Genomic DNA, 127336 nt, shown 5'->3' with positions numbered 1-127336 from the left:
TCTGCTTTCTTACTGTCTAAAGACAGAAGATCCTCAGGCAACTGGACTCCCTGCTGTTGTCTTGGTTATCTTTATCAGTCGTGACTCAAAATAAGTTGTTCGGCTTCCAACTCCACACAGAAAGAACATAAGTTGAGAAGTTGTGTCTCTTTTGACAATTGCCTTTCAACATGTGCACAGAGGCTTCGGTGAATCAACTCTTGAGTATCAGAAAAGGGAGGAAGTCAAAGAGGCAATCAGTGCTTTTTTTAGGAGCTTTCATCTTTTCAAGACATTGTAGTAGAATCTTATATCTCACCATCACGTGTTTTTGTTAACCTTTCTACAAGCATGATTTGCTCAAATAGTAAAGTAAGTAAGACACGCTTGTACTTTACGCCCAGTTGTTTATTGCAGACACCAAGCTAACACTTTAGTTATGTCAATTTATATCAATGCAACACAGACCAAAGTTATTGTTGCGCCTAGAGGAAACTTCGTGTTAACACATGTACCAACGACAACATCAAGATGCATGACTTTGAACATGCTATTTTGTAGTTTCATGTATTCTCAAATGTGTTTTTTCCGACAAAACGTAGTTTGGACCAGACTGATGGTCTGAAGGATGATGATGAAGGATCTTGTAGCGTTTGACAGTTTGGCGATCTGACAACTTTGACAGTTGTGTAGTGTGAACTTTGCTTTAGACTGCAGTAATTCTAGCTTTGTGTAGCTAATTAACTGTCATAAGACCATAAGGTCACCGGGGACAAAACAAGTCTGTTTTACATCTGAACAATATGTCTCATGTCATCATCTATTTTTGGCTCATTGTAGGAGTGGGATTCAAGCTTGTGCTTGTGAACAGGATTAATGACATCATCTACAATACATGAACGGAGCTTTATAAATCCAGCACAGATAAATCTTGAAATATGCTTCAAATGACATTCCCTTACCTTTTCCGTCACCTTCTCCGTCACCTTCTCCACCATCTCGGTCGGCAGTGGGAGGTGGAGGTAGACGGAGCTCTCTGGATTTTGACGGACGCATCGGCCCTTTCCCTGGCACAGAGAGGCTGAGCAGAGTCGAGTGGCCGTGGTTACATTGATGGAGTAGGGTCCCAGGACTTTGCGGACAAACTCTGCCAGGTCTTGACACTCTCTCTGGGAGTAGACAGGTTTGGGAAGAAAATGTTTGCCAACACAAAGCCCTCTTTGAAGTTTTCATTAGTGAGATGGAAAAAGTTAAATGGTAAAAATGTGTGTTTATAAACTGAACTCTTGAAATGTAGAAGTATCGGTGTATAAATGTGCAGACATATTCGTGGGTGTATGCACTTTATGTAAATGTATGGCTGTATACCTCCGTCTTAGTTTCACTTTTCCCCCAGATGACAACTCCAGCTGTTCCCATGGCAGCACTCTCTCCTATGGTGCTAACCAGGTCTGCCTGTTAACAAGACATTATACAAAGAGGGTTTCTTTTCGTCTTTGTGCTGGTCATAGTATGAAATATTATAAACACCATTACATTTGTCATATGAGGACTCTGTTTATTTTAACAAATCCAACACCTGATGATACAAATACACCTTTAGCTTTCTAATTATTCTCTTTTTTAACTGTCAGACTTTAGAAACAGGGAATAACTCATGCTTTGATTCAACATGAATCTACTTCTGTCCTCCGTCTCCATTTGTTCTGCTTTATCATTGATGCGTGTGCAGGACGCTTGGATCAATTACCAGACGTTGACATCTTACCTGTGACAGGAAAGTGTTAGTTGATGCATAGACACTCTTGACCAATGGGAATACAGGAATTTCAGACACAGTCCCAGTTAGAGATGATACTCGTAGTGCTTCTCTGATTTGACTGGACAAGTGAAGCCTGGCTTCGGATGTCCCACACTATGAAAAAAGGGGACAGATTGTATACATTTTTACCTGTAAACCAGGTACATCACATTTAATTATTATTTGCATTATATCAATACTCAGGTTGGTTAATAGTGAAGTGCCTTCTTTGGGCTCACAGAAATGTTGCTATGCACTGGTTTGACAAGGAGATGTTTTGTAACTTTTAATAAAAAAAACTCACTGATACACCAGACATTTTTCATTTCATTTGTTTTTTGGTGTTACACCGGGAGTTGTCTTTCTGCAGTTGAATAGACGTCATTAACTGCACAAGCTTGAGTAGTTTTCACAACCTTTCGTAATTATGTGAACGTAGGCTGTAAAAAATACATTTTATCTCGGTGGTACGATTTGGTTTAGTTTAACTGCAATCATGATTGCAATCTGTCTCAACTCAAAACAAAAATGTGAAAAGATACGCAAAAGTACAACACAGCAGTGTTACCCACCTGCAGCTTCTCCAGGGTGAGGAGAGGGTAAAGGGCAGAGCATCGTTTCCATAGCCACAGAAGCTCGTCGTTGAGGGCCATCTCCGTAGCAGGGCACTGGCCGGTGTAATTGGCCAACATGGTTTGGGCGGGGTCGCCATTGTAGCAGCTGGGGTAAGGAGAGACGCCCCATAATGCTTTGGGCCTTAACCTTTTGACCTCCCGTAGAGTTTCCATCATTACTGACTGGGCTGCTGCCTCGAAGTCCACCTGTGACAAGATCAATACATCCTCTCTCAGTCCCTTCCAGACATTTTCTATTTTTCTGGGTTTTTGTGAATAGTGAATATGAAATGCCAAATCATCAAACCTAACCAAAAGGGGTGTGGGATGTAATCGTATTTACCGTGAGATGATTCAAAATGCGTCAACTGTTTTTGTAGCTATCAGTTAATCATTTAAATAATTCTGAAATCAGTAAGCAGAACAGTTTTATGGCAGTATTGGCCTGCCGTAATGTTGCAGATATTAAAAGGAATAGTTTGACACTGTAAAAAAATAACCTTTTTGCTTTCTTGTTAGATGTGAAGATCGATAACCACTCTCATGTCTTTCAATTAAATTTGAAGCTGGAGACAGCTGGCGACAGTTCTCAAAGATTAGCATTTTTGAAGCTCACTAATTTGTACCCTTCATCTTGTTTGTTTAATCCGTTACCGTCGGTTGCCTGGTGAATAGAAGGCTCTCCTGTTTTTTTTGTTTTTTTTACGGATTAAACAAACATATACCGTTAATTAGCTTAACTTTGGTTACCTTTTAGTCTGGATTTGGCTTATCCAGTAGCTGCTACTTTAGTATAAAATGTTCCAGTCAAACCTCAAATCAACAGCCTTTGTCTACCTTCTTATCACATGATTTCCAATTCAGCTTTATTCACATTTACCAAGGGCTTTTGTTTGCATACTATTCTAATATTTCCAAACCGACTGAATGTAGTTCACAGAATCAGAGTTACCCTTCATTGTAACTTTGACGCCATGTTTCTGCTGAGTGAATTATGCAAAACGAAGCTCACTTTGTCAGGTCATCACATCAAGTAATTACATACTGTAACCCCTTCTTCTGTCTCTTCCTAGCTCGCTGCTGTGGTGCTCCATTATCCGCTCCTTCCTTCCTACTCCCTATCGTAACATCATAATAAAATATAATTGCTAACATGATAGCAATACCAAATACCAAATGGTACCATAATGATGTTGTTAGTGTTCAAGGCCAACTGGATATTTACATCAAAGATTTTGTCTTTACTACAGAAGAAACACTTTTGGAAGCATTCCTCCCCCCAATCAGTACCTTGCACTCTCCAACATCTGCCAACCACTTTGAAAGTTTCCTCTCCACTTCCAGTCATGATCCCTGATCCATTTTCTTATCAGTTATCCCCCTTTCCTCACACTTTATCATCTTTTCTTACCTGTGACCACTTTTCCACCTCCTCCGGGTTCCAGTTAGGAAAGAAAGTCTTCAGCAGGTTTCTCGATGCCTCCAGATACATCTCCTGCCTCTCTTGGTTCCTTGACCACTGGGGGACCCACTCTGCCCAGCGCAGCACACCCAGCCCAAGGTACCTCGGGGCAGGTAAAGCTGCCTCCAAGTCCTGCTGTGTCTTCTGGAGGTGGTTGTCCAGCCGTGTGTGCTGTGGTAGCCCCCCATTGACCGGTGTGTCTTTGTCTATAAAATAAGGGTAGTTCCCCAGCGTGTCCTCATAAAAGACGGCCACACGGCCCTCCCGTTCCATCCCGAAAGATCTGGGATCTGGCCGACCAGAGCAGGAAGAGTCAGGGATGCCCCAGAAGATGATGAAAGGTTGTCCAGACAGGAGAGGGGGGCAAGCTGGCTGCGGTGGACCAGCAATTCCCAGGTCAGCAAAGGCAGCAAGCAGAAGAAGGAGTGGCAGTAAAACTGGAGGCTGGACTTGAAGGATAGCTGATGAAAAAGTGTCCTGAGTCTTTAGATTGTGAGGTGTTAGTTTTGGTTCAGGCTTCGGGTCTGGACGGGACCGTGGCTCGGCCCACGCCATTGGAGCAGCCACCTCTCAGGCCGTCACCCCTTCAGGCCCTCACAGCCAATCATGTTCCTGTTAAACACATAGCAGAAGTCGAACCTTCTTCAGTCTGTCGGGTCATATGGTTATGATCAAATAATGAGCAAAAGGCGATGAAAGACAGCAGAATTATTCCTGCATATCTTTATTTTTATCGACACATACATACTCACATAAATTTTTACCTCTACATTCAACCCATCCTAAGCATTTAGGAGCAGTCGGCTGCTTTGAAGCGCCTGGGGAGCAACTTGGGGTTCAGAGTCTCGTTCAAGGACACTTTCACATAACCGAAGGAGCCAGGGATCATAACGCCAACCTTGTGATTAAAAGACGACCCGCTCAACCCCCCTCAGCCACAGCTGCCCCAAAACTCTTAACGATGTAAACAAAACTAACATTGAGAGATCTGTACATACAAATCACCAAAAAAACACATATTCTATCCTGAGTAATTGGGAGATTGTATCTTGACAGACCGACACAAACAGAAGGCCCAGGGTTTTGTCTGCTATTGCTTTACTATAACCATGCCTATTAGAATCTCCAGATATTTCTTTCTATCTATTGAGCTGCACTCTATTTTGACATTTATGTCTTATTTTAAAAGCTTAAATCTTCCCTTAAACTGTTCTTATCTTCTCTACCATCCTACATCCCCCCCATTTCAAGTAGGTGTAGTAAAATCTGTGACAAATAATAATATCCTCATGGGTTCCCTCAGTCACACATGTATTTAATATTTCATACACTCAGTGATGTAGGATACAGTAGACACTCAGTTGGGGTCCAGATTTTAAAATGGTTTCAGTTTTTGTGCAAGGCTGTGCACAAAAGTAAAGAAGGAGAAATGCTGTCCTTACATGCCCTAACGCAGATACACATTGTTTCATACGTTGCCAAAGAAAGAAAAGTTCCTACAGCAACTCATCTACATTCTCCACTCATCTACATTCTCCACCTGCTGAGACACCAGTGACTGCCTTGCAATTTTTCATGTTGCCCAAAACCATAGTGAGACAATGAAGAAATTACCACTTTAATCAGAATTATTTTGTAAACATGTACATTTATTTTTTGGCCTCAAACAGCTGAAATACCAAATCTGTGCTTGCAGAAAACACAGTATAAAAACATGCACCTACTTAAATTATTAAGTATAAAACACATTTTTTAAATATGAATAATGAAAGAATCATGCTAAGCATTTGACCCATCCCATGTGTGATTACAAGACACCAAACCTCAAGAAAAAGTGGTACTGATTAAATTAGAAATTATTATAATTCTGGATTAATGCACAACACTAAAAATCCTCGGTTGCTTCTGATATTTGCCATTATTCTACCATTAAGGTCAGTGGCTGGATAGAATAGTCAAGCCCCCATGTGGGGATAGTCCCACGCTCACAAAGTCAAGTACTCCGAGTGTTGGAAATGTGTCACCATGAACGATATGGATTATCTTCTTCATCACGAAATTGAAAGTCTGCAATTTGGGGAAAAATGTAGATTAAACGGCTCCCATCAACCGTGTGATATTGTTATTAACCAAACCCCTGGTAAAACTAAGCAGATTTAGGATCATCAAACATGAAAGTGGCAGGACAACCTGGTAAAATTAGACTGTATAATCCAGGTGTCTTTTTAACATATAACATTTTAGGAGAAAAGAAGGTGACAATTTCATCTCTTGTAGCCTCTTGTAAATCTCTTGTAAATCTCTTGTAAATCGGAAGAACTCACAAACTGGAAAAACTTGAAACCATTTTTTTCCAGGATGCAACTTTTCTTGCCTGTCTTATGATTTGGCTTGATATTATGCTGTCAAATTAAACAATGTAACAGTAGAAGTATTATGGGAAATACAATTCTGCTAATGCAACAGACAGTCATAGGAGGAATCCCTTCCATATAACAGACAGATAGTTGTCAATAATGGGCCTGATTAGCGAAACATTTGGCCAACTGTGAGAAATATACAGTGTTGTTCCACAGTTAAACTGAAGGCTCTTGTTCAACAGGCAGCACAAGATATGAGATAATGAGAACTGGAAGCAGCACTACACATTACTCTTTTTAAATGATTTGTGGCTGAGTGCCAGCTTTGCGTAGGCATTATAATCAAAACTAAATTTGGTGTAAAATCGTATAACTTTGTGCAACATGTATAACTTATCCTGCTGTACGTGTTTCACACACACACACACACACACACACACACACACACACACACACACAGAGAGACACAATCTACTGATACAAGTTATAAAATTGAGACAAACTGATTTTTGGAACTAGTTTACAAACTTTGTGGGCCGTGGATATAAACATGGATTCAGTTGGGTACACTGTAGAAGTGCATATGCTGAATTAGATATTAAATGTAAAAATGTATGTATCATGTCTGTTTACTGTGGCTTTGTCACAGCTGCTGCTGCAAATGTTGACCAATGGGCCAAATCTACAATAACTGACTGTTTTCAGAGCACCGGCATGAACTTGCGTCTCATTCTCACTCACAACTCGTCAAATACCGTGGCTTGGTCAGTGCCCCTCGGTGTTTAACTCCAATGTAAACTCATCTGCATCCCTATTATTTTGAGTTCAGACCACAAGCGAAACAGCAACATTCTACAAACTAATGCCCGTCACTTGTTGCTCTGTGACGGGTTAGACCAGCTCAATCAAAGTTGAGCTGGTCTCAACTTTTTTCAGCACTCCAGTGACTCTTTGAAACATCAACAAATCATATGGTTTTGTTTTGCACTGTTCTGCTCCATCTAAAAAAATGCCAGTTCCCAGTGTTATTTAACGACATAACTATGCCAATGAGCGTTTGAGCAATACTCCAACGGCAACTTGGCTGCTGTGTTGCTTTTGTCGCTCATAGTGTGAACCTAGCATTAGACATTCAGAGCAACTGACGTAGTATAAAGAGTAGAGTTGTTCTGATGCCGATACCAGTATTGGAAATAGCTCCAATACAGCCTAAAATGCTGCAGCGGGTCTATGCACCAATCCAATATTTTATCGTTTATCTGCTCATTTATACTACACAGGAACAACAACAACTCGCGTCTCAATCTGTACATCCTGCCTGATCTGTCCTGAACATGTGCAACTTTCAACACAGATGAGAAAGAAGCGAGATGGCTCACTCTTAGCTACTTCCATCACCAGCATCGGAAAAAATTATCGATGTGTCCGAAATTGATGATGGAAGTAGCTAAGAGTGAGCCATCATACAATCCTGGTTTGTAAAAGAGTTTAGATATTTTTTAAAGCCCTCGTGTTGGATCAGTATCGGTTAAAGATCAGGTTATGGAATGGGGAAGGAAAAAATGGTTATAATTAGTCTTTTAACGTATTAACGTAGGAGAGCTGGTTCTGTTCTGTCAAGTCAGCTTTGACTTCTTTTACGTAGCTTACGTAGCCAACTTAACACCTAACCAAGTACCTTTGTTGCCTCATTCGGTATTCTGATGATGATGATGATGGTGAAGAGTGCTGTCTAACACTAAGCTCCATAGTGTCCCGTAGGTTTTCAATTGAGTTGAGACCAGACTGCAATGGCCATAGCATATGATTCTCATTGTTTTCATATAAATTAAACTATTCAGTGATCCCTAGTGCCGTGTTTGGAAGCATCTTGTTATGTCTCTCCACTCATTTAGTCAGGTTTTTATGTGTTTGTGTATGTGGTTTGAGTACAGTAATGATGAACACCACTATATTATACTGTGTCCCATTCCTCTGCTGTTAACAAAGGGCTGTAGCATCTTCCCGCTCTCCAGCTTACTTTTCTTCACCGGTAACTTGTCACATTTTGGTGAAAAAGGTCAAGCAATTGCTTGTTAGCAGTGAAAACCCTTCTCTGCCACCCAGATAGCTGCACGGTCTCTACCAAGCCATTAAAAAGGTAAAATATAAACACTGTGTGACGAATGTCTTTTGGAGTTGAAATGCCAAGGGACTCTCGTCACATTAAATATTCTACATGCAAATAAATGCGCATGCTTTAAAGGTGGCAAAAGAAGAGACTATATCTGCACCCTTACAGGTGTTTTTTATTAGCCTGGCTGATTAGACGTCTAGTAGGTGGTGCTATGCTGGAAATAATGTGATGTCACCAAACTCAGTCTCCATGGACTAACAAGAAATGTAAAGGTGTCCCATGAAGGTGTAAAGGATTTGTCACATTAAGTGACGTCTGTACACGCCCACACAGTCCTGCGACTAATCAGGCTCAAGTGAAAACACCTGTCTGCAGGGCCATTACATTTTACTTGTAAATGTGAGATTTAATTTCAGCATTTAACAACTTGAATGGGAATGTTTAACATATTCAAGAAGAAAATACCATTTTCTACATCAACATTGAAGTTTTAATCTTCATGATTTTCTTTTTTTTTAAATGTTCAAAATTATAAATTGAAGGTTAAAGTAATCCATCAGATCCCCACCTCGGTCCAATTTAAGCATTTTGCGTAAGCTCTGATCCACACAGACCTCCAAAGAACAGTTGAATAAGCTCCCGGATCACCAACATTATAAGCCACTAATACTAAGCGGGTCAAAGTTCACAGGATGCACAGTGTACTGCTAGTCTCCCAGTGTTTCTAAATCCATCACGTAAAAAAGGTGCATAGAAATATGACTAAATGCATTTTGTATTGTTTTATCTCTTCCAAATCAATGAAATATCAAGTAAGCTGATTTAGTAATGCTTTCTAATTGTTTTTATATTTTTTCATTGGCTTTAAGGAGATATTTTAGGACTCACTGTTATTCCCTACTTGATTAAAATTATCATTTCAAGTTATTATAATCATTACCTGTCAGTTATCTGGTCTCAAACTGCTACCTTTTTTAAATTCTAATAGCTGCAACCCTGTCATACTGGTATAGTGGTGAAGGTGATAGCTGGCTAATCTATTCAGACAAAGCCTCTGGTCTGTGTTTACTCGTCTGTCTGGGCTGAGCTGATCCTGAGCCCACCGCCTCTGCAGCTCAAAGCAAACACCTTCAACCAAAGTGGTTATACATTGTGTCAGCTTATATATTACACATTAGTTTAGAGGTTCACTTTTAAAAATCAATTCAATGAATTATACATTGTAAACAAAACAAACCCACATTTAGTTGATTGTTAATAACACTTTAAATTATGAAACACATCTATAATTCATGTCAGTATTATATGTCTTTTAGCCAAGAATAAATGAATGAGCATATGAATCCAGCATTTCAATTTGTTTTCATTTTCTGATGTTTCCATTTTTTTCTCACAATTCATTTCTCTCCAATGAAAAATTGCTTTGCTATATTGAAGAAAAGGCAATCTGTTATTTCAGTCTGCTGACACTCTGATTTTATCTTGTCATCATCAAACATTGTTAAAAAATATATATTTTGAGGAGAACGATTTGGCAACCACAGGCTGCTATTTAGTGAAACTCTTATGTATCTATATAAACAATTCAGGAAGAAAGATAGGGAATACTGTCATGTTTTTTTATAGATATATGAAGCCTTTAAGGGAAAGAGTAGATTCTCCTAGTTGGCTCTTCTCAGCAGCCTTCTCATGTCATAGCACTTTAAACCAAGGTAAAATGAATTATGGTGCCATTCTATTCATTGTGTCTCAGCTTTTCCAGTGAGCCAACATGCACAATAACAGGGCTCACCTAAATGGAACAGGGCCATAATTATTGTAATTAATTACAGTTGTTTACTCTGCAGTGACATTTCAAAATGTCTGCTGTGAGAAGTGCCTACTGGGGTAAATCACTGGTATTCTTCTTCCCCTTGTTCTCTGTCCGCGCTGTTTGTGCTGCTGCTCAATGAACCGAGCGGAAACACCGGTAGGATCCAATCAAGGCGGGAAATCAGCGAGATTAGGAAGATATATGCGTCACTCCAATCTAATCTAAAAGAACCAGTGCAGCCATGCGACAGCAAGTCAACATAGAGTTGGTTTCAGTGTTTAGAGGTTACGCTGCATTTGATCGTAGACAAGAAGTCCTCACAGTCTCAAGATTTTGTTCCGTTTATATCATTTATATTATAAGTTGTTGATTTTGACGCAGCAGTCTTCTCGAACAGTGTATGTCGAGTATATGTCGTGTTCGTGCTAACTGCGTTGTTAGACTGCTTGGATTTAGTTAGGAAAGTGATAGTTGCTTCTATTTGCTCAGAAAATGCATGGTTGGATATCAAAACTTCTAAAAGAATTCCAAACGGTAGGAGCCACCGGTTGTTGCCAAAGGATGGACATTTCTGTCCAGCATTAGTCACATCACTGCCATAAAATCAAGCTCAATATCAGCTGGGGTCAGTCAGCTCCAGCTTAGTAGTAGTTTTAATACTTAAAACATGACTTCAACACACTCAAAAAAAGTCTGTTAAATATGAACAACAATATTAGGGACTCTTCTGTGATCATTTTTTTCTTTAATAGAAACAATTCTTTTTTATGCATTTTTTTAATTGTAGCTATTTTCAGACATCCTGGTCTTTTAGGACCACAGGTTTTATTTCAACTATTTCATATTATTTTCAGTTGTGTAGCTTTTTTGAAACAGTGAACATGACATGTCAAAAATACCACTTTAGTGTAGCAAGTAAACCCAATGATGTGCAGTAGTTATTTATGTAAAATCAAACAAACGTCTTGCCTTTGAATTTGAGGGGAATAGTTTAGTGACAAATAAATCTTATTTTTGTAACCTTAGTTTAATTTAGAGCTATGCAGGTTGTTGGAACGATGGTTGCAAATTAACTGATACATTTAACATTGATGTGGTTAAATGTTGAACTTGACGCCAACTATCTTTTTTATAGACACAATAATGTCTTGATTGATTAAAAAACAAAACATTGAAATTTGTGCTCCCCCTAGAAATACAAAAAACAAACAAAAGAACATGTTCACTTCCCTGACAAGCCTGGCTCCAGACCTCTAAATGGCTGCCCACATCTCAGATTTGTATTCAGTGATTCAAACAGACTAATGGTTTGAAACAAAATGGTAATTAGGTTAATTATAAGGCTCGTCCCTGACCAGATGTCATGAATAAAAAGATTTGACTGAATTTGATTTGATTGAGTAGATCTGTGCTGTTGTGTTGTCATGTAGTCCAACATCTTAGTTTGAATTTGACTTTTTGTAATCTATACTTTGCTGAATATACAATATGTCAAAACCACTGGCTTTATTACATTACTCAAATTATTATGATCAAATAGAAGCAAACAACCACAAAAATACCACTAAAATTAGATAAATGGTATAAAGTTTACCGCCATAGAAAGTCAAGACAAACTCACCGAGGCCAAGGTGGTTCCTGTATTTACTCCTCACAGTCTGAACATGATCTGAGTTACTGCTTCTGATTCCTCAATGTTTTAGTCCTCTTTCTTCTATTTTATTCGTTGTTCTTCCAGATAGAAACAACAAGGCATCCTGCTGGATTCGTGAGGGCATGGATAAGCTGTGCATGTATAACATGCACCAAAAAGAAGCCTGACATCTGGAAGACAGAGATAAAGAATGAGAGGGAGGGAGATAAAGAGACAGAAATAGACAAGAGAATTAAAAAAAAGAAATTAAATTGTCAGGAGGAAAGAGGGGAGGTAAATGAAGAAAGAAATGACAGAAGAGTGGTAAAAGAAAAAAGACAAGAGAGGTAGAGAAGGAGTAACATCCTTCTCTACCTCTAGGAGATAAAATGATGGGTGGGCATGTGTCTGTGTATGTGTGTGTGTGTGACCTCACCTTCACAGCCAGGCTAAGCTTCCTTACTGAGAGAAGGTAAGCAGGGTCAGTGTCGACCACGGCACCTCACATGACCAACGACACTGTCCGTAATCCCATAATCCTCTGCTCTCTGCTACCGCTCTTGGCTAAACAAACACCTGAGCTATGGAGGATCACACCTGTCCTCCCTCCTTCCTCCTCCTCCCCCCTCACTCCCTTCCCTCTGCTTCTTCATCTTGTGTCTCTTCTCATCTTCCTCTACCTCACAGTGGCCCTCCAGCTCTCTCTCACCTCTGTTTTTTTTCAATTACCTGGATTTTTTTTTCCTCCTCCTTTTCTTCGTTCTCCTCCCCCTCCGGCTCCTTCCCACCCTCCCTCCTAAATCCCTCTCTTCCTAATCTCTTTTCTTCCACGCTTGACTCTCTGTTGTTTTAAATTGAACTTTTCTTTCAAGGATTCAGCAGTTACAAAAAAAACACAAGTACCGTCTGGGTTGGTGTGACACAGCAATAAACCACAGCTCCCTCTTTCTCCTTATTCTTTCCTTCTCCTCCACTTTCAATCTCATCTATCCTTCTTTTTTATCTTCTGTCTTACATTATTTTCATCCCTAGTTTCCTGTCATGCTGCATTATTGTCTTTCACATTTGCATACACATTGTATTGGCCTTCAGAAAGCACTCTGGCTTACAAAAGACTAGAGCCACACTGGCCCACCCGTGAGGATTGAAATGAGTGTTGATATTTTGACCTGTTGGTGGTGCTTGATTAAAAAGTCAGTATAAAAATCTCAGAGAAACATAAATGTAAGTGAAAAGTTATTTTGAATGTGTTAGACGTTATTCTCAGTGGTTGTAGATAGATGTTGGTTGTTTTGGATTTAATCCGACATTCTACATGTGACCTTTTGACCTCTTCTGGTGGTAATATTTTAAGCTTTGATATTTTAGATGTCCTACTATATAGAGTTCACAATCAGTGTTATCTAAGAGAAACACCATGTAGCATCTGTTGTGTGATGTATTTCTGACTGACATGGATTATCTCTGTAATGAAATATATGCTATATATCAAATCCTTAAGAGGATTTGATTGCTTGAAGTGGGTGTGGCTGAAGGAATACAGCACACGATACGGAGCTGTATAGCAATATATGCTGAGTCGTTTCTAAAATACAAAACATTGCATTGTGGGATTGTTAGCAGACAGTAGCGTAAATGCTATGGAAACACTAATACCCAGGAGCTAACGGCCAAGTGCAGTTTTATGGTTAGCTATAGTCACACCAAATCACATCACATTTGACTGAATAAATTCATGTATACACCCCTAAATTCATGATAAGACATGGAAAACAATTTAATGTTTTACTGGAAAATAAAAGTTGTTGTAAGACTACCCAAAACAATTGTTTTGCTTTTAATTGTCATATACACTGAACAATTAAAACAGGGACACAGGATTAGAATTTTGGAGAACGTATTTTGTCTTCAATCCTGTTCCATGATACATACATATGTTTTGTTTTGTTTTGCCATTTGTAAAGTTAATTATAAGCTGACATTATTAGAAGTTATCATTTTCTTTATTTCTGTCATGCATGCTTATCAGTCAGGATTATGCATGGTGCAGTGTTAATGGAGGACTGGGCCAATCTCAGATATTTTATATGGGCTATATTTGTGTTGGAGACACAAAATATAGAATAATGCAGCTCCACCATGTCTGGCCTCTGTGCGACAAATCACATACTTATTTTCTCCATCTACCAGCCTCATTTCTGCTCATATTCTATGCCTCACGGCATCATCTTTTCCTTCATTGTTTTTGTCTATGTTCATTTTGCCTCTTATATTTCCATCCCAGTCCTTTATTTAGGCTCCATACCTTTCGCATTCCATCTCTCTCTTTTAAGTTACCTGTCATTTTTTCCATTAGAGCTGTCACTGCACACAATAGCTAATAACCTGGTCAAAGAATTGCACCTGTGCTCTCATGCTTTTTCTATAAATGTCCCTTTTTTTCCCTCATCTCACTGCTGGTCTTTTCTTTGAATTTCTACCCTGCTAACTGTCATAGTTTCTGATTCTCTAGATGTTGCATTTATTTTTTTATGTTTGTTAAATCTCTACAAAATGTTACCAAACTAATTTGTTCATGTCCAATTAAATGTGGCAATGATTTATTACACTTAAAATTTTGCTAACCCTAACCCTTTATACATTAGCTTCCTTCACATGTTTCCTGTGTGTGTCGTCTGTGCATATTAACGTGTGCATGCTTGTGGAGTTCAGTGCATTCCTCACAGTATCTGCGCCTAGCTAATGATCATGGATCTTACATTTTCAAACCTTGTATTTTATTCCCACTGAGGTTTCCTGCCCTGAAATACATGCATTGCACCAAAGGGAATTCCGGATAAAAGCATCCACCACATGCCGAGCAGCTGGCTGGATACAACGTATCTTAATATTAGAATTTGTGTTGTGCATCAGAGCTTTTGTATTTGTTGCATTGCACTCCATATATATTGCTTGTATCTCATTATATGTGTGCATCTGGTTTATTAGCAGTTATATCTGTTTCTATGTAAAACAACCAGTGAGAGGAGTGTAAATGAGTGTAAACACCATGCTATATATTTTATCTATATCTATCTAATATCTGATATTTTCCCCCACTAAGTAGATCCACTGGAGCAGTTGGAGGAAATGTGTCTTGTTCAAGGGCACCTCAGCAACATTAATGAGGGAGGGCCATTCATTCCGTCAGTCTTTATTCAAAAAGCAAATTTTTACATGTGAAAATTAAGTTGAATTACTTTACGTTTGTGAGGATGACACATTTGAGTGTTTTGTGAGTAAGTCGTTGTGTGTGCTGTGGGTGTTATTTAGTGCCTTTCATGTTGCGCCAGTCTTTGTTTTAGGTCCAACCGACTCTGATTGCGTTGTGTGTTGAGTAAGAGGTGGTTTTATTTAAACAGTATGTTGTGTAATGTTGGCGGGCAGAGGTTTTCGGCCCTCTTCATGGTGGAGCAGACGGAGCACACAGATTATACAAAGGTGACCAACAATACCTTAAGGTTAAACACACATGGACCATCATAGGCACACAAACATGCCTGCACGCCAGCCAGATTAAATGTATTCAATACCCTAAGGTCATCCGCTTTCCACTGAGGCCATGTTTCCCTGGAAGCTGATCAGCACAGGGATCATGGTGATGATGGTGATCTCAAAAGCCGGCGCATACGGATTGAAATAGGACACACAGTGGGAGCAGATAAGGAGACAGGAAGCAGATAAGGAGGCAGGAAACAGATAAAATGGAGGAGGTAGATAAGCAGCTGAAGTGTGGACCAGCTAGGAGGAAGGATTCATTTGCAGGTTTTTGTATAATTAAATCAATTCACATATTGCCGGATGATTACATATCAGCATTTAAGATCCTATCCTGATGTTTGATTCAGTTATTACTGTTTAATAGTAACATTTAGGCTGCACAGATGCTGCTTAGCTGCAACCTGCTCGACATTTTATGTGGAATTTAGTCACTCCTGAAAGGAAGCAGGACTCAGGCTTGTGGATTGAGAGGATGGAAGGGATGTAATACTGGTTTTATGGCATACTGTTTACTTCCCAGCCCAAGCCAGAGTGCAAAGTGTCCAACGCCATGAAACACGCTCTTTGGCTGTGACCTGCTTCCTAAATCATGCTGTTAATTGGGCTAGTCTGCCACAGTTTACGTACATCATGAATCACAAAGAAAGTCTAGCTTGCTAGCTAATTTGTATTTTGTGCATATTATTTACCTTTTGATAAGTTTCCATCCATTTATAGATGCAGCCACGCCTTTATTTATAATTGTCAGCTATTCCGGTTTATATGTCGCCTTGATTCATGGTATCACCATTGTGGATCATAAAACCGTCATACCACCTATCACAGTGGATGACTATGGCAGGGTGAACCTGATCATTTCAGTCACTTAGGCATTCATAAATTATGGAGAGATTGTTGAAATGTTTTCATCAAAGTTACTCTGGGTAGTTGTAATAGTTGGTGAAATCCCAACAGATGTTGGAACTGGCATGCAGTACAAACAGCGTTTACAGACATAGCACAAGTAATGGAGAAACATCAGCCTTTGGAAACAGGATCCCTCATAGGAAGGTAGGAGGCAACCACCATGCGTTGTGTAATGTCATCATTTTGAATGATTCAACTGTGATTTTCTCTCATTCAATACGGCTCACTTCCAAACTGGCGAGTGTGTTCAATGTTGTGCAGGCACTTCAAGTGTAGTGAGTGTGGAAGGTGATTGCAGGGCTTGATTCCAGCTATTGGACCTCATTCTTGGCTGAGCCATTATTGGATTGTTGGCTCAACACTTCCCTTCCTACTGAATAAAATAAGACATAGACTGTACATCGTAGAGGAGATCAGTCAACAAAAATGTGCTTTTCATTCAATTACTCTCCTTCTTGAGCACTTTGGCTGGGATATATTGTACATTCATACATTACGCAGAACTGACAGTAAAGACACACAAGATTTATAATGAGAAATAACATTTAGGTGAAATGTGGCTGCATGAGAGCCCCCCCTGATGGCCAGAGGGGGAATGAGGGACAGAGTGAGCAAGTGAAAGAGCAGGGACAAACACACACACACACACACACACACACACACACACACACACACACACACTTACACACACCAGAGTGAGTGGTATTACAGTTTGGCTGACGTTGCGGCTCTGAACTAAAAGATTTGCAGTGTGAAAGCACCTCTATTGTGCTTTTTAGTGTGACAGTATCCAGTAGGAATGTGAAGCTAAATGGTCCTTTTTACACACAATAGATAGCATAGAGTTCAGCGGGGGACACCAGGCGCACAGTTTACAGCTGACGTACAAAAAAAAAAGAGAAAAGAGAGAAACTGGAGGGGGGGGGGGGGGGGACTGTAGCTTGTGTGTTGTCATCTCAAACTAGCAAGAAAGACAACTTGTACCAACAAATGGCAACATGTTTGATTTCAAAATGAGATACTTACAGAAATGATTCTGCTTTAACGGAGCTTTTGTTGAATTAAATAAATCAAGGTTGGTTTGAAGGGGAAAAGGACGCTTTCCTTTTTAATATAACTTGAATTAAAGCTGCAAATCATAATTGCAAGAAGATCCACATTAATGATTGCAGCCTTAAAGGTGATAGTTTGAAGGTAAATTCCTGACACTCTTAATCCCAGATGAGCTTAATTTTCTGTTGGAGATAATTTTGCAACAGAACAGCTCACTTTGTTAAGTCTAATTTTGGAGGCAAACTCCCAAAATCCAATCTGTGTATAGTGAGTGTGTGTGTGTGTGTGTGTGTGTGTGTGGGGGGGGGGGGGGTTCTACAGGGGAGTTGGAGAGAAAAAGCTCTTGACACTCTTTGAACTGGTCCGTTAATCCTCAGCTCTTCAGGTGGCTCGTCCCCATGGAAGCAGTGTGTGTATTTCTGTGTGTGTGGATATGGGAAAGAGGTCAATAACCAAAGAGAGGTGGGGATGGTGGGTAGTGTTTGAAAGAAGATTCTGTGTGTGTGTGTGTGTGTGTGTGTGTGTGTGTGTGTGTGTGTGTGTGTGTGTGTGTGTGTGTGTGTGTGTGTGTGTGTGTGTGGCTGATTGACAATGGAGGCGGATGTGGACACGACATGAAACCGGAACACGACTCTTCAAAAAGAAAGAAAGGAAAGAGGAATAAAAATAAGGAAAAGCTTGCAATTGAAGAAGGACAGATGCAGTGTTACAGAAAAAGAGAGGAAAGAGAAAAGAAGAAGTGAAAGAAAAAAGAGGAAGGAAAGGGGAAGAGGATGGAGGAAGGAAAAACGTTGAGGTACATTGACTGATTTGGAGGAGGGAAAGCAAGATGGAGGGAGGGAACAGAGGAGGAGTCAGTGAAATAGTCTTTGATCTCTGTCTCATTTAGGGGGGAAAGGAAAGGAATTACAATGTGTGTGTGTGTGTGTGTGTGTGTGTGTGTGTGTGTGTGTGTGTGTGTGTGTGTGTGTGTATGTGGTTTATTAAATCTTCAGCTGAAGTAAAGTGCGGGGTTTAGTGTTTGAGTGTGTTTGTTCTTACATGTACTGTATGTGTGAACCTATAAGTGTGTGTGTGTGTGTATGTGTGCGTGTGTGTGTGTGTGTGTGTGTGTGTGTGGGTGTGTATATCTATCTGTGTGTGTGTGTGTGTTGAGGCCTTGGCGGATGTTTTCTGAGCTCAGCAGCCGTGTCGGGGTAAGGACGGAGGGAGAGAGAGAGAGAAAGAGAGAGAGAGATGGAGGGAGAGAGAGGTAGGTGTAAAAGGGAAAAAAGAGGCTGGAGAATTAAAAGTGTGTCCCAGGAATTTACAAATGAAAAGAGAAGGTTTTTCTCTTAATGCGATTAAATTTTTCCATTTCACCGCTTCCCCGGCCGACAGTTTCAGCTCTTTAGGAGCACAGAGCCGCAACGCAACGCTGTCTTCAAGACGGGACAGTGGGGGGTGTTGGGGAGGAGAGAGGGAGGGAGCTGGCGGGGGGTAAAAGGGAGGGTGAGGAGAAACGATGAGAGAGGGAGCGAAAAGAAGGCTGGCAGAAATTCTACATTTTGTGCACTTTGGCAGTGTTTCGTCTGGTTAACAGTCAGGCCAGTGCAGTGATTCAAGCTGAGAAATTAAATTGAGAAACTGACAGACAGAGAGAGACACAGACAGAAAAGGAGGGAATAATGCAAAAGGATTAGCACCGGATAGACCGAGCATGTTTAGGGTGAATGTGAAGGGGATTATTTCAACTTTAGACCGTTTAAATCAGCAGTTTAATTCATTACACCAGGCATGGACAATACAGTTTGAATTTGAGGAACTTAGTTTGCATTTAGTTTCTTTGAGACAGTCAGAAATGTGACACTGTTGCAGATCCACTTTAGGTTTGTCAACGATATAAAAATACATTTTCTGACATGTTTCCACTCTTTCCTACCATTACCTTTCCTTCCATTAAAGGCAGCGGCTTCTGTCATTCACTCAAGCAACACCCTAACATTACATTAATGTGATGTGACCATTTAAACACCACCACTAATACTATAAAAACTCTCTGTTGATCAGTAAACATCAAACAAAACAATGTCATGTCATGTCAGAGCGTCCTGAGCTGGTGTGTGCCTACTGTTGCGTATACAGTGGAAATTAAATAAAACAGAAATAACAACATGTATTTACATCATGCTCAGACTGGAGCGTTAGCCATGAAAATGCTGTTAGATTAACTGGTTAGAATATGTTTAAGTAGTCAACAGATCCAAACCACCTATTAGAAACAACACCAGAACACAAGTGGTGAAGGGGATCAGCAACTGCATGTTTCACATCATCTGATAGATGATGGTGATGATGATAAAAATGAACCTGAGATAAAACAAAATAAGGATCAAATGTGCGGTTGTTAAGTGTTGATTAATACTTGCAGATGAATGCAGTTGTGTGCGCAACATCTTCGACTTCTCAGAGAACCTTGAAAATTTCAAATGTTTGTTGCTCTGATGGTGTAAAATGTGTTTCATGCATAAGTTGTCGCTGGGAACACTGTCGTGTTTCCGTACATCACTGCTCTGTTGGGTTTCACTGCCACTGAACAGGAGCCAACAGGCTGTTGCTAAATGTTGTGTACCACACATTTCACTAGAAAACTATTTTCTCGTTGAAAACAGCCACGGCTGGTTTGTATTTGTCTAACTGGGCCTAAACAAACTAAGTACACAAATGCAATAACGTGAGCTGATCCACAGTGATTGTGACCAAAGAAGACAAACTGTCTGTGTGTGTGATTGCACCAAGATGAGATCAATGAGGCGTCACATGAAAAGAAGTTACCACTTATACTTTCCCATGTTACCACCACAGATCTGAGACATTTTGCAATGAGATCGGGTGTCTGAAATGTACTCCTTCAAATTATTTCACACCAAACACGAAAAAGCTGTTTCACAGAGAGAGAGTGAAGAAGAGAAGAGCCGGCGAGAGAAATACCAGTTTCGACAGCAGCCAATCCGTGAGATTTTCGAGAGGCGATTTAGCTTTTTAAGAAACAAGCTCTTGAAGACGGAGGCGAGCGACGCCCCATCTGTGTGTTTCATGGAGAGGCTCAGCAGCAGCAGACAATAAACAGACACGACACAACTTTCTGACAGATGCTTCTTGCTGGCAGCGCTTTAATGTAATTTAATGAAGTGTTCTTTTATTGATGTATGCTGAGTGGATGACAAATTTAAGAAGGATACCAGGGGACCATCTCTCTAACTAATTTACAGTGAAGGATACAAAGATACGTTTGACTAAGATTTTTCATTAAAGGTAACCACACTCATGTTATTTTTAGCTGGTAGCAATATTTAGCACAAAGTGGTTTCCTCCACTGTGAAATAAACAATTTGAAGCTCCACTCACAGTGAGAAGCATGAAGCCTAGGCAGCGCTCCGCTCATAAGTGCCTGTCTGGTGAGTCTCCCTTCCTCTGCTGCTATTTGCAGTTTTGGCCACAGTGCTCATCTCTGTTGTCAAACAGAAACCACTTATCTGTGAAAAATACAACAGTCTTTTATGTGGTTTAAAGCACCCAAAAGTTCACACAGGGAAACTCTGGTTGAGGTTCATCTGTTACGCTGCCAGCTGCCATAGAAATTTAGACCACTTCCCCACACATACTGAGTGCACTCTCACTCGTCATATGTTTTTTTTCTTTCTTCCTCCTGTACTCATGCAGAATTATTCAAAGCCTCTTTCACACATAGTTCCCAGTAAATTACTGGGATAACCTTTCAGGCACTGCTAGTGATTTTACACTATTGACACATGCACTACATTCAGGAACATTTACATCTCGCACCTTTTCACACAAGCATGGCAATGCCACTATAGATGGGGCAAGAGATATTCCAGCAGATGAAGATGGTGCCAAGTCGGATATACCATGTACGTGTGGCGGACGAGGAGCGTTTTTTTTGTCCGGTGCCAATGTTCTTGTAATACATTTAATATTCTGAAGTTTGAGAAAGTCGAATCACCCACTAAACTGTAAAACATGTTGCGGATTCAATTACATCATATGGCGGAGTCTTGTGGTTGGTTTGTCGCTCTACTTAAATTCTTTACATGTTTATCCCTGTAAAATTACTGCTTTTAATGACAATTATGCCAAACTTTAAACCCTAATATAATTCAAACAAGTGAGTAACATAAATAGCCACCCCTCCGTACAGTTACCATGAACAGGGAAATTAGCTATAGAGACCAAAATCATTTTTTATACCAGGCTGTAAACATGTTTGTTTCTGCTGTTAAATAGTGCATGTTAACATGGATTGACTATGTGGATTGACTCACTTTTGGAGCCAGTCTCAAGTGGCCATTTGAGATACTTCAGTTTTTGGCACTTCTGCTTTGGTTTCATTTCTTGGCACTCAAAGTGGGAGATGGGCAGTACAGATTTCCCTGAATATCGACCACTGCTCCCATTCACACAGGAACCCAGGAAATGTTCCTGAACATTTCAGGGATAGACTGCATGTGTGAAAGGGATCCAAGATTCCACTTGTGTTGGTAATCCTATTGACCAAAGTTGCCTTGAGGCTCCACTTATGATGTATGCAGTTAGAGACGCTCCGGATTGCAGTCCAAACAAAGATTATAGAGATCCGATGTATTTTAAAAGTTAAACCACATTTAATTTGAAAGCAAAGTATGTTTTGTACAATAGCCTTAACATATTGGGATGCATGGAGCAAAACAAGCAAACAAGCAAATTTGTATGTGATTCCAGTGTGTAGTAGGCTCTGAGTATCAGTGCAGCAGGCTATAATGATATTTTTGTATTACCAATGGATCAAATAAGTGCTTGTATGGACAAGGATAGTTGGTACTGATGAACCGACAGTGATCACTCAGTTCTGCAGTTCATCTCAACTCTTGGAACTTTATAGCGTCTTTTAGCGTTGCTTGTTATAGAAGTTATGGTAGATAAACATTTTGTCAAGTTATACATAGACACTTAGACTCTTATACACCTGACGTTCATGTGTTTGCTATATGTGAGGAAGAGGTGTCACAATAACACACCAATAGAAGCCTTAAGGCTGCAGCGGTTTGAAAGCAGGGCTATAAAACCCTCCCAAATATATAAAATATACTCTTTCGACATCAAATAGTTGGTGGTGATTGCTGGTCTGTTCCCTGCTGTGTGTGTTAGTGAGTAATAACAGGCTACAGCCAACCTGTTCTGCCTCGATCAAAAAAAATGGGCAGACGGAAAAGTGAGTGCAGAAGTAACGGAGCCCTTTATGAACAGTTTGGACAGATATGAAGAGGTGAAGATGAAATGTGTCAAATTGCTTGAAGCCACTTGTTGGCGAGTAAACAGAGAAGCTGCACACAAGAAGACGAGTCGTTTTCATCCTGTTGTAGAAGCAGCAAAAGGGACTTTACAAAATGCTTTGTTGCTCTTTACTGTTTGGCCCAGAGCACCTGGTGTCCACTCTGAGCCACAATTCTGTAATTACAAACAGTCCTGTTTGATGCCAGAATGCGGATTGGCACTCACCATGCCAGTCAGTGTAAGCGCCCACACTTTGGCCTTTGTAGTATTACGCGGCAGCCATTTTAGCTCCAAAGTCCTGCTCTGTGGATGTTGCTCAGTAACTTGTGTCTTTGTGCCAGCTGGCTAGCTGGCTGGAACGCCACACATTTAACCATGGAGATGTTACGGAGGAAAGTGCCGTGAGTCTGCAGCTAAAAACTTGTTGAGAGAGGAGGCTGCACCAGGTGAACCCAGCAGTGTGTAGTAGAGGGGGAAATTGCTCTCTGTGCTTCCTCTAAAATAGATTTCTCCTTGTGCATCAGTTCAAACGAAAGGATTAAGACCAATCTGTTTTTTCCTTTCTGGCTCACCATCAGTCAATCCACACTGTGATTAGGTTAGATTAGTCTTTAATTTCTACTTCATTCAAGAGAAAACAGGTAACGTAGTAGCACACAGCCCCTCTGTCAGTAACACACACACATCCATACACCCAAAACTATTGCACTGAGGCCCTACACTAAGAATTTGCATATTCCTCCCCAATAAAAGCCCTGCCATGGATGACTTTTTCATCATTACACAACAATGAAATGTTCACCTCTAGACTTAAAAATGGCATTCTCTTTGCTTGTTTTAATCCCACTCATCTCTGCCTCTCTAGCATATTACCTTGAAATATTACACTTCTTCCACCAGTTGGTGAAAAAAATCCAATTTATTTGGCTTTCATAATGCAGCCAGGGACAAGTTGTGTGTGACAAATATGAAACAAACAGAATGTCCTTGCAATATAATGCAATTTTTGTTTTGTTTAAGTGTTACAAATAATAATGCAGTATTCAAAGTATAGCACAGCTTTCAGACTTTTCATCTTTATATCTTTGAGTGATTCGTGGAGCTCAAATGCATAACATGCATGCAGTATATTTTAGACAAAACTGGAAAAACTCACAATTGCATTTAAATTACAAGGTCGCTTCTTTGTACCATTTGTTATTCTCTGGCCCCCTGAGGCTTTCCTATGCCCACTTTTTTGGCATCTCTGTGCACCAGAGTGTAACAGCCAGCCATCCAGCCAATGAAGCAGGAAGCCTGCTATCCTGCCTGCCTGCCAGCTCTCTGCTCTCAGGCCGAGAGACAGTGGAGGAATGGGCTCTGCTTCTGGAAGCTAATGGTTCATGCCCTCCTCCCAGGGCTGAAAATGGACTGGAATGTTGTTTACCTCAAACACACCAGGCCGCAGCACAGAAAAAAAATGTTTAATACAGAAACTCCAGTCTGAGACTCATTTTCTTGTCTGCTCAGACATGCTGAGGTTAATGCATCTAACCTTTAGATAAGATATCATATGAAATAGTAATTTATTTACATTATTTATTTATTTATTTTGGCAGACAAAACAAAAGAAAACCAAGCGTGACAGCTTGAGAGTAGAGACAAATTTAACTCTGGGCAGACAGTGTTGGTGTTGTCATCAACAACTGAGCCAAACAGTGTGAGAATGAAAAGATCAATCCCATTAAATGTACACTGAGAACGGTGGAGTGGTTTTGGTGCTGCAAACATTTGAAAGGGATCATTAAAATATACTTCCCTTTGCATTTTTATTGACTTAAAGTTTTTTTGTATTTTATTTGAGGACAGACGAGGACCATGGAGGAGTCATCTTGGCACCACAAATTGCATTTGCCAAAAAATTCTGATTTGCCTTTTTTTTTTAAAGAATGTGGACGTATATCTTGACGTTTTTAATGCTTTACAATATCTGTCACTGAAGACAGGTGGTGTGACCCTACAAACACAAGAAAGCTGGCAGAGGGGCCTATATCGGCGCCACACGGGACATTAGATTTGAGTTCCTTGTCCAAAATGTAATTGAAGGAGTGGCATTATACACCAACTGGGACATTCAGAAAGACTGTTGATGTCTATGTTGATGTGTTTAATGCCTTTCAGTGTCTATCATGCAGTGTGGCCCAAGGTATTCACAGATGGGGCCCGACGCACCATTGAGAGTCCAGATTAAGACTGAATAGAGTGACAATAAAGGTGAAGTGGGAGGTCCATTCAGGCTCAATCAAAGGACTTTCACAACACACACACACACACACACACACACAAAGGTTTGAGTTTGATGATGAATCATGTCACAAAGGTCAAAGGTTGTTCGTAGGGTCACAGAGTCGCATGTCAGAGCAGGGTCAAGATCAAGATCAAGAGCGTTCAAGTTTATGTGTATCTTTGTTGTCGGTGAAGGATTATAGAACATGAACATTAATAAGATGTAGTTAGGGAACGTATAATTTGTGCTTTAAGAATTTGGATTTACCACACATTACAAATGGATTTCAATTTGTTGCTCTTCCCAGTTTTGTTGTTTTCATTCTTCCAACATTACCGTACTAGTGTTGAAATCTAGCCAAGACAAAAACAAAACTGAGAAGCCTTCGATGGTAATTGAAAGAAAAAGATATATCGTTCTCATTGCATTGAAAAGAGTGGCTTTTAAGAGAATACAAGACAAATGGCTGTTTTAAGCAATGATGATTTCTGCACTAAAATGTCTTTTCATGAAGGAATTGAGGCAGACAAAACTCATATCTCTCACTATAGCAACAACAGTTAAATTGCTCACTTGTTAACACAATCTCTTCACGTCCTTTGACTCTTTTGAAACTATTCAAATGCTCAAATATCTCTCAGAGTCTGATGTCTGAAAATGAGGTGGAAGTGAGTGAACAATGCAACACTTGCTGGAGTAGAAATCCCTCCTTGATGTTCAGTTGGCGCTGTAAAGGACAGCAGGTTGAATACTAGTAGTACTCTAGCTAAACCAGGCATGCTGTGTATCGTCAGTGACCTTCCACAAACCTCAGACTAGCACAAGACTATCCAGGAACTGGGGAACCTGCTCCACGCCCCTTGTTGATGTCTGTGAATGTGTGACTTTTCACAAAAGCCTTTTGATAGGTTTGCCCATGGTTCATATAGATGTAATTGCTGCAGTATTGATAACAAAGCTGACATTCTGCTGCTGCTATAACTGTGACTTCCAAGTCCTATAGACACTAAATTTGTATAAATGTCTATGCTAGCAGCCCTATTAAGCTGTTGTGATCATTACACACAACAAAACAAACTGGCAGGATGAATGGGATATGGAGAGATGGCCTTTTTGTTTCTTGAGTGCCGGAGGAACGGCCAAGTCGTGACCAAATTCAGTAAGGTTAAAACAGTTTACCCTGTGTGCCTGGGCCATTTTAGAACACCTCAGTCTGAGCTTATCGGTCTATTTTTTACATTGTCAAACTTGGCTCAGCTTTTATCAGTCCCAGAAATGTGTAGGCTGTTATCAAACATACTTATTAATGTAAATGTGTTGGTGGTAATGGTACCATGGTAACATGGTAATATTAGCAAGCTACCACTGACATTAACAAGTTAACAAGTCTATAGTTATCAATCTGTGAGGTGTTTTCTTTTAGCAGTGCCACTGAAACGGCTCGTAGCACAGCTAAAAAGCCAATTAGACGTGAGCACATTTAATCATAGACTTATCTTTACACTTACTCCAGTGTGGGATTTGTTAATATTACAGGTTTTAATAGACGAAAATGTTTTGGGGAATTAAATCCTCCACTATTTCAGCTGTGTGTGTTTTAAGATGACTCCACAGAGCAGGTGGGGTTAAAATTAACAGAACCAGTGGCACGCTGGTTGAAATTGGAGGCACGTCAGAAAGAAACAGTCACTGCATCCAAACACATTAGAGCACGTTAGAGCAGTGTGGTGTGGCGTGTTTGTGGCGTGCCTACATGTCATGGTAACCATGTGAATCGCAGTTGAAACCTAAATGTAGTGGAAAGACGCTGGGAAAATAGTGTATTTTTTGCTTGAACTTCTGATTTTTTGCTCGGGTGAGCATGTCTGGAGGCGGAGACGTGTACCTGCATGTGTGTGTGCGTGTGCTAAACCACCACACAAAAAGATTTGGATGTTTTTTGATACAGAAATGGCAGCACAGCAGTGGTTGTTGGTTAACTCACGTTCCTTGCTGTGTTGAACACACACACACACACACACACACACACACACACACACACACACACACACACACACACACAGCCAGGCGCCAGCATGTGGTAGCTTCAGTTGAGTCACAGTTGTCTTGTCACCCCTCCTTGCTATGAACCTATTTGACCCGGCCACACACACACCTACACGAACAAAAAACACAACACACACCAGATGCAAAAATGTGTTTGGATCCCCAAAAGTAAATCAAAAAAGATGAAATAACACACACTCAATGCTTCTTTTTCATTTTGACACACACAATAAAAGCACCCACCTCTTCCTTACCTCCTGAAGTGTAGACATTCACACCCCTCGGCGACTCTGACAACAGGGCTCATCTGTCATCACACACACACACACACACACACACACACACACACACACACACACATATAACAGAGGGGGAGAAAATAATGACCAGTGTGTGTGTATGTGAGCGAGAGAGAGAGCGCGTGTGTGCAAACAGCATGCACATTCCTGGAGCCGCTGACCCAGGCTCTGTGGGTAACCATGACGACCACTGCTTCACCATGGAGACGACCGTTACTCCCTTCACTCGCCCTCCTCTCCTCCTCCTCTCTTGCTCCCTACTCCCCCCCCGTTCTCTGTTCCCTGTGTTCTCCGTTCTCCTCCTTCAGTGTGTCTTTCCGTTCACCAATGATATCAGTCGATCCTCAAAACACCAGCCAGGTGTACTCTCCATCACTCTCATTGTCCATCTCTCCTTGTCCCCTCTTTATTTCTGTTTTCTCTCACGTTCCTTTCTTTCCTCTCCTCTCGATAAAAGGATAAAGATCTATTCTATATTGTTGTTATTGTCAACAAATACAACAAAAAGACCAAGGGTGTTTTCATATGCGGCATGATGGATTTGTTCTGTGCCCAAGTGCGATTGCCCCCCTCCTCTCCAGTCCCCTGCAGCTCAGATTTCACATTAGTCATGTAGTTCAATATCCAAGTACTCTTGCGTCTTTGTTTATGTTGTTGCTACAGTGTATATACCAAGATACCAAGCCCATACGAGTCAACCTTTGCTTTTGTTTATATTTTGGGCAGCGGCGGCATTGAAAACAGCCTGCCATCTCGAAACTACTTGCTGTCTGCTGCTCGTGTTAAACAGCAGTCTAACCTCTGTGTTTTGGTACACTGGTTTTTCGCACCTGATGCGAATCGTACCCGAGTTCACGTGAACCGTACTCGAGATCCCCTTTCTAGTGAAACGAACCATGCCAGAGCTCACAGAGTGTTCACACTCATCATACAAGCTGGACTTTGCGGTGGAGTGTACTGGAATCCAGGCCTCGGGTCGCTGATGTGAAAACCTCCTGAAACTAACAATGAATTGATCCCTCTAATGAGTATTGTCTGTGAGTCTGAAGCCTGATCTAACTTTTTCCTCTGTACTATAGAGCTCCATTGTTAAAAACAAAAAAAAACAATTAAAAACACTGGGGGACCTGATTCTTTATTACCATGAACACACCCACTGTAGTTTATTTTGAGCTGATCCGACATTCACCATCATATTAATTAAAAGTACTTATAGAGCATGAAAATGTGTATTGATCCGCCATTGAGAATAGTCCCCAACAAACGCACTTTTTAATGTTTGCTAAAAACTACATTATCCAGCTGTTTGAGGAAGTAGTTCAGCCTTTGTAAAAGGCTATAATGCTGTATGTTGCTATAATGTATTTAAATGTTATGTTTTGGTGCTGAATCCACAGACAGGATAGGGACGATGATAAGTTGTGCGAGACAAACTGACACACTGTTGGTTTTGTTAATTTCATGGGATTTGCTGACAATAAGAGGAACACAGTATAGACTAACACTGGGCTTATTTTTTCAGGTGTCTAAATGGTTTACATACTAACCAAACCTTTTAATAACCTTGGATTTGGATACATGGATTTCAGGTCAGCCAAATCGTTTCTTCTCTTTTTACTTTCACCAACAACTGTTGTTTCTCTGTTTCTCAGCAAGATTTTTATCAAAACACTGGAATTTAGTGAGTGCATCAAAGCAGCTCTGAGCATTGGCAGCCCCAAATAGCAACACCAGGTAACAGTCTGAGGTGACATTTACATAGAACAAACAATACTTTCATGCTTACCAATCTGGCGGGTCGGTGATTGTTTATTCCAAAGAAAACCAAAGGGACTCGCTCAAAGGAAAAAGATCTGACACTGGTGAGTCCAGCTTTCCTTTTTTTCTGAAGAAGGCTGTTTTGTCACTTCCTGTGTTTTTTTCCCACCAGTGATCATAGCTGACATCTAGGGTGAATCTACAGCTTCTTAGTCACGCCGTTGTTCTCTTTTACAGCCACAGCTCATGATTTAGGTCTAGAAATGTTTCCGGTTTTGAGATGTTATATGATGTGATAAATCATTTGTTCTCCTAGAATTAAGCTGCACTCACGCCACAAAGTGACGTTTGCAAGTCCATGTGACATTGGTGGAAGCTTGAAGATGTAGTGACTCCTTGCTGGGCTATAGTTACCGCTGGCTGTCTCTGGATCTGATCTAATTTGCTTTTCCTGTGGCACGTCGTCTAAGTTTCCAACAAAAAATATCTATGAACACGTTTTTGAGATGACCTGATAACTGACAAACGGCACTATAAACATTGCCTTCGTGACAAAGGCAAGTATCAGGCACATTGCTAAAGGGCATTGTGTGGATTTGTTATGCTACTTCTTTGCCTGTGCACGTACACAACCAGTCCACCCACACTTTGCTGTCACTACGTCTTGAATCACTACTTCCTGGCCTCCACACATTAATGTGACTGATCTGATTTTTGTGGGTGGTAAAGTCTGACCTTCACTCAGTGACGTTTCAGACAGGATGTCCTGGAGATATGTTACAGCGTAGACAGGGCAGACTGTCGAGGGTGGCTCATGATCATATAGTTATCAGCAGAATTCATCCCTAGAAAATGTTAAATAAATGGGCCGTAAGACAAGTCTTTCCTCAGCTGTACCCTAAATTGAATTGGGAGGAAGAGTGATGAGCTACTCCTTTGTGTGTCTGCAGAGGTGAACACCTTCTTTCTTCACCTGCTGTTCGCTGTGCTTTCAAAAAGTCAATTTTTCTGAAATTTAGAAAGGCAGGCTCATTTTAAGATAGATGACTATGGATCTTTGAAATCTTATTAAGGATACTGAATGGATTTTGTGGGCCTCAGGGTCAGAAAACTTGCACTACCAATAAAATATCACATAATAAAACCCTCCAGATCGAAGAAAAACCTGAAAATGTGAGATGTGAGCAGCAATCTTTTTCCACCCACTAAAGGCAGAATCAACAGCTCTTTATTAAACCTGTTGTTTACCTTAATGTTGTGTCACTTTTCAATTAATGTTGCAGCTATTAACATATACCAGCATGTCAACAGCAGTTCTTTGAGGAATTATTGTGTCTAATTAAAAACATAGATGTCCATTGAACTGTTCAGCTTTTCCTGGCACACACTACGTTGATATCTGACGCATCCTTCACACCTTTATGATGGTGTGACGTGGAAATGACACTGAATGTGTCAAAAAGTGAACAAGCCTCGGAAGTATCAGGGTGGGTCAGTGGTTCAACGCCAGTACCATTGTTGTCCCACTTCTTTCGTCTCATCTAATTTTTCTGCTCAACTGTGTTGCTGTTCATGTGCATTTTGTTTCTTTTTCTTCCTCTTATACTTCTCTTATAATGTTTGGGGATATTGATTGACAGGTGTCTCAGCCTTGGCGGTTGGTGTTTGTTTGTGCCACCTCATTTCTGCTCAGGCTCTGCTCCGTTGCCCAAGTGATAGATTTTCTGTCTCCTAACATTTAACATGGTAAACCCAAACTCCAGGCTTAAAAACAATGCTCCTTGAGACTCTCCAACTCTCAACATCATTGCTCTTGTCAAGGTGTGTTTGTATGCTTTTGTTTTTTACTCTACTTGAGAGGATGTTTGAAGTGATTTTTGCAATTTACACGTAACAAGCTCCACCGTCTGTCATTGCAGGAAATTAAGAGGTTTGCCCGTCTGAACAACCTCTGTCTTTTGTTTCATAAAACAACAACCTCACAGGGTCAGATTTGGAGGAAAATGTATCACAGAATTTAAAATGCAGCGTAGAAGCCGTTAGAAGCTTGCTGTTGATAATTTCATATGGTAATTACTATAATGTCTCATTGATGCCTTATTGATGATAAAATGCAACACATAGCACCACTGAATATCATAGTAGGAGGATATTTCAACTAAAACCTGTAATCAGAGTCTTGTTACACCAGTTTTGTTGCTCATTTTTAGGTCCTTTCAGAACAGTGTTTGCTTTCTTCCTTTTCCTGCCTCCTTCTCTGCACTAAAACTGAGCATCTAATAAAGCAGAAACGTCATGAAAAACAAAACCCCATATATCTAAAGATAGTACAGGTGAAATTTTAGGCAGCCTGCGCTGTCTCCATACATATTATTGCAGAGCGATGGCGTCATGCACCAACAAAGGTGACACCAGGTAGCTAAGTCTGCCATCGCTGTTTTTTTTCTTTTCTTCCTCCTGTCTTTCTTTTATCTCATCACCTCCACTCCTCCCCTACATTCATCTTCCCTGTCTGTTCATCAGAACCCTTTCGCTCCTCATCACCTCCTTTCTTCATCTCTTGTCAAATGATCTTTGAGACCGGTTTGATCCCCAGACCAACTCCCTTCTCCACCCCTCCCGTCAATCTGTCAGCCTCGCTCTATTCCTGATTGTCTGCCTTTTTTTCCCGCTCATTCGTATGCACATCTGGCTTCCTTTTTCTCACTCTGTCTTTCTCTTTTGTTGCTGTTCTGTTGTCACTTTATATGTCTTTTTATCCTCTTCTAACCTTTCTATTCTTTTTTTTTGTCCATTCCATTTTGTCTCCTATTCCTACCCGTTGCTTTTCTGTGACATTAACAGTCACTCTTATTTTCCCTTCGTTGACCTTCCACTTTTCTGTCTGTCCTCCTCTTCATCTTCTGTATTTCCATCTGACTTTCTCCATTACGCTATGTTGAACTTTTCTGCCTCTCATCAGAGGCTACAGAAATTTGTCTTCTGAACATTGCTGGCCAAAAACACACAAAGGCCATAAAGGGTTTATCACACAACAATCATATGCCAGAATTTTCCATATGATCAGTTTTTGCTGCGAAAGTCACCAGCATTGTCCTATTTAACCACCTCTGAACATTATTGCTGGTTGAAAATGTTGTTGCGTCTTCAAGCCCCCATCGTCTGACTGTTCTTCTGCAACCTTCAAGCCATTTTTGTCTCATAGCTTGTAATTCTCTCCCTCACTCTCTCCCTTCTCTTGAATGCCAGCCCTATTTCTTTACCTCTTATCTATCATTTCCTTTTGTCTCTCGTATTGTCTTCTGCCATTAGCTTACCAGCCTGTCTCTCCACTCCTCACTCAGTTTTTCCTGAAGGCTTTTGACCCTCCTTCCCCTCCTTCCTCTGCATTTTTTCTGTTTCCACTCTGTTCCTTTTCTCCTCACTCCCTCCTCTCATTGACATTTCTCTATCTCTCTCTCGACGGCTCTTTCTTTCACTCCACAGGTCTCTCCACCACCATTCGCTCTCCTTGCCCGCCATCCCACCACCACTCACACACACACACATACACACATACACACACACGCACACGCACACACACACACACACACACACACACACACACACACACACAAACAGACACATACACATACACGCATGCACTCTTTCCTCATTCATATTCCACCTGTGTCAGTCTCCTTGGAGTTGTCTGAGGGAATCAAATCCACCTTCAAATTCATCTTTTCATTCTTCTTATTCCCTCTCCGACTCAAGGTCTTATTCTTTTCTTTACTCTTCTCCTCTCTGTAGTGTGTGTTTGAGTGAGTAAGTATAATGGTGGGTGTAGATTTTGATTTTGTTGTTTACACCGATGCAAAATATATGAAAAAATACTCACAAATACTGTTACAAATCAGTAGACGCAAGTTCAGTATCTACACATTGACATACAATTGCATTGTCGGAATTTATCCTGCATACATTTCCCTAAAAGCAGAAGATAAAACATACAAGGACAAGGTGAAATACAAGAAGAAACAGGATGAAAAAAGAGGAGTCTCTGTCTAGTCTCTGTAGAGGACAGTCAAGGATGCTTGCAGCTTTGAAAGGTATTTCCAGTTTGATTTTTTTTTTTTTTAATGAGGATGCACTGTAACACACTTCCGTTGGCAGTTAGAGGCTAAACAAAACTTAAAGGAATACTTTTTGCAGAAAATAAGCTTTATGGCAAACACAAGTTGATGATACTTACACATTTTGTTCAGCAAAATAATCTTCACAAATTAACACCACTTTTTAGATTTTTGAAGCGTGAATGCAATCGGCAGAAGTAAAAAGCTCACGTTAGGCTACAAACGAACTACACAACGGTCGCATGAGTGTGAGTCCACACAATGACGCTGTGAAGGTGGACTCGTCGGCGTGATGATGTTTTGTGTCATTGAGCAACTTGTTAGCAACCACCTATTTTAGAACTCTTAAATGCTTCAAAATTCACAAGTGGGTTATTTATTAAATGCTATATTGTAGAAAAAAACATTAAAATATTTTAAGCTTGTGTTAACCACAGACCTTATTTCAGACATCTAACCAAAACCCATAAAAAACAAAAAACATCGACCTGGAAGTGCAAACCTGATCACTGATTGGTTTTAGGACTCAGCACTCTATACGCGTACAGTATCTGTAATCACAGAGAGCAGAAAGAAACAGAACAGAGCTTCTTCCATTTGAGACTTAGAGTAACCCGGCTGTCTGTTCATACTCTTTACCACATGTTGGCTGCGATGCACCGCTCAGTTGTTTGTGAATCAACCAGACAAAAAAGAAGAGATTAAGCCAATTTCCTATTCTTTAATCGTTTCTGTGTTATGGGAGATCTTTCTGATCTTTCTGTCATATTCACACGGAAATGGCGTCAGCCTAGCATGGCCTGTGCATCATTCCTCCCCCTTCTCTCTCTCTTTCTCTCTTCTCTCACTCTCTGACAGGCCGGTGGGTCTCCTCTGAGAGCTGACCTTTCTCCTGAAGGAGAGAGCGGGTAAGCAAATGAAGCGAGAGAGGTAGTGATGTGTGTAAATGAGTGAATGATAATTTACTGGAATAGAAAGATAAGATGCTTGTGTGTTGTCAGACAGAGTTGTGCATACAATATATGGTCTGTTAGGATGGATGGTGAAGTGAATGATCAGTTTGTGTGTGTGTGTGTGTGTGTGTGTGTGTGTGTGTGTGTAATCATATGTGTGAAAATGATTGCTTGTTTATGTGTGTTGTGTGTCACACTTGGTCAAGTGTGTGAGTGAGAAAGATAAAAAGGGTGATTGTGCGTGTGTGTGTATACCATATGTTCATGGCTTTTGTATATGTGTAGGTGTGTGTGTGTGGTTAACTGATAGTAAATGGAGATATTTACAGCATTGTGCCTTCATGTGGTAACCATGACGACGTCACAGTGGGAGAGGCTGAGGCTGTCTGTCTAAATGCATTATGTTATCAATGTTTAACCCCCAAAACACAAACACACACACACATGCTATATACAGCAAATATACTCTCACTGTTTGTGAATTCAGCTGGTAAACACACACACACACACACACACACACACACACATACAGAGTTGCTGCTTAGCTACTCACACAGAACCCATGCATTTACATGAAAATACACTCATGATGCCAAGCTGCGGGTGTGTGGCACTCCAGCCTCGAAGTGGAGAAACCTCACACACTCACACACACACACACACACACACACACACACACACACACACACACACATAAACACACAAACAGATGCGTACACACTCAAATGGAGCGAGAAGAAAACCTGTTAACACTCAGAGGGAAGCATGCAGGTCTCTGAAGTACTTTGCGAACACATTGTTGAGTGGTAATAAGCTGTGTGTGTGTGTGTGTGTGTGTGTGTGTGTGTGTGTGTGTGTGTGTGTGTTGTGGGGGGTGCGCCTGGCTTTCTTTTTACGTATTTGCAGAACATATTTCACTAACTAGAAACCACCAATTGATATAGAAAATGTTAGACATTTTCAATCTGCTCATGACTCTTCATACGAATACACATAATGACAAACAAGCAAGAAATACACGTTGGGTTTTTAAAAATTGTAATAAAGACATTTAAATCCAATCCATCATGTTAATGTTTGCATCATATGTTGAGCAGTGTATATTAGGATTAAAATGAAAGTGCAGCTGACCCCAGTCGGCAGAAAAGAATTTACATTTCTGCAAACCACGATAATGTTCAATTTTGATGTTTCTTCAACAAAAATATTTCATTCATGTTTCATGTCAGACAGGAGTTCAGACAGTTTCTAGGTGATCTTGTTATATGGACTTAAGTGTGTACAAAAGGGATCCTCTGTCATGATCTGACTTGGCTGGGAGGTGTGTCTTCTAAGTTTCAGGCTGGGTGAGCAGGTTTCCGTGGAGACCAGGGCAGAGTCTGGCTGCTGCCTGCTGTCACACCTGTTCTTCATTCACCATCAAGAACCCTACTTAAGGAGCAGCAGGAGCACCAGTCTTCGCCAGATCGTTTTACCATTCCCGTGGTAATCAGGCCAGCTCCTGTCTCGAGTTTTCTTTGACCTAAGAAATTGTTGTCGTGTCTTTAACCTGTCTCCTCGTTCCAGCCTCGTTCCAGTCTCATTTCTCCCGAGTCTGACGGATTCCCTGGCTTCCGGTTGCATCTCTCCCACATCTCAGCATTACCTGGATCTGCCTCACCACCTGCCTGCTCACCCGCCGCCACACTGGAAAACACCCTCCAGCCAGTCAGTCTCTGCCTCACCCTCCAGTTGTGTTTTCACCAGCTCACAGTAAGACAGCCTCAGTTTCCCCTCTCTGGAACATTCCCCTACTTGGTCGCCCACACTAACCCATCTCTCCATATCCAGTTGCACCTGTCGTTCGGACCCCTGCGTTCTCCTGGTTTCCCCAACGTTTCTCTGGCTCATGATCCAGCATTTCTATCTCGCTCCACTTCTCTAAAAGAAAAGAAAAATAAATCTTTTTCATACTGAATCCAGCATTTGAGTCCACCTCTGTTTGGCTTACACCCCGTGACATCACGATCTGGCCAAGCATGGACTCAGCGGATTCATTCCGTACTGCCCTTTCTAGCCAGGGATTGCTCTTGGGAGAGCATGAAAGGGCGCTCCGATCATTAATTGACCAACAAGGACATTGTAACCAACGTCTGGACCAAGTGTTTGAGATGATGGTGAAAGTGAATGACAATCTGTCTACTCTCTCCACAGTTCCCTCTGCTGACAGAAACCCACCTGTTCCACCTCAAGTTCCGGCGCCCCCCACACCTCTGGCCGAACCTCAGTTCCGCAATATCGCCTTTCCTACTCCTGACTCCTATGCTGGTGACGTTGGGGGGTGTGAAGGCTTCCTTCTCCAGTGTACCCTAGTTATGACTCAGTCCCCTCGTTCTTTTCCTTCTGACTCGGCGAAAAACGCTTTTGTTATCGGCCTTCTGAAGGGCAAAGCCTTAGCTTGGGCCTTAGCGTTCTCCAGAACCAACGCTCTCGAATCGTATCCCTTTGCCGACTTTATTAAAGAGTTTGGTAACGCTTTCGACCACCCACTTGGCCATGACAACGCCTCGAAGCGCTTACTGAACTTACGGCAGGGAACTCAATCGGTGGCGGACTTCCTGATCGAGTTTCGTATCCTCGCGGCTGAGACCGGTTGGGGTTCCGATGCCTTAAGAGGTACTCTTCTAAATTCACTCAGCGAACAAATTAAGGACCAACTTGCGTTCCGTGATGAACCGTCTTCATTTGAAGAATTAGCTTCTTTAGCCATCCGAATTGATAACCGCATCAGAGAACGGAAAAAAGAAAGGGACTCAAACTCCCATAAGCCTCTGCGCAAGCGCAGCTCTCGCGAGAATTACCCTCCGCGTTCGCTGCCGTACCTTCACCCGGTTGACAATCCTCCTGTCACGGATACCGAAGTTTCTGAGCCCATGCAGTTAGGACGTACTCGGCTAACGCCTGAGGAAAGATCGAGGCGTATGCGTAATAAGGAGTGCATTTACTGTGGTTCATCTAAGCATTTTATTGCTTCCTGTTCGGTTCGCCCAAAAGAATACGCCCACCAGTGAACGCGAGGATACTGGTGGGTGGAACAAATCTTCCTCGCCTTACATTACCTATCACTCTGATGTTTGAAAGAGTCTCCCATTCCACTCAGGCCCTAATAGATTCTGGTTCAGAAAAGAACCTAATAGATCCTGATCTAGCCACTCGCCTTGATTTCCCACTTATTAGGTTACCTACACCTATCTCCGTTTCTGCCCTGGATGGTGTTTTTCTTGCCACCATCACACATAAGACCAGACCCATAACATTAATTGTTTCGGGTAATCATCGCGAGTGTCTCGAGCTTTATTTGTTCCAAGTTGCTAATCATCCCGTTATCTTGGGTTTCCCTTGGCTCGCCATCCATAACCCACATATACACTGGGCTAGCCAGAGAATCGAGAGTTGGAGCTTGCATTGCTTGTCTTCTTGTCTTCGTTCCGCGTCACCCGCCACCAACCAGCCCAACTCTCAGCCGGAGGTTCCAGTCGATCTTTCTAACATCCCTGTCGATTATCATGATTTGGGTTCCGTGTTTAGCAAGGATAAGGCTCTCTCCCTTCCTCCGCATAGACCTTATGATTGCGCTATCGATCTGCGCCCCAGTGCTCCGTTACCCTCCAGTCGCTTGTTTAACCTGTCTCGCCCTGAGAGATTAGCTATGGAGACGTACATACAAGAGTCTGTAACCGCTGGTATCATCCGCCCCTCTACGTCAGGGAGATGAATGGAAGACCGCCTTCAACACTCCATTAGGTCACTTCGAGTACCTGGTAATGCCCTTCGGCCTAACCAACGCCCCAGCAGTCTTTCAAGCTTTGGTCAACGACGTTCTGAGGGATTTTCTCCATAAGTTTGTTTTCGTTTATCTGGATGACATTCTTATTTTTTCTCGTTCCCTGGAGGAGCACAAGCGTCACGTGCGTGCTGTGCTGCAGAGACTGCTTGAGAATCGCCTTTACGTTAAGGCTGAGAAATGCGAATTTCATACCACTTCCGTGCCTTTCTTGGGATATATTTTTGAGGGTGGGCAGGTCAGGACAGATCCACACAAGATCGCAGCGGTAGCTGAGTGGCCGGTTCCATCCTCTCGCAAGGACCTGCAACGGTTTTTAGGGTTCGCTAATTTCTATCGCCGATTTATTCGGAACTACAGTCAGGTTGCTGCACCTCTTACCCGCTTGACTTCCACGAAACTGCCATTCCAGTGGTCTCCCGAGGCTGAAGCAGCGTTTGCTACCCTTAAAGACCGTTTTACTTCAGCACCAATCCTTATCCAGCCGGACCCCGAGCGACAGTTTGTTGTTGAAGTGGATGCATCTGATTCTGGAGTTGGGGCCGTCTTATCTCAAAGATCAGAGACGGAAGGGAAGATGCACCCATGTGCCTATTTCTCACGCAAACTGTCACCAGCCGAGCGTAACTACGATGTGGGCAACAGAGAGCTCCTGGCTGTCAAACTAGCTCTAGAGGAATGGAGACACTGGCTGGAGGGTGCCAAACATCCGTTTGTGGTCTGGACCGACCACAAGAACCTCATTTACCTCCGAGATGCCAAGAGGTTAAACTCCAGGCAGGCACGCTGGGCGCTATTCTTCGGACGGTTTAACTTTGCCATCACTTACCGACCAGGCACCCGCAACGTGAAACCTGACGCCCTCTCTCGTCAGTTCTCCGCCAGCTCTCCGGATACCCCGGACAATATTCTGCCACGTACCTGCGTTTTAGGTGTTACCTGGGCCGTGGAAGACCAGATCCAACGTGGTCTTCACAACGATCCTGATCCCGGTACCGGGCCTCTTAATCGTCGATACGTTCCGTCCCCTGCGAGGTCATCTGTTATCCACTGGGCTCACACAGCCAAATTCACCTGTCACCCTGGTGTCCAACGCACCCTGTCCTTCCTTAAGAGGTACTTCTGGTGGCCAGCCATGGATAGCGACATTCGGGAATATGTTTCCGCCTGTCCCATTTGTGCACGCAGCAAGAGTGGTAACCGTCCCCCCGCTGGCCTACTCCAACCATTAGCCATCCCCATGAGACCCTGGTCCCACATCGCCCTGGATTTCGTTACGGGACTTCCACCATCCCAAGGTCACACAACTGTTCTCTCCATTGTTGATCGTTTTTCCAAAGCAGCTCATTTCGTCCCTCTGATGAAGCTTCCCTCTGCATTGGAGACTGTTGACCTCTTAATTAAACATGTCTTCAGACTCCATGGTATTCCCACCGAAGTGGTCTCAGATCGCGGACCTCAATTCATCTCCAGCGTCTGGAAGAAAAAGAAAAATAAATCTTTTTCATACTGAATCCAGCATTTGAGTCCACCTCTGTTAGGCTTACACCCCGTGACATCCTCTGGGTATTGTGAATATCTATGATAAATTTCATGTCAATTCATTGTGTAGCTATTAGGGATAAGTATGGTTTATTAAGTCTCTGGTCTTGTTTAATAGATTTGGCCATCATCAATTCTATCAGTTATGATAGTATTGTACTCATCAACGCTTTATTTTGAAGTTATAACCAAAAGTGAGAAAAAGTTGATAATCCCTAATTGCAATTGGAAACTGTGCACAACTAAAAAAAGTATAGAAGATTTAAGTTGGACCAAACAGTTTGGGTAATAATTTCACCTCTGTTTACTCTTCCAAATAAGTACACAGCAAACGGGGCTTGTTTACAACCTGCCTGATCGTCTTTGCGATTATGTTTCTGTTAGATAGAAATAATGGCCAATAGTATGAAATTAAGATCCAAGTTAAAATAAACTGAAATTACTTTCATTTGAGGCCAGCAGCGGCAATCAGATACTGTGTGCAAGAAGAGGTAAATCTACACTTTCTGCACCAATAGTTGCCTGAATTAACCAGAAGGTGATGCAGCAGCAACACATGGGTGTTTTAAATGACAGGAAGCACAGCTATCACCTTTAAAAAAAATCCCCATTCATCCTTTTACTCTGGTATTGTCGCTTTCTGCTGCTCTTTCCACCTGTTGTTAAGCAGTTGGATGCAATTTCAATGCATCTTGGGAAATGTAGGAACTAAATTAGAGGTAGGGAAAGCAGTTTTTTTTTTTTTAAATAAATACATCACAACACTTAATCTAAAAGTATCTCCTGGCGTGCTGTGAACATCTCAGACTGATGATATCTAACAATGTAAAAGGATCTGAAGGATGTTTTTTTCTTCTGATGATATTGAGGTAACGACATGTTTCCAAATACTATCCATCACCTCGGTGTGTGTGTGTGTGTGTGTGTGTGTGTGTGTGTGTGTGTGTGTGTGTGTGTGTGTGTGTGTGTGTGTGTGTGTGTGTGTGTGTGTGTGTGTGTGTGACAGAATGTGTGTGTGACAGAATGTGTGAGATACTGCAGGTGTGTGGGTGGTGGAGACAAGAATTGGATGGAGAAAGAGAGAATGAGAAAGCGAACAAGAGAGAGAGAAAGAGAGAGAGTGAATCATTCCCTGAACAGACCACCTCGACAGCGTGATATCAGATGCATTATTTGATGATTGGATCGCTGGCTACAAAAGCTGATAGATCTCCGCCTGAAATTGATTTCTGTCTGGATGTGACGCACACACGCACACACGCACACACGCACACCCACAGAGACTATGAGACAGAAAGCCAGGGGAAACTAATTACCAGTTTACGGAGTGTCTGAGAAACCTGAACCTGAAGGAAAACACCTGAAGGACTGGCAGGCTGGCAACGAGAGACAAAATAAATTGGGAAATTAATGTTCTATTATTGGACTGAGAGTGTGTGCGGGCTGTTATTTCAAAGGGTATGATGATTTGATCGCCTTTAGGGTGACTTTTGGTCCTTCTCAGGGGCAGTTTTATTGGACTATGAAAAATAATACAGTTGCACTGCATATTGGCAAATACAAGCTGAGATTGAGAGGCTAAGATTTCTTTCATTTTAAATTAGCATTTTTCTGCTGCTCCAGGCTGTGCAGGTTCATTTTTACCCCCATGTTCTCAAATTATCCAGGATTTTATTAATGTTAAAGAGCATTATGCCTTTTTTCTGGCCTCAGTTGTGTTCATGAATGTGGTTTTCTACGTAGATGTGCATGTCTGTTTGAACTTAAATTAGAAATGGTGCATTCTCTTGTTGCACAGGTGATAACAGTGGTGTGTGCATATGAGGGACAGTGGATAAAGTATAGTCAGTGTTCACTATAAGACAAATCAACCCTAAGAATCAAAGTAATTTTCAGACTGCCGAGTGCAAGCCGGGCCTTATCGCCCGACTTTAGTGACTGACTCCTAATGCTCTTGTGGCTGAATGGGAACAAATCCCTGCAGCCAGGTTACCAAATCTTCTGAAAAGCCTCCCAGAGGAGCTGTGATAGCAACATACATATAAATGCCCATGGATTTTGAATGAGCTCTTCAACAATGTCACAGCACAGGTAATACTGATCAAATGATTTGTTGTTATGTGTAGGGGATTTAATTACCACTAAGCCTTTTAGCTGTACCACCCACTCACAGGCCACAACATACGCTGAAGGCCTGGGTGTCCACACAAGAAAGGATGCAGGCCTTGCTTAAACCTCGGTGAGCTCCATTAACTTCAAACCTTTAAATTTGGGTGACATATTCCTTTATTACAATGGTCTCACTCCCAGGGCGACACTAACCCCTCGGCTTCTTAATACCCACACACAAGGCACCCTTTAGTGTCTGAATGAGATGCGCCAGGTTTTCAACTGACTCCAATGTAAACCCACCTGCATCATTATTCATTTTCACTTTCACTTTCCATCAGAGCTATTACATTTGCTGAAGAGAGAGGAAAAAATGGTGGAAAGCCGGCTCTGTAATATTTAGCAGCATACATATCAGTCTGACTTGCTTGATTTATGGTTGTACTATTGTAGCTCTGTTATGAGTTGACTTACCTTGGTTATGAGTTATGTGTATGCCTATATTATTGTTTAAGCACAATGCTGCAGACAGTTTACAGGATTATGTTTTTTTTCTTCTTTATCTTTTTTTTCCTATTTTGACTGAGTAGGCTCTAATTAAATGGAGATATTCTAATTATATATTTCAAGGGAATAGGCAAATAAGAAAATGTTTAGTTTAATGAACGTATGTCTTTGTTTGGAAAGTAATGGCATTTGTGTACATTTTCCCCTTGTTCTTTTTAAAGGTTTTCAACCTGACTCTACTGCCAATAACTGTCAATAACTCATAGTGCTCTTATTACGTTTACTAAAGCAAAACTGGGCTGTAATTAAGAAAACAAACCAAAGGGACTTTAGAATAATAATGAGAAAAAGAGCGAGTTGTAAATATAATATGTTAAGTAATGCAATATAGCTAAAATAATTGTAAGAAATTAATCTGAATTGTATTATGTTTGGCATAGGCCTATATTATTAGATATTTAACTTTTAACGGACTAACTTTATGGGTTCCAGTCTGTTACATTTCTGTGCGCTCATGTGTGAAAGTCAAATGCTCTGCGTAAGCCTCTACGTGATATAGTTCAAAGTGGTCTGAGACTGATTTGATATGCTGTGTTGATTTACTTTGTGGCAAGCTTGGCACTATTGTCTTTTGCCCCTGAATGCGACACGCCACGCAATAGTTGGACTGTGTACTGACGTGAGTTATGTACACGTGTTTACCACTAAGGTTGCAGCAAACACTTTGAGAATTCAAACATAAAACACTTGCTTAGGTTTAGGCAACAAAACCACTCAGGTTTAGGAAAAACATCATTACCTACACTGCGGTGAAGGCCTATCAATTGCTAATAATAGTAAAAAGATACAATTACCATTATGTTGCATTTCTCCCATTCAAATTATTGTAAATTTTGAAAATTTTGAAAATTAAGATACCTTAAGCGACTTTTTATGACAGTGGCGACATTTGTAATTTGCAGCACTAACTTACTTTCAGAAATAACTCAGATGAGGCAAAAATAGCAAATCGACCTTTAAAAAGCAGGTAAACTGACTTTAGGCTCACCTTCTGCTACATCTCTTCTGTATAAGAGTAACATTAGTGGTCATGGTGATGTTGTTACTGGTACGTGTGTGTGTGTGTGTGTTGGGTTGGAGGGTTACCTCTCTGTCAGAACTCTTCTGTCACACTCGGTAATGATCAAAGCTCTCCCTGGGACCCCCTACCGTACACACTCACAGCCAACCAGCCAACTGGACAGGAATTGCTCAGCCATGCAGCCCGCGCTCCACACGGCTCATACAGGATCTCTCACACACACACTTTTACATACACACATACATGCACGCTAGTGCTCTCCTGTTTCGTGTCTTTCTTCCCTCCAAAACCTTTGTTTTCGTTTTTCTTCACAGTGCTCTTTCAGCTCTTCAGTTTCCAGTAAAAAGTTCTCTATTTAATCACCGCTTGCTGTCTCCGTGTCTTCTCCTGCATGTTCATCTTGCTGTTACGCTGCGTTTTTTCGTTCTGCTTCTTGTGCTGGTTCACAGTCTCTTTCTTTATATTCCTTCTTCCTCTGCTCACTTTGTTATCAGATTCGATGTTCGAGTCTTCCACTTCAGCCTGTTTGCTTTCCTGTCGTGTTCATAGAATTTCATTCTTTCAGTCTTTCTTGCTTTACTTTGATTATTGTGAGTGATGCCTTTGTGTGACACCTCCAACCTTTCATTCCTTAATGGTACTATCTTTACTATATATATATATGGTTGCCTGAATTGCCTGAATTAACCAGATATGGCCTTGAATGTATTACCACCAATGGGTTGCATTTCTTCTCTACTACTTTCTTTCTTTTCCTTGTCTCAATTTGTCATGACATATTAACAAAATACATATTAACAAATTTCCTTCAATTTGCTTCTACATTCTTGCTTCATCTGTCCTACCCTCCCTGCTTCTGTCTCTTCTTTCTCTCTTTTTCTCCTTTCAGTTGTCTTTTTCATAAAAGACTGACCTGATTTGATGAAATTAGTTTTTACTGTGTGTTTTAACTTTTAGTGTCTCTGCATGAATCCCAGCCTCGAGACGTTCGTCCTAGGATGAGGTAAGCCTCATTTTCATCAAGAAAATAATGCCTTTGCTTAATTATCAGTCCCTGAAAACTTCAAAAGACTCATACTGTAGCACCAGTTCTTCTCAGGGTTGTACTTTATTTTGTCAACAGGTTACAAACCCAATGAAAAACTATACGCTGTCGTTCCTGCCATTACTAGAGTGATTGAAACCATCTCCCTCTCCCTTCATCATGAACCACTGATTCATATTACGACTCTGTCATTTTAAAGGAGAGCAGGCATCCCACCATCCTCCTCCTCCAGGCCCTGCGACAGCTCGCAGAGCAGAGAGACAGGAAATGGAGCAGAGAGACGCGACAGCCCAGCACGAGATTGGAACCAAACCCACACACGCGCACACATCTGCACTGATACACCAAAACCACCAGGAAGCCCCATTTGTTTTCTGGTTTGCCGCCCCCTCAGAGATGCTTTTCTGCTTCGCTCACAACTGTCTAACATGCTGGGATATCGTTTTAGATAAGCTATAAATGCTTTGGATCCCACGTCAGGAAATACTTTGACCTCTAACTCTGTGGTGGACAGCCCTATTAGCTACAGCAGCTTTCAATTCAGCATTTGCATCCAACTTTGTGTTACAATGTCTGTTTCATCCTGCATTAGTAATATATACTTGAAGGTCCACATGTGTTGCTGCAGAAGCAAGAAGAAGTCCATTCATAGCAACTAGTCTCAAAACAGTAAAGTTTTCATGAAATGAATGTCACTGTAAACTGCAGAGTCTCTCATTTAATTTACGATGGGAGCAGATTTAAATCTTATTGTGTCATATTAGACATAGATTCGTACAGTTTTTCTCCACCACTGGCATTGGTCCGTTGATCCAACTTAAGACACTGCCAATCCACCTGAAAGAATCTCATTTGTAAGGGTTTGAGATAAGACTTTTCTGATGTGCTGTTTCAGGGGCTTCTCATTGCTAATAACAGCATGGATTTTAACTTGACAAAAATAGCCCAGTCGAAACGAATCCAAGCTATTTCTGCCTTGTGTGTTAATCTAGACAAAATGCATCACTAAACTGCCTGCGTAAACTCATCATAAGCTGCCGCACATGTTTCTCAGTAGACATGTGAAACCTAAATCAGACACCAGAACTGGATCACTAACCTCGGCCGCTCACAGATTACTGTACTATAGCTGGCCGGGGCTGACTGTGCACTGCACCCAGAACAAAGCAGAGACAGCGAGAAAAGACAGAGAGGATAAAAGAGCAAGAGAGAAACCCAGAGAGGACAATTTTGAAAAAAAAACTTCTCGTCATCGGCTCTGTGGTGCTGAAATCCCCTCTCTCAGCTCTCTGGCTGGTGAACAAGCAGGGAGCCACAATAGCCAGCAGATTCCCTCGGATTTGGAGCACAAAGGGTGGGCAGTCGTCCACCCAATAACCCTCAAAACCCCCACCACCCTGCCACATGCATCCCTCTTCTCTCTTATCGCCCCACACTCCATCCCTCCATCCGCATGGCCTTCCATTCGATCTGACCGTCAGTGGCTGCTGCAGTAACCGGCCAACTGAAACGATAGAATACACAGTGAACGCATGTGTGTGTGCACACACACTTTTCCAATAAATCCTGGAGATTTAGCCAACTGTCACTGTCCTGCCAGACAATAATGTCATAGTTGTGGTAATTGGAGTTTTGCTCCAAGCACAAACACACATGTTTGTGTTACTATGTGTGTGAGGACAATAACGGAGCCCGTCTTTATTCCTAAACATCAATCCTGTTTCTAATTTTAATCATAAATTCACTCTAAAATAGACTTACCTAAATTACCTCACTTTGCAGAAGTAGCAATTGTATAAAAAATGAGTGTTTCACGTGATAAACACACTGACTTTCCATTAGCTCTGAATATGTGTTTATAAAGTTTAAGTGCAGGCTCATTAAAAGTTACTTGCTCTTGTCACACATGGACCCAGCAGAGGAAAGCCCTTGACCCATTTCCAGTCCCCACCCTTAGTTTAAGAAATTCATGGCTTCAAATTTATTGCAGCCAGGTGTTTAGTGCACTTGAGTTTGGCATAATCATTAGGTTGGTCTCAGACAATTTAACAATGAGACGATTTAGCTCAATTAATGACTAATGTCTAATGTCTCAGGCACAGTTATGTTCCTGCCTGAAGTGAAGGTACGGAGATGGCAGCAGGTGGCTGAGTGTAGCACAGCGATGGAGCATCCACTTAGCCAAGTTACAACTACCAATTGTGTGTGTGTCTGTGTGTGTGTATGTGTGTCTGCATTTCCATGAGAGTTTGCCAAAGCCTGACTCTAATCACCGGGAGTGTGCCACTTGTGTCTGCCATGACAGTGATAGTAATTGCAGCAGCATTTGGCTCCACTGCTAATAGAAGTGTGATGAGCAGCCGGGCATCCGTTGGGACTGATCACCTCTTCAGAAATGGACATCAGCATGCGTAGTACAACTCAGCAGTGTGAAAAATGCAGTTTTAATGTTTATTTTTATTTTTTGTGATGAAGGCTCATCTGTGAGGTGAAGATGGAGGAGGGCAAAAGGTTTCCAAGAAGACAAAATAATGGATATATAAAGGGCGAGGGTCTATGGCTAATGCAGAAGAGCATTTACTTAAGATAGAATCACAAAAAGTTAGGAAGTGTATCATCTCAAAACTAAAAGGGCACTTGGAGAGCACAGACCTCCACCAAGGACTTTTCCATGAGAGAAAAATAAAGCGTGTATCCGCCATGTGATTCGGATCCGCTCCGAAATGTAATGGGTTCTTTCTTGGCCCACGCTATAACCTTCAACCAAGTTTCATGAATATCAGGCCGGGAGTTGTTCTATAATCCTGCTGATGAACAGAAATACAAACAAGCTGAACCAAAAACATGAATGAATCCCCTATGGAGTTGCAAACAACACTATCTTTATTTTTGGCTTTAAAGGACCACATCATACTGCCTAAATGAGCTTCAATAAGGTCACCCTCAGAGACAGGATTAGGGACTCAGAACAACGGAAATCCAGTGCATATACTGTAGATTGGGCATCTAATCAGGATGGCCCCTATTCTATCTAACTAGGGGGAGATTTTGGGCTCAACCTAGAGTATCATCTCAGGATGCCCCTGGAGGAGCTGCAGGACGTGGCTGGGCAGATGGACACCTGGGCTGTTTTGCTTGCTGCCACAGTGAGCCAGACCAGGATAATTGATGGAAAATGGAAAGATGGAATGGGGGACAATTCATGTGGTTTTGTACATTTTAGCCCATATATGAATCATGTATAAACTACATCAAACAAAAAAAATAAAAAAGCACTACCTTTGAAGGTAACCTTTTGCTATTTCATGCAGAACACTCTGAAAATCAGTTTGTGTACATTCACAATTTGGTTTGTTAGAGCTTTCAATGGTATCTCACAATGTTGATCAGCTGATTGAGCTTCTGGATTTGAACTTTTGACAACAGACTTGGTGAATGCAATCTTTGATCAATGCCAAAGGTACGGCTGTCAACTCTCAAATGGTGATGTCAGCTCTTTTGTTAAAGGCTCTACCAAAGAAAAATATTCAAAGCAGTCTGTGTGCATGACTGCATTGTCACGAAGAACCAGATAAAACTGTATTATTTGATTTGGAAGATATTGAGTGGGTTTTCTTTGCTGATACATGTTTACCTGAGCGTGACACAGCACTGGTCAAGGAAATATTTTCACTTCTTACTCTTTGCTCAGAAATTTTATATACACCAGTTTCATACAGCTCAAAACATGCAATCAGTCCTAAACCCACAGGTTAACTCCAAAATGTCACACAATCTGTTATTACTGCAGTATTATCAATCAATAAGTCGAAGGATTCAAGCTGTTTATAGAGATTTTTTACAATCAATCCCAACTTTCTTTTTAACAACCGTTCTTTTCAAGGCTGCCTTAAGCGGGGACGAGGTGCCCGGCCTCTTATTCTCCACCGCTGAGACGGCGTCAAGAGGATCAGCGGCTCAGCTGACCCACAAAAGGTTAAAAAAATCTGATTTTCTGCTCTCTTGTAAATGTAACCAGTGACTCATACCAGACTGCCTTCAAAGCTGGCTCCCACTTCCAAACAGTTTCTGGGCAAATGACCAATGCTATCAAAGAAAAAAGCTTTGATTCCCATGGCATGTTTATTGATCATAACACTGCCTTTTGATATGTGCTGCTAGAAGGGGAGCTCTCCCCTGAATATCAATGAAGTCCCACTGACAGGCAGATAGAGTGTGAATATCATCAAGGGCCTATTCATATATTTCAAATTTTTCTATTGCAGCCTATTCTCATCTGTTATGTTCAATTCTGCCTTGTACTTTTCATTTTCTGCCGTTTTTTCTCTCTCGCTTATTTCAATCCTTTGTCACTTCCTCTTGCTCACCCACTCCCTCTTTAACCCACTAATGTTTTGTGGATAATCACAGTGTGCCACAGTCAGGCAAAAGAAGCCAGAGTTTGCATGAAACATAAACACCTAATGATCCTGTCCTTTTTTCAAAGGTTAAAACACCTAAAGCAATGATGAAAAGACACATCCTTTCTTTTTTTTCCCTTCTGTGTGTTTTTTCTTTGCATTATCATTCTGGTCTTGCGCTACTGATCATTCAAATAGTAGATGGAAATGTAATGTATGAAAACACACAGCCTTAGTAGGAGCCCACCTGTATGATTTCACAAACTTTTATCAAAATATATCTTTAATGAGGTGAACTGACTTTGAAAGATTACTTGAAGTGACGAATCTATAAACCTTACAGTACATTGTGTTACATATATTTCTGCTAAGATGTGAGAAAGTTTTTCTTTGCAGATGCTGAGAAATGAAAATTCCCGTCATTCCCACATGTTTGATTACAGCTGTGAAATCTCTGTCATGCTTCACTGTTGCCTCATGCATCACATCCATATTCACAGTACAGAGCAGCCTTCTGCACATTATTACTTTTTTACAACCGTTGCCAGTGCAGGAATACCAAGTAATAACTCATGCCAAATGCATTTGTAAATTCAAAACAAAACAACAAAAAACAAAAAATGCCATACTTCATACTGCACATATTTGATCCCTTCAGATTGCTTGGCTTAAAATGGAAATCCACAAGATCTTTTTTATTTGCATGGCTCCTGGATGGCAATGTCAGTCAACTACTTTGGTCCAGACTGAAATATCTCAACAATCATGTGATGGATTGCCAATAAATTTGGTTAAAACATTTGTGGTCCCCAGAGGATGAAGCACAATAACTTTGATGATCCCCTGACTTTTCATCTGCCGGCACCATATAGCCAAATTGTTCCCTTTTACTGTGAAATATCTTAACATTTACTTGATGGATTGCAACAAAGTTTTGTACAGATATTCATCTATCACTATACCTATCACTGCTCATGCTAACTTCCCTTTTCTTTCCCTTGCTGCTGTTGCATTTAATGTAGATTTCTCAACTTGCTGAGCACAACAAAACATTATCCAGAAACATGTTCCCAGGCCTTCAAATGAAAAAGCTTGGGTTACTGTGATCAGCTGGTGGTGAGAGTAGCAAAACAGCCGCTGGTATCACAAACGCCTGTTTGATATTACAAATAATCAGGATGGACTGTTAAAGTGACCGATATCTTATCTCTGAAATCTTTCTCCTCTTTGCACTTGATGTGTGATGGGCAACTTAGCTATTCTTTGTGATGAGCGGAGGCAAAGAGCACTCCAACATGTCCATTACTGCTCTAAAGTGACGTTTAAGATGTGAAAGAAATGGAATCTGTCTGCAGCCTTTCAGTTGTTGTTGCATGCATACATATCTCTGCTTGTAACAGCAACTGAGAAACTACAGAGCGTTTCCAAAATTTCAATCAAATCTATTACAGTTTATTCACAAAGTCAGCGCTGAGCATGTCAAAAAACAATGTATATTTAATTTGGGATAATCTCTTTATTTGGTAGTTTAACACAACATTGGTACTGTAGTTGTATGGGTGTAAGTTACAGTTAGGGGCAAAGTGATGCATTATGTCCTCACTGGGTCCTAAAGATGTACAGACCTGTGGGTGTGTTTGAGGTATGAAATAAGATCTGGGTAGTAACATCCTTTGACATTTGGATCTGAGTGGCTGTCATCAACATGAGGAAACTTTCATCAGATCCTGTCTTCACACACCTGCTTCTCATTTTTTTAAACTTTTCTCGTCTTCACCCACGGATTTACTCTCCTGTATTTTCTCTTCCTCTGTCCTCCTTTCCTTTTTCCGCCCATCTTCTCTCTCCTTCTCTCTTATATTATTAGAGCAATGTGTCAATCAGAGCACATTGTGGTTAAATATCACATGTCTGTCACTGTACATTAAAAAAGCAGTGTGTAGGATTTAGGGGGATTAATTGGCTGAAATATAATATAATATGATATAATACATTAGTGTAATATCACCTAAGAATAATTGTGTTTTTGTTAGCTTTGAATAAGCCATTTATATCTACATAGAGTGCGTGTCCTTCACGGATTCCGCCATTGGTGTACCGTTTTTACGTAACCTGAAGGCCATCGTAGCTCTCCGACATGCTTGGAAAGAGAGGGGTGAGCAGAGGGGTGTTCAGTTGGATGCTATGTGCAACCTCACCACGAGATGCCACTAAATCCTAAACACTGCTAATTTAAGGAGCTGTTATCACCATTATTATTGTATTAGTCTGGCTTTCAAGGAAGTTCTAGGGTCAAGTTATGGTCAGTGAAAAATCAGTGTTGGCCTTCAAAACCCAGATGAGTTGACCTTTAACCTCCTCTCATATAATTCCTTCTCATATGGATCAATAAATACCATTGTGAATACCCTGTGTGCTGTAAGTCTACTTGGAGTAGATAGATGGTTTACCACATCAACAGAAGCACACAACGTCCATGAATGCTAAATCTAGTCCGCCCTTATTTAGTCATTAAGATGAATGTGTATTTTTGTACAGTATCTCGTCAGGGATGGATAGCCTGACACAACATGTTTACTTTGTGAAAACAACCTGTTTCTGACTGTTCATGTTAGAGACGAGGGCTGTTGCTTATGAGTTCTATGAGTTTTATCCAGGCTGTGTAACATGTAGCTGTTTCTCTTGTTGAAAACTGTATATGGTTTTACATATCTCAGAGCAGACAGTGTCCATTTCTTTACACAGTTTACGTAAGATGCTTTCAGTGTTATTTGGATTGGACAGTAAAGCTGCCACGGTACTGTCAATTTTTTTCTGTCATGTTATTGGCTTACATCGATGCAGCAACAGCTGGATGTGCTTTTGGTGCATGTGAGCGTGCCCCACTGGCTAGCTCTGCAGCTTCTCTGCATACGGCGGTAACAGCTGATAATGCCATCCTGACCGACAGCGTTGATGCAGAAGTGTAGCCATCCGCACTCTGTCAGTGCTTTCGCCATAATTTGCACTGGTAGTCAGGCTGCAACCTCTGGTACTGACAAGTGAAGCCAATGCTAAAGTGTCTTAAAACTTGCATTCTCTCTACTGGCCTGCAGGGGGCGACTCCTCAGGTTGCAAAAATAAGTCAGATTGTCTTGAAGTCTAGGACTCTATATTTCACTTGATTTATTACCTCAGTAAACATTGTAAACAGTTTATGGCCTCAAACGCTATAGTTTCAGGTCTTCTTCAATACAGCATGATGTTGATTTAGGAAATTATGGTCCATTTAGAGTCAAATAGACCACAAAGCGGATTATGCTTTAAGGCGGGCTTACTGTGATTGACAGGTCGCTGCCGCTACCAGAGCTGTATACGCCGTTTCTACATCACTTCTCCGCATTCCAAATATGGCCACTTCCGATCACCGGTTGCAAAAAATCAAAATGGAGATGGTGAAATTGCTGAACTCAAGGCTTCAAAACGACAGTTCACAAACCATTGGGTGACATCACAGTGACTACATCAACTTCTCATATACAGTCTATGCTGGTAGCACTGTTAGCTATGAGCCACCGGCTCACCGTCGACATGTTGAGAGATGTTGAGAGGCAATTGAAATGCTCGCAATCTTGGATCTTGCCCATTGGAAGACTGATAAAATGTTAAGTGTGCGGCTTGTTTCCGCTGGCATAAAAACTCAGGTGTAATAAATGGCATTAAATTGTTGACTTTCAGACAGCTGGAGTTGGAAATTGTGAAAGTTACGTAAGATTTCAGAATTATAGGATAATCTAAACTCATGCTTGGATGATTACATAATTAACACCTTGAATTAATTAATAGTTGACTGTTATTAAAACAACAGTGATTACACAGTGAACACATTTTTTCAACTCAACAATTGTCATGAACACTTAGATGACAATGTCTAGTTCTGTATTAATGAAAAGCTATTCTGATCATTGAAACCTCTGTTTTGTGTCTTTTGTTTGGTTTCTGTCAGGGATTTTGAAATAATCACCACAACTTTCCAAATGCGACTTCAACCATGTGTGCTGTGGCACCTCTTCTTTATTATCATATCCATCTTTCTCTTTTACTCTAATTAACTCTAGTTTATTTCACTTTGTTAAACCAGGCAGTTCAGAATAAACCCATCTAACTTTAATGGCTTGAGAGAAGCAAATGATCCTTTCACTTTTTTATTTTATTATAACTGGGGGAAGGGTTGGGGGTGTTGCGGCTTCAACGCTCCTACTTCATTTTCTATCTTTCTATTGCATCTCCACCCCCTATTTCTTACTTCCACACATATTTGCTCCTCTTCTTTCTCACTCCTTCATCCTTCCTCTCACCAGCTTCTGTCTTCTTTCATTTCTTGGTCTTTCCTCTCGCTCTCTTCTCTACATCCCCCATCCTTTCCCCTCTTTTGTCCTCTGTCACCTCCTTAGCCTCCCCTTGCTTTTCCTCCCTCCTCTTAAACACTCCTCTTCCCTTCATCTTAACCTCCTCCTGCACGGTATCCCCTCTTACCTCCCTTTCATCTCCCCGCCTCCTTCTTAACCATTTGACCATCAATCCTGTCTCCCACTTCTCCCACCCCTGAGGCTCCCACCTTCACCTCCTCTTCGTGTCTCCCTCCTCCTCCTCCTCCTCCTCCTCCTTCTCCTCAGCATGACGTGGGACCAGATCAAGGAACTGCGTTGCCGGGAGTAACAGGGATTGAGAGCGACGCGTTGGAATGCAACTCCAGCCGAGCCCCTGAGAACAGGAGGAGGAGGAGGAGGAAGGGGAGAGCAAGAGCAAGTATTTCCACTTTATCCCTGTGAAGTGTTTCTCCAAAATTCTCCCTTTTTCTTGTCCTATTCACCTCTTAGTTTTCCTCTTCATCACTTGTGTTTCTGTGCGTCTCTGTCTTGCCTGTAGACACATTGTAGCTGCGTCTCTTTTGTTTTGCCCTCATCTTTCTCTGAAAAGAGGGTGCCGGTGACTGTTATTCTCCATTTCCTTGCTGCTCTCTCTCCTTATCTCCTTATGGACCTGTCTCTCTCCTCATCTTTTGACTGATATTACATGCATACAACTTTGTTTTGGCTTTTCTTTTCTTTGCTTCTTTTCTATACTGTCTCTAATTCATTGTCTGTTTTTGGGGCTTCTGTTTATCGGCCGTCAGTCAGGCCGCACACCCAGCTGTCTGTTTGTCTGGCTTGCAGTGTAAATGCCAGTGAAAGAGAGAGAGAGGGAGAGAGAGGGCAAACACATGGAGATGCAGATGGACACACAGACACACACACACACACACACACACACACACACACACAGTCACACATTCTCTCGCTCCACAGTGTCACCGTACACACACTCTCTCTACTTTATCAGCAGAATGAAAGTGCTTTCTGGCGGTATTTGAATGAGACAGAAAAGAGCCTTATTCAGCCCCTCTGCCCGGCTTTTATTAACACTGCGCGTCACTGAGGCGACATAAGCCTCCCCTCCCTCACACCCTCTGTCTGCCTCCTCACACACAAACACACACCTACACACACACACACACACACACACACACACACACACACACACACACGCGCACACACACACACACACACACACACACACACACACACACACACACACACACACACACACACACAAGCAGAGGGAGGTCTCCTGTTCAGGTATGATGATGCCCCCTCCTTGCTTTTTTTCCCCCTTTCCCTTTTCTCTCATCCCTCTTTTTCGTTGGCTCCTCCTCACTCAGGGGCTTTTGTTACCCCCTCCTCCTCCTCCTCCTCTCCTTTTCCACCACACCTCCCCTCCCTCTCTCTCCCTTTCTCTCGCTCTGTCTGTTTGTCTCTGCCGCTGAATGGAAATACGCACAGATGCGTAAAGGGGCGATCAAACTCCTCACATCCACCGGTGGCAGCGGCAGCATCACCGACCCCCTTATCTTTGGACAAGAGGGCCAGAGCAGGGGACAAACTATCCTGGACAATTGTTCACGCCTCATGCAGAAGTGACCAGAAGCCCAACCACAAGCCTGGAGCCCACCTGTTTGAAGCCGGTCTCTGTTCGCTCGGATCACCCGGCGGAGCTCATGAGCTCCAGCAGCCCGGTCAGAGGATGCAAGGAGCAGAGGGGCACAGAGGACGAGGACCCGCGCAGTGCCCAGGCTCGGATGCATGGATGCTCGCTTCTTCTTCTTCTTCTTCTTTTTCTTCTTCTTCTTCTTCTTCTTCTTTTTCTTTTTCAGGAGCTGCAGTTGCTCGTCTGTGGCGATCCAGAAATAGCAGCAGCCGGTCTAGAGGTTGTGTGAGGGAGCGTCTGAAGAGGTTTATTTGCGGTAGTTATGTTTCCAGCGACGAATTTTCCCGTTTTGTGTGATTTTTTTGTGCCTCTCTCGTCGCCTCTATTTTGAGTTTCCAGCTTTGATGACACTTAGTCTGCCAGAGTCGTACTAATTAGCGTCTTGATTGACAGCTCGGTAATTGGATTTATTTCATATCCGCTCCTTGAAGTTGTGAAGCCTCTTAAGGCGCGACAGGATTGGTTTTTAAAGGCTTTATTTCCGTAGAAAACAATAATAACATATAGACTTGTAGGGTTTTTTGTTGGGGTTTATTGTAGTTTTAATGCAGTCACTTGCCAAATACTCAAACCTTTTCCAAGTCGTTCCTGGAGCTTATGAGGCCAAAGAATGCAGGGCAGGATACACATTTTAGGCAGAAGAGAGAGATTATTTTATATTTCACAAATATATTGTACAACAAAACCATAACCTTCAATGAGGTCTTTCTTATTGAGTCTCTTATCAGTCTTAAAATCCAATATAGTTCAGTCTTATGATTCAGGAATATTCCAGAAAGAAATGTCCATATTATGTGGCAGAATGAGGAGGTTGTTTACTGAAAAGATGTGACTCTTGATTAAAGGAGAACAAGTTGTTTGTGAAATCAGGTGAAATCATCGCTCCCTCTGACAGTTTTTTTAATATGGGTTTGATAAAAATGTATAAATTCGGTGCACTTTGCAGCATGTGGTTCCTATCCAAGAGGTCAACAGGTGCCACAGAGCTCATTGATGGAAGAGTTGACCCCTCCTCTTAAAGAGCAAATTATTTAAAGGGAGGTTTCTTTTTTTTTCTTCTTCAAAATGAAATCCTAACAGTTAGATTTGCACTAATACAAAATGACTGATTTAACTTTTAAATCATTGTTGCACAGTTGGGGCCCATTTGCTGGAAAAGAAAAGTTACGGCTGCGTTCAGACATGCAAACATTTCCTTTCAAGAAGAAAGTCAAGTTTGAATCTCATTTAATAAAACATATGCGTCACACAATATTTATATTAGGGAGTACATAGAGAGTTTTAAACTAAACTAAATTTTATAAAATTGGACATAGATTTGAACTCTTTTTTCAATACTTGCACATACTTGTTGCCAAGTAGAAAACAATATCTCAATTGATCAAAAAGATATTTCAAACAAACATGCATGAATGCATTTTTGGAAACTCTTTGTAACATTTTTGTACATAGCTGTTTTATTTCTTTTAGCATAACCATCTGGATGAGTGTTTCTGTTTTTTTCTTATTGATTGATTACAACACTTGGTCAAATGTACTAACGAATTGTGTTATTTGTGCCCTTGGAAAAGCGGAGGGGGTGAGACAGTGATGTACCTGTGCTTGAGGAGATGAACATAGAGTATATTTTGTGGTAAGAATATGTTGGGATCGAAAAGAATAGACCCGCGCTTTAACCCAATATCTAAAAAGGGACTTTCTGTGACCACACCAAGTGTGTTAACAATTCAAGATCCTTCAATTTCTCAAGAAAAGTAAAATCTTGTACACCATAGAGGAGGGTGGTTCAGTCTGATCCTCAAGAGCCGAGAGCTTCACAGTTGGAAATCCACCTGCCTGGAGACGCTGAGGGGATAAACAGTGGATGCCACCTGTTACCACATTACAACACTGGATGGCATCACTCATCCTTTGATGAGGCTTCACATGTTCCCCCTTACACGCTATCTGTCTTCTTGTCAGTGCGTTGACCAGTCTTCGTCCCAGTATGATGACGTATCCTCACTATATCATGTATACAGGGCCCAGTGTCGTCCTCTATCAGCTCTCTTACGTTCTGGGTGTCGACGTCCTTCGCCTGCTGTCATTTTCCAGTTTTGCAGGCCCCAGGGTATTTGAATGTCTTTCCATTCCATCTATCATCCGACTCTCTCTCTCTCTCTGTGTGTGTGTGTGTGTGTGTGTGTGTGTGTGTGGGGGGGGGGGGGGGGGGGGGGGTATGCCTGTCTCCTTGCTCTCAAAATCCAGTCTTCCCAATGCCCAGTGCGCTGTATGGCTTTTTATTCCTATCTGACTGTACTGATGGCTCATATAGGGATGGAAGCCATGCACCGCGCTGGGAGTACAGCACACTGGACCGTGGACTCGAGCCCTGTCATTCTCACATAAACACACTTGACTATATGTACAAGCACACTCTCAAGAGCCTCCATGCTCAAGGGAGGCAATAAATGCATGCACACATCCAGGAGACCATGAAGCGAAAACCTGTCACACAGAAATATGGAGGCACACGCATTGCACACATAAACTTGCATTCATTTATGCATATATGCAGTAGGTATGCATATGTGTGTGCTTTATGCATACACACATTGCAGGACAGAAATGGTCCCCTGGTCCCATCAAGCCCTATACTGCAGTGACTCAGTCTGAAGCTGTCTCATGGTATCAGCTGACAGACGGCTCTCTGAAGTGAAACACACACTACAGAATCACAACATGATCGATACGGATCACAACAGAGCAGAATGAAAATTAAATTGAACTGAAATTAACCAAATTGATTCGGACTGAAGAGGCAGAACTCATATTCATTCAGTCAGTGTCTTTTACCCTCGTAATTCTTATTCAGGGTCCCAATGGGATGAAGAAAGTATCCCAGCATGCACTATGTGGAAGGCTTTGGAACTCCCAGGAAATGGCTGAAACACAGAGAGAAGACTATATCCACAATATTGTCATTTCTTGAGCCAGTAAATGAGAAAGAGTTTGAGGTCCTCCTGACACAGTTGTTAGGAAACCAATGCAAATCAAAATTAAGATATTGTTGTTAATGAAGTGAGACATTGTGATGCTCTGTGCCATTTAAATGATATAAAACAAAATCAGAAAACCTTGTCACAGAATCATAGGACACATTTTCCGTAGAAAACATGGAAATACGTGAAACATTGCACTTCTACCTGCTACACATTCACTTTATGTAAAATATAATAGAAATAGATAGAGACATAAATCTGCCACACCTGCTTTTGCTTCAGAAGACTTGAAATTGTACGCAAGGAAACAAAAAGTGCATTTTCTGGCTGTGACTTCAGACCTGGCTCCTAAAGCCTAGGGAATTTGCCCAACATGAGACCATTAGCCATTAGTTCGCTAATGGTCTCATGTTTCTGTGCACAATGTAGAATTCATTCACCATCATACTGATATAAAATGTGCACAAGAATCCATCAATTATATTATTTTCATATATGCATTATATTGCATTATATCCACTCAATCTAGGCTCACTAAATCTGTGGTATAAACATTCATATCACAAGAGAAAGTGACATAAATTACTGATGTATGAGTAATTTGAAGAGTAGATCAGTATTGAAGTCCTCATAAATTATATTCCATCACTTTGTTAGAGTAAACCTGTCATGGAACTGTGGCTCTGACATTGAGAGCTCTGTAAATGGCTTTGGTGGTTTTGCATTGTTTTATGTAATGTTTGTATATTTCAAAATCTGGTATGGCCCTAAGGTCAGCTGTGGATCTACAGACTGAATTATTTTACTTTTGAACTCATTATGTGCCTCTGGATAAATACTTTAAATCTAAAATAAAAAAATTAACAGATGCTATTGTTGACAGACGGTTGTGTAGCCACCTGGCATGATTTATTAAACCCCATGGATGTAGTTATATATGTGTCACTGCAAAACTGGCAAATCTCACGTGACACTTTAATATCAGGAGGATGAACGCCTCATCTGTGACTTGCTGTAGTTAAGCCTCATATAGGGCACAACATCGCCCCTCAGTGTCCATAAAGTGGAATTAGCCTACAACGCTTAAAAAACACAAACTATATATTAAACTGTCACGATAGCAGCAGAGATGTGTGTCAGTCTGAACAGCTGATAGGAGATTTTTTTTTTTGGGGGGGGGGGTAATTAAGTGGAAGAAGGCAATTTGGGCGACTTTGTGCAGGTGCAATATTAAAATCGAAGAAGAAGAAGGAGCGGAAGTGACGTCAGAGTCCTGTCTCCAAAACAAACGGAGTGCTCTTGCGGACTTATGAAAGCTGCAGATGGAATTGTTAGATAACTGCTGTTTCCCTGCCCTTTCACTACATAATGTGGAGAGCTGAGCGACTTCCGCCGGTCTAGTTTTCTCGAAAGACACTTGAATTCAAAGAAAGTGATTTTTATTGGTACAAGTTTGAGAAAGGACAGAAAGAGAGCATGGCAAAGCGAAGAGGGTGTGCAGAGACAGAGGCCGATACAAAGAAACCGAAGCAGGTGCCGAAGGCAAAGAGTGGCGGAGCAAAAGCGAGAGCGAAGAAGAAAGAATCAGGTATGAAAAGCCAGGACTTATGTATCGCCCCTAACTTCTCATCCTCCCTGTTTACTGCAAAGGATGTGTGAAGTCTGCATCCAAAAAAATGAATAGGAAATGCTAACTACTTGTTTGTCTGGGTGAGAATAACTCAGATTGTAAAGTAAGAGGGAGCAGTTTGTTCATTCCCACTGTATGCTTATGCATACAATACATTCATTTGAGAAGAACGTTAAGCATGTATCCTGCTAAATGCATCCTGTTGTATATGGTTATAAGAATTATAGCATATGAATTATAGCTGATTGTCATTGCAGACTAGTATCACTGCATGTAATTCATGTTGGCGAAGTAGGTTCAGTGACACATGTCAATGGCTGGAACATCAGATATAATAAACTGCTATGCTTTTCCATTATCATCATAAAGTGTGATATAGGAAATATGTTGTAACGTTAAAGATGTGTAATGCAATAAATATATAAATAAATACAATTATGTTGTCACTTGTCATACATCAGATCAGACAAACCCCTTCAGCATGTGTAAAACTATATATCATCACAATATGATTCCACTGAAAGTTGACAAATAATATTGAATTACTGCCCAGCCCTAGAAAGCGATGATTTCTCAGAATTTGTAGAGAATTCACCAACTTATAAAGACCTCAATAAGTGATGTTTATCTTTTGTAAGTGCTGTCAAAGTTATCTTCAAGGGGGTCTTCAACAGTTTAAAACCCCCTATTCAGTATTTGATGATTCCTACTTATGGCTGTTTTGTTATTAAGCAGCCAGAGTGCAGGTGCATGTGCGGGTGATATGAATGAGTGGATCTGTTAACCCAGATACACATCTGTGCTAGACTTCATCAAAACATGAAGCTTGTTTTCGTAAGTGTGGAAGTAAGGGACCAATTTTGTCGTATACATTATTATTTGAAATGTATTAATTATCAAGACGCCATATCAAACAACACAAAATACACAGCAAATCAGACAAATATAAAGTATAGAAGTAAATGAAAATAAATAGGGACCATTTCTGTCCTGTGTGTGTGCATATATAAAGCATGCACCATACACATTCAGATGTTTTGCGTGCATATGCATACTTTTTTTTTAATAAGCCTTGAGAAGATGCATCATTCTCAGTGACTACATGTTACATTTGTGTATCTTAATCCAGCAGGTCTCATTTTGTATGTTTTGCATCATAATTCAAGTGTGTCTCTCTGCTCTTGTCACAGTTTAAAATGCACATTTAGGCATTCCTGTATAAGAAAAACACACAATAAGTGCAGCAGCAGCAACGTGCTCTCAAATGTTCTCTATGTAGAATTTTTTAACAGCAGCAGTATTGATACCAGGCTGTATTTACTATTTACTAATGAGGCTTTGGTTGAGATGATTGGTAGCTTGTGTTTCTTGCATTTTTATGACTTTAATGGTTTATGACAAGTGATTCATTAAACTGCAACCTTAATTCCCATTAGCCTTTCTGCTTCCTGCTGTGAGGAGGACTCAACCACCACCACCATTGTACTGTTAACTTTCTCAAAACATAAAATGCAATGCAAAGGTTGATAGAGCCAAAATAGTCTATGATGGTGATCTTGTTTGTACAGGGTGATCATACTTCAGTTTTGCATTAATGTGGTTGAGATTCATTGATGCTAAGTATAACAGCTTTACATCACAAATATTCCAACTATATAGGACAGAAAAAGTGAGAAGTACAAGACTGAAAACCAAACCGTATCCCTTTTAAACTACTCAGTCGTAATCATTACTCAAACTCTGTAGCGTAAAACTATTTTGTTCTGTCTGTCCTTCCAGGTAATGTCATCACAGATGAAGAGGAGAAGCTCAAGAGGAAGGTCAAACCCAAACCACGTGGCTCCACAAAACGCGTGTCAGGGAATACCTCTTCCACCACATCTACGACTGCAACTGCTGTCAAAACCAGTAAATACTTCCAGTTGCCAGAGAAGGGGGAGGAGACTGACAGTGAAGAAGACTTTGACATGGTGACCTCAGCAGCACCTGTGATTAAAGTGAACGCCAAGGAAACCAGGAAAGAAGAAGAGGAGGAGGATAGTGACGAAGACGAGGATGATTGGGAGGAAGTGGAAGGTAAATGAGGGATCAGCAGAAAACTGCTCGTTGTGTGTGATAAAATATTTCCAACTCTTTTTCATTTTGTATGTAAAGGTGAGAAGAAAGTTGGAAAATATTGTTTTCACAGATATATTATTGCATGTTGGGAGGAAAGTAGGAAACAGAAGTGAAATAATTGAGTGTGTCCGTGTTGACCAGAGCTTTCTGAGCTGCTGGGTCCAGTTGAACCACCAGAACCCATCCTGCCCTTCCAGTCTGTTGAGATAGAGATCAAGACACCAGAAGTCAGGAAAAAGTAAGCGGACATTTGTGTAGTAGTGTAAGAAAAGAAGAATTACTGTTTTGTTTCTTAAATTGTGATCTGTTTCAGGATTCTGTTTATGATCTATATGTCATATATATATATATATATATATATTTTTGTTTCACTGAAATCGATCTCACCTTTAATACAGTTCCATGTAGCATCAACAAACATCTTTAGTCTTGAAAAGGAACCGTTCTTCAGGCACTCTTCTCACCTTGAAAGATACCTTTTCTTCCTGTTCTGCCATAGAGTGCCTAAAGAACATTTTCTGTTCTATGACCAGTTTTTGTATTGTCGAGAGTGCCTTAAGGCTCTGTGGACTAACTCCATGTGAAACTGATTCTTTTCTCATTCATCTTAACCCTGAATTGATCTATTTCAAACCTGCTGACTCACTGCATCTTTGTATAAAGCCATTGCAAATTTGTCTGATTACAATCATGCTCTGTATGCATTTCAACAGCCAACGGGTGCAAGTTTGTATATATTTATATGTAGATTTGTGTGTGAGTATACACTATTGAGAAATGTTTGTCTGTTTTACTCTAATGATCATCATTTCTCATTGGCCAGGCAAAAGAGGCAGGCAGAGTTTGAGACTTATATGAGGCGGATGATGAACCGATACAAGAAGGACGTGCTGATAGACACACACAAGGTGAAAACACCAACGTGTTCTTCTTATCGCTGTCTCCTTATTCTGTCTGGAAAAAATGTTTGGTCATTGCAAACCTCTGATTGGTCTCTCAGGTCCACGTGATGTGCCTGATAGCCAGTGGGATCTTCCGCAGCCGTCTGTGCTGTGAGCCGGACTTGCTGGCCATCACTCTGTCGCTGCTGCCCACCCACTTCAGCATGGTCGCCAAGGAACGCATTGATCAAAACTACCTCTCTGGACTGCACAAATGGTGTGTGCTCGTCAAATATGACATGTGTCGTGGTGCCTGAAGCAACTTTTCATGTCTGAATGTGTAAAACCGTGTGACTCCAAAGTCATCAACGTCACCTTATCAGTCACTATTACCTTGGTGTAATAACCACTGTATCTTCTATATTCCATTTTTATTCTCTCTCTCTCTCTTCCCTTTAAGGTTTAGATCAACGTTCACCCTCAACCCCAGTCTTCCCTGTGAGGAGCGTCAGAACCTCCGCGCTCTGCTGGAGAGGCGGCTGGCCAGCCTGTCTGCCAGAAACCACCAGGAGATTACATATGTTGGTGTTTTGGAAGAAGATTAGTCCAATTAAAGAAGTGAAGCTCAGCCTTTTGTGTGAACATTCAAAGGTAGAATACACTGGTTAAATAATTATGCTCTTGTGTGTTTTGTTTTTCCTGCAGCTGTTCTTGTTGGTCCTGAGGTCTCTGCAGCTCTTCTGCCGATTGGTTCTTTCTTTGCAGCCGATTCCTCTCAAACCCCCATCAGCCAAGGTACGTCAATACTGATGTAGATACAGCAACCACACTTAGCTAATGGCTTAATTTTAATGTATGGAGAACTCTGTTCTCAGCCTTTATGATCAAGTTTTCAGTATGATGGCCGACAACTAAATACAGATTTTGAAATCTGTACACTTAAATACTGACACATTCAGCATTACTTATCCATGAAACAGGATATATTGGGCTCATTTAAACAGGGTAACCATTAAAGGATTAAGTCAAGTTCATCAATGAAATTGCTAAAAGCTTTTCGGTTAACATTTATCGTGTACATTTTAGTACAAGGTCTTTGCAATCATTAGATAGAAAACAGATGATTTACTAATGTTTTTATAATTTGATATGTAAGCCTGGTATTCCCTTTTGCAGTTGAGAATGTAAGAAAAATCTCTATGTTAACTGTATAATTTGAATTAGGGATATATCAGATACAATCATTCTTTTTACCACTTAACTTGCTGATAGTCCGTACCAGTGGTTCCCAACATTTCCTGTCTGATGTACCACAACAGCGCCGTACTTCATCATCTTCAATCATTTTTTTTTGTTTATCACCATTAATCATAATTAATTGTGTGTGGTTACAGTTTTTTTTTTTTTCATACTGTTGGAACTGTCAATGTTTAGGTTGTTATGGTCAAGTTTGCATTCATACCACTACCACCTATAGTAAGCTAGCAGAAACTTGATGTTTCAATCATTTATTAATTAACTTACTTTTTTTTATCTATTACTTTTAGCTAACAGTTGCAAACTAGTTTTTATATGGTTTTACAATTGCAACCATATTGTTCAGAAGTTAAGGCTGACTCCAGCTGACTGGACGCAATCCATCCACATGCCCCCTGGTAGTCCTGGCCTGGCATCAATAGTCTATACTTCTCAGAAGTTATGTCTATTTAACTTCTGCATAGTTTCATTTCTAGGAGTCAATTAGCAAAACCCGTCAGTGGTAGGCCAAAAACATCCTCTTTGTTATTCTACAAAATGTAAAAATACTTTACTCTGCATATGTCTGTTCATTACAGACTGATTACACAATATAGGCTGGTATTTAGTTTTTAGAGTCTTCTGCTCTTGTACACATACCGGTAATCTAAATGTCCTTTCTGCAGGGCAAAGGGACAAGAACTTCTACCGGTGCCCCAGGAAAGAGCAACACATGCCAGCAAGCCTCCAAGACCACCTCCCCTGAGCTGAAGGTCTCACCTGGCACCAAGAGACCAGCTGGAAGGGGGAAGATCACGGGAGACCGAGGAGGAAAGAAAGCAAAGACGAAAGAAATAAAGGAGGAGCATGACGAGGTAAAGGAGAAGACTAAAACATCGGGAGGGCAGAGGCCAAAGAACTCGAAACGTCGCAGCATCGCCTCTAAAGTCAGCTACAAGGAAGAAAGTGACAGCGGAGGGGAAAAGGAGGAGGAGGGGCTTAGCGAAGAGGAGGAATTTCAGGCGACATGTGAGGAAGACAGTGAGGATTCAGTGGGAGGTGCTAAATCCACAAAGTGGAAGGAGGGGAAAGGAAAGGGCAAAGCCAAAGTGGCAAACAGCAAGAACACCGCAGCTCCGAAGAGAAGGAGTAGTGGAGGGAAAAAACAGATCAAAGACGAGGAGAGCAAAGAGTGGGAGGAAGATGATGATGATGATGATGATGAAGAAGGAACCATGCACAACAGAACAAAGCGAAGGAGTGGAAAAAAGAATGAGGGACCTGGAGCGGACGAGTGGTTGGAGGTGTATCTGGTTAAAACTTCCTCCTGGGTCTGCGTAGACGTGGAGCACGGTGTCGGGATGCCTCACCTCTGCTCCCAGAATGCAACGGCGCCGATTACGTACGTGGTGTCGGTGGATGGAGACGGCTTTGTGAAGGACTTGGGAAGGAAGTACGACCCCACCTGGTTGACATCTTCCAGGAAGAGGCGGGTGGATGAAGATTGGTGGGAAGAGACGCTTGAGCCGTTCCTTGGACCCGAGGACGAGAGGGACATAAAGGAGGAAAAGGAGGTGAGACATGTAGACATTCAGACAGATCCAATGATTTATTTTATACACAAACAACCTCCATCTTTTTTTTTACTCACAACTGGTTAAACACTCCTTTATCCCTTTTGATACTATCTTCTCTCTGTTTTTTCCCCATGTTGGCCGTCCAGCTCCAGAACAAACTGCTGAACAAACCCTTGCCCATCTCAATAGCAGAGTATAAGAACCACCCGCTGTACGCCTTAAAGAGACACATGCTGAAATATGAAGCTATCTACCCATCAACAGCCACTGTACTGGGATACTGCAGGGGAGAGCCGGTGTACTCCAGGTCAGTGGCAAAACAGTCAGCAATGCAGTGCAGTGTGCCCTTATTTGGGTTGAATTTGACATGTATACTTTTCAGCCCTCAGTACATTTGTACACTAATCAGTTGTTTAACAGGATGTTCACACAAGTCCCCTTAAAGTCGGAAAATTTCATGTGACCGCTTATTATTTTCTAGGTTTTTGCACACATGTGGTCATCAGTCGGTGGTTGATCTACCGCTTGAACTAGAATGAAAAAGACCAAGAAGAAATAAGGCAAAGGCCTCCTTAAAACCCAGGAATAAAATACCCAGTTTGTTTTTCGTTGTGAATCACAGGGTGTGTACGGATACACAGACCAGTCTCTGGTAGAATATTTGCGGGACCCTCATCATGTGTTGAACTAAAACATCACCACTCGCACTGTAGGGCATCGTGGAAGTTGTCCCAGTTTACAGTGACACAGCTACTTGCGTGTCTGAATTAATTGTGGCTGTGAGCATCAGTGTCCACCTGGTGGTGCTATTAGATTAGTTAACCTGTGGAGTTCAAATGTTCATTTTGATCTGATAGCAGTAAATTAGATCTGCTGCTGAATGTTGTTGTTTGTTAGGCATTGTTAATACAGATTAATTTACAGATACAACCTAAATAAATTGGGTGCACATTGGGCTTAAGCCATGAGCAAAAACTTTCAATTCTAAAGGCAAATGGAAAATTCTGTCCAAAAAAAAAATAATTCACAATATTCATATTTAAATCATCTTTGTATTTAGGGATTGTGTGCACACACTCCACTCCAAAGACACTTGGCTGAAAGAGGCACGGACTGTCAGACTAGGAGAGGAACCATATAAGGTGAATATTTTTCTCAAATCTATTCTCCTTATTTGTTTATCTTCTTTTTTTTCTCTTCCATCCATCACTTCCCTTCTTTCAGTTTGTTTCTCTGTTATTTCTGTTTCTCTCTTACTTAATTCCACTCTTGCCAAATCAGTCCAGCTGTCTTTTATTTGCATGATTCATGACTGATTTTACCAAATATGGTGAACAACTTCATCAACAGTTAACCTCTAAATGAATTAATTGAAATGTAAATCAACACTCCACCATTCCTCCATCATAGTTCTCTTCCTAACATTGAAGTGGATGAGGCCTGGTCGTGTTTGAGCTGTGAAAATGACATACAGTCATGTGATTTGTAGCCAAAACAAAAGAGCAAGGTTACTGCATAGCATAATATTCAGTTTCTAGAGGAAACATACTTGTTTTTCTGCTGTGTAGACAAAAGTCACTATGGTTTTTAGACTGATTATACTGAGATATACTGTAAAGCAGGGCTCAGGCAGTAATGCCTCATGAATGCGTGACTACTTTATGATTAAGAAAAAGCATGCAAAGCAAAACACATTTAACAAAGTTAAATTTGTGAATTTGCAAACTAAGATCTTGTCAGTGACAGTTTTGTATTATGACAGTGATGTTTTGCTGCATATTTATTGAATACTTTGGGAAGCAGTGATGCTGTTAAATCTCTGTTTGTCTAAATTGTAACAATGAACTGATGATAGTGACTAGTGTTTTGGCAGCAAACTGAATGAGTCTTCATTTAAATATTTCAGCCAGTGGGCACTGATTAAACACAATGCTAATGCGAACATGTAAAATAGTGTTTTGCAGAAGAAAGAAAAACGCAGACAATCATCTTACAATTTACATGTTTATCTACACTTACACAGTTTTAGTAGACTAACCTGTCTGTGGTGACACAGTAGGACATATTAGCTATTCAGCCTCAGCTGTGATTGAAACTGAGATAGGACTCAAATGTGTGTTTGAGTTTCAAAAACGCTGTCTTTGTTTGCTGTATGACTGAACTGAGAAGATAATGAGACAATGTGTATGAAAAGCACCACTGTCTCACTCTCTTTCAGATGGTGAAGGGCTTCTCTAATCGTTCCCGCAAAGCCAGGATGGCGTCTGAGCAGAAGGATGACAATGACTTGTCTCTGTTTGGAGAATGGCAGACTGAAGAGTACCAGCCGCCTATAGCTATGGATGGGAAGGTAACCACCTTTGTGTGGACTAGAATGATTACTGGGAGGAAATGCGGTCACTGTAGCAGCAAATATTATTATATATTAATTTAGTTTAATGAACAAGCAATATATTCAGAGGAAGTCAAATGTGTGCAGTGTTCTTTACATGTTTTCTGTGACCGTATCGCCAGGTTCCCCGTAACGACTATGGTAACGTCTACCTGTTTAAGCCCTGTATGTTACCGGTGGGCTGTGTTCACCTCAAGCTGCCCAACCTGCACCGCGTGGCCAAGAAGCTAAACATGGACGCCGCCCCTGCGGTCATGGGCTTTGACTTCCATGGAGGATACTCACATGCTGTGTAAGACAACACTGAATGGTTTTCTTGTATTTATTTTTTTCTTTAGTGCTAGTAATTTTAACAGTTTTTTTTATCACATGTAGGATAGTTTAGAACACCTGTAAGAACACAGAAAATCATTACATACATCATTATTTCATGTTAAACATCCTAAGAAAATACTTTAATCATGATCTCTGGCACAATATTTATATTAAGTGTGTCAAAAGAAATGTATTGTTCTCAGTTAGATGTGTGAATTTGAGGCACACACATTGTAAAGACTGCTGCTGTTAGTTCTGTTGCATGCTCAGGGAAGTTTCCACTTTTTCTTTTTTTCTTTGTTCTCTCTGGGAAAACTACTACTTTGTAAACATTTGCATGATATGGATTGAATATGTATAATAATCACTCAAACACTCCAAAGTCTGCTGAAAAAAAGAAAGACCAAAAAAGCAGATGTTATGAAAACGTATTAAATGCTTCTGATATACAGCGTATGGTTAAATGTGTGTGTTACAGGACTGATGGTTACATCGTGTGTGAGGAGCATGAGGAGATTCTCAGAGCGGCCTGGGCGGAAGACCAAGAGATTCAGAAACAGAAGGAGAAAGAGGTGTGTGTGTGTGTGTGTGTGTGTGTGTGTGTGTGTGTGTGTGTGTGTGTGTGTGTGTGTGTGTGTGTGTGAGTGTGTGAGTGTGTGAGTGAGTGAGGCTGACTGACTGAGTAGAAGTATTAACTTTCTATGACCATGCAGTTATGGTGATTGTGCAGTTGAGGGGAGAACTTCTGTAAATATGAACCAGCTTACTTTCAAGTTAAACTAAAACCAGTTGTTTAAAACCTGTTTGGCATCAAAACACCACATCAACTTTCCTCCCTTTCACGTTCCAGAAAAAAGAAAAGAGGGTGATCTCCAACTGGACTCTGCTGGTGAAGGGGCTCCTGATCAGAGAGCGACTCAAACAGCGCTACGGAAAGAAGAACCAGGGACTGGGGATCCTTGAGGGGACCGGCGGGCTTTCGTCAGATGAGGAGGTGGTTGAGGCTGGAAGTCCTTCAGCTAAGACGGCGTCTGAGACTCTGGCCATGTCCTGGCCCCAGAACAGACAAGCAGAGGGGGACGGAGGGAGCATCAGCGGACTGAAGAAGAAGAAGAAGACGACGACAAAACGAGAGAAGAGAGGACAAGAGAAACATTTGTTCCCCTTTGAGAAAGTGTGATGTCAGGAAGCCAAAAACACGCTTAAGTTTAGTTGAATCAAGGCTTATTCCTCTCTGCTCTCAAATAAGAACTTGACTGACTGCTCCTGATATTTACTTTGGAAGACGGTCACATTCCTTGAAAGCAGGATAAAGTGTGCCTCAGGTGTAACACATTTTAAAATCAATTTTTACAAGTTCAGTCAACTTTGGAATTTTTGGCTGCAATATTATAAGAAAGAGAAGAAGGAGAGGAATATTTTGTAGTGAACTGATCTTCCAGTGGTGATAATACATGAATTTAACCTGCTCTTTCTCCACCATCACTGTGCATACTCCCATGAGCTCATGTACTCTGTTGTTAGCTTTTTATATTAGAGCTTAGTAGAAATACAGTGCATGCCAAGATGCCAGGGAGCAAAAAAACAGAACTTGAATATTGAATCTGGCAAGTTGTCACATATGCTGTTGTTACGAAGAGTGTTATCAGTTTTCCTGGGAGAGAACAAACTCCACATGTATGTGAGAACAGGTGTCTTTACAATTTCAGATGTGTGTTAAACATGGGCTCAAGATGCACTGCACATTATTTTACCCCACTTGCTGTGAGACACTCAGCCCTCTTGCTAGTATTCAGTGCTCCAAAACTCGTTCAGCACAGTGCTGGTTTGATCCCGGTGGTCACGGTTTCCCTTTCAGTTCAGCACACAAAATGGCAAATACAGCTCATGCTGACTTGAATTAACGGCTTGTGTGGCAGGTAAACACAAAAAACCCTGTGTACCAACAACACTACAAACACTACAGACTAATGAACCTAGTGGATCCACTACCTGCTACCGATTAATTTCATCTAGATCCAAAAAAGCTAGTTTCCCCTGTGACGACCAAGCCACAGCAACTGTTACTGACTGAATGAAAACAGGAACTTTTACTGTTGTTGTAAAGTGAAAACATTTTATCTCCTGGTTGTCACGTTTTTGGGAACTAGCCACACAGCTCTGCTACTGTGCACTTTTGAGTTGATGTAACTTTTTTTGGGTTGTTGGATCCACTTATCTGACAGATAGACAGAACCACATGTGGACCATATAACCCCTCACTTGAGGTTTAAGCTTGAACATTGCAGTTAAGAAGTTGGTAAATGATTTCTTAGCTCACACACTGCCTGTCTTGATTTCTCACAAATACTGTACTTCCTTTTTTTCCTCTCTTTCCCTGTTAGGCTGCTACATCCCTGGAGGTTCATTAGTTCCTGCTGTATTCTGGATCAGCTCTCACATTCACTCTCTTACTCATCACTTTCACAGTTTTGTCACTGTTTCACACCTTGTGTTTCTGTACGTGTTTTGTACACAGCAGGTGATGGCTGTATTTAAAATGGTAAACCGTTTTTGTATGAAAAGTATTTTTCTAAGATATAACAATACCAGTTAAAAGCAAAACAAATAAAATTAAAAATATTTTGTTGACCCTGTTTTCTTTTGTTGCCTTTATTGGATATTTTTAAAACAAAGTTTTAACTTAAAATGATCAAATCTAGCATAACATTCTGTGATTAAACAAATGACCGTACGACTAAAAATGTAAATATTGCTACATGGATTCTAATTGATTTCTGACTAGGTTTAAATGTTTTTCAAAACATTTGGACAATTTCTTACAGTGAACATTCACAAAAATCACAGTGTAATCCAAAGAATATTTTGAAGTAATATGTGTGTAATTTTACAGCAGTAATGACTGACTGATCTATTATGAATGACATTTTGTGTGCATAAACATCAAACTTCAGCTTAGATTCTGATGTATGTTCCTTCTCAGCAATCCAAGACCAATTATCAAAGCAATAAACCCTCTGTTTCACTCAGGCGCTGCTGAGCAGCAATGCAGAGGGTAATGCATTGTTTATACAGCCACCGATCCCATACCTTTAGAGCTAAAACACTTTGAGTGCAGTGTTTCCATCCGGTTGCAGAGCAGCAGCAGCACCTGCAGAGCAACAAGAGCACTTTGCACTGCACATGTTTTTATATAATAATGTCTTAACTTCAAAATATTCAGATATATGTTAAAGTTACTCTAATAATTAAGTTGCTGTACATGAGAGGTAATCATGTAACAGTGTTTGATAAAGGAACAGTGCAGTACATTTGAGTAAATCACCAATATGGGGAATGATAGGGATGTGATAACATTTGAATATCGAAGATAGCAATACAGTTAATTTGATTTGATTAATGATGAGGATGTGTGTATTTAAGGAATTGAGGTGTGGCATTTCATGAAGATAAATGTGTTGTTGTTTTTTTTGCAATATTCACCTAATTAATAAGAGCAAAAGCATGGGAAAACAACATTGGGGAAGGAGTGTTTTTTTCCTCTGATTTTTGTCATGTAGATACGTGTACACTTACAATACACTGGAAAAAAGGAAATCCTGCCATTAACCAAATATGAATCCAAGTTGTTTGGATGCATGGTTATTCATATTAAATGAAATGCTGAAACTCCTGTAATATAGCCCATAGTTGTTCATTTGTAAGATGTTGCAGTTGCTTCATTCTTGTAATACTGCTTAAGTATTAATGGGCAGCACTAATGCATAAATTGAAACTGCTGCATGTCCTTGGTCCCAGAGCGAGGAGGTAGATATGAGGAAACGCGGAAGTGACGTCATTGATAAGTACCTCTAACTGTCGATCTTCCGTCTACCAGCCAAGTGGAGAGTCTCTCCGATTTCCCCACACAAAAACACACTCCTGGTTGTCAACGCGGACAGAGCCGACGCTTCTCTGAGAGGTAAATATCTCCACCTTTAACCTGCGGAAATTAATGCAGCAGTTGTGCAAATGTGTCTAATTTACTCCCGAGCTCCAGAGGGCCTTGTTTACATCTCAATCCCCGGGCTAGAGTGAGCGAGAGGTGGCGGCACAGCGAGACAACGATAAGGCGGTGGCTAATGGGGCGAGCTCTTATTTTGTTAATTCTAGTGCCCCAAAAAATAACCTTTTCTCAAAAGCTTTTGCTAGTTTGCTCTGCAAGTACCCAACAGTTTAACTCGTCAGACTCGTGGGTTCTGCATCTCATTTCGTCGCTGCTCAATACAACGTATACTGCCAGTACGCTAGCCAGGGAGCTAATCCGGCTAACGGTAAATTGTCCAGTCGTTCAGTGTGCTGTGTATCCCTCCCCCCTCCCCTCTGTGTTTTATGACTGCACCGAAATTGTACCAACATGCCGATGTCCAACAACAACCATGCCGGGTTTTACGTCGCTTAATCTCTTCCCCATCATGTTACTCCCCATCCCCCAAGACTGGTTATCAAAACCTGCGCTGCTGAGTCGCCGTGATACATTAGCCTAGCTAGATGTGTGTCACCCAGTTGGCTGCCTATTTTTATCCTGGACCGGGCGGAATGCGAGCACTCGTCTGCCGCTGGGCTGGCACGGGGGCCGGCTGCCAGGCTTTCCCGGCTAACCTTGTTTTATATCCAGCTGGATGTTTTGCAAAGTCACATTTTGATTGACTGTGCCAGCAAACTGCTTTGATCCGATGTCTCTTGATCATAGTGGATGGAAATCACATGTCGAAATAAGCCTAAAGTGCATCTGTGGTGTCAATGTCTGTATCATCTAAAGAGTATAGCTGTTAACTGTTACTTTACTTTCAAAGTCATTGGACTTTTTAACTCTTATTATATGGTGCGAGGACACAAGCTACCCGTCCACATAGATAGAAAGCACAATAGAACAGCGATACAACTGGAAGGGGAACACCATCCTGACCAGGACATAACTTTACATTCCGGCATGACACTAGTGCTACACTAGCAATGCAAGATACATTCAAAGGAATTTAATTAGTCTGTCAAAGGGCTGAGTAATGTTAGGGTGGAACAAGGCAATACATATCACCCAATCTGCATTGTGTATGTAAAATCCCATGTCCACTTGCTAAGGTCATTTTTAACTGACGTAGTCAAGCATTTTTTAAGTCATCATTGGTGAAATCTGTGTAAAACATTCTGGGGCTCTATGAAAGAAATCCCCAAAATAATTAGACTACACTTGTATACAAAATACAAGTGAATATGTAGTTGCCTACCCTATGCCACAATTTATATCATCGATCTAGTCTTTGCTGTTGTGTGCTTGCAGTTATCTCGGTTTTAATTCCAATTAAGAATTAAGGCTTTCCTGTCCTGTTGTGTGTCCAATATGACTTTCCTGTTGTCACCAGGTTAACTGCAATTAAGGTTTGTCTGTTTCCCCTCATCCCTAAAGCATCGTCAGCTAATCCTCTTAAATCGTTTCTTAAGGCTTAACCCATGCCCTGTGTCCCACGTATGTTTATCAGATCTACAGTGCATTTAAAAATACATACAGGATATGTGAGCAAGATGCGAGCTGATGTAAAATCATGTGTTTGTGAATTTAAATCCAAAACTAGAGACAGACATGGGGAACAGAAGTGGGGCCACATAAAGAGATGCAACCAGACAATAAATTGCGGATCATTTGGAAGGAAGTAAGGAGGAGGATTTTAAAGGTTCATAGCCTAAAAGAACAGTGAGTCAAATGGTGAGTGTGGTAGGTCTAGCTGAGGTCTGATCTTCTGTGCAGGCTGGGAGGGACCTTGGCCCTAATCCAGTAACAACCTATGGCCTTCAGATCATGGCTAGCTTGTCTTCTAGCTCGAAAAGACAATTAACAGGTTGTCATCAGGCCACACTGTCTAATATAAATATATAATATTAACATATGATGAATAAACCAAATCCAGGAGCTATTTTACTGTTAACACTAAGAGTACATTCTAACTGAATTATGGAGTATTTTATCTTCCTGTAAGTAGTTATTCAAACCTGTGTGTAAATTTATAAATCAAACTCCTTGTTTGTTCATACATACTTGGCCAATTAAGCGGATTGTAATGTGAAAATCTGTAATAAATGTTCAACTGCTAAGTAGAAATGGCAGGTGTTTAGCAGCAACTGACTGGTAACTTACTAGCTTGTGTTGGCATTCTGCAGAATATTTTATTCAAAGAAAGTATCTGTAAGAACAGTCCAGTTTTGAAATGCTGCAAAAATTGCTTCAGAATCTATTGCATGGTCCATTTTCTGTGGGCACAACAATGTTGTCACCCTTCACAGAGTGACTGGTGGTTTTTGAGCACCACTGGCGAAGTTGTCTTCATCAATAGACATGTATTATTTGTGGATAATTAGCAACAGTTCAGACTTGTGTCTACTTGTACCTGATGTGTTGGAACTAGTAGCTTTTTCAATACGTCCAAAATGAACGCTACTCGGTTCCTGATAGCCACCCTGCTTAATCTGTTCTAATGCTCAATTTAAGGGGGTTGATTGAACGTTGGGTAGGAAGATTTGGCCACAAGTAAGAGTAATGACCGACTGCACTACTTCAAACAAATTTATTCTGCTCTGTGAACTGAAATAGACGGAGTGAGACGAACATTTATTTTCAGAAATTAGGACCCAAAGTACTTGGATGATATTGTCATCAAAGACTCTCCAAAGTATGTAAAACACCAGCTCTGTTGTTCTGTATGGCTTTTGTGCTCCAAAATTTGTTAAGTGGAGTCAGATGGACACAGTCTACAGTAGTGTGTGTGTGTGTGTGTGTGTGGCGCGCGGCGCGCGTGTGTGTGTGTGTGACACGTGTGTGCACACAAGCGAGAATAAAGCATCTTTGTCCAGCAGGTCCAATCAACATCCCCAGTAGTGATAATACAGAGAGTCGTGCTTCCTGTCAATGACGGAGCCTGTGACTGTTTTTTTTTTTTGTTTTTTTGCCCTCTCTTTGGAGACTGTACGATTATTTGGAGATTCCCCTTACCAATAGTTCATAGACATTTGCAGACATTGAAATGTTAAAAACAGCCTGAACAAATAAACCCTATATTGCCATTTGATTCCAGGCATGGAAAGTTTCCACTTTGAATATGAATAAAGTATAAAAATATCTCCGAAAATATGGGCATAGTGTTGGGGAAAACATTTTATCAGCCCCAATTTGACCTATAGTTTAATCTTCCACTTGTTACCTGGCATGTTTGGATTAAAGATTTTATTTTAGAATTGCATACACAAGAATAAGCTATAATCAACTACTTTGATCACGTATGCATCTTTTTTTCCCCCCACTTTTTCCTTCTTTCTTTTCCTTTTTCTTCTTATCTTACTTATTCATTCCTTTTCTCCTTTCCTTCTATTCAGCCTTTCTTTCTCCTCAGATCACACTGTAACCAGCTTTCCAAATGAGTGACGGGGAGTGTGATTTCTTCTGCTTCTTCCGTTGCTGCTGAGGCAGACAGGAAGGCAGGGTGTCTCCAAACAGTGACACAAGCAGGTGGAACGGAGCGCAGGGAGACACGGCGAGGTGTTGCCTCAAACAACCCGCTTCAGCCAATAGAACCACTTGGATCCGACAGGTAGGCGGGCCGTCTACCTGTCCGGGTGGTTGATTCAATCGACTGGATGTCTGTGGACATGAACAGCCAGGCGTCAGACAGCAACGAGGAAGACTTTGGGGTGAACTCTGAAGAGGAGGACGATGACGACGATGGAGGAGACGAGGAGGATCAGGGCGACATTGCGACCTACTATGAGGGGGTGGCCAGTGACGTGGAGCAACAGGGCGCTGACTCCTTCGACCCCGAGGAGTACCTGTTCACCTGTCTGACCTACAAAGAGAGTCAGAGGGTGTTGATAGAGGAGGTTAACACTGTGGCTGCTGCACTGAAGGTGAGCTTCTGTCTGTAGCTGGGTTGTAGGCTCATCATACACTTATGATGATCACGTGTAAAGCACACTGATGTAGTTTTGTTTTTTTTTGCTTAAAATGCCACAAAGAGTTAAACAGACAGAGTCCGGTTACTCTGATTAGCGTCACCAGGCTCCTACTGTCCATGATTAGGGAAACTGAACTAGAACACACATTTTAGTTGTTCTCATTGACATATTTTGCTGCTTCTGTAACAAGAGGATTGCACAAGTTTTTAGAGTGATTTCATTAAAGCTCATTAATTGTTGTAAAATAGTTATTGATGCACTAAGACATGTTTACAAAGTAATTTGAATAAGTGATCACAGAAACAATTGAGGGCGACAGAACGTTTGCTTCATAACATTTATATATGTCTGTGAGGACATTCACTGTTGTCGGGAAACGTACCGAATTGTAATCTCAGTCTTAACAGTTTGCATTGTTCTGAGTGCACACATTAATATTAATACATTTTTAAAGCCAGACAGAAGGAGGCTGACTAACGGTGCTCATGAGGTTGTATCATGTTGAACATGATTTCATGCTTTGGAATAGGCCCCTTTTCACAGAAGACATGTTGACTCATCACAGTAGGAAAAGCACAAATATAAATAATAAGATGACTGAATTCAATTTAGCTGCTTCAGTTTCAGGGTGTATGCTGTCACACTGTCCTGAGGCACATGAATATGGCAGAGTCATCATTAATGTTATCAATAACACTGCGTTTCCTGCCAAGACAAGTCAAAATGTCTTCTGTGGAAAAGGCAACTTTGTCTGTGCATGCTGTTTTACAGTAAAACCTACTAACTTAATCACACATGTTAACTGCAGAGCACAACTGCAGTCTTCTGTTAGCAGAATTGAGCAGCTCCCAGAGAAACAGTTGTGTTTCTTGATGGCAGTAGGTGAGAGAAGGGAGCACTTCTCAGTCATTTTTTCTGGATTTGAATCGTTGACTAATACGAGCCATAGATGTCTGGCCTGCAGGTGATATGCTAAAGTAACCCTAGATATCCTCCTTATAGAGTTATCTTCCTGCTTCATCTCATAGTCACTGTACAGTAACAGCTGAGAGAGCACATCAAGTCATCAGTTAGTCCCTGAACTACAGCGCATTTCACTTTTCTAGGCTGCTAATTAATCAATACAAAGGTGGTGTTAATGGAGTCAGTGATGCCATCAAATAGCTTATTTTGTCTTGTCCGTGATCAATAAAGCAAAATATATTCAATTTACATCAGTGTAAACACGGTTTTTATTTCTTTAAAAATGTCATTGATCCATTTTCTTTTGGTGACATAATCAAATAATTGTTTCAGTTCTACTGGGTTACAAGAGTCTTAAATTTGTGGTTGTATTTTGTTGGGAAGATGCTTGTTCTTTAGCTAAAATATCAGTAAAAGGAAACCTTGCGTTGGTTATTAGTGTTCACAGTAGGGTCAGAATAATGAAGGAAATAGTCAGCTTACTATTCATTACAGTGAAAAGACGAGGCAGCCAAGTCACTCATGTGTCATTGAAGCAACATTTTACAGCGCTCTTTGCCTCTGTTCTGTCTCTCTCAGGTTTTACCAGCGGTAGCAAAACTGATCCTGGTGCATTTGCACTGGCAGATTACACAAATACTGGACAGGTATGCCTCTTCTGCTGCTTCCACACTCCTTCCTTCTCATTTTCATTCTTGCAGTCTTCCTTTTTCATCGCCCCTTTTCAGCTACTTTAATTCAGCCACCCCCCTTTCATCATTTTTTTCCTCAATTCCCTCGTCTCTTACTTTTTCGTCTTGTTCCTCCTCTTTCTCTTTACCTTATCTCTCTGTGATTTCCCTCATTTTCTTTCTCTCTCTACCTCTCATTATTTTAACTGCAGTTTGATATTTTTTCGTCTTTATATGACCCATGGTTCTGTCCATGTTCCCCACAGATTTAAGTCCAACTCGTCTCTGCTGTTGTCGGATGCTCTGGTCCAGCCCAGCAGCACCTGCAGATCAGTCACTGTGAGTAACAGACCCCATGCAATAAAAGAGAACTTACAGCACACTGTTTTCATGCTTTGTTTATACTTTTTTATTCATAGCTTCTTTTATTTTATTTTTTTACATCCTTCATATCTTGTGACCCAGCTAAGGAATATAAAACTCTTTATTGGTTCTTGTGGCATTCATCCTTCCTTTGTGTGAACACAACTTTGAATAAAAACTAACAGGACATACGTGTGCACTGGTAAATCATGTGTAAAAGCTAAAATATAGAAATATAATCCTTGACAACATTGTTCACTGTGGATAAAATCTGTATTTTGAACCTATTATCAATATTAAGTTGTTTCTTGTAGCCACTCATTCACTGCTATACCTTAATTCACAGCAAATTAACTGTAAGGATATATTGTCAGATAATCCAGTAGAAAAATTCAGTTTAATTGAAAAATTCATTGACAAATAATCATTACAATTGAAGAATTTCAGTAAAGGCAGTCAAAAAAAGCAGTATTTTTTTTAAGACAACTGGTAACTTGAGATAACAATATAGCATCATTTGTAATTTAATGTGCTTGTCAATCTGTTGATTTATTATAGAAAATAGTAGCTTCATCTGTAGCTACAACACTTGTGGTGCTATTTTCTAGTTATGCTTAAAGCGGATTTCAGATCAGTTGCGTGTTCTGTTTTATCAAACAAATCTGTGGGGGGTTTTCTGGTTGGTTTTATTTTTTTATGTTTGTTTGGCTCTCTAGCTCTCCAGTGCAGTCATGGGTTTAAGGTTATGTTCATGATTTCTGTGTTTCAGGCTCCTCAGTCCCTCCAGTGTGGTGTGTGTCTACAGGTCGTGCGGAGAGACTCCCTGCTGGCACTGCCCTGCCAGCACTCCTTCTGCAAAGCATGCTGGGAGCAGCACTGCACTGTCCTGGTCAAAGATGGCATGGGAGTGGGTGAGCTGTGTGTGTGTCTGTCTGACTGACTGACTGACTGACTGACTGACTTAAAAAAGAGCTTTTGAAAAACTCCAGGCAGGGTGAAGATTTTCAGAAACTTTTTTTAGAACCCAGGAGGAAAAATGCTGTTAACAAAAATAACCGTGGACTAGGCATGACAGAAAAAACAAGGGACACAACAAAGATTTTTGATGTTTGTTTACACATTTAATATGTAAGCCATAATACCCAGATGAGGTGTCTATTATCAGGCATTGATAGACAACATGTTTGTCAGAACCGTGCAACGCACAGCCTTTCCCAAAATCTATTAATTGCTGATAATGGACACCTCGAAGGGCTTTATCCTGCTTATGCCATGGTCACTTGCCAAAGGACAAAAAATTAAGAGCATTAATTTGTATTTTCATGCATTTTGTATCCAAAATCTTACGTTTTTTTCACAAGCCGTTCAACCTGTTCTCCTGGTAGCCCTGAGAGTTTGATAATACCCGGAACAATTTTTACCATCGCATAGGTTCTTAAGCAATGGAAACGTTGGGGACGGACTTTAGATACGACTTGGCAGAGGAAGTTATTTTTAGTGCGCCCAGCTCATAAAACCCTTTGGCTCAGCAATGAGCCAGAAAGCTAACGTTATGCTCGCAAGATTAAACGTTGCGCACAGTTGGCAAAAAAATAAGTGTATTAATATATAATTTGACAGTATGTTTAACAACAAGACAAGCTAGCTATCCATCAATGTCAATATTTTTATGAACAAATGTGAGGTCATGTGTACTGTCGGCCACAGCCTGAGGTAGCGGGTTGAATAGCGAATAGGATGCGCTAGACAATAGTTCAAAGGGGCAGCCTAAACTTACATGTTGCAGCTCAGTCTCTGAACACCCTATGGTGTTCAGAGGATGAGGCACTGAAGGACTACACTCGTTGTAAATAAGATATTCAAATTTATTATAATTTTCCTTAATTAATGTAGCCAGCGCATTGATTTAGTGAACCGAGAGTTTAACTGGAACTACTTAGTAGGTGTCCATTATCAGGATTTAATTAACCCCCTGCAGTCAGAATCAAGTATTCGACCATTTGACCGTGGTATAAGAGGTTTGGATCACTCGCATCGCGTGTAAAATGCACCTGGCAGGCATCCTCCTACCTATGATTGTGCGCGCCTGAAAGTGTGTTTGTGTCAGCAGGAGAGCAGATGGAAGTGTGGGTGTGTACACGGAACAGTTTAGAGTTTTGCACAGTACACTGTATGTGTGTGGTAACGTGCATACAGTTTACCAGACTCCTTGTCCTTTAGTTGTGAGTGTGTGGGAACGTTTGTGCGTTTTGTATGTGCTTGTGTGAGCATATTTGTGTGTCCCTGTGCTACTCTCTAACAGTCTCTCTGATAAAGTCGATCCACGTAACTGAGTCTTTCTGAGCCTGATAAGTGTTTCTCTATCAGTTGTACGAGGGATGAAAGATGACCCCGAACCAGTTTCTGGGTCACTGTAACTCTAGAAACCAGCCAGCGTAAATCAAACGCAACTGGAGGAAGTTAAAAATGATGGGGGTAGTTTTGTGGTCCATTAGTAAAGAAACGCACAAGCAGCAGTTGCAGACTTTGTAGGGGCAGTGTATGTACATGTTGACCCTTTGTACTTCATTTGTGTGTGTGTGTGTGTGTGTGTGTGTGTGTGTGTGTGTGTGTGTGTGTGTGTGTGTGTGTGTGTGTGTGTGTGTGTGTGTGTGTGTGTGTGTGTGTGTGTGTGTGTGTGTGTGTGTGTGTGTGTGTGTGTGTGTGTTCAGGTATCTCGTGTATGGCTCAGGAATGTTCCCTGCAGATGCCAGAAGACTTTGTCCTGCCGTTGCTGCCAGGAGAGGAGCTGAAGGACAAATACAGACGCTACCTCTTCAGAGACTATGTCGAGGTGTGTATATGTGTCTGTTAGTTTTTGTGTGTGTGTGTGTCTGTCTAAATCTGTTTGCTCAGATGCCACACAAAGGTCTGCATTTACAGCAAATGAGACGTCAGAGGCATGTGGAAAGTGAGCGAGGGGAGAAAAACTCAGTCAACCCTTGTGTGTTTTTCAACAAGTGAATCTTTAAATCTTCACAGCATTAAATCTGAATGCTTCACTGTCTGTCTCACCAGCTGGGTTATCGTCTAACTATATTTATGATTTCTCAAATTAGACATTGATGCTTTTTTAAAGGATCATCAAGACAAACATAATGTTTTTTACCCAGGTTTTGAGATAACTGCGTCTGAGATTTCTGCCAACAATTGATGTCAATGGTAATTTTTTGCGGGGCTAATAATATTGGAAAATTACAGACAAACACAACTCTCTCCAGAAACAATGTCCCTGGTGCTCTGGAAAATCCACAGAACACAATGTTCATCACAATGTCATGATGCATCTGTTCATTTTGTGAATGTATCACTAAAGCTTTGTCTCTCTCTCTTCGTCTTGCAGAGTCACTTCCAATTGCAGTTATGTCCCGGGGCCGACTGTCCCATTGTCATCAAGGTGCAGGAGCCCCGGGCGCGCAGGGTGCAGTGTAGCCGCTGCAGTGAAGTCTTCTGGTAGGACACGCATGTACACACAAAAAGAGCATATGCCCATTTCATCTTTAACGAAGCAATAGTTAAACTTAATAAAACTGAAATCTTTGTAAAATTGTGCGATATTAGCCAGTTTTGTTTTGCCCGCCATAAGACTTTATAACGGGTGGTATTCATTTATCTCACTGACTCTGAATTTTGAAGTTTATTTTTTTATCCTAAAGCAATTTAAAGTCCTGTAACCTTTTGATCTAGTCCAAGAATAAGATTACATTCTTGGACGCAGTGCGAGAAAGAGGAAAATGCAATCCAAGCTTGAGAGAAAAACTAATTCACAAAAGTTGAATGTAAGTAGTCCTTTTGACAGATGGCCACGCAGCTGACAGCTGGTGTGTTAAAAGAGAAATCTGCCACTTTTTATGTCGATAATCAGTGTTGATGGCGAATGTAGCCGACTGAAGCAATACATCTCACAGTAACTGCTATGTTGAATGAGAAAGCTGAAATCTGTTGCTGTTCCTGCATCCATTGACATAGTTGGATGCAAGGAACAACTACCAACTACTACTTCAGCTTGTATTTGTCATGGGAGCCAGCAAAAACAGAACTTCCTAAACCTGTTGTAAGCTCTGTTATGTATAAATAAATTAAAAAAAAACAGGAAAAATTACATCCCAAAATATAAGTGCAGAGGAAGTTACGGACGAGGATACTTTTTTTTATTTCTTTTTTTTTAAGGTGTATGGCTGACTCGGATATTTAGCCTTATACTGAAGCAAGAGTATACCGCCTTTAAATATACAGTGCAGAGAGATCGGCGCTGTGGATGCAGCTGGGAGTAAATGACCGGTCCCGCCAGGAACAAACATGACCAGTGGTGCCTTTGCTCAAATTACACTCCGATGCCAACAGAAACGTAATCTTTGTGCTGCAGCATGTACATGTAGCATGGCACTCAGCTATATTCTATATAGCAGGCACGGAGGAAATTAGTGATTCAATGGACACCAGTTACCATCAACACTGATTGGTCATCCACATAAACTGTGCCGCATTTTCCTTTTAAGTGGGTGACGGTGGCTAAGTGGAGAGCAGGGTCCCCGGCTCCAGCTAGTCTCATGTCAATGTGTCCTTGAGCAAGACACTTAACCCCAAAAAAATTGCTCCCGTAGCTGCGTCTACGGTAGATAGATACTGAATTGTAAGTCACTTTGGATAAAAGCGTCTGCTAAATGACTGTAATGTAATGTAAAGTAAATTAAATGCTTATTACCCATATTATTCCTATTTATTTAAGCTTTGTAAATGATCTCTGTGGTTTAACCATTACTTAGAAATTATATGTTTTCCAAATCGGTCCAGAATTGTACTGAGTGCTGTATTTTTGTCTTTTTCTCTGTCTCAGTTTTAAATGCCGTCAGATGTACCACGCACCCACAGACTGTTCAACGATCCGGAAATGGCTGACAAAATGTGCCGATGACTCCGAGACGGCTAACTACATCAGCGCACACACTAAAGATGTATGATGAATCTGTACATGTACACACGCATACACATGCACATACTTTCACACGTACTGTCGTTTTGTACACATGGCCACGATCAGGTTTGACACGGATGGTTTAAAAACGCATAAAAGTGCATATTACTTATTATCTGTTATACAGTGCTATAACTTGTCACTTACTCTAATTGGATAGTTTTTGTGTATTTCTCCTCTAGTGTCCTAAGTGCAATATTTGCATTGAGAAGAACGGAGGGTGCAATCACATGGTGAGTCAGAGATGAAAATCACTCATTCCCAGCACACAGGAAATGCTAAAAATATATTTGGATTCTGAGCGCTGAACTCCGCGACTTCAATAGTTTGACAAGTGGTTAGATCACTAATATTCAGATATGTTACCTGGTAGGCGCTTCTTTTATTGTACAGTTTTTAAGCTGCTTGTATGACGATGCATTTGTTTTAAGTTGATCACCAAATGGTTTTGTATGAAAACATTCAGCTGCTGATTTGATCAGATTCCTTTAACATTGTGACTTACGTGGTTGTTTTGTCAAGTTTCTGGTTCACTAATTTGACTTCCTCATGTGTCTGTGTTTATTTTAGCAATGCTCCAAGTGCAAACACGGTAAGTAGTTTGCCTAATAGTTTCACACCTCCATCTGATCCAGTGACCCATGAACTCTCTGTTCTGGGCCTTTTAGATCCACCTAGTGGCATCATACCTCACACAAAAAAGAAGCCATTAAATGTAATTACGACACAAAATTGGCTAAACTTCCAAGAAATTCTTAGTGTTATCCTTAGAACAAAAGACCACACACAACAATTCTTATTTTTAGGTGATTATACATTCAAGAAAATATACCTAAGAATATTATATTGCATTTCTGCCAATAGATACCCTAAATGCCACACACTGACCCTTTTTAAGAACAGAGCTGACCTTTTTAGACTATGATACAAATGTGTCACGCAGTACATACCGTGCAATGCATGTATGTAGTGGGGAGTCCAAAAATGTGTGTTTTGTGTCCTGAAAGACTTCTGCTGGATGTGTCTTGGTGACTGGAAGACTCACGGCAGTGAATACTACGAGTGCAGCCGCTACAAAGAGAACCCTGATATAGTCAACCAGAGCCAGCAGGCTCAGGCCAGAGAGGCCCTCAAGAAATACCTCTTCTACTTTGAGAGGGTGAGTTGTTGTTTTTTTCTTCATATTTTATATTTTGCTCATAAAAACATAAACCTTTTCTTAAGAGCAAAAATGCTTAATGTATTAGGGACATTTAAAAAAAAAAAAAAAAAAATCTTTTACCCCTCCAGTGGGAGAATCACAACAAGTCTCTGCAGTTGGAGGCTCAGACATACCAGAGGATCCAGGAGAAGATCCAGGAGAGAGTGATGAACAACCTGGGAACCTGGATTGACTGGCAGTACCTGCATAACGCTTCAAGGCTGCTGGCTAAGGTACTTTTTGGTGATGTTAGGGAGAGGGTAAATGAAGAAAGAGATAGGAGATTACCACAGAGACGGTACAACGAAAATATTAAATCATGAGTTTTTTGTTTAGGGTATATTCAGGAAACTGTGAATACAATTGAGCTATGAAGTCTATGTTTACATAGGTTACCTGGCAAGTTTGTTTAAATAAAATTAAAAATGAAAGACTTAAAAATAATTTCTCTCGGTGGAAAGGAAGAGTGCAGTGAGCCTGCTGGCTAACTTCTTGTCAGCTGACGTATACTCATAACAAAGTGTTATAAAATGTTACTCATACATCAGCACTCTTTCAAGGAATTGATTCACTGGAATGAAAACTTTTATTTATCAAACTTGTCACACTTCGTCTATGTTGTGGAATGTTCTGGAAAAAAGACAAGTTACCTGATTGACTTTCTTTTTCATCATTGGTTGATTTCAAGTGTGAAAATCTGTTGTGTGTGCGCATGTGTCATGACTTACAGTATGACTTACATTCTTCTAAGGTTTAATATTATCCACCTAGTCTCTAGTAGATTTGTACCAGTGATGTCTTAGAGTCAGTGGAAGACCATGTTTATAAATGATCACAGTGCCTTTTTTTATTTTGTCCCAGTCTGACTTTGAGTGAACATTTTCCTACCTTTTTGTTTCCAGTGTCGCTACACGCTGCAGTATACGTACCCTTATGCCTATTACATGGAGTCCGGCCCACGCAAGAAACTGGTGAGAAACAAACATCTCTTAACAACTGTCCATTATTGCAGAACACACATTGTAGAATAATGTAAGAGTCTAAACTGAATTTGACCGACATGGATGTAAACTACAACTTGACTGGTTGGCAGAGACATATTATCACGAGGCGGTAACTCTGGTTCATCTGTCCGTCCCTGCAGTTTGAGTACCAGCAGGCCCAGCTGGAAGCAGAAATAGAAAACCTGTCGTGGAAGGTGGAGCGTGCCGACACCTACGAGAGGGGAGTGGTGGGAGGCGAGGGGGAGCTCAGCGCCAGCGACAGAGGGGTAAGAGCTACTGGATGTATTATTGTTATCTAAGAATGATTTGTAATAACTTTGGTGATCCTCTGACTTTTCATCTAGCGCCATCATCATGTCAAACATTTAATTTGTCCAATATTTTGGGCTATTTAATATATGGAAAACTGCTGATGTTCAGCCTTAGCTGGCCTTTGTGTTTAGTGCTGATTAGCTAATGATATCATGCTAATACACTAATCTAAGATGGGTGAACATCCCCCACTGAGGACAATCACCAACTGGCCTACGACCTGAATGTGTTCTACTGCAGGTTTGATAAGCCCACTTTCACACCTCCCAACTGCCCTATCATCATACAACCACCTACACCCCCTGCCTCCTTCTCACCTCTCCCAACCGACCCCCCACCGGCACTGAGGATTTGCGAAGAAGTCTGCTCTTCCACAGATGGAAGATCAAGAAGGCACCAGGCCTAGACGGTGTGTCACCCTCGTGCCTGAAAGTCTGTGCTGACCAGTTGGCCCCCATCTTCACGCAGATCTTCAACCGATCACTGGAGCTACGTGAAGTCCCCTCATGCTTCAAACGCTCCACGATCATCCCGGTTCCCAAGAAATCCTCCATCACAGGATTAAATGACTCCAGGCCCGTCGCCCTGACGTCTGTGGTCATGAAATCCTTTGAGAAACTGGTGTTGACCCATCTGAAGAACATCACAGGACCCCTGCTGGACCCCCTGCAGTTTGCCTACCAAGCAAACAGGTTGGTGGATGATGCCGTCAGCATGGGACTGCACTACATGCTGCAACACCTCGACTCCCCAGGGTCACATGCAAGGGTTCTGTTTGTGGACTTCAGCTCAGCGTTCAACACCATCATCCCAGCAATACTCCAACCCAAACTCTCCCAGCTCACTGTGCCAGCCTCCACCTGTCAGTGGATCACAAACTTTCTGACAGACAGGGCGCAGCAGGTGAGGCTGGGAAAAATCGCATCCAGTACCTGGACTATCAGCACTGGCGCCCCCCGGGGATGTGTGCTCTCCCCACTGCTCTTCTCCCTCTACACCAACGACTGCACCTCAGAGGACCCGTCTGTTAAACTCCTGAAGTTCGCAGACGACACAACGGTCATCGGCCTCATCAGGGAAGGTGACGAGTCTACGTACAGACGGGAGGTTAAACAGCTGGTCCTCTGGTGCGGTCAGAACAACCTGGAGCTGAACAAGCTCAAAACTGTGGAGATGACAGTGGACTTCAGGAGGAGCCCCCCAACACTACCACCCCTCACCATACTCAACAGCACTGTGTCCGCTGTGGAGACCTTCAACTTTCTGGGATCCACAATCTCCCAGGACCTGAAGTGGGCCCCCAACATCAACACCATCAGGAAAAAGGGCCAGCAGAGGTTGTACTTCCTGCGCCAGCTCAGGAAGTTCAACCTGCCTCAGGAGCTGCTGATCCTGTTTTACTCAGCCATCATCCAGTCTGTTCTCTGCTCTATCACTGTGTGGTTTGGATCAGCCAGACCTCCTCTCCTCTGGTAGGCGCTACAGAGCTCTGTACGCCAAAACCACCAGACACAGGAACAGCTTCTTTCCACTGGCCGTCACTCCGGTGAACAATAAATAAGTCATACTACCTCTGTTTGCACTATTACCACCACTTGCACTATCACCTCAATTCCATTACCGTGTGTGTGTGTGTGTGTGAGTGTGAGAGAGAGAGAGAGAGACTGTTCTACTTTTTTGCTGCCCTTTTTATTCTTTATATATTTTTTCTTGTTTATTGTAAAATAGTGTATGTACATTTAGAGCGGAGTGGAAACCGGAGTCAAATTCCATGTATGCGTAGGTAACATGGCCAATAAAGCTGATTCTGATATATTAAACCAGCTAATTATCAGTACGTTAACATCGTCATTGTGAGCGTGTTAGCCCGTTGAAATTTGCATTTAGCTCTAAGCACTACTGTTTACCTGGCTGTAGACTCAGTTTAGACTTAGTTTATAGTTTAAAAAGCAAGGATTTCAGAAAGGAGCAAAGTAAACACTCCTGACTTTACTTTTTATTTGGTCCATGTTTTGTTTTGGAAGTGTCTTTAACAATTATAACTGATCTCTCTTCTTTTTTTTCTTCTTTTTTTCTTCTTTTTTTTTTAAAACAGGATCTGGAGAATCAGATGCACATTGCTGAGAAGAAGCGACGCACGCTGCTGAATGGTTTCCAAGACACCTGAAGCTCCATTGCGACTGCAAAGCACCAGCATCTCCCTCCTTAATTACTTCCTTTCTTTTCTTCCTTCCCTGCCTTTCATCTTTGCTTCCTTCCATGACCATCCCTCGGTGCAGTCATAGCGACCCCTCCTTTTGCTTCTACACTTGCTTCTTTCTTTCTTTCTTTCTTTCTTTTCCTCCCTCCTCTCACTCCCATAATGCTGCAGGGTCACAGAATGGCACGATTGTATCTCCCTCTCTTCCTCTCATTCTCGTCCACACCGCATTTACATGTTTTGGCTCCAAAGCGTCACATTTACCGTGGTTACAGCTTTTCAGATCTGATCATAAAGGTCAAATTTTAAGGTCTTGTCACGTGTCTGAAAACAGACAGTTTGTATGCTTTAATTTCACATCAAGCATTTAAACACTAACACAAGCAGCTAGAATAAACATGTCGCGTGTTGAAAGAGTCAGAGCTGTTACATTGTTCATTAGAGAAAAAAGGTAAAATGATTGAGATGCTTTTGTTGTTAAGCAGACAAGGAAGATGTGGGGGATGGAATACATTTCTTGAAGGAGACTGTGCTGATTGTTGATCTGTATTTGGTGGTTTCAAGTACACCATAATGACTAGGGGTTACTTGCTGGCAGTTGTACCTGTAGTACTTATTGGATTGGCCTGAACCTTATAATAACAATAGGCCAGAACACATGAAAGTTTCTTTTCTGAACACATTTAAATTTCAGTTGCCTCTCCTAAGCTGCAAAAGTTTAATTGACATAAATAAAAAAATAAAAAACTGTGGAAGGTTTCATGGAAGTGTGATACTTCTCAATGAAACGTATCACCGCCTTAGCTTTGTTTTGAAACAAACTACACTATCTACCAGGACAGGTGTAACTCCACAATGGCAGATTATGAAGACCTTTCATTGTATAGTTTTTTTTTTTTTTTTTTTTTTTTTTTTATATATTCTGCCATTAATGTGTTTTTGGTGTGTTTACTGTGGAAGAACAGTGCCTTCACAGTCCCACATACTCCTTAAAATACAATACAGCATTTTCCAACGTATCATGCATGTTCACGTAAACAAAGTACATAAGAATAAGATGGATGTATTTAAATTACAACTTGTTTTTTGCCACAATAAACACACCTTCCCCTTTTGTTTGTTTGTGTTAGTACCTGACCTACTACTGCCAGCAAATAGTTGCTAGTCATTTTTGTCCAAGTACAACTACTCTACATACTCATACTGATGTTGTTGCTTCTTGTGTTCAGCTAGTGTAGACCCAGACCTGTGAGCCAGACCTGCTCCTTAAAAATCCAACATTTGCACCTCCACTGATCAGATGATGAACTTAAGTGTAATCTCAGCCGTTCATGCACACTACAGCACCCACCCACCAACATTGACATAACATGTGCACACACACACACCATGCTGTCGTTGACACATGCTCAAACACTCTGCAGAAAATAAACGTTAATAGTTAATTGTCACCTTCCCCCATCTTGTGCTCGCTTCTCTTTCTTTACATTCACCCCCCTCACTTTATTTTGCTCTTTGTTTTCTTTTCCTCTTGCTTACATTGTTCACTTTTCTTCTGGAAAATGGCTGTTGATAGATCGTCAAAAAAAAATGGTTGTAATTTTCAACAGTTGTACATTAATACAGAAATAGAGTTACTGAGAGAGTTTTTAAAACCAGACCCCGTCTCTCGTGTGTTCATTACACACACACACGCACACGCACACAAAAAGATCGAAACCTTTGAATCAAAGTGAAGGTAGTATGCTCCAAAAAATAAGTAGGGTGTTTGTCATAAGTGGTAGTTTTTACCCCATTACAAGATGAAATTTGTAAGTATTTCTTACCCACTTAACAGGCCAAATGACACAAGAAGTTTCAACCCCTAAATTTTAGGTACATCTTTCAACAGTAATACCACCTGGAAACTGATTTTTGCAGAAAATACCAATAACATGGAGATAAAAATGCAGCTGAGATGAATAAGTACAACCTTGTTTTTGCAGACGGTGGCAGAGCCATGTTTTCCATCGTACTGCCCAGCCCTCTAACATAATTACTCAATGTGCCACTCAATCATTTATTGGGACTTTAGATGTGGATTTGTCCTCACCCTGCATCTGTCATGTGGGATAGGGGAAATGCCATTCTACACATTCAAAATAGTTCATGTTTTTTTCGACAGTCCCTGCGTTGTTACTGAAGAAACCCAGGCCACCTCTGACATTATGAGAGTGGCTCCTATTTACTTCCAGGGCCCAGGGTGTCTGCTATTGGCCTAATATAGTCAAGCGTAACTGCTTGCCAAGATGGTGTTAGCGACTCCGCTTCTCAAGTGTGTGACCCAGTTTCAACTTCAATACAGTAACATGGAGTGTGGGGAGGATAGCACCCTCAAGTGTTTATTCCAAAGCAGGACAGGAAGGCACATCCCGTTATGAAACAACTGTATGGGCTGCAGGATGTTTGGAAGCCACTGTTAAATGGAAAATGTGTTCTGATAAAGTGGAACAACTTGTTTGCTTTTAAGAGCGGTGGAGAGTATCTAAGTACATATACTTAAGTGCTGTACTTAATTACAATTTTGAGACCTGTACTTGAGTTTTTCCATGTTATGCTACTTTATACTTCCCTGCATTTCAGAGGGAGATATTGTACTTTTTTTCTCCACTACATAGATGTAAAAGCTTTAGCGACCAGTTAGACCTACTTTGCAGATTCAGATTATTAAAACTAAATACAATCAACTAATAGATTATGACATAAAGTAGGTAAAACATTTTCTTTGAAAGCTTCACATTTACCAGCTACATTAAAACAATATATTATTCTAAAATTAGCCATTCTGCCTATGTGGTACTCTTACTTTTGAAACTTACAAAGTATATTTTCATGCTAATAATGTTGTGAGTAAGGGACATTTTGAATGCAGGACTTGAGTAAAATATCTGAATACTAGATTTTAAAGCCAAATATTAGCATGCATTGATCTTGATGTTCTATATGTTCCACTGAGCTGACTCTTATTCAGTTATGACCGTATAATACGCATTTTAAATAAGCTATATAATAACAAAAGCTATTCTCTCTATGGTAAGAAAACAATAAGGGGGCCTGGCGACCGGAAGTGGCGTCGTGTCGGAAACCGACGCCAAGGAAATAATGCACGTGTCTGAGGGAGCTGCAGAAAGAACACGGTAGAGAGGCCCGAGTAAAGACACACACGCGTTCACACAGACATTTTCTGTCCAATGTACTCAGGACTCCCGGCTGCTCACAGGCGCGCGGATCAGGACCACGGTTGGACCGTTAAGTGACGGAGAAGAAGAGCATCACACACGGGGAGAAGGAAGAAAGTTCTCGGTCTCTGTTTCCGGCCTGTGTTTGTTGTCTGTGTGTCTTCTCGTTGCCTTAGCCGGTTTTTTAAAAGTTATTGTTATTAGCTGTAACACTGAAGGACTGGTGAGGGTTTATTTGGACATCATGGCGGACTACCTGATCAGCGGTCAAACCGGTTACGTCCCCGATGATGGCCAGTCGGGACAGCAGCTGTTCAACGGAGGAGACGGGCTCACATACAAGTAAAGACCCCACGATCACTCCCACTAACCAGGCCGAGGATGGCGACACACTCCGACCAGCGTCTAGCTTTGTGATGTAACGCAGCTGTGTGTGCTAACAGTAGACTAGCGCGTGTGTTTACCGGTTTAACTTACTGGTGCAGAATGTGGCTCAGCTGTCCAGCAACTGGACCTGGTGTTGCGAAAGTCAGACATATTTTTGGGGACAGTCTGTGATAGTTTAATTACTGAATAATATATCAGTTATTTGTTAAAATAAACTCTTACCACCCCCTTTTTAAAGGAATAGTCTCTCAAAACACTGCATGCTACATTTCTTTTATTGCAGCCAGTAGGACGTTTCATATGGACTGACATTAGAAAGCTGCTCCAGAGCCACAGAAGACAGTATATAATTATAAGTTAACACTCGTGACAGGTATGCCACATTAGAAGTCACCACAGCCCATTATGGGGTCTAAAAAAGGGTTGACTCAACATTGCCAGCCCAGTAAAGTACTGTCTGTCTTAAATAAGTGAACACACTTGTGTAGTCTGAATAACACCTTCTTGGAACTGAAAGGGAGGGACACATTCCTTCTGGACATACACGGGTTCCATATTTAGGTCCTGGCTGACAGTCCTGTGTTGTTCTGCTGGACTGTGTGGATCCAGGCTATACCTGTACAACACAGAAGAAATGGAGCCATGCACTGACTAGATGCTGACAATGTCAAGTCCCAAATAATGTATTTGACATCAATATATCTATATATGCACCAGTTATGCAAAATATTAAATTCACTGTTTAAACATAATAAACCATCTTTGTGTTATAAAGTAAGTTTAACTTTGATGAATAGGCAACTACAGTAGCATTAAAACAAATGTGTATTGGTGACCCACTGAACACCTGATTTATTTGAATGCTATTGAAAGTTAAAGTATAGTATTAGTGATTTAAATCTGTGTCTCATTTGGTTTTTACAATCTTAGTTCTCTTAATTGTAAAGTGAAGCGTGATTATGTATTCCTTGTAGATTTATGTGGATGCTAAACCCTTTTCCTGAAGAACTGTGAACCTGAACCTTGAGTTTGATCCAAACTTTGCTTTTGTCGGAGGATTCGCCGCTTTGTGTCACATTTTGTCCTGATGGGTGTTATTTAGCCATGTTGTGTAGTTTTACTAAAAATCTGTTATTGTAGAAACTTGCTGACAACAGGAATGAGGCGGACGCCGCTTTCCTGTCTTCATGAGTTTTGTATCTTCTCCTCAAACTCTCTGAGGGATTGTAGTTTTCTTATGTAATGGTTTAGTGTTACTCTTAAGGTTTTATATCTCAGCTTTGGAATGTATAGTTCCAGTTTGTGAATTTAATCTTCTATGTCCTCATGTTTGACTGGCTGAGGTGGATTCAAAGCTGTTACGATGGACGGGTGTTGTAGGAAGCTGCTCTAACCTCATCTTTCTCGTCTCTCCCTCCAGTGACTTTCTGATTCTGCCAGGCTACATTGACTTCACATCAGAACAAGTGGTGAGTCGCGAGGAAGGACACATATTTGCCAAAGCATAAAATCGGTTTAATGCGGCTGGTATTAAACTAATCTGAATGTGGGATGATGTCCGGGATGGGAGCAAGTGGGGCAAGAGTGAGGATTATCAGCTGTGTGCCTATCAGCACAAATATTCCCTGAATTAGGCGAACAGTGCCTCAATGAGCCAGAACAGTAAATTACGGCCTCCCGCTGTGACATTGATAGGATGATAGTTAGTTCTTAAATGAAGTAGCACACGAGTCCTTAAGTGAGAACTTAACCACGACCAATATCATGCACAATACCAGGACCCTGAAATCGAAGCAACTAAATGAAATTAAACCATACTTTTCTTACACTTTTTGTAATGTGACATGTCAAAATGTTTTCTGTAAAAAAGGCCTGTTACATGGATTTAAAGCTTAATTATAAATGAGTATTCCAGTGTAAACATCTTAAAAGATGTCCTATCTTTGAGGTGGTTTACACTGATTTATCTGCTCTAGCAAGTTTTACTTTGAGTATCCTAATAGTTATGTTACTCAGGAGTAGCTTCTCGGCGTGTGTGCCAAATATTCTCCTGACATCTTTTGTCCAGGACTTGACCTCAGCGCTCACCAAACAGATCACCATGAAAACGCCCTTCGTCTCCTCTCCCATGGACACCGTCACAGAGGCCAACTTGGCCATCGCTATGGCGGTAGGTAGTACAACACACGAACGAGTGGTTTCCTCGGATCATTAGATTGTTTATTGTTGACATTGGTACGCTGTGAGACTCGCTCACAAACACACTGATGTGTTGTCTCCTCGCAGCTAACTGGTGGCATCGGCTTCATCCACCACAACTGCACGCCAGAGTTCCAGGCCAATGAAGTTCGCAAAGTCAAGGTAGTGATGATCACTATCTGTCTTTTTATTTTACTCTTTTATCTTGTTCATCTGCTCATCTTGTCTCTTCTGTTATTTAAGGGTTTTCCCTCACATGTTTCATTTCTTAAATTTTTTTCCATCATTGTTTTGATGTTTATCTTTTCTGTCATCTCACTTCACCATCTTTTTGTCTTTCTCTATTTTTATTTGCTCTTCTCATTTTGAAAAATGTAGGAGTGTTATTTCCCTGCATCCCTTGCTCCTCTGCTCTAGAGTGTAGGCAGTGAAAATGCTCAAATATTCTTTATCCAACCAGCCTTATTGAATCCCTTACATCCTTTCCCCTAATATTACCCTCCTTTTCTCTGCAATGCTGGCTCCTAAATCCACTTCCCATTTGTGTTTCTTTTTGTTCCACACCATCCTCCCCCTGCCCCTCCATGTTCTTCCACACCCTCCCTTTTCCTCATTTCCTTCCTTCCCTCCCATACCAGCGTTATGAGCAGGGCTTCATCACAGACCCGGTGGTGATGAGCCCCAACGAGCGTGTTCGAGACGTCTTCCAGGCCAAGGCTCGCCACGGCTTCTGTGGAATCCCGATCACAGACAATGGAAAGATGGGCGGCAAGCTGGTGGGCATCATCTCTTCTAGAGACATCGACTTCCTGAAGGAGGAGGAGCACAACCTGCCGCTGAGCGAGGTGGGTGGAGGTTAGATAAGTCATCAGTGAGAAAAAAAATTGTAATACAAAGTTATATTTTAATGGAAAACAGTAGACCTATTTAATAGCTATGAATTTAATTTGAAGCCTGATCCATATTGATTTTTGAGAGTGATATAGGGATATTTTACAGCTGAGTAATAAACTACACTGCTGCTCAAAAGGTTGATTTGTTGAAGTCAGATGGCTGAGAGGACGACTCTATATTGTTGAACTATCTTAGGTTGCAGAGAATTCTTTTTACAAATAGAGGTTATTTTGTACGATAAGTTTGCAAAAAAACAGTAATGTTTTGAACAAACATTGCTCAATGGTTCAACCAGACTGACAGCTGAGAAAAAACAGAAAGAGACAAAGATCTCTCTGAGCAACAGTTGAATAAGAATAGATGAAATCAACAGTCTTTGGTAAAATAAACTGGAAGGTTAACATCAAAGTGTGTGCATGTTTAAATAGGAACAGGGCCCTGTTTCTGTGTCAATTGCACATTAATCCCTATAACAAGCAGTCACACTGTCAGGTGAGTTGCAGAGCTATTCTTAAAACGTCACAATAGAAATTGATTAGCACTATTGGAATTGGATCACAGAATGTCAGCTGAACAAACTATAGACTAACAAATCACTGTTTAAACCTATTCAATACAACCAGTAAATAGACTGCAGCAGGCCCAAAGAAAATGGCTTTCCTAAATAATTAGGTTCATCTATGCTTTTCTGGATGGAAAACAAACTCAACATTGAAGGGTATTTGGGGGGAAAATGCTTCCATCAGTATTCTGCTACGGCATGTGACACTGTGGTGACATCGACCATCATCAGTAGAACAGGTGACCCCAACCTTTTGAGCTGCAGTGTATATTAACAAAGATGACATTAAATATAATATTACTTTTTACAAACTTTACTGGAAAATATTTTAAATAGTTATAAATGACACAAAATATAACAGTATATTAAGATTAGAATAATAATAATCAAATGCATGCTATTATTTTTTTAGATTTCTTTTGGTCAAATGAAACAAGCTTCATGAATACATCACCTCAGGCTGTGTTGTTATTATGCATTATTATCATGCAAATACAAGAACATAGCCTGAATTTGTGTGCAATTTTTAAATATATATTTAAATATATATATATATTTAAAAATCTTATATATATATATATATATATATATATATATATATATAATTTTTATATATTTTATTTATATATATATATATATATATACATATATATACATACACACACACGCACACAGTATATGACCTGTTTTTCAGTGTTAAAGCATCATATCTTTAAAGTACTAAAACCCCCAGAAATGCTGAAAGTTCCTACATTCTCTGAAACCTCAGCATCGAGTGTGGATGCTTCTTTTCTTTATACTCTGTGTGTGTAAATGTCTTTGACAGGTGATGACGAAACTAGAGGATCTAGTGGTTGCCCCTGCTGGAGTGACACTGAAAGAAGCCAATGAAATCCTCCAAAGGAGTAAGAAAGGTGAGGAGGCTGTTCAAGTTATCATTCATGACTCGCATGATTTTTACTTAACGTTTCAATTGAAACATAAAATGAATTAACATGCATCCAGGTGTGAGCGTCTGTATGTGTTTGACCTCTCTGATTCGTCCTGCAGGTAAGCTGCCTATAGTGAATGAGGAGGGGTCCCTGGTGTCCATCATTGCCCGCACAGACTTGAAGAAGAACAGAGACTTCCCTCTGGCCGCCAAAGACTCACGCAAACAGCTGCTGTGTGGCGCTGCCATTGGCACCCACAACGACGACAAGTATCGACTGGACCTGCTTGTGCAGAGTGGGGTGGACGTGGTCGTACTGGTACGGAGGGCTTAATTTTTTGTTTCTCATGAAAAACAGGGAGAATTAAGTCTCCAAGCTGTGATTCAAAGTAATGATGCTCTGTAAATAACTATGTCATGTGCTTCTTCTGTGTCTCCAGGACTCATCTCAAGGCAACTCAATCTTCCAGATCAACATGATCAAATACATCAAAGAAAAGTATCCCAATGTACAGGTCATTGGAGGCAATGGTAATTACACGTTTCTTTACCTTTATAACCAGAGAAGGTATTTCCATTGATCCCAGCCACACGTCCCAAGTGATCATATTGCTTACAGTTAGAGATGCACATATTTGTCATTGGTATCGCCGCAGATTTTCCGAACAAGGGTTCGGTTTCCGATTTGATTCAGTATGGAATGGAGCAGGGATAGTTTAAAATGAATACAGCACCGCTGCTTGGCGTTGCCTTCACTGAAGCAGCTCCTGGCAGCTTTTGATTCAATTGAGGTTCTCTAGTCTGTTTAAAGCTTCACGCATTCACAGCATTTAGTAAAAGATCGATCTCTGGATTTTAAGAATTGATATTGGCTCACTCAAATTAAGTTTGTTTGGAATCAGAAAATCTATATTTTTACATCGAACCCTAGTCCAGCTCTAACAGCCTTTCTGTCTCCCCCTCCCTGCTGCAGTGGTGACTGCAGCTCAGGCTAAGAACCTGATAGACGCAGGAGTTGACGGGCTGAGAGTGGGGATGGGCAGCGGCTCCATCTGCATAACACAGGAAGGTAAGTGACTGACTGAAAAAAACCTCAACAAACACCATTGGCCTCGCTAACTGCTTCCACCCACAAAGCTGCCATCAGCCAATCTGGAGCCTTTAATGTGCCAATCAAGAAAGGACAATCTTAGTGAAATGATGTGCAGTTTGTCATTTTGTTGATTTGACTTTGGTTTGGCAGAAAAAAGCGGGATGCCAAGTGTCTGGTTTGCTTGTTAACAACATATCGGCTTGATAACTGGAACGAAAATGATCGTTTGGTTCAACAATTTTCAGTTTTTTCCTAAGTAGCGTGTCTTAGTGGAAGACAACAGATTGCTCGTCTAAGACTCCTCACGCTGCTCCCGTGGGAAGACGGGTGTGTTGTAATTGTTTTGTCTTCGTTCGTATAGTCCACCACATGTGTGCTTCAGGTGCACTGTGTGTTGGCATTTCTGATCCCAGGAGTCTCTGGTGCCTCTTGCCAGATTATCTTTACAAGTCAAGTCATTTCTTTCAACCAAGTCACGTCAGGTGCTATGATTGCCTCATGTGTCGTTGTGACCACCTGGAAAGATGAACTGCGGATGGTTAAATTGTGCAGTTAGGGTTGTTACAGCTAAGTATGGATTCCAAATCTAAGTTGTCATTGGGATGCTTTTAGCTGTGATTTGTCAGGCATAGCCAAGAAGTTTACAGAAGATATTGTAAGTCTGTATTTCTTGTTGTCTCTCTTCATCTTGTCCCGAGATTCCTCTCAAGTCATTCGCAATATTTGTTCATTTTCTTTTACTTACAGTTTTCTTCACTTTTGTCTGTCATCTTGTTGTCCTCCAACCTGCCTCCTCCCCTTCTTTCTCCTCTCTCTGTTTACTCCCTCTTTAATTCTTTATCTCACGTCCCACCCTTGTGTTTGTGTGTGTGTGTGTGTGTGTGTGTGTGTGTGTGTGTGTGTGTGTGTGTGTGTGTGTGTGTGTGTGTGTGTGTGTGTGTGTGTGTGTGTGTGTGTGTGTGCGATGTCCATGTCCATGTCTAGCTCCCCTCAGTGTACCACCAGCAATAAATCTCCACAGCCCCAAAACCCCAACCACTGTTACGGGATACTCCAGTAAGTTTACCCGTCCCCCTTTGGCCTGCACTGGGCTCCCATTGGCTCCACTATCGCAGTGTGCCCGCCCCCCCACTTCACAGCCTGCTGCATTGATTGGTTAACAGCTTTGCATCAGTAGAAGTACTAGAGGAAGTGGTCATAGGTTTTTTTTGTTTCGTTTTGAGAGCTGACTGTGGGTGTTTTGAGGTTTTGGGGTTTTGCTTGTTCCCGTGTCCTCACTAATTTGTCAATCATCATGAGTGAATGTTGCTCTTCCTCCACCCACTTTACTGACCTTTCCGTTTGTGTCTTTCGGTTGCCTATGGATGACATTGGTCAGATGGTGACTGGATCAGTTTTAGGCCACAGCGCTCATCCATGTCTTAACACCCATTCCTAACATTTGGCATTCGAAAGTTTGGCTCAGTAATGCTGTTGGCAACCACAGGGTGTCCCTGTCCAGCAGAGGTGGAGAACGTGCTGAAGTGGGCGAGGCCGGGCGGGTTATATTTCAGACTGCACTTTTGCTTCATTATTAATCATCACTATCAAGGCCGCCGTGGCCTTGATAAATGTATTTCCATTCAGCCGTTTGTGTCATATTCTAATTTCTGTGACTCACTTTCTAATAGTCAACATAGTATGTTCAGAATCTGCAAGTGCTGCCAGCTGATAGTTGCATACTTTTGAATTGTAGCTTGGTTGTGTGAGAGGACGTTTTGAATGTTGAGCTTTAGGAAGGCATTAGAGCAATGCATATGGAGCCAGAGTGGGTGACACTTTTTGTCCTTCTCTTAAGTCTACTTCTAGTGATCAGCACCTCATTATAACCTTTAGTGTACGTGAATTTATTATATATAATATGTATTATTTTATTTATGAGAGGACACATCGGTGCTCACCTGCTCTGTGTGGTCTGAGCAAGGATGAGGTGTTTGTTCTTTCCTCGGCATTTACATTCTGTAACACCTCTCTAAATACAAGACATCATTGTTAATGGCAGAGCCATTCCCACCCTGGATTACCTACAGCGTGAGTTTGCTTAGCTACTCTGTAAACCACACTCGTACAATAGTCGTATTTCTAAGTTGCTGCTAAAGAAAGAAAGAGTGTTTGCTTGTGCAGTTTAATACTACAGGTCCCAGACCACTGGTACCTATTTGTTATTCTAGCTTTAAAGATGCAGATAACTTGTAACCTGTTGCCATTTGCAACATGTCCTCTCTAAGATCATGGCCGTCAATACACAGCAGGATAATTAGGACTACCAGTTTGGTTGGTAAGTACCGTGCAGCTCTGAGTTCACAGGAAAGAAAACCACTCTACTGGCGGAACAGGATTCGGGATGTTTATCTCTGGAGGCTCGTTGTAAATTTGATCGTCTGTGTCCCTTTTAGCAGCAGGATATATTATGAGAGATGGGTTTGAAGTCTCCGTGCGATGTGGGATTTATCTGCTGATGTGACAAGTATAACTTCCCCATTCTCACTTTTCTTTAAGTAGCATGACAGCAGAAAGAGATCCATTCCCATCCTGTCTGCTACTTCACTATGTGTGAGATTTTCTTTTTATTTCTTATGTTTTTTAACATCACTTGGATGACTGCAAGTTTCCACCATGCTCATCAAAATTTAGTTGAAATCTCTTTAACGCAGTCGGGACATTTTTGATGTTTATCAAAGCAACAGCTCCTGGTTCCAAAGCTCTGATTTGTATTTATGTTGAAGTAGTGTTTTTGTAAACGTATGCTGATATAGAAGGAGATTCCAACATGGATCTGTAAAGCTTTGTCTGGTGAGGTGGCCTTTTGTGAGCTTCGGTTGTGTATTCTGTAGTAGGTTGGGGGGGTCGATATGTGGTACAGGACTAGCTTACAGTCATCAGGAGGCTAGCAACGTGTTTAAAATGATTTAATTCAACAGCAGTACACTTCTTCTCTCATTTAATCCCATTTCATCTCTCTTCTTTCCCTCTTCAGTGCTGGCATGCGGCAGACCCCAGGCCACAGCTGTCTATAAGGTATCGGAGTACGCCAGGCGTTTTGGTGTGCCGGTCATCGCTGATGGCGGCATCCAGACTGTTGGGCACATTGCCAAAGCCTTGGCACTGGGAGCATCCACAGGTATGGATAGATGGGTGTTTCAGAGTGCAAGGGTTTATCATTTAAATATTTAGATGATGGGTGAGATATGCACAAAATTAAAATAAAACCATTTTATTTCAAACTTGGCCACATAAATAACATAAATAAGGATTAATATTTTGTTTATGCTTTCATCTGTCATGTTTCTTTCAAATTCATGTTACAGAGAGGATTATAATTTGGACGGTAGATTTTCAGATTTGGATTAAGTCGTTTACTCTGTCTGAATCCAGATTTTATGCTGAGGAAAAAAATATATTGAATAAACAGCCTTTTTTTCCATTCACGCCTTTCAGTCGTCATTTTTCATTGTCAATCTCTCTCTCTTTGTCTCTGTGTGTACAGTGATGATGGGGTCTTTGCTGGCTGCCACCAGTGAAGCTCCTGGTGAATATTTCTTCTCTGACGGCATCAGGCTAAAGAAATACCGCGGCATGGGCTCCCTGGATGCCATGGATAAAAACCTGGGCTCCCAGACCAGATACTTCAGGTACAAAACCACTAAAACTGGCCTAACAGAATGTATCATTAAAGTCGATCAGAGTTTACAGTTAACAGCACTATTAGTAGTGTATATCTGCAGGTTAAATTACAACAAAGCAATGGTCTAACTCTTACCCCAAAAGAGAATAACATGAAAGTGCACTGTTCCCTTCAACACAGTATAGCCCCGTCTCACTAAAATGCCATTAGAGACCATTCTATAACAGATTTCCCCAGACAACAGTTCTTCCTCCCACAATTTTCTGTGGTTTTCAGAACATTAGACATTACCACATACCTTGTGGTAAAGAATGATGAGCCCACTAAAAAAGGACTGAGTCACAGACATTTAACCCAAATCTTTATTTTTTATTTTTTAAAGTAAACATCACAACATTCTCAAAAAGGAGAGTATTCAAAAGAAAAACTGCTTTAATTGAATCACCTTATTACGGACCTCTAGCCACAAGGTGGCAGTACACAGGTTGTACACAATCATCTGCTTTAAATGTCACTGACATCATATCGCTCACACATTGTTTTCTCCTCTTCCCTCACAGTGAGTGTGATAAGATTAAAGTTGCTCAGGGTGTTTCTGGAGCAGTGCAGGACAAAGGCTCCATCCACAAGTTTGTTCCCTACCTGCTGGCTGGCATCCAGCACTCCTGTCAGGACATCGGAGCCAAGAGCCTCACGCAGCTAAGGTAAAAACACAGAAAACTACACGCACTCAGATTAATGAAATACACAGTAAAAGGTACACCTGTGCTATATATATACTCTATATATAGATAATAGATAGATAGTGCCTATGCTACACTATATTCTCTCCCTTGAAGTCTGATGTGGGTAACAGCATTTCTTTCCTTGTTGCAGAGCCATGATGTACTCTGGAGATCTAAAATTTGAAAAGAGAACAACTTCGGCTCAAATGGAGGGTGGAGTCCACAGCCTGCACAGGTACGTACACACACACACACACACGCACGCACACTCCGCACGACCTGTAGACACACACCACACTGGAGGGACTGAGGAGCCTGAAACACAGAAATCATGAACATAACCTTAAACCCATGACTGCACTGGAGAGCTAGAGAGCCAAACAAACATAAAAAAATAAAACCAACCAGAAAACCCCCCACAGATTTGTTTGATAAAACAGAACACGCAACTGATCTGAAATCCGCTTTAAGCATAACTAGAAAATAGCACCACAAGTGTTGTAGCTACAGATGAAGCTACTATTTTCTATAATAAATCAACAGATTGACAAGCACATTAAATTACAAATTATGCTATATTGTTATCTCAAGTTACCAGTTGTCTTAAAAAAAAATACTGCTTTTTTTGACTGCCTTTACTGAAATTCTTCAATTCTAATGATTATTTGTCAATGAATTTTTCAATTAAACTGAATTTTTCTACTGGATTATCTGACAATATATCCTTACAGTTAATTTGCTGTGAATTAAGGTATAGCAGTGAATGAGTGGCTACAAGAAACAACTTAATATTGATAATAGGTTCAAAATACAGATTTTATCCACAGTGAACAATGTTGTCAAGGATTATATTTCTATATTTTAGCTTTTACACATGATTTACCAGTGCACACGTATGTCCTGTTAGTTTTTATTCAAAGTTGTGTTCACACAAAGGAAGGATGAATGCCACAAGAACCAATAAAGAGTTTTATATTCCTTAGCTGGGTCACAAGATATGAAGGATGTAAAAAAATAAAATAAAAGAAGCTATGAATAAAAAAGTATAAACAAGAAACTACTCGCCTAAGTAGACTTTAACGTTGTTTCATATTTCAACATGTTCCTCTTTCTCCCCACAGTTATGAGAAACGTCTGTTTTGAGAAGACGCCAGACAGAGAATCCTTCCAACAGACACATTATGCAAACACACTTCATGCCAGACCCTCTTTCATTCATAGCCACACACACCATTAACTTTTCATACAATTTAGTCTTTAAAGATGAGCTCTTGCCCCCTCTCTACTCTTCCAAGGATCCATCAAGTCTTCCTGCCAGTGTCATCTATGCATTGTCTGTGTTTTGTTTAGCTGTGTGTGTGTGTGTGTGTGTGTGTGTGTGTGTGTGTGTGTGTGTGTGTGTGTGTGTGTGTGTGTGTGTGTGTGTGTGTGTGTGTGTGTGTGTGTGTGTGAAGAATGGGGATTAAGCATTTATCAATCAGTGCACGTGTGATTGAGTCCCCCACTGCCTTTCAAGTTGTGATTAAAATAGATGTCTGGAGTGTCCATGTTAAGGCAAAAAAAAAAGTTGTCCAATAATAAAACTTGTGTTTTTCCACAAGCTGCTGTCTTCGTTTTTGTCACCTCTGTATTTATATTAGTGAATATCTAGTACTTTGAGACGATGTAACAAAATGTACTTTTAAATGACTTTGTAAAAATGTATAGACCAGTATGTCGATAAAACTAATAAACAAATTCATAATATAGTATAACCAAAAAAGTCACAGAATAGTTTGTCGAAAAAAGTATAGTATATGGAAAACATTCACAGTAAAGTATGTCAAAGTCTATATGTACTATGTCTAACAAAAGCCATAGAAATGTACAGTATGTCTGAATTTTTTTTTTAAAGTCACAGTGTGTTGAAAAATTGTTTTTATAGTCAGTTTAGTATGTTGAAAAGTCATAGTATATTATGTCAAACAACAGCCACAGTAATGTATGTTGAAAAAATATTTAAAAAGCCATAGTATGTTGAAAAAAGTCAGTAAAAGGTCAAAGAATAGTATGCAGAAAAAAGTCTCAATTTAGTTTGTTGAAAAAAGTCATAGTATATTATGTCGACATAAGCCATATAAAAGTCATAGTAAAGTACGTTTAAGAAAGTCATAAAAAAGTAATAGTATAGCATGTTGAAGGGTTAGGGGTATAGTTGGTTGAAAAAAGGGTTAGGGTTAGGGGTACTTTTTAAGACGTACTATAGTAAAGCACGTCTTAAAAAGTCATAAAAAACCTTGTTCCCCGTTCATTTCTTCCAGTTCTTTTCCTGACAAATGGTGAACCAGCGACACACCAACGCAGTCTCCCATGACGTTGACAGCAGCATTGCAGCGATCTCTGAAAGACACAAACTGCAGACGAGGGGATACGTGGGATATGCACTGTGCTTTTTGATGTCAGGTGTAGTAATCCCTGCCAAAACACAGGTTACACTTACAGCAGCCATTCTACAGCCAACAAAAGGCAAACGCCCCTCACAGGAATCTGAATGACTGTCAAAATGAAGAGAGTGGTGGCTGGTCAACCATGTAAACTGTCTCCGTCATCGTGACTGCAGAGCTTGGAGACACAGTGCACCCCTTGTTAGTTCTTAAATGTCTATTAACTATCAATCTAAATCCTCTCTGTGATACTATATTGTAAAGACTCACACAAAGATAAAATACTCTTACCTGTGTGAGATGAGCATGGCCCTCATCATGGCAGGAAAACCCCTCTGAATGACAGGTAAGGGGTTGCGCCTCACACAGGAGATAGATCAGCGGCTGGACTACTGCTCCATGGATGCAGAGCCTGAAAAAGAGCAGACATAACTCAGTGAAGACTTACCATACCAGACAAAATAAATGACAACAATAAACACGGTTTGCATACACAATGCGACTGAAAAAAAGTGCTGAAAGTGCAAAAGAGAACAAACCCAACAACGACCACTCCCATGAACATTCCGATTTGGACGAGCGCCTCAAAGTCGTACACAACCTCAACAACATCGACTGAAGTGATGAAAAACAGTCCGATTGGCAAGAAGCTGGAAAGGTAACAACAGAATAAAAAATGTCAGGAATACTTCAGTGACTTGTTAATGGAAAGAAGGGATTGATAAAGAAGTATCTTTATTAATCGCTAAATGAGGACATATTTTAAAAGCAGCTTACCATAACAAATTTTAAACTTCCATTTATTCACCTAGAGTAATTTACTATTATTGTTTTTGGTATTGTATCTATTCATCTATTGTTTTCCTGTTGTGAAGCACTTTGTATCATTGTTAAGACAAGTTGAGGATTATGATATTATTTTCCATATTTAAATGTTATTTCCACTTCACAGAGGTTTTCTTCCAGAACATGAGTGCTGTGTTACCTTACCCTATTATGGCTTTGATCAGATGTTTGACGGCCTTGTTAAAGCACAGAACGATGTCCACAAGTAGTTCCCCTTCTTTTCCCATACTCCTAAAGATCAATTCAAGAACAAAAGTCCAGAAAATAAGGCCCCAAACATTGAGCCCGTAAACGTAGTCAACCTCCCAACATACTTCTGTTGTAATCTAAAACAAAGCAAGAAACTCAGTGAGAACAGTTTGACAGCAATTTCATGTATCAATAATTAATGCTGTGAATGAAAACTTAAAAAAAAGAATTTTCTTAGTGAAAAGTGTTTACCGTTTCCAGGGAAGTATTTTCATTGACTGCTCTAACTTCAACCTCCACAGTCTTAGTCTTGTACTAAAGAGGAGAAAAGAATCATGCCTTGAATATAACACTGTCTACCTCATAGACCAAATATCCCAAATCTGAGTTACAAGTCACACCTGTTGACAGGTCATCTGGATGAAATCTGGTGGCAGTATGGTCCTATAAAAGAGAAAGAAAAAAAACACACATCTATGAATCACATCATGAAACTGATGAATACAAATATTAGTCAGCTTGTAAATGTTGATGAATCTGAAAAGAAGGGCAAAAAAACCCTTTCTTCTCACCATAGTAGATCCACAAACACATCGGCTGAAGAGAAGACTTCATTCTCATCATCATCATCATCATCATCATCATCATCATCACCATCATCTGTTTTACCAGCATTGTGACTGACCCCAGGCTGGACCAACAGTACCAATATTAATCCTACAACGTATAATCCAGTTGAACTCAGGAAGCAAAACTGTGTATTCTATAACTCTTCCATAAGGACTGAATACTACACTACAATCGCTAGATTAAAATATCATACTGGGCTGACTAGGGAATGACACTACAACAGCTAAATTAATAATCACTTTAAACTGTTGTTTCAATAGTACTTAAAAGTGAGAAGAAGAAAACAAAACAACTCCGGAAATGAAAAACCTCTCTAAAATAAATAAAATAAAAACTGAACATAATAACCTAGATGAAGGTAGGATTGACAGCAGGACTAAATTAGACTGTGTACCTAATAAACTGGCAACTGCGAGTACATTGTATGTTTTGTAGTTCTCTTACCTGTAGCAACCGACAGTAAAGTGGTTACAGCAAAGTACACTGTTGAACGCATGGTGATCTTTCTGGAGATGTCAACCCTCGGACAACAAGTTTCTATAAAAAAAAAGAAACATTAGCTGAGGTCTTAAGAGTGAAGTTAGAGCGTCAGTAAAATAATCTCTGAGTGGTAGATTGATGTCATAGAAAGTTCATTGTGAGAAATGATGTCATTATGTAAATAATGTCAATTATTATTATATATATATATATATGATTAGGACTTTTGAATTCCTATATGTGTAACATTAACAGTTGACACACCTGTGGCATACCTGTCACCATATTTGATACAAGGAGAGGAATGGTGATCAGCTGCAACATCAACATGAACACCTTTCCAGGGAAGCTGATGTACTCTTTGTCCAGATCTGTCACCGTGCCCAAAGCAAAGCCTGGGAGACGGTAACATAGAAGTGTATGAACGTCAAATCGCTGAGAACACAAATGTAACAGAAACAAGCCCTATTTGCACAAATAACGCATCATTTTATAGTTAGTTTAAACTAAGTACATCAAAACTACACAAAAATGCCAAAGTAAATACGATAAAACCATAATAAAACCAGAATTCATCATTGGGTTATTTTTGTTGTCATGGTCAAATGATAGGCCTGTTTAATCTGGAGTGAGTAGACGCAGTATCTAACTTTAGTGCAAGGCCGAGATCCTCTTTGTGGCACTGGCACCGCAGTGGCTAGTCTGTGGCAAGCGTCAGTCAGGCGTCAGTCAGGCGCCACAACTGTGGCAAGCGAGCGACACTCGTTCGGCACCCGTCAATAAGCTGCCGAGCTGAGAACACCCATTGTTGTTACGATAGGTCAGCTGCCATAAATCAGTTTTATCATCATAGTAGATTCTAATTAACTGGAGAAAAAACTTGTTTTCTAACACGTAGATCACAAACCCCTGAATATAAACAGCACCCATTGAAATCGGATGGGAAATGTAACTCAGAAACGGTCCAAATAAGTCAATCTCTGTAGCTGGCTTATAATGGTATGCCTGTGAGCAACCAGGTTCAACTTTTACTTTATTGAAATACTTCCGCCATCAACGTCATGATTTAGACCGTTTTGAAATAAAAATACAATCTTTACTGATTATTAGGCCTTAATAGTCAAAGATTACCAACTGCAATAATCAATAACTAATAGGTTGTTCACTCTTTTTTGTTTGTTTTTCACTTTTTCGTGACATCCGAGCATCTACAGATGACCCTAACAAGTTATGCCTAAATGTTCGAATAATTTAAAAAAAAAAGAAGTAATATTTTCACTCTGCTTATATGTAGGTGTCATTATGTGCCTCAAGCTGCCAGTACCAACAGTAGTCAGAGTAGTGCCACCAGGCGTCAGCCGGGTGGCACTAGGCGTCAGAGGAGTGGGCCCCCCTGGTCCGTGTACGTTTTTTTTTTCTTTTGAAGAGCGACGCAAAGTAAGACAGGTAGTCCGGAAGTAAACAAATGTCAAAATAAAAGTGAAGGCAATAGAATGACCGTATGCAAGTCAACTGTTAGTCTATGGTGCAAGCACATACCAGGGTAACATTAGAATAACAATAAATAAATATAAATAAATAAACGTGGGCCGATGGGAGTATGCTAGCAACAATAGTTGACTACATGCGATTTAATATTAAGTTATCCATGTACACAGCAATAATCTTCTACTACTTTTCGATTAATCTGTTTATTGTTTGATGCAATACAGTTCGTAATATAGTTTAATCAAAATCCTATCGTGACAACAATGGGTGTTGTCAGGAAATGTGGCTCCACCCGCTCAGCTCGGCAGCTTATTGACGGGTGCCGAACGAGTGCCGCTCGCTTGCCGCAGTTGTGGTACCTGACTGACGCCTGACTGACGCTTGACTGACGCCTGACTGACGCTTGCCGCTGAAGTGCCACTGAGGTGCCAGTGCCACAAGGAGGATCTCACTGTCTCTCTAACTGTAGGTCGATGCACCCTCCAACTAGATTGATGTGTTATGCACAACATTACCACAAATATGTCTTTCTATGAACTGTTGGAAGTCTCTTACCAAACCGTAGAATGTTAGCTGGTGTCAGCCGAGTTTTGTTTGAGATCGCTAGACAAGATATGTCATTTTTTGAGTTATTTCAACAAGGCAATTCAAAGTGCTTCACATAAAACCATTAAAAGCATCAAAACATAAGGAAAGTTGTAGTATGTGTTAAAAGCCATCGTATATGTGAAAATGTATTTTAAAAAATCAAAAAAGGCGTAATATAGCAAACCAAATAAATGTAATAAAATAGGCATAGTATAGTATGTCGAAAACGTTTTAAATCATAGTATAGTATTTAAAAAAAACGTAGAAATTATGTTAAAAGTAAAAAATTCATAGTATGTAAAAAAAAAGCATTGTATCATACATAAAAAACAGTACTAAAGTCATAGTATAATACGTTAAAAAAAAAACGTCACAGAATATTAGACTAAAAAGTAATAATGTCATAAAAGACATAGTATAGTAGAGTATTGTTTTTTTAAGTAATTAAAAAGTCAATGTATAGTATTTAGAAGGTCATAATATAGTATGTCATAAATATGTAATTGTATGCTGTTCATGGTATATTACGCCATCAAAATATTACATAAAGTCATGCAAATGTCACTGTATAGTTGCATTAAAAATGTCATTAAAAATGTCATAATATAGAATTCCATAACAATGCCATAGCATAGTATGCCATGAATGTATAGTATACGCCATCAATAAAAGTCCCAACAATGTTGTTAAAAAGCAGTATAAAAAAAAGTCAAACATGTCTTAGTATAGGAAGCCATAAAACGTCATACAAATGTCAGTGTAGTTGCCTTCCACATATTATTTTGTTGTTCATACTGCTTCAGGTGCAGCTGCACCATATGATGACAGGGTTTGCCCAGAGAACCTGATACCAAGTGAGTAAAATGTAGGACTTCAAACACTGAATGCATCCAATCAGATAACATACTAACATAGAATAACTGAACCAAGTTCAAAACTTGGGAGTGAATCCCAGGTTTCCTCCATCAAAGAACAAGCAGCCACCTTCTCTCCACCTACCTCACCTTGCATCTTCATGCTGGAGGTCTCCAGGGTGGATCAGGTGCTCCGCCAAATCCACCGGACTTTCCAGGGTGAAACCCAGACGGACCGGTGGGAGTCCTCCGGTCACACTCCGCTGGTCACACCTGTCTCACATCGTCCATCATGTCACATGCTAATTAACACACATGGAAAGAGTCAGTTTACAGGCCTCAATTAGCCATTGAAATAAAGATCTTGTTTTTTTAAATGTCTAGGTTGTACTTTCAATGACATTTATAAAACTAGCCTTTGTTAACAAGTTGCTGAAAAGTCACTGAATTGAGTGCTGTTGAAACCATGGTGACTTACAGTAAACTGCATGTCTAAAATAAAACAACCTCACCTTTAAACAAACTTTAGAGCATTTTATACCTAAACAACTATATTACTTTTGACATGCAAATCACCAAATTAAAACTGACTGGAAACCTTTGCTGTTACTACCTGTAGTCTCACTGCTTTCACTACTATGAACATGACTAGTACTAATGTCAGTACTAGTAGCATTGCCAGTGGTGGAAAGTTACTAAGTACGTTTACTTAAGTAGGGGAGACCGGGGGCAATTGCTACATTTTTTTTACTCCTTCCTTCATAACTCACAGACTACTTTAAATACACTTATGTACATAAAATATATGCACTAGTTAATAATACAATTCATATATTTTGACTAATAGGGACATAACTATGCTACTAAATGTAATGCAAGAAGTCAGAGTGTTACAATTACCCCCTTGAGTATATTAATTCATTGTTTGAACACATAAAACATATTTCAGTCAAAATAGTATGTTTGTCGATGGGCTGCTATTCTAGAACAAAGTCATTTATTTAAAATTGACCCAATTTAATGTACTTTTACATTCAAGTATGTCAAAGCAGACAAACAAGGAGCTTACGTTGGGCCATGTGGCTCGGGGGCAATCATAACACTGTTTACAATTACTTTTGATACTTAAAGTATATTTTCATGCAAATACTTTTGTACTTTTTCTTAATTGTTTTTTTTTAATGCAGGATGTTTACTTGTAACAGTTGTTTTAGCTTCTGGTTTTGCTACTTTGCCATTTTTATCAGAGTATTTCTTCCTCTACTGACAATAACTTTAACCACCATATCAACCAGCAGCACTAGAAAAACTATTACTGCTGCTTCTAATTCATTGGTGCTTTTTGTATTCCACATATCAAAAGGCAGACTGAACATTAACCGAGTTGAACAATTAAAAATAACATAAAAAAATTAGATGAAGTATGTCGTCAAAATTTAGGATAGCTATGAGTAGTTTTCAAGGCAGTCCTAGCAAATAAAGTAACACCACTGACAAAAAAACACTAAAGGTGGAATTGGACCAAAATTACATGAATACTATTAAACCTGATTTACTGTGACATTTTCAAAGGTTTTCTGGAGACATTTTACATTCGGAAAAACTTAAATTCGAATAAACAAATGTACATATATAAAAATCAGCTAAGCAGCAAAGAGCAACATGTGTTGGGGCTGGTTCACTCAAATTACAGCTAAACTCACCTACCTCCAGCAGTATCTCGATGAACTAGGTTTTATTTGTCCAGGTTTTTAAATAATGTCTCTGAAATTTTGTTTTTCATGCTTCACAGCTCTGAAAAACGGTTTTAATGAGGTAATTAAAGTATAAAAATATTTCACACTGGGGGCTGTTTTGTCACTTTAACTAGGGCAAACATGTAAGAACTGGCAAAAATGTAAAAGATCAGAATAAAACATTAAGTCAGTCAAGGTTCACATACGGTCAATACACCTTCTAAAATAAATGTATTTATCCACAAGACAAACGGCAATCAGCTTGCAGAATGAACACATTATACTTCATCTGTGTGTCCAAAAATATATAAATGTCTGAAAACTCATAACATATGACATTTGAATTATACCTAATCAATACAGGTTGGATAAATAACTTGAAAGCACTTAAAGGCAAGAAAAGACATCAAACTTTATGATTTTAAGCACTCAGTTTTCGTGTAAAGAAGAAATCCACCTTACAAAAATGAGCATTTATGTTGACTGAGAGTAATAGCTAGTAGTAGGTGTGTGTCTCCAGCAGGGAGCAGGGACGGGGAGGGAGTGGACAAAGAGAGGAAAGGAGGAGTTTTGTCTGATCAGGAGAAGTGAAAGTGAAATGAATCTCTCCAGTATTTAAAGAGGAAGTTTGAACTCTCAGAAATGTTGGCAGACGGGACTACAGAGGAGGACGCGCTGCTTTGAGATGTCGGTGAGCCGGAGAACTTTTAGACACTATTCTTCAAACTTTATAATCATGACAATACTTTATACTGGTGTCTTTTTGTACTTTCACTTTGCTTTCACTCTATTGGCTTTAAGTGCCAAATCCTCATTCAACCTCTCTCTGTCTCCTGCTTTGACTTCTTAAACTTTGTCCTCACATTCTTCTCATAAAATCTTGTTTTACTGCTTGTAAAACTGTTTGTGGTTGTCCCTTCATTCCTCTTATTGTTGGAAGGAGCCTTCAGGTGCCCTTATAAAGAGTTCAAGTAGCCTATAGGGGACAAACTGAAAGTGTCTTTAAGTCCTCTATTTTTTTCAAAAACTGCCTCTTTTACTTCAAGGTTTAGTTCTCTTTAATTTTTTCAAGCCTTTGAGGACATGAGCAATTCATACAGCTTCAAATTAGGGTCAAAAAGCTATTTTTAGTTCCACAAGAAGAGTCCTATGATGTAAATGTCTTCCTCAAGTTTTGTTTTCAGCTCTCTCCTTCCTTCTATCGTTCTATCAGTTCTTCCTTGTCAGGCTCACCTCGTCGCTCAACGGATGATAAACAACAGGTTTTTCAAGACGGTACACCAAACACAAAGATATAAAAAGCTGCAACTAAAAGAACTGAAGTCAGATTAATTAAACGTAAAGTCACCTTTTTCTCACTGTTAACCTTTTTTATTTCCTTTTCTTTTAGCTGCGTTAACCTGACCAGACCAGAGTTTGGACCTGAAGCTTGTTTTGGTGGGTGGGATTGTAACGGAACCCATAATGCAGCTGTGATTCTTGGCTCCAGCTGGTTATGGGGTCCGTTTCCATCCCACAATGCACAGGACATCCTGAGCAGACGAGCTGAGGTTGAGCACTTCTCCTTAAACATGATACAAACCATTAATCATATCAGATTACTATGCATTTCTTAAGTCAGCCTCCGTTTAAAAATGAATTCATCTAATTTCAGTTGAAAACTTTATTGACCCTTAAAAAGGAAGAACCAAACAACAGAATTCAAAACACTGGTAATGGTGTGGAACAGTAGAGAAGTATGTTCAGTTGAAGCAAACATACCAGCTGACAGAGCCACACATAAAACCAAAGTCTCTAGTTTATAATTTAACCATTCTCATTCAGGTGGTGCATTCAAGCTGGAATGATGAGTATTGTTTCTTTCAAAATGAAAAACAAGGAAAGTGAAACTAACAGTGGTGTGGCCTGTGTTGAACGCTGTGTTGCCATTTTGAACAGAATAAATGAGAGTGTAATGACTGAATGGATTTAGTTTCTCTGATGCAGAAGGTGTTTTTCCTCAATGACACGTTTTCTCCCGGATTGCCGACAACAGTAAACGCAACCGGGAATATCGTGTCAGCCAAGAATGACACCTCGAACCGCGACATGAGCGCCTATTGCCAATCATTTTAGGTCTCAGTTTGTACAATGTAATTATCGTTTTTTTGTATAATATTTTCAAATGGATAAATCTCAGAATTTGAAACTATCAGTCACTGTGTATATTTTTTTTCACCACACATTATTTATGACCTGCGCTCTCAGCAACATTTTCTCTAAATGCCAAATATAAAAACAAGGTTACCAGTAACTGTTATCAATTACTGAAGTCACACATTGTAATAGGTCATATATAAAAATCCTAAATGAAACCAAATGCTTTGTTAAAGTTTCCTACAACAAAAGGTATGTTGCCAGTATGATTTGTTTAGCTTTTGCTGAAGAGTTTGATTCACGGTTCACACTAACATGCTCAGGTGAGGTTGCAGAAGAGGTTTTGTTCTTCCATCCACAAATGAGACACTACTTTATATTTTTGTGAGACTCTTTTGCCAACTTTCATGTCAACTGAAAGCCAAGTTCACACTGCAGGTGTTAATTCTCCAAAGTCATGACACAGATCTGATGTTCTGAGTCACACATTCAGAGATTTAAAAAAAAAAGAAAATGTATATGTAGGAATAATTATGGGTCTCATGCAAGAACATTTGTATAGTTATCTCAACTCTCTTACTTTTTTTCGTACGGTGGTCTGGTAAGAGTGAGCCACGTCAGATTCAGCAAACGCTCCTAACTTCAGAGAACTGTGTAAACGACCGGCCTAAACGTGACCAATGCCACCTGTGTGTAAATGAGCATGTGTTTATGAGAATAATACAACATAAGGCTACCTACCTGCCCCTTAAGTGTTCATTCATGAAAATGGCACAAAAGAATAGAAAGAAGCACTTTACAGTTCTTTCAGAGACATAAAGGAAAGTGTATACTTTTTAACAGCATCAGGAACAGAATTAAGGGACCAGAGTGCTCTTAATGCCGTGTCACCTGAGGGTCGTACTGTCGCTGAAATAAAGAGGACATGGTTTGTTATAAAAAAATCGTCTCTCGCCACAACAACGTGATCAATGATGAGAGAATAAGTGCTAGTATAGTTCTTGTCAGGCAAGAACTATCCATCGGTCTCTGCCAATATGAGGACGCCGTCTAAAGACATATAGAGATAAATTGAATTTCAATTAGTGCATTATTTAAATACATTTTCAGCTTGAGATATTGCAGTGTTATCAAATAGCATCAATAGCCAATTTTGAAATATATTTTATATATTATGTGTAATTTACATACGATTTTGTTGCTTCTTTTATTATGCGTTTGTACTTGAGAGAAAAGAGGAAATTGGTGAATGCGGCAAGTTCTCCTACATCACTTGAAAAGCCACTTCAGAACAAATCTGTTCGTACGAGCTGGTTTTTTAATATGAGGCCCAATATGTCTAAATTTATCCAGATGCTTTGATAGGCTCGACACTATTATACATATAAATCCAACTATTCATAGTCTAACTAGCCAATTTAAATGAGCTTCATCATTTGGAGTTTATAGTTATAAATGTTGTATAACTTTTAGTTTATTGCATGCCTAAATAACATTAGCTTATGCTAATTATATTTAGAAATGGAATTCTGCGGCTACAATCGACTGTTATGATGCAGCTTCATTGTTCCTTTCAATTTATCTTTTGTTGTTCAAGTTTCATCACCACTGTCAGTTTACAATGGTGTCGTTTTAGGGTTAACAAATGAAAAGTGAATCAGAACGGAGCGTGAAGGCCTGTAGTGTGAACATGATCTGTTTTTTTTTAACCTGAATTTGGATACAAGTGAGCAGAGTTGAGGTTTATCTCAGTCATTTTTCTGTGTATTGTTGATAAATAAAGTGGAAATAAAGCAATGTGGAATAGGCACAAGTCAGCTGGTGGAGGAGCATGTCAGAGGTGTTCCCTTCACCTGAATAACTCTGTCGTACGCCATCGTCACCCACACAGGAAGTGTCAAGTCAGCGACCTGAAGGAACCTAGACAGTATGCTGTCCACGAGATTGAGGTGTCTCTCGTGGTTCTCTCGGTTGATCCTTTCATGCATGGCCACCAGCTGACTCATTAGATTGTTCTGCATCTCCTTCTCATGGTCCATCAACCTCTGTAGCCGGGCATCCTCCTGCGCCTGCATGGACGCGTCCACCTCTCGGAGCAGGGTGACCGTCGTCGACACAAACGTAGAGACTTGCCCCATCACCGTTGTGTACGCTAGAAAACAAAAAGACGGTGCAGCCAGTTAGGGACACATGCTTCAAAAAACTGGACCTGAAACTAAACGATTATGGAGGTGAAAGAGCAGACTTTCAGCTGTATGGTGTTTGCAATCATTAAACATTATCGTCATATCTTCTTTTTAAATCCAATGTGCTGGATAATAAGTTAAATATACAAGTGGGCTGACACCCGCCCGCTCGATCACTGAGAGCACTGTGATTAAAGCAGACACTTCAATCTTCACCTTAAGAGGACAAATAACATTAAGCAAACAGATTTATTAAGTTGGGGTTGTTTTCAGATGAAACCTACACAACGAAAGGATATTAGACCAACTGTACACAAAATATGGAAGCAGTCGCAGCTTTGCCTCAAAGTCAGGAAAAACCCAGCTGATTCTCCTCTTTAAAAACCATCAATGTTCTTTTATCTCCACGACTCATGAGAATGTATGCAAAAATAACATAACAGACCATAACTTGATTTTTGAGAAGTAGAAGGAGTAACTTTTCACATGACTTTGAGGAGGAATAGAGACAAATACTTCCTCATTCTGTGGCTGCTTGTGGAAGCAGTGCTCAGTTAAAGGGAATTTTAAACCTGGAATATGTGGGCTGTTTGTCTGACTTCATGTGAGAAGATGTAAAGCTGCTTTCCCACTGGACAAAAAACCCCACCAACAACCACTGACATCTGGCTTTTGTCTTTAGTGAGAAATTATAATCGGCATTCATTCCTGGGAGAAATGACCGCCAGAGTCACGGCTATTTATCGGCTCCAGCTCCAAATCGCCAGTGATGGAAACATGACACCCGGGAGGACACGCCAATTTCTGCCCAATTTCCGTCATTTTCTTTGGTTGGTATTGGGTTTTGTATAATTTGGTGTGTACCGTTTGTGTCTGTTTTTGCCATATTGTAGTCATAGCACACAGTATGCAGTTTAAAAAGTCTCATTGTTGGAAAAATCTCTTATGGAATCATTTATCTCCTTTCTGTTCTATATGCAAAGAGGAATGTACAAAACAGTAAGCTAAATGCAATTTATGTTACTATCTAGCAATGAAATAACTACTGGTGTTTTCTGGGACCTCAGGACAAACGACCCTGCAGGTCATCCCTTAACACAGTAATGACAGAAACACATGTGCTTACTGGTGTTAATGGGTTGTAACCGTTTCGATGTGCGGTTCCCCGCGTGAGCATGCCCAAAAACCTGGTGGCACTGCTCGTAAAACGGCCAGTCGACACGGTCGCTCCCGCAGCGGGTGTTCTGCAGGTGGTACTTACTGTACCGTTTCCTCAGCGCCTTCAGTTTGCTGATCACCTGCACGTGAGACCGGTACACCCACACATCTTGCATTTATGTATGCAAAATGTCACATATATAAATCAATATGTTTACAATGCATTCAGTTTTATATTTATCTTGTTCAACGTGTATGACATGTTTACAGTCGATTTTGATATTATTCATAATTTTAAACAATATCTTTCAATCAAGTCTCTAAAGTAACATTTGTAAATTTGGAGAAATATAGATTTGTTGGATACATAGTATAACATTTCAATTTCTACTTCTTTAATCTTATTGGCAATACAGAATTTATATGGAAATAGCTATGCCCTCTGCCAATCAGTACCTACAAAAAATGTCCCAAAAAGCTTTTCCTCTAGGAATAATTTTCCTTTCTTTGACATGCTAGTCTATTGAAGATCACTCGTCTATAGAGTAGCAGCTAAATATATATATATATATATATATATATATATGTATATATCAATCGCATGAAAGTATTTGCGATGTTGCTCTTTTTAAAGTAATTAATTAAAATAATAATACAGTTTATTATATCATTAATTAAAGTGTTATTAAATAGTTGCAATACTTAAAAAAATAATGACAAACGATTTTATTTAACAATATAGTTTAGGATCACACACACACACACACACACACACACACACACACACACACACACTAGGCCTATAACTACACTTGACTGAAAATATATGCTGAACGTCTCTTTTCAAAACCATGGCTGTCAATAGGCCTCTATGCCAGTCGCCATTGAGGGGGAAATTTTCTCACATTTGGCCACAAAAGCTTCAGTGAAGTCTGGCCTGACGCGTATACCTAAGATGTAGGAAGTAGTTGCAGCATTGCAGTAGCAAATACGGCATATGCATCGTCATTGTTTATGGCAATGATGTCAGAGAAGAAGGACTGCCTTGTATTTCTCTGTTTTCACTAAAATACCATGTTCTGAGTGTCATCAAACTCAGGGATGATCAATAAGAGCAACACCGACCCCACAACCTTAGAAATATTAAGAGCCTTGGAGTTGATCAAGTCCAGAGTGTGCCCCTGGAGGTTAAAACCACCAACAATAGACAGCAGCCTACGCAGTCAGTCAATGCAGATGATAGAAAGCAGGTCAGTAAATCATATTTAGGTGACCTGAAGATATTTAGAAATGCAGCTCATCATAAGAAATTAAATTGAAGACCTATAATAGAAGCACATATTCTATTAGACACCTGGTTGCACTAGAAGAAAATGTTAAACAAATTACAGAAAAGTATGTGTCCACATAGTTTTGGCCAGACAGTGTAGTTAAGATTGCAGTTACTCTACCACAAACTAGATGGCGCTATTAGGCAAATTCCACTGGTCCTACACGGAAACCCCCCTCGGAAGAAACAGATTGCACTTCACTGGTTCCGCAAAAGAGAAAAACATCCAATGCAGTCCTCCTTTACAGCCAATATCTGACATCGATCAGTGATTAACCGTGCGGCAGGGAACTGGCATGTAATTCGGCAGTGCAAGCTTTTAGCCAGCATAGACACCAGTGAGACGGCGTTTGACAAGAAGACATGAGCAGGGTGTGGATGTGCCGATAGCCTGGTAGCAAGCTCACCTGTCCGTGTGCTGGTGATGGAGAATATCGAGGAGTCTTCGCCCCTCCGGATCACCCCGACCGTCCGGGCGCTGAGCTCCGCACTGCGGGGGAAGCGTGAAAATGTCCCCGATTACAGCCAGCTAAACGGCGACAGGATCTTCCCAGAACCGGAGAAGCTTTGGTTCAAGGAGAGCAGCGCTAAAAACCTGCGTAACAGGGACTTCTTGTCTCCGACCACGATGCTTAACACGCTGTATGCGGACGGGCAGGTTGGTTTAACTGATACCTGTTGGGGTTTTGATAGTAATGTAACGGGCTCCTTGCTCATTTCAATGTGTTTGTGCCTTATTCATGTGTTTCTGTTGACGCTAGATGCACTGACAGACGTGTTTTTAAAGCCGGAATCATAGCCGGGCATGTTAAACATCGCTGGTTCACGCGTTCAACTTCGTACTGTTTGACATTGTGTTCTTCCACTCAGCATTATAGTTCCGTCCTTGACAGTTGCGCGAGTGATTTTGTTAAGCGCAGTGATATTTAAATGGACGGATGGTGTTTTTCAACGGTTACAAACGTGACTCGGCGTGACCGGAACTCACTGCTTTATAGCGCTCAGCTGAGGCCAATTGCTTGATGAAAGAGGTGAAAGCTGACCTGTTTCCTTCAAAACATCAAATCATAAATATGTTTGGGTGATACTGTCACCGTGACCGCTGACTTAGCCTCATCATGATCGACCAGACATTATCAGCCCGCGGCAGTAATTATTAACCCATGAGTTGCACGTGCAATATGGGTCACACAAACAAGCAGCTAACTTAGCTGAAAACCACGGAGGCCTCTTCCATAGCTTGTTCACATCAATGTCATAAAAAATGTGGCCTATTTCAGTTATGTCCGAGTGTAAATAATTCAAACAAATGTATCTTTGAACCCACACCTCCGGCACGTTGTACACGTGAGCGTGTTCATGCATCCTTGTGTAAGAGGATGTTGATATTTTTTTGCATGTTGTATACTGCATCAAAAGCATGTATGCTGATTTTACAGATACACTCTTGTGGGTTTTTGAAGCAGATACCACGATTTGATATTTTTCCACTGACTGAGTGCATTTTTGTAATGTTATAACCACACATGCATGTGCAAAAGTTGTTCAGACAGATATCTGAAGGTAAAAGCTATTAAGAATATTACTAGTATAAAATTACATTAAAGTAAAACATCATCTCGTACCTACTTGGCATACATCCACATGTATTTACCCTGACATCGTTCCCTCCTCAAACATTCACATATACCTTTTGTTAATGCATGCATATACTGTATATGAGTTTCTAATTGCTCCCTTTACCTGCCCAGGTCCCTCCAGCAGTGATGTCCAGGGTACTGTCCCTCCGTGGCAGTGGGATTCTCCCCGTGGCTGGTGGGGAGGTAATGGGTGAGGGCTTGAGGGTGAGGGTGGACCGGCCCGCAGCCTTCAAGGCTGTCCTGGCAGATGGAGCCACAGAGTACCTGAAGCCCTCGAGCCAGAACCAGGGCTGTGTGGTGCTCAACTGTCCTGCGCTGCACCCTAAACCCAACACACCCACTCCTGAAACACTGACTCTGGGCCATCTGAGGACTGTTCTGTTGTCTGATCACATGGGGGCGCTGTTGAGAAGACAGGGGTGAGTTTCTGGGTCAATTGCACATTTCTAAATTGTCCACACACATGCACTTCCTTTAAGTTACCGTCATCCTAAACAAATTCATCCGTGCTGTATTTTTTACTTCTTCTTTCTTTTATAGCAGTTTGTAGATGTCACCGTGGGCTCAATATTTTCTGACAAATAAAAGACTAAATGATTCATTAATTGCTCATGAAGATAGTTGTTAAATGCAGCCGTAGATTGAAATGGCAGCTGTGATCAGTACCAATCTCCTTACCTGTCTCAGATTTGCAGTGTCCTATTGCCCCAGGCTCCCCGAAGACAGCGACATCATCACCTTTCTCCGAGCTCTGGGCATTGATTGGCCGACAGCCCCAGCCAACTGGACCAACGAGGGGCGGGAGGAGAAGATTCAGGAGGCTCTGGAGAACTCCCCGTACAGAGAGAGGGAAACGGAGAGAGGCAGGAGGACCAGCGGAGGAGGAGGGAGGAAGGCGGAGGAGGGGGAGAACGAGGGAGCTCTCAGGGTCAACCTGAAACGAGTGTTCCAGGAGGAGGGGCTGCTGGGATACGACCCCAGCCTTGGTACCTGCATAGGTGAGGTCACTAGGAGATTTCATGAGCAGATGTTTTGAGATATCTGTCTGAGATTTGACAATAGAGCCATGTAGTGCTCCATGCGTTGAAAATAGAATTTTAGAAACTCAACAAATTGCTGGTTAGTCAAAGAAACACTGACAAGTTTGGGTTTTACAGAGAGGTACATGCTAGAAGTATTTCTTGGCCAGGCCAGTAAGGTAACCATGAGTTTGCCAGGCAACCATCAGAAACTCTTACACTTCTTCCTAACTGCATGCATTCCTAATGAGCAAAAATCTGATTGTTTCAGTTTTTCCTAATGGAAACCTGATCCGTGCATCAACGAACAATCTAAGCGAGTTCTTGCTTGTTTGAAAAAAAATACTCGCTGACTTTATATTTGCAATATTTGTGTGACCCATTTAAAACTACCATTTCAATTTTCCATAGGGTTGCTAGAGGTCAAAATTCCACAGGGCAGCTTTAACAGACGGATATGAGAGTGAATTTAACTGACTTTGTTAGTCAGAGTTTTGCTGCATCTCACAAATAAACTGAATAAACTCACAAAACGTCACCAATATCATTAGTCTGAAATGATAATAAATCCTTAATTCACAGAATAAGATGTGAAAATATGGCGGCTCTACACGCTGTTGCCCTCCACTGTGTCTCTCTGCCATTCCCTGGCTGTAGCGGCTCGTTGGCAGCTCTCTTTCCTTCTTTAGAGGAAGACCATTTAATAAGAAAAATCCAATGGCAAAAAATCGCACCGAAATTGCACTTGCTCAGTGGTCCAGTTTATCTTTGGGGTACTGAAGAAGGTCTCCAGCAAACCTTTCATGCATAGTAATGCACACACGGCTTTCTCTCTCTGGGTTGTCGTCAGCGACAGCATCCGACAAAAAAACTGCCCACTCTGACATTCATTAGAGCAGAATGATTGTTCTGTTGGCATCGGAGGGCAATTGGAGCAAAGGCACCACCAGTTGGGGTTTGCTCTAAGCAGCTCATGTTTAGAGTCCCTGCCGCCACATCACCCCCGCTGCAGCCTTGAGCTCTCTGGCTGAATATACGAGTCAGCTAAAACACTGTCAAATCTACACCGTAAACTGTACACATCCTCTGTACCCATATTTTGGGATGCCATTGTATCTGTTGGAAAGGTAACACAAGCAAAGAGAACAAGGAAGATTTTGAGCGTCATTGCACCCCACAGCTACCGAAGCTGAGTCAGCACGCGTCCCACTATATACCAAACTCAGATAGGCAGAGATAAGGTTGAAAATCAGCAAATTTGAGCAGGAAAAGAGATAGTTGGTATTGTATATTTACTAGTAGGACATTGTTGGTATGTCTGTTTCAGTACACAGAGACAGTGTTTCTCACCTGGCTCAACTGGACCTAGCCACAACCGACTGCACAGTAAGACACACACACACACACACACACACACACACACACACACACACACACACACACACACACACACACACACAGCTTTGCAGTATTCAAACACACGGATGATTTCCTTTTTTCTCCATTTAAAAACTACAGAAAAAAACAAAGCATTGATTCATATGTCTTCGCTGCCTCCTTTATAGGTAGCCATGGCAACAGCCTTACATGTGACCTCCTGTCAGGATGAGTTCCGTCAGCAGCAGATAGCGGTGCTGTGGAGAGCCAGTGGAGCAACACACACACAGGTAACAACAACACACACACACACACACACACACACACACACACACACACACACACAATCATGTGTTGCACTGTGTTCTTATTTTTACCTGCTCCGCTCTCTGTGTCTGCAGAGACATCTGGTGTGTGGGCCTGTGAAGACTCCTGGTTCTCACCTCACGGCTGCACAATATCTGCAGTAAGACACATCACTGTCTTTGTCTACTGTTGTGTCTCTTCTCTTGTCCTCTCTTGTCTTTCCTCCTGTCGTTGTCTTTAGATTCCTTTATCTTCCCTCCGTCTCCACTTGTCTTCCCCTTCTTTTCTCCGTCTAGCTCTCCACCAGACAGACGTTTATTATCACAAAAGACACTCTCACTCGGATCTTGTGTGCACTGTGTAATTGCAGCTCTAATTAAACTAAACTAAAAGAACACTAATGGGCGTTGATGGCGCTATCTTCATCTCTGCGTTATCGCTGCATATTTTTAGCCCCCAAGCTGTCTTGTGTTAACGAGGCTCCTACTGTTGCTTTCTTCCTCCTTTGCTCCAGGCTGAGAAGAGGTCAGATGAAGGAGGCCTCAGAGATGAAGTATGGAGATCAAGTAGAAGGTGTGTGTGTGTGTGTGTGTGTGTGTGTGTGTGTGTGTGTGTGTGTGTGTGTGTGTGTGTGTGTGTGTGTGTGTGTGTGTGTGTGTGTGTGTGTGTTTGTTAATGTACGTACTCATTGTTAATTACATGCTCCTTACTTATCTACAGTTAAGGTGAGTTAACTGGAGTGAAATACTGCCTCTTCTTCCTCTTGTAGGTCAGACGTGGGATGACATCATCAGGGTTATGACGTCTGCCACTGTCAGATTTGAGCTTCTGTCGACGGTCCACACCAGTCCCGTGAGTCATTATCACACCTGTGTGTTTGCACCTGCATGTGTCACACAGGCAGAGTTTGAAATTAACTTTTTTCACTTCCTGCCACTGCGGCAGGCAAGTTTTCTTTGTCAGCCAGCCACAAATTGTATCTGCCACTTTTGAAATCTACAGTATGCTGTAAATGAAGAAAAACCATTTAGATCATTTTGACATCATTGAATGTAAATATGTATATATGTTAAATATATTAACACAAAATTCCAGTGTTTGAATTACACATAAGGGTACTTGCACACATGCATGCACATACATTAATGTGCCCGCCTACATGGAAAAATATACTATTAATACTTTGCAATTCATACATAGAATATTTATCCTGGGACAACGAAGAAACTGAAACATTGTTTGCCGTTGTAATGTAACACTGAACTACAGACTCGCTACACACTGAGCTATTACTTCAGACGAAATCGATCTGTGAGCTACTGGTTTAAATTCAGTGAACTTTGACTGTCAATCAAAACAAATAAGGTTCTACAGCTAAATAGAATTGCTTGTATAAAGCAGTTATGACCAACTTTCAAATGCGTAGTTCTGTCCAATCAAATGTTAACCTTACTAAACGTGTCTTTCTGTTGTGCATTTTCCCTGTCTGCCAAAGTGGTGAATGACCTGACAATTTTACCGCCACTGCCAACAATTAAACCCAAATTTGACGCTGCGTGCATGTGCTTATGTGCTATAAATGGCCATATTGATGGCTGTGTTTGACTTGACAAACTTGACGTGGAAATTGATGACAGTTTGCTCTTTAATTGGTTGAGTAGGAATGACTGACAAAGCTGTCTGTTTAGGTGACACTGGACCTCCAGCGTGAAGGGGGCGTGTCCACCAAAGGGCCGAGAGGAGGTGTGTTTGTGATGTATAACTGTGCCAGGCTGCACACTCTGTTCGACAGCTACGAGAGAGGAGTGGAGAAGGGTGAGAGTTGTGCTCTGCAAGAGATTCATTCATTTTACAGATTCAGATTAATAATACAACATATAATCAACAAGTAAATTGTGATGTAATATTATAAATTAAGATAAAGCTTTATTGATCCTGGGGTGAAATTCACAAGCTACCAAGCGGGTACAAGTTTTTTTTTTTTGTTTTTTTTATTCCATTTTAAGAATGAAACAGCTACAAAACTGTTTGTTTTAAGATTGTATTACATTGTATTGCTCATGTAGTTTTCTGACTTTTTTTATCTGCAGGTTTATACCCTGAAATCCCTGAAGGCTCCCAGCTAGACTTCTCTGCTCTGAAAGAAGAGGTACTACATTACCTTCTATGCTATTCCTCTATGAACTCCTTTCATTTCTTTAGGTTTCCTTTAATTTTATGTTACTTTCTTTCCATTAAAAAATACTCATGTTAGAAGTTCTACCAATATTTCAGTGTTAATCCTACCGTGCTGTCTGTGTTTGGACCAACAGGGCGAGTGGCTTCTCCTGTTCAATTACCTCATCCCCTTCTCCGAGCTGCTGGACCAATCAGGACAAGCGTTGGACAGTGAAAGGGGTGGAGCCAGAGTCAATATTAAGAGTGAACAGGTCAGTGGATTTAGATTCACTGATTACTGAAGGTGTGTATTAAACCAAACTCTGCTGTTAAGATGTTTATCTCACTCATGTATGTGTTTTTTTGTGTTCCTCAGATCTGTAAATTTCTCGTGTCTCTCAGTAAAGACTTCAGCTCGTACTACAACAGAGTCCATGTGCTGGGGGTGAGGATTAATTTACTCTATATATTTATAAACCCTCATTACAGTATATTTATGTATATTATGTATTAATTTATTCACTGAAAAGGAATTATGTGCACATTTTTGGTGATAAATGTCTGTAAATATCTATCAATTTAAGCGTGTGTGTGTGTGTGTGTGTGTGTGTGTGTGTGTGTGTGTGTGTGTGTGTGTGTGTGTGTGTGTGTGTGTGTGTGTTCCCTTCCGGTTTTACATCATATAGAGATTAGTGTGTTAATAGCCCTTTGGCCCCGTCTGGTGACTTTTTGTCACTGACAGAATGTGATTACTGTCACACAAAAAACAAAAAACCCATCAGTTCAGTCTGAGGTTAGCAATATTTCATATTTTTCTTTGTCTCTTTCTAAATCTCCCTTTCATGCCATCATCACCTCTCTTTTTTCTCTTTCTTTAACTCCCCCACACACTTTCTCTTTCTCTCGTCTTTTTGTTTTTCCTTCCAGGAGCCATTGCCTCATCTCTTCAACCAGATGTTTTGTCGTCTGCATTTGTTGAGAGCATTGAGAGAGCTCTACCACAGCGCTCTGGACACTCTTAACCTTCCACCCATCAGGCAACTATAGCTTAGTCTTAATTCACTCACCCTGTGATCACTGTTGGCCCTACTTCCCCATCCATCTCACACAGTTGCCTATGTTTTGCAATTGTAGTTTCATCGCGTACACGTCTTTCAGCTAAGACACAGTCACCTTTTCCCTCATTTTGTCAGAAAATTTTGTGACTAGGATCTGTTCCATGGAGACTGCAAGAAGTTAATGGTGCCCCCCCCCCCCCCCCCATCTTCTGTTGCTAAAACACAAGTGTCTTAGTCACTGCCTAAAGAAAATGTTCTGATTTTAATAAGCCTTGCTTAACTGTTAGAAGTCCCATTTCATGTATGTTACCCACCTTGTATTTATCAATGCCACACAAATATTTATTGTCATTTAAAAAAAAGAAAAGGGTACAGAATATATATTCTGAATATGAGTCTTTATTGCTGTGTTCATCAGATTATTCTGAGCCCTCCGATCACACTTATCCTGCGTGACAAATCACAAATGTTCAGTATCCACCACCCATGTACCAGATGTAACAGATGTGTTCATAAGTTATTTACAAAAAATTAGGGCATTGCGCCATAACGTTAAGAAATGCATGACATGGCATGAAAATAATATATATGAAGAGTTTTATGCCAAAAAGTGTTATTTATAAATTTTGGTAATGACCTAAAGTTGACCCTTGAAATGTGAAACGTGTTCCCATTTCAGCCTCAGTACTACTGTCTGTTGAAATGTGCCATAGCTTGTTTTAACTCTCCGATGCACATTATTTTGTAAGTTGGTGTTTTTTTAAGGTGAATATCTCAAGTTGGAACAAAACAATTAATATACACAAGTTTTAAATCTACTACTCACTTCTCACTAAATGATGCTTGTCCCTTATTGGTCTATGGATTTTTGCATGGACTTTTTTTTTTTTTTTTACATGTTACTTTCTTTAGAAAAGGGAATGGGATATTTACAACATCCTAATTATTTTCAATCACCGGCTTGTTAACCACAGCTGTAATTACCGCAGTATTAAAGCAGGAGAGATGCACAAAAAGGGACTTTGATTTTTTCCTACCTTTAAAGTGTTCATTGTCTCACTGTTTGTGTAAACACATGTACTGTATTTAATAGGTACACTATGTTCACTTTAGCCATTGTTGTGTTTCTCTTGATGCCATGTTTTAACCCCTAAGGCCTCACAGTTCTGACCTTCTTCTCCCATCTCTCTTTCTTTTCTCCCTCCTCTTTGCCACCCTTACTCCCATCTCTCTGCTAAGAGCCCTTCTATTCCTTTATCCTCTACTGTATTATATACTCACATTCAGAGCTTAAGCTTGCCTGTCCTAATTTTCGTGCCACTGGGTTTGGAAGTTCAAGTATTTTTCTATCCGTTTTCTTCATGGACATGATGAAATTCAAGACTCAAATGCTTTTAACAATTGGAGCAAAAATAAAGAATTAGTTTGTCATCCAATAAAGCCTTGTGACAGATATACAAATATAAATCACTGTAACAGCTGATAACATTTACAGCTCAACTTCATAGAACCTTCCTTCCTGTCCTAAAGTCTTTAAGTGTATCTGTCCCCCGTCTGAATGTAAATACTACTGTCAAACTCTCCTACACACATCTGTCCGCCTACAGTTTCAGTGTCTCTCCTGTCTGCAGAATTAAAATAACCATGGCAGACTCTCCCGCTGTTGTGTTTGTCTCTGAGAGATGTACATACTGACACTGTTATTCTATAGATAAATCCCCTCATGCTCCACTACAGCACACCACCCTTAGGCCACAGGGATCCAACAATAACCCACACACTGCATACATGGATATACAGTACACGCCGTTAACAGCGATCCATCACTGCAGATACGACCCTGGTGATGTGACGTGCCAATTGTCTTTGCCTTTTTTCTCCCCATTTCCATCCCTTCCTCTCACTTGCTTTTTTTCTTCTCTCCCTTACATTTGCTCTTTTGGACCTCATTCATAAGAGGAATGCACTGATCTATGGCTGATTACAAGCCAAATGTTTGCTTCTTGAACATTTTAATTCCAAATTTGGTGTGCTACATCTAATTTCTGCTGGGATTTATTGCAGGCTAACATTTTTGTTTCCATTATTAACCCAGGTCTGACTCCTGTGGACTATGGTGATAATATTTGCTGTCGTGAAATACAGCGTACACAAGGAGGAAGTGAGAAAAAGCTTTGATGTTTTAGTTTGTCAGTTGAAACTCCTTGCTGCTTTTTATTTCTCCATCTCCACCTGTATCTCTACTGTCAACACAAAGACCTGTGTACTGTATACTACACATAGGCCGGTGTACTGTGTACTACACATATTACTGAAATGCAACTCTTCTTTCATCTTTGCTTTTGAGTAAACCAGTGTCAAAACAGTTGGTTCTGCTTTATTCAAATTGGAAATCCCTACAAACTTTGTATGCAGTTAGATACAGATGCAAATTATTAGGAGTTTTTGAAACAGGATATATATATATATATATATATATATATATATATATATATATATATATATATTGTATTTACCATAACCAGACTCTTATTTCTTTCTTCTATATGTATGTTGTTCTTCCATCACTCTTTTCCTCCTTCCTTTGCTCCTTGTTTGTAGTTTCTCTCCGATTTTCCACCTGTCCT

At 40.7% G+C, this 127336-nt stretch overlaps 7 protein-coding genes across 8 annotated transcripts in view; 4 read left to right on the top strand and 3 right to left on the bottom strand.

Annotated features, from left to right (window-relative positions):
• The window catches only part of si:dkey-72l14.3 (Glyco_hydro_56 domain-containing protein), a 5113-nt gene extending 702 nt beyond the window's left edge, over window positions 1-4411 (bottom strand). Inside the window, exons 1-5 of the mRNA XM_068733849.1 lie at window positions 3806-4411; window positions 2353-2601; window positions 1748-1894; window positions 1348-1434; window positions 954-1148 (exon numbers count right to left, since the gene is read on the bottom strand). Of these exons, the coding sequence (XP_068589950.1) occupies window positions 954-1148; window positions 1348-1434; window positions 1748-1894; window positions 2353-2601; window positions 3806-4411 (1284 nt within the window). The remainder of the gene's footprint in view (window positions 1-953; window positions 1149-1347; window positions 1435-1747; window positions 1895-2352; window positions 2602-3805) is intronic.
• A 54452-nt stretch (window positions 4412-58863) lies between these two features.
• xpc (xeroderma pigmentosum, complementation group C) lies at window positions 58864-70358 on the top strand. The gene is made up of 14 exons (XM_068733325.1): window positions 58864-59166; window positions 60988-61284; window positions 61468-61564; window positions 62150-62234; window positions 62327-62484; window positions 62668-62788; window positions 62913-63002; window positions 64130-65017; window positions 65167-65327; window positions 66081-66162; window positions 67239-67370; window positions 67535-67704; window positions 68206-68299; window positions 68578-70358. The coding sequence occupies exons 1-14, from the start codon at window positions 59055-59057 to the stop codon at window positions 68905-68907; spliced, it is 2817 nt and encodes a 938-aa protein (XP_068589426.1). The 5' UTR covers window positions 58864-59054; the 3' UTR covers window positions 68908-70358.
• A 1232-nt stretch (window positions 70359-71590) lies between these two features.
• Window positions 71591-89095, top strand: arih2 (ariadne homolog 2 (Drosophila)). Its single transcript, XM_068732894.1, has 15 exons — window positions 71591-71688; window positions 75132-75659; window positions 77250-77317; window positions 77608-77680; window positions 78474-78615; window positions 80416-80537; window positions 81087-81196; window positions 82581-82698; window positions 82901-82951; window positions 83289-83310; window positions 83726-83877; window positions 84009-84152; window positions 84822-84890; window positions 85064-85189; window positions 87331-89095. Exons 2-15 carry the CDS (start codon window positions 75393-75395, stop codon window positions 87400-87402), a joined length of 1536 nt encoding a protein of 511 aa, XP_068588995.1. The 5' UTR covers window positions 71591-71688; window positions 75132-75392; the 3' UTR covers window positions 87403-89095.
• A 1465-nt stretch (window positions 89096-90560) lies between these two features.
• On the top strand, window positions 90561-102708 carry impdh2 (IMP (inosine 5'-monophosphate) dehydrogenase 2). Of its 2 annotated transcripts, XM_068733117.1 has the most exons (15): window positions 90561-90995; window positions 92461-92509; window positions 93109-93210; window positions 93327-93401; window positions 93878-94084; window positions 95522-95609; window positions 95746-95945; window positions 96067-96157; window positions 96600-96695; window positions 97704-97775; window positions 99736-99879; window positions 100246-100390; window positions 100944-101087; window positions 101260-101343; window positions 102230-102708. In XM_068733117.1, the coding sequence occupies exons 1-15, from the start codon at window positions 90898-90900 to the stop codon at window positions 102249-102251; spliced, it is 1617 nt and encodes a 538-aa protein (XP_068589218.1). In that variant the 5' UTR covers window positions 90561-90897; the 3' UTR covers window positions 102252-102708. The 2 variants fall into 2 exon arrangements, with proteins under 2 accessions (XP_068589218.1, XP_068589217.1); XM_068733116.1 differs by lacking the exon at window positions 97704-97775 and having other exon boundaries at window positions 90563-90995.
• Window positions 102709-103372: 664 nt separating this feature from the next.
• On the bottom strand, window positions 103373-106008 carry LOC137889099 (excitatory amino acid transporter 3-like). The gene is made up of 8 exons (XM_068732728.1): window positions 105941-106008; window positions 105641-105733; window positions 104968-105010; window positions 104819-104881; window positions 104522-104608; window positions 104071-104181; window positions 103823-103943; window positions 103373-103501 (listed from the first exon to the last, which is right to left on the bottom strand). The coding sequence occupies exons 4-8, from the start codon at window positions 104839-104841 to the stop codon at window positions 103373-103375; spliced, it is 471 nt and encodes a 156-aa protein (XP_068588829.1). The 5' UTR covers window positions 104842-104881; window positions 104968-105010; window positions 105641-105733; window positions 105941-106008.
• A 5560-nt stretch (window positions 106009-111568) lies between these two features.
• Window positions 111569-119281, bottom strand: LOC137889098 (uncharacterized). Its single transcript, XM_068732727.1, has 5 exons — window positions 119276-119281; window positions 118896-119194; window positions 117560-117642; window positions 114332-114630; window positions 111569-113387 (listed from the first exon to the last, which is right to left on the bottom strand). The coding sequence occupies exons 1-5, from the start codon at window positions 119279-119281 to the stop codon at window positions 113355-113357; spliced, it is 720 nt and encodes a 239-aa protein (XP_068588828.1). The 3' UTR covers window positions 111569-113354.
• dalrd3 (DALR anticodon binding domain containing 3) lies at window positions 117342-127074 on the top strand. Its single transcript, XM_068733058.1, has 13 exons — window positions 117342-117810; window positions 118904-119211; window positions 119480-119790; window positions 121139-121197; window positions 121377-121478; window positions 121590-121654; window positions 122009-122067; window positions 122264-122346; window positions 123183-123309; window positions 123585-123643; window positions 123807-123923; window positions 124028-124096; window positions 124579-127074. The coding sequence occupies exons 1-13, from the start codon at window positions 117577-117579 to the stop codon at window positions 124696-124698; spliced, it is 1713 nt and encodes a 570-aa protein (XP_068589159.1). The 5' UTR covers window positions 117342-117576; the 3' UTR covers window positions 124699-127074.
• The last annotated feature ends 262 nt before the right edge of the window (window positions 127075-127336 follow it).

This window comes from Cebidichthys violaceus, unplaced genomic scaffold, assembly GCF_023349555.1.
Source record: "Cebidichthys violaceus isolate CVI_PGR_0920_01 unplaced genomic scaffold, fCebVio1.0.p SCAF_6, whole genome shotgun sequence".
NCBI lineage: Eukaryota > Metazoa > Chordata > Actinopteri > Perciformes > Stichaeidae > Cebidichthys > Cebidichthys violaceus.
The sequence above is the reverse complement of the archived record's forward strand: the minus strand, read 5'-3'. Positions and strand labels throughout refer to the sequence as shown.

Excerpts from the sequence above, each read along its gene's own strand:
- impdh2 (XM_068733117.1), top strand. The coding sequence starts at position 90,898 with ATGGCGGACTACCTGATCAGCGGTCAAACCGGTTACGTCCCCGATGAT. Across the intron at positions 96,696-97,703 it reads CATCTGCATAACACAGGAAG|CTCCCCTCAGTGTACCACCA; the intron begins GTAAGTGACTGA and ends GTCCATGTCTAG. Across the intron at positions 101,344-102,229 it reads GGAGTCCACAGCCTGCACAG|TTATGAGAAACGTCTGTTTT; the intron begins GTACGTACACAC and ends TTCTCCCCACAG.
- dalrd3 (XM_068733058.1), top strand. The coding sequence starts at position 117,577 with ATGGAGAATATCGAGGAGTCTTCGCCCCTCCGGATCACCCCGACCGTC. Across the intron at positions 121,479-121,589 it reads GTGGAGCAACACACACACAG|AGACATCTGGTGTGTGGGCC; the intron begins GTAACAACAACA and ends CTGTGTCTGCAG. Across the intron at positions 122,347-123,182 it reads CGACGGTCCACACCAGTCCC|GTGACACTGGACCTCCAGCG; the intron begins GTGAGTCATTAT and ends CTGTCTGTTTAG.
- LOC137889099 (XM_068732728.1), bottom strand. The coding sequence starts at position 104,841 with ATGAAAATACTTCCCTGGAAACG. Across the intron at positions 104,609-104,818 it reads AAAATACTTCCCTGGAAACG|GAGTATGGGAAAAGAAGGGG; the intron begins GTAAACACTTTT and ends ATTGATCTTTAG. Across the intron at positions 103,502-103,822 it reads GCCATGCTCATCTCACACAG|TTTGTGTCTTTCAGAGATCG; the intron begins GTAAGAGTATTT and ends CCTCGTCTGCAG.
- LOC137889098 (XM_068732727.1), bottom strand. Across the intron at positions 117,643-118,895 it reads TGCTGGAGGGACCTGGGCAG|TGCGGAGCTCAGCGCCCGGA; the intron begins GTAAAGGGAGCA and ends CTTCCCCCGCAG. Across the intron at positions 114,631-117,559 it reads CATCACCAGCACACGGACAG|CGTACACAACGGTGATGGGG; the intron begins GTGAGCTTGCTA and ends TTTGTTTTCTAG.
- arih2 (XM_068732894.1), top strand. The coding sequence starts at position 75,393 with ATGTCTGTGGACATGAACAGCCAGGCGTCAGACAGCAACGAGGAAGAC. Across the intron at positions 83,311-83,725 it reads ATGCTCCAAGTGCAAACACG|ACTTCTGCTGGATGTGTCTT; the intron begins GTAAGTAGTTTG and ends GTGTCCTGAAAG. Across the intron at positions 84,153-84,821 it reads CTTCAAGGCTGCTGGCTAAG|TGTCGCTACACGCTGCAGTA; the intron begins GTACTTTTTGGT and ends TTTTGTTTCCAG.
- xpc (XM_068733325.1), top strand. The coding sequence starts at position 59,055 with ATGGCAAAGCGAAGAGGGTGTGCAGAGACAGAGGCCGATACAAAGAAA. Across the intron at positions 61,285-61,467 it reads TGATTGGGAGGAAGTGGAAG|AGCTTTCTGAGCTGCTGGGT; the intron begins GTAAATGAGGGA and ends CGTGTTGACCAG. Across the intron at positions 62,789-62,912 it reads ACCACCAGGAGATTACATAT|CTGTTCTTGTTGGTCCTGAG; the intron begins GTTGGTGTTTTG and ends TTTTTCCTGCAG.